General features: G+C 37.6%; 26 protein-coding genes and 1 pseudogene across 36 annotated transcripts in view; 14 read left to right on the top strand and 13 right to left on the bottom strand.

The window, feature by feature from the left end:
• Positions 1–2,395: 2,395 nt before the first annotated feature.
• On the top strand, positions 2,396–4,160 carry LOC103324040 (C-8 sterol isomerase). Of its 2 annotated transcripts, none has more exons than XM_089046714.1 (3): positions 2,396–3,218; positions 3,329–3,478; positions 3,553–3,756. In XM_089046714.1, exons 1-3 carry the CDS (start codon positions 2,499–2,501, stop codon positions 3,610–3,612), a joined length of 930 nt encoding a protein of 309 aa, XP_088902840.1. In that variant the 5' UTR covers positions 2,396–2,498; the 3' UTR covers positions 3,613–3,756. The 2 variants fall into 2 exon arrangements, with proteins under 2 accessions (XP_088902840.1, XP_008224298.2); XM_008226076.2 differs by having other exon boundaries at positions 2,411–3,218; positions 3,617–4,160.
• Positions 4,161–4,503: 343 nt separating this feature from the next.
• Positions 4,504–7,128, bottom strand: LOC103324041 (Pentatricopeptide repeat (PPR) superfamily protein). The gene is made up of 2 exons (XM_008226077.3): positions 6,382–7,128; positions 4,504–6,125 (listed from the first exon to the last, which is right to left on the bottom strand). The coding sequence occupies exons 1-2, from the start codon at positions 6,978–6,980 to the stop codon at positions 4,526–4,528; spliced, it is 2,199 nt and encodes a 732-aa protein (XP_008224299.2). The 5' UTR covers positions 6,981–7,128; the 3' UTR covers positions 4,504–4,525.
• A 22-nt stretch (positions 7,129–7,150) lies between these two features.
• LOC103324042 (uncharacterized) lies at positions 7,151–10,730 on the top strand. The gene is made up of 6 exons (XM_008226078.2): positions 7,151–7,302; positions 7,402–7,507; positions 8,476–8,520; positions 8,603–8,711; positions 9,696–10,002; positions 10,230–10,730. The coding sequence occupies exons 1-6, from the start codon at positions 7,228–7,230 to the stop codon at positions 10,416–10,418; spliced, it is 831 nt and encodes a 276-aa protein (XP_008224300.2). The 5' UTR covers positions 7,151–7,227; the 3' UTR covers positions 10,419–10,730.
• Positions 10,731–13,018: 2,288 nt separating this feature from the next.
• On the top strand, positions 13,019–13,748 carry LOC103324043 (uncharacterized). The gene has a single exon (XM_008226079.2). The coding sequence runs from the start codon at positions 13,036–13,038 to the stop codon at positions 13,579–13,581; it is 546 nt and encodes a 181-aa protein (XP_008224301.2). The 5' UTR covers positions 13,019–13,035; the 3' UTR covers positions 13,582–13,748.
• Positions 13,749–15,648: 1,900 nt separating this feature from the next.
• LOC103324044 (uncharacterized) lies at positions 15,649–20,227 on the bottom strand. Of its 5 annotated transcripts, XM_089045395.1 has the most exons (6): positions 19,829–20,132; positions 18,600–19,115; positions 17,308–17,861; positions 17,153–17,219; positions 16,404–16,841; positions 16,136–16,277 (listed from the first exon to the last, which is right to left on the bottom strand). In XM_089045395.1, exons 2-5 carry the CDS (start codon positions 18,976–18,978, stop codon positions 16,405–16,407), a joined length of 1,437 nt encoding a protein of 478 aa, XP_088901521.1. In that variant the 5' UTR covers positions 18,979–19,115; positions 19,829–20,132; the 3' UTR covers positions 16,136–16,277; position 16,404. The 5 variants fall into 5 exon arrangements, with proteins under 5 accessions (XP_008224302.2, XP_088901522.1, XP_016647513.2 ...); XM_008226080.2 differs by having other exon boundaries at positions 15,649–16,841; positions 19,829–20,227; XM_089045396.1 differs by having other exon boundaries at positions 15,649–16,841; positions 18,584–19,115; positions 19,829–20,131.
• A 3,356-nt stretch (positions 20,228–23,583) lies between these two features.
• LOC103324046 (Pre-rRNA-processing protein TSR2, conserved region) lies at positions 23,584–25,030 on the bottom strand. Its single transcript, XM_008226082.3, has 3 exons — positions 24,672–25,030; positions 24,426–24,517; positions 23,584–24,135 (listed from the first exon to the last, which is right to left on the bottom strand). The coding sequence occupies exons 1-3, from the start codon at positions 24,850–24,852 to the stop codon at positions 24,082–24,084; spliced, it is 327 nt and encodes a 108-aa protein (XP_008224304.2). The 5' UTR covers positions 24,853–25,030; the 3' UTR covers positions 23,584–24,081.
• A 507-nt stretch (positions 25,031–25,537) lies between these two features.
• LOI1 (Pentatricopeptide repeat (PPR) superfamily protein) lies at positions 25,538–28,129 on the top strand. Its single transcript, XM_008226083.3, has 2 exons — positions 25,538–27,237; positions 27,478–28,129. The coding sequence occupies exons 1-2, from the start codon at positions 25,649–25,651 to the stop codon at positions 27,941–27,943; spliced, it is 2,055 nt and encodes a 684-aa protein (XP_008224305.2). The 5' UTR covers positions 25,538–25,648; the 3' UTR covers positions 27,944–28,129.
• A 116-nt stretch (positions 28,130–28,245) lies between these two features.
• On the top strand, positions 28,246–34,956 carry LOC103324048 (Lactoylglutathione lyase / glyoxalase I family protein). Of its 2 annotated transcripts, XR_016124490.1 has the most exons (5): positions 28,246–28,406; positions 28,490–28,717; positions 29,545–29,620; positions 29,999–30,126; positions 34,798–34,956. XR_016124490.1 is itself a non-coding variant. In XM_089046938.1 (4 exons), exons 1-4 carry the CDS (start codon positions 28,317–28,319, stop codon positions 30,025–30,027), a joined length of 423 nt encoding a protein of 140 aa, XP_088903064.1. In that variant the 5' UTR covers positions 28,246–28,316; the 3' UTR covers positions 30,028–30,257. The 2 variants fall into 2 exon arrangements, 1 of the variants encoding a protein (XP_088903064.1); XM_089046938.1 differs by lacking the exon at positions 34,798–34,956 and having other exon boundaries at positions 29,999–30,257.
• Positions 34,957–38,653: 3,697 nt separating this feature from the next.
• LOC103324049 (late embryogenesis abundant protein D-34-like) lies at positions 38,654–40,439 on the top strand. The gene is made up of 3 exons (XM_008226085.3): positions 38,654–39,099; positions 39,619–39,909; positions 40,012–40,439. Exons 1-3 carry the CDS (start codon positions 38,761–38,763, stop codon positions 40,174–40,176), a joined length of 795 nt encoding a protein of 264 aa, XP_008224307.2. The 5' UTR covers positions 38,654–38,760; the 3' UTR covers positions 40,177–40,439.
• Positions 40,440–43,964: 3,525 nt separating this feature from the next.
• LOC103324050 (transcription repressor OFP12-like) lies at positions 43,965–45,192 on the top strand (annotated as a pseudogene).
• Positions 45,193–50,882: 5,690 nt separating this feature from the next.
• On the top strand, positions 50,883–54,484 carry LOC103324051 (beta-glucosidase 12-like). Its single transcript, XM_008226087.2, has 13 exons — positions 50,883–51,113; positions 51,242–51,311; positions 51,648–51,706; positions 51,838–51,913; positions 52,051–52,128; positions 52,238–52,325; positions 52,424–52,679; positions 52,839–52,954; positions 53,078–53,292; positions 53,378–53,409; positions 53,535–53,637; positions 53,981–54,095; positions 54,222–54,484. The coding sequence occupies exons 1-13, from the start codon at positions 50,883–50,885 to the stop codon at positions 54,457–54,459; spliced, it is 1,677 nt and encodes a 558-aa protein (XP_008224309.2). The 3' UTR covers positions 54,460–54,484.
• A 7,112-nt stretch (positions 54,485–61,596) lies between these two features.
• On the top strand, positions 61,597–62,358 carry SECE1 (secE/sec61-gamma protein transport protein). The gene has a single exon (XM_008226089.3). It carries the CDS (start codon positions 61,646–61,648, stop codon positions 62,189–62,191), a length of 546 nt encoding a protein of 181 aa, XP_008224311.2. The 5' UTR covers positions 61,597–61,645; the 3' UTR covers positions 62,192–62,358.
• Positions 62,348–64,950, bottom strand: PDF2 (prefoldin 2). Of its 2 annotated transcripts, XM_089046773.1 has the most exons (3): positions 64,775–64,950; positions 63,533–63,591; positions 62,348–63,061 (listed from the first exon to the last, which is right to left on the bottom strand). In XM_089046773.1, the coding sequence occupies exon 3, from the start codon at positions 63,053–63,055 to the stop codon at positions 62,606–62,608; it is 450 nt and encodes a 149-aa protein (XP_088902899.1). In that variant the 5' UTR covers positions 63,056–63,061; positions 63,533–63,591; positions 64,775–64,950; the 3' UTR covers positions 62,348–62,605. The 2 variants fall into 2 exon arrangements, with proteins under 2 accessions (XP_088902899.1, XP_008224310.2); XM_008226088.2 differs by lacking the exon at positions 63,533–63,591 and having other exon boundaries at positions 64,775–64,948.
• A 665-nt stretch (positions 64,951–65,615) lies between these two features.
• LOC103329058 (protein FAR1-RELATED SEQUENCE 5-like) lies at positions 65,616–66,362 on the top strand. The gene has a single exon (XM_008231491.2). It carries the CDS (start codon positions 65,616–65,618, stop codon positions 66,360–66,362), a length of 747 nt encoding a protein of 248 aa, XP_008229713.2.
• LOC148919928 (protein FAR1-RELATED SEQUENCE 3-like) lies at positions 66,360–68,577 on the top strand. The gene is made up of 5 exons (XM_089046772.1): positions 66,360–67,776; positions 67,872–67,987; positions 68,069–68,182; positions 68,262–68,321; positions 68,416–68,577. The coding sequence occupies exons 1-4, from the start codon at positions 66,720–66,722 to the stop codon at positions 68,289–68,291; spliced, it is 1,317 nt and encodes a 438-aa protein (XP_088902898.1). The 5' UTR covers positions 66,360–66,719; the 3' UTR covers positions 68,292–68,321; positions 68,416–68,577.
• Positions 68,578–68,808: 231 nt separating this feature from the next.
• LOC103328963 (uncharacterized) lies at positions 68,809–70,271 on the bottom strand. Its single transcript, XM_008231390.3, has 2 exons — positions 69,453–70,271; positions 68,809–69,344 (listed from the first exon to the last, which is right to left on the bottom strand). The coding sequence occupies exons 1-2, from the start codon at positions 69,606–69,608 to the stop codon at positions 68,973–68,975; spliced, it is 528 nt and encodes a 175-aa protein (XP_008229612.2). The 5' UTR covers positions 69,609–70,271; the 3' UTR covers positions 68,809–68,972.
• Positions 70,272–76,107: 5,836 nt separating this feature from the next.
• DOT2 (SART-1 family) lies at positions 76,108–86,131 on the top strand. Of its 2 annotated transcripts, XR_016123825.1 has the most exons (14): positions 76,108–76,391; positions 76,726–77,637; positions 78,529–78,670; positions 78,767–78,821; positions 79,338–79,451; positions 79,568–79,664; positions 79,795–79,861; positions 79,995–80,054; positions 80,353–80,977; positions 83,039–83,508; positions 83,903–84,123; positions 84,862–84,946; positions 85,411–85,663; positions 85,748–86,131. XR_016123825.1 is itself a non-coding variant. In XM_016792069.2 (13 exons), the coding sequence occupies exons 2-13, from the start codon at positions 76,757–76,759 to the stop codon at positions 85,483–85,485; spliced, it is 2,892 nt and encodes a 963-aa protein (XP_016647555.2). In that variant the 5' UTR covers positions 76,108–76,391; positions 76,726–76,756; the 3' UTR covers positions 85,486–85,744. The 2 variants fall into 2 exon arrangements, 1 of the variants encoding a protein (XP_016647555.2); XM_016792069.2 differs by lacking the exon at positions 85,748–86,131 and having other exon boundaries at positions 85,411–85,744.
• A 314-nt stretch (positions 86,132–86,445) lies between these two features.
• Positions 86,446–90,616, bottom strand: LOC103324054 (cysteine synthase-like). The gene is made up of 11 exons (XM_008226090.2): positions 90,484–90,616; positions 90,027–90,090; positions 89,827–89,936; positions 89,624–89,681; positions 88,947–89,210; positions 88,708–88,845; positions 88,558–88,609; positions 87,632–87,711; positions 87,126–87,185; positions 86,917–86,997; positions 86,446–86,829 (listed from the first exon to the last, which is right to left on the bottom strand). Exons 2-11 carry the CDS (start codon positions 90,066–90,068, stop codon positions 86,737–86,739), a joined length of 978 nt encoding a protein of 325 aa, XP_008224312.1. The 5' UTR covers positions 90,069–90,090; positions 90,484–90,616; the 3' UTR covers positions 86,446–86,736.
• Positions 90,617–91,019: 403 nt separating this feature from the next.
• Positions 91,020–91,778, top strand: FDC1 (2Fe-2S ferredoxin-like superfamily protein). Its single transcript, XM_089045169.1, has one exon. The coding sequence runs from the start codon at positions 91,096–91,098 to the stop codon at positions 91,537–91,539; it is 444 nt and encodes a 147-aa protein (XP_088901295.1). The 5' UTR covers positions 91,020–91,095; the 3' UTR covers positions 91,540–91,778.
• A 342-nt stretch (positions 91,779–92,120) lies between these two features.
• Positions 92,121–93,473, bottom strand: LOC103324195 (Ribosomal L18p/L5e family protein). Its single transcript, XM_008226235.3, is given in 2 exon segments — positions 92,121–93,255; positions 93,258–93,473. Coding segments are annotated over 2 exon segments (1,020 nt in total). The 5' UTR covers positions 93,331–93,473; the 3' UTR covers positions 92,121–92,308.
• Positions 93,474–94,653: 1,180 nt separating this feature from the next.
• Positions 94,654–98,446, bottom strand: LOC103324196 (FRIGIDA-like protein 4a). Its single transcript, XM_089045168.1, has 3 exons — positions 97,201–98,446; positions 96,321–96,496; positions 94,654–95,453 (listed from the first exon to the last, which is right to left on the bottom strand). The coding sequence occupies exons 1-3, from the start codon at positions 98,099–98,101 to the stop codon at positions 94,962–94,964; spliced, it is 1,569 nt and encodes a 522-aa protein (XP_088901294.1). The 5' UTR covers positions 98,102–98,446; the 3' UTR covers positions 94,654–94,961.
• A 1,693-nt stretch (positions 98,447–100,139) lies between these two features.
• LOC103324197 (RNA recognition motif XS domain protein) lies at positions 100,140–110,055 on the bottom strand. The gene is made up of 4 exons (XM_008226237.3): positions 108,879–110,055; positions 103,547–103,854; positions 100,557–100,934; positions 100,140–100,463 (listed from the first exon to the last, which is right to left on the bottom strand). The coding sequence occupies exons 1-3, from the start codon at positions 109,502–109,504 to the stop codon at positions 100,576–100,578; spliced, it is 1,293 nt and encodes a 430-aa protein (XP_008224459.3). The 5' UTR covers positions 109,505–110,055; the 3' UTR covers positions 100,140–100,463; positions 100,557–100,575.
• A 552-nt stretch (positions 110,056–110,607) lies between these two features.
• Positions 110,608–112,627, bottom strand: LOC103324057 (small ribosomal subunit protein uS13z/uS13y/uS13x). The gene is made up of 4 exons (XM_008226092.3): positions 112,492–112,627; positions 112,238–112,398; positions 111,579–111,767; positions 110,608–110,938 (listed from the first exon to the last, which is right to left on the bottom strand). The coding sequence occupies exons 1-4, from the start codon at positions 112,492–112,494 to the stop codon at positions 110,833–110,835; spliced, it is 459 nt and encodes a 152-aa protein (XP_008224314.1). The 5' UTR covers positions 112,495–112,627; the 3' UTR covers positions 110,608–110,832.
• A 397-nt stretch (positions 112,628–113,024) lies between these two features.
• Positions 113,025–114,777, top strand: LPA19 (photosystem II 11 kDa protein-like protein). Of its 2 annotated transcripts, none has more exons than XM_008226094.3 (4): positions 113,025–113,138; positions 113,258–113,463; positions 113,898–114,295; positions 114,390–114,777. In XM_008226094.3, the coding sequence occupies exons 2-4, from the start codon at positions 113,376–113,378 to the stop codon at positions 114,525–114,527; spliced, it is 624 nt and encodes a 207-aa protein (XP_008224316.1). In that variant the 5' UTR covers positions 113,025–113,138; positions 113,258–113,375; the 3' UTR covers positions 114,528–114,777. The 2 variants fall into 2 exon arrangements, with proteins under 2 accessions (XP_008224316.1, XP_088901541.1); XM_089045415.1 differs by having other exon boundaries at positions 113,046–113,131.
• LOC103324058 (imidazoleglycerol-phosphate dehydratase 1, chloroplastic) lies at positions 114,746–117,448 on the bottom strand. The gene is made up of 8 exons (XM_008226093.3): positions 117,122–117,448; positions 116,913–117,037; positions 116,560–116,664; positions 116,347–116,439; positions 115,959–116,033; positions 115,708–115,770; positions 115,280–115,389; positions 114,746–115,129 (listed from the first exon to the last, which is right to left on the bottom strand). The coding sequence occupies exons 1-8, from the start codon at positions 117,378–117,380 to the stop codon at positions 115,102–115,104; spliced, it is 858 nt and encodes a 285-aa protein (XP_008224315.2). The 5' UTR covers positions 117,381–117,448; the 3' UTR covers positions 114,746–115,101.
• A 2,202-nt stretch (positions 117,449–119,650) lies between these two features.
• On the bottom strand, positions 119,651–127,757 carry LOC103324060 (Acyl-CoA N-acyltransferase with RING/FYVE/PHD-type zinc finger protein). 2 transcript variants are annotated; one of them, XM_016792157.2, is made up of 9 exons: positions 127,576–127,757; positions 125,141–127,477; positions 124,517–124,649; positions 124,321–124,409; positions 123,378–123,601; positions 122,996–123,082; positions 122,134–122,233; positions 121,768–121,978; positions 119,651–121,666 (listed from the first exon to the last, which is right to left on the bottom strand). In XM_016792157.2, exons 2-9 carry the CDS (start codon positions 127,343–127,345, stop codon positions 120,666–120,668), a joined length of 4,050 nt encoding a protein of 1,349 aa, XP_016647643.2. In that variant the 5' UTR covers positions 127,346–127,477; positions 127,576–127,757; the 3' UTR covers positions 119,651–120,665. The 2 variants fall into 2 exon arrangements, with proteins under 2 accessions (XP_016647643.2, XP_008224318.2); XM_008226096.2 differs by having other exon boundaries at positions 125,141–127,753.
• Positions 127,758–131,630: 3,873 nt separating this feature from the next.
• LOC103324061 (putative serine/threonine-protein kinase WNK9) overlaps positions 131,631–134,114 on the bottom strand; it is a 3,319-nt gene continuing 835 nt past the window's right edge. The window contains exons 4-7 of the mRNA XM_008226097.3: positions 133,940–134,114; positions 133,547–133,704; positions 133,024–133,462; positions 131,631–132,926 (exon numbers count right to left, since the gene is read on the bottom strand). The exon at positions 133,940–134,114 is cut by the window's right edge and continues 46 nt beyond it. Coding sequence (XP_008224319.2) covers positions 131,869–132,926; positions 133,024–133,462; positions 133,547–133,704; positions 133,940–134,114 — 1,830 coding nt within the window. The 3' untranslated portion in view covers positions 131,631–131,868. The remainder of the gene's footprint in view (positions 132,927–133,023; positions 133,463–133,546; positions 133,705–133,939) is intronic.

Genomic DNA, 134,114 nt, shown 5'->3' with positions numbered 1-134,114 from the left:
GGGTCAACTTCCCACTCCACTAGAAAGGACTAATTGATTGACAAAATATGATCCATTAGCCTCAATATATTACCTAATGCATGACTTTTCCCAATATAATTAATAAGTGGTTGTGGAAGATAATTTCTACAATCTTATATGCTAACCATCATCCAATCACAAACGTGAATAATTGATTGACAATTAATTAATCAACAATTCTCGGTTGTTAATACGTGTGCGAATGTGTGTGAGTTTGGTACGAGACAGATGTGTGAAACACAAAATGAAAATTGATATATTTTAAAAATTAAAATACATATTTTGACGGAGAATATTGACGCATAACATTGACACCCTAATCAAAATTCCCTAGTTCATTGTGGGCAGATTTTTTCACTAGGTCTGGTCCATGTGATCTGTTACCGTGCTTTTTGTGACGTACTGTTTTTTATTTTTATTTTAGTAAAGCATTAGAAGATGCCATTGCCATGTGTGACCTGAATTGTCAATGCCTGCTACGACTCATGAAGAAGCATCATGTCATGAATCAATCCGATTCCAAAAGTTTTGTGTGGCGTGCAAGAAACCGTAGAAATCTAGTCTCAGAGTAGAACTTGTACACCTCAACCACAGATCCTCAGATATATGCCTGCTTAATTATTTAGGAATTTCAATTCCAGCACATTCTATTTACCCAAAACTCAACCAACACGAGCAAGATGCAGGTCCCCATCTTGTAGCAGCATTTTCTCGAGAAAGATTAGTCAAACTTTGCACATGCTTTCTATTAAATACATGAAGAAGGAAAAGAAAATGAATTGTGAAAATAGATTTTTATTTTTTATTTTTAATACAAGCGATACTCTAAACTATAGGAAATGGAGATTTCACACACACAAACACAACTATGATGTCGTGGGATTCTTATTAAAAAAGCAAATAGCACACCTACTTTTTGGAGGATGAAGGAAAAGCACAAGAGACAAGTTAACCGAGCATCTTGTTTTCCTTTATTAAAATGGCTATAGATACAGATGGACATTAAAGGAGAAATAAACTAAAACAAGCACATAATAATGCTCATGTTATAACAAAATTAACTCTGATGCTCGTGTTAATGTTAAATATTATACCATTTGCACTGATTCCTACAGGAGTATACAATAAGCATTATGCCTAACTTATGCCTAGCATATTCACTTGATATAAATAGGAATATGAGGAATTAGTAAACAGTTGATTGTTGAGACAAAATTATTTAAGATAAGTAAATATAACTAATTAGTATTTATTAAGCAATTTATGAAATTAATTAAAATACTTAAATACTAATTATTCATTAAATAAAGAATAATTAAAACATAAATAATAATTAATATAATTAAATGAGGTTAAGTTAACTTAACTGCAAATATTAAACTAAACAAACTATATAAAAAATAAAAATAAAAAAGTCCACAAATAATTTTAAATCATTAATTACTATTTATTAAGTAATTGATTAAATTAGTAAAATATTTAAATACTAATTATTCATTAAATAAATAATAATTAAAGTAATTTAAAAAGGCTAAAGTATTGTTTAATTTTTAAAAAAAACCATTTTGTAAAATATAGCCGCTCGGCTATACAGTTAAAATATTCAAATATATTTAAATCACGTATGGCCGCCTGTCTATACGTTTAAAATATTTAAATCGTATAGCCGCACGGCGATACTATTATCAGCCGTTCGGCTATACGTTTTAGTATTAATGTGTTTCCAACAGTATAGCCGCGCGGCTATACGAATTAAATATATTCGAGTATTTTAAACGTATAGCCGCGCGGCTGGACTTTACAAAATGGTTTTCTTTTTTGTAATTAAGTAATACTTTAGCCTTTTAATTAGTAATTATGTTTTAATTATTATTTCTTTAGTGAATAATTAATATTTAAATATTTTACTAATTTAATCAAACTTAATAACTAGTAATTAATTATTTTAAATTATTTTGTGGACTTTATTTTTTAAATTTTTATAATAAAAAATAAGTTTTTTTAGTTTAATAATTTGCAATTAATATTTTAGCCTTATTTAATTATATTAATTATTCTTTATGTAATGAATAATTAGTATTTAAGTATTTTAATTATTTTCATAAATTACTTAATAAATCCTAATTAATTATATTCAGTTATCTTAAATAATTTTACAAAGTGCTTTTATTTTCTTTAAAAAAATAATTTATGAGTTGATTTTGCATAAGTTATACATGAGCTAGTGTGTGTAATTATTGCTGTTATTTATGAATAAGGGATAGTTTGCTCATATTATCTGAAATGAAGTAAATATGGCTCTTCATAATTTACTTTGCTTACCTATATGGTAATTTGAAAAGCCATATAGGTAACTTTACTTCTTATACTTCAAAAAAAATCGTATCTGACCAATGCCATATATGACCGTTGGGGATTTTGAAATTTAAAACCCATATCTTCCCCGCACAGTAAGCATTGAACAACACTAAAAGACCATGTCGTCTAAGAAACCAAGTCACTCTCCTAAACCCCGAAGCACCCAAGCAGCCATGAAAACCGTCCTCTCATCTTCGTCAACCACGACGACCACAACATCATCCTCAGTGAGATCGAGCACCACCACCGCCTCCATGGAAGACGACCGATCTGAAAATCGTGACAGCTGCTACTACCCAGGATGCAGAAAAGACGCCAACTGCAAGTGTGATATGTGCTTGGCCAGCATCAATGCCACTCTTGATCTCATGCCTTTTAGCTCCCAGAAAAGCACACTCACCAAGTTCTCAGCTTCAAGGCCCAAGACCAACCGCAGTGTTGAACTCACTCCCATCTCTTTTGATGCTTCGGTTTTGTCCACACCCAGATCAAACTCTCCTCAGATTCCGAAGTCCCCGGGTCGTAAATCGTCTGCAAGATTGAAAGTGAAGGAAAAGATTAAGAAGAGGGAGAGAAATTGGGGTTTTGGGTGTGATTTTTGGAGAATGATTTTGGGTTTAAGCTTGGTTTATTTTGCTGTGAGTGGAGTTTCTAATCTGGTCTCTGGGGCTTTGAAACCTGTTCTGTCACCTGAGATGGTGAGAAATGTTGGTGAAAAATCTTGGGTTGTGGATGATTTGAATGGGAGGCTGAGGTTCTTGCAGAAAGAGGTGCAGGGTCTTGTTCAAGGAAAGGTTTCAAATTGCTGCTATTCTAATTCCATGTGGGAAATTAGTCAGGTGCGTGGTAATCAAACTTCTTCTGTTTCTTTCTTTCTTTTGAAGTAAATTTTTTTCAGCTTATTTGGTTCAACCCTTTTGGTAAAAACTTGAAATTTCTGATCTGTTAGGATGGTTTGCTTCTGAGCTCACATTGCATATTATATAAATCTGCAATTGAGGAGGTGAGCGTATGGGGATGGCCTTTGCAGACCGCAGGGTTGCTCACAAGTGGATTTTCTTCCCGGTCTTTCACAATCTTATCCGGCAGAGTCACAGAGGTAAAGCTGAAAACTTTGTTGCTAGATCATTTCTATTAGCCTTAGTATGGTCAGCCCTTGAGATGTTTTTTCAGTTTTGTGTCATGATGTACAAACATATGCTACTTCCTTACCCCCATTGTCGATGTTGTTGAGAAGTGGTCGGATGGAAAGCTTGGCTATGTGATTCGAAAGGCAAACACTTCCTGGGTGCAGAAAAATTGGGGTGCCTCAGCTGTGCAGTTAGATCCGAATACATGGATTCTTGAGTACCAGTGGAGCTCAACATTTGATGGCCAAAGATTGGTTTCAGCTGCAGTAGCCTTTTTGAAGAATAGGATGTCAAGAATGCTTGGAAGTATGAAGCAGAAGTTTTGGCTCTGCTCTACTTTTGGAAACAACGAGTACCTTCAAACTACTGCAGGATATAACATCAAAATCCCAACCTAAAGAGAATCAGTGGACATCGGAGGTGCAATGTCTTCTCTCAGCAGATATCCAGATCTCATATCTTGTGAGAAGCTTAAAAAAGAAATTTCCCCATGTGTTCTGTGGTTTTCTGGAACCTCTTGACTTAATTATTAATTGTTGCTTTCCTGTATATGTTGCCTAACAATGTAATGTAATCAGGAAATTGTTGCTTTCCTGATATTGATTAACTAGCAAGAAACTAGCTTCTGTGTGGCTCTATGAATCCAGATAGTATCTCAAATTGTTCTAAACGAAATATCTTGAACATGGCTCAAAATAATGACTTGTAGCTTAAGAGTTTTACCTTACCAAGTCATTTGAAAATATTGCATTTGTAAGTTTCTCCTTGTGCTGTTGCACCTGCAAATTGCCAGAAAATACAATTCTAGGGAAGTGTCCGTAACTATTAGAGGCCATGCACACATTAATCAATCAAAAAGTAGTCACCAGCAAGAACATTAGACCAAATCCTCGGGCTACTTTTCTTCTAAATTTTATATTAGAAGTTTTTTTAGCACCAACATTTTCATTATTGACATTTTAATTTCAAATAAATTATTAATTAAGTACACTGATTTAATATCAACAAATAATACATTACCAATAGTCTTTACAAGAACAGAAACCATGTTTGTAGTGGTGAAACCTGGTCCTATCTCTGACAATAATCTCTCTCTCATAGACTTTTGAAGCGAACTTCATGAAAGCATGGCAGTCTTCACAGATCCTGAGATTCTTAACTATGCGAATGCTAGAACCTTTCGTTTTACTTATCAAACCATAAGAAAGAGCCAACTTCTCACTGTGCAAGAGAATGGCCTCCTTCTTTTCTTCCTCTTCTAAATCAACCAAAACACATGATGTGTTGGGAGTATAACCAGCCCGCTTTAGCTCACTGACTACCTCATCTAATTTTTTATAGATCTGATCTGCTTGTTTATGACTTCTATCCGCCATTAAAAACTCATGTACCTCATTTTTTAGCTCTATCCTGCTATATCCCCTCTCCTTAGAGATATCACTATTTTTCATTTTCTTCCTCACCATTCCAACATCTTCCCATCTTCTTTGTTTTGCATAAATATTTGATAAGGCCACAAGGGCTCCATCATGCTCTGGTTCCATCTCAAGAAGCTGTTTTGCAGCAAATTCTCCCAATTCCATCTCACCATGAATCTGACAAGCAGCCATCAAAGATCCCCAGATGACAACATTTGGTGCAAACGGCATTGACTCTATAACCTCAAGAGCTTCTGTCAGGAGACCAGCACGACCACAGAGGTCAACCATGCAACCATAGTGCTCATGTTTCGGAGTGATGTTGTATTCATTGATCATCAATTCAAAGATTTTTCTGCCCTCCTCAACTAACCCTGCATGGCTACAAGCATAAAGCACGCCCACAAATGTAATCCCATTGGGCTCAACATTCTCATCTTTCATTTGATTGAAGAAGTTTAGTGCATTACTAGCATCCCCATGCATGGCAAAGGCGGTAATCATAGTAGTCCAAGATATTACGTTTCTTCTTCTCATTTTCTCAAATACCTCTTTTGCTCTTTCCAAGCTCCCACATTTGGCATACATATCAATGAGGGCATTGTTGACAGACAAAACTCTGCCAAATCCATTCTTGCCAACATATAAATGGACCCACTTGGCTTGATCCAGTGCACCCAGATGACCACAAGCTGAAATGACACTCAACATGGTGACCTGATCAGGTCTTACTCCTGAAACTTCCATTTCATTGAACAATCTAAGAGCCTCTTGAGGTCGATCACTGTCAGCATAACCAGATATCATAGCACTCCAACACACCAAGTCCTTCTCAACAATTTGGTTAAAAATTAAACGTGCATCCTCAACCCGCCCTAGTTTTGAATACCCAGAAACCATGGCAGTTGCAACTACGAAATCTTTTGGTGATGTCTTATCAAACAATTGCTGAGCCAAATCCATAGAGCCACTACCTGCATACATGGCGACAAGAGCGCTTCGTAAATGAGAGTCAACCACGATATCATTCTCCTTAATGAAGTCATGGATTGCTTTCCCGTAAGTTAACTTTCCAGCGCGACCGCAAGCAGAAAGAATGGCAGAAAGAATCATCTCATCTGGGTCTGGCTCCATGTTAGAGTTCTTCATCTTTTCAAAGAGGTAAAATGCTGTGTCAAAAAGGCCGCTCTGACAGTACCTGTTTGTAAATGTCACAGGTCAAATGAAAGAGATGAACTTTCAATTCTAATGAATGATTGAAACAATCTAGAGGTGAAAATCATTCCAAAAATTGTTTTCCCGTTAAGTGAACACTTAATTCTTGATACTGGGCTCTGTAAGATCAAAACTTCAAACTTCTTTTGGGACTCTGAAAACGTTAATACAGTAATTCTATCGCCTTCGGATGCCAATTTTTTTTTTTAATAACTTGAAACATTAGAACGAAACCATACCCATTAATCATAATACTCCACGCAACGACATCTCGGCAAGACATTTTATCAAACACCAAGCGTGCCTCCATAATCCTCTCACAAGCCGCATACATTCTAACCAACGCCGTCTCCACAAACGGGTCCGAATCAAAACCTAACTTCAAGGCGAGCCCATGAATCTCCACCCCTTCAGTTAAAGCCGAAGCTCTGGACACAGCCTTTAACAATGGCGGAAAGCTGAACCTATCCACAGCCACATCCTCCCTCCTCATCCTCTCATAAACCAAAAGCGCCTTATCAGGCTCGGCACGTCGCGAGAACTCACGCAGGAGCTTGTTGCACAAATGGGTTTGGGGTTTCGATATTTGGTTGAAGACTGAGAGAGGGTAGTGGAGGCTCGGCGAGAGGGTACAAGAGGAGAGAAGGAGATTGAAAAGAAGGTCGTCGGAGCGGTCAAGATTGGATTTTAGGATTTGGGCGTGGACTTGTTTGAGCTGTCTGAGGTTCTTGGAGGAGGATATGGCTGTGAAGAGGGTTGTGGGTGTGTTGGCATTTGGGTTCGGGTTCGCGTTTAGGTTTGGAGGGAGAGCTAGAGTGGTGTGGGGAAGGCTTACCATTGTGTTTGGGAAGTGAGAAAGTGAAGGAAAATGGTTTCTTGAGTGTTTACTCAAGGCTTCTTCGCCATTGATATTTCTTCAAAGTTCAAACCTTCAAAGTTACGGTGGTTGGTTTGAAGTTGGGGGATGATGGAAGAAAAACGGAGGGAAGCAGGAGGCACTTAGTTTATCTAATCGCACGACTCCCAGAAAAACGACATGTCGTTTTGGAGTGCATAGCATACTACTACATACGGGAAAATACATTATGATCCGAAATCCCCAAAACAGCAAAATGGGTGAAGCTCTGTTCGAGCTGGAGCAACATTTCAGGTCCAAAAAGGTATGAAAATCCTCGAAACCCAAAGCCAATTCACGTTGGCCGAAACGGTAGCGAAAAAGCGCCCATTAATTGCTAACTTTGCTGTACATAATGTTTCAGGTCAATTTGACGCCTGAAGAAAGAACGCTTCTTTTAACTTGCAAGTCCAAGGCTGTCAGGGAGTTTACATTCGGAGGTCTTGCTGCTGCTACTGTTGCCTGGACAGGTCTCTCATTTGACATTTCTCTTCTTCTGATTTCTTGTGTTTTTTTTATAAAAAAATTTAAAATTTTATCTTCCAATTATGAGTTTCTATGTGTTTTAAATATTGGGAGGTCAGAGTTTTGCAATGCGATTGATTTCTCCAAAGCTTGTAATTGTATGATATAATAGTAGTGGTACAGGTGAACGAATTTTTATTATGAACTAATTTGACTTGCATTTTGAATTCACATTCAGGACAACCCACTTTTGATTTGGTCATTTTTAGTTAACAATTTGGATTGGTTTTGGATAGAGAACATGGGTTCACTAGTAGTTCGACTTCTCATTGTTCCATAGTTTTAAGGTAGTTAACATGAGATGTCTGCAGATTACTACACATAGATTCGAACACCTGTCAATAAATTCATGCGTATAATGTTTCAAGGCTGCTTGTTAGAAAACAAAGCTATAATGAAGGTTTACATGATATGTACTACGTACAGTCTATTGAATCATGTGGGCTGCCCTGCTTGGAGAAGAGCAATCCATTGATACATCCGCTTTCTTGTTCTTTTTTTTTTCCTCTTTCTTCTTTTTCTCATTTTCACTTTTTTATTGAAACAATTCAAGTGGAAAAGGATATCAGTTCCACAATTGAAATTATATGGTTTAGAGAGTTCTACTGCTTACATATTTCCTGGTGCTTTTAAGAGTCATTTACCGTCTGCATATCAATAATGTACTGGATTTTTTTCATACTCATTCGAGTGATCAAGCTGGTGAAAAATATGGTAGAATTCTTTAATAAACAATTTTGTATATTTTTTCGCTGCCTTTAACTTAGGTTAAAAGATCATAGGTTCTTTTTTTGGGTCCTATAATGATTCAAGTTTTGTTTACTGTGAATATAGATTGCTATTACTTCTTTTTCATCATTTTCGTTTATTTCTGTGTTTCCTTTTTTTAACAATCTCAATTGCTTTATGGCAGCATCTTCAAAGCTGAATAAGCTTATTCGAATCAACCTTTCAGGAGGTGAATTAAACTATCTATCTATTTATCTATGATCTTAGCTATCCATCATTTCACATTTAAATCATGTTTTACTCTTCTGCAGGAGCTGCTGCTTTATTTGGACTGTGGAGATTCTCTAGATCCTTAGATTCATGTGTTAACCATATTCTTTCTCAGGATGGAAGTAGGATGCAGGCGGAGTTAGCAACTATGTATGTCACCTTACTTATTTTTAGGATTGTAATGAATTCACTCAGTGCAGTTTTCTAGGAAAACTTATTGTCTTCTGGCATTCATGAATAGACATGTTGGCAGGCCATGGTTACTGATCTAAGTTAGCCAAAGATCACTATGCATCACTTATTAGTTTAAGAAAATTTAAGTAGTTCGTTTTCCTCATTTGATTATCAAATTCAAGTCAATATCATTCCGAAGTCTGGGAAGTAGCCCATTAATGGGAGTTGCACTGGGCTAAAAATCATCTCAAAGAAAAGGTTAAAAGTCAATGTTTTCAAAGAGCCTAGTTTATCCAGGTTTGTGGCCTAGCCAGTAGCCTGGAATGGATGCCGTTCATGTCACCCGTTATATTTTTGTTGCAATTAAATTTTTCTAAAGAGTGTAGATAAGAATCATAATCTAAATAACTCTCTTGGAAGTAGTTTTTTGTCTATTATGAGAGGTCATGGTATATTATTGTTGTTCTCATGCACTAGTTTTAAATTTAAATTAAGTCACCCTTGACTTGTAAAGTACAGTATGTAGAGAGTGTGACAAATAGACTACAGACTCATTTCACCGTTCAATATTGCCTTCCACCATCATCTTTTCCCGTCAGCTTCTTAAGTTGTAAATGTAATAAATAAGGGAGTGGTGCCCAAACCTGCTTAAAACTTCTGCTCTTTCACAGACATTGTCATTTACTCTACATGGTTAGATTCACGAAAAACTTCATTTCTGCGTATAGCTATTGTCTGCCCTTCCATTACATCGTTGGCATTGTTTACTTGGATTTGTGTATGTAATTATCAGAGTACATATTACTGTACATCTATCCAGGCTAGAAAAAATGCATTTTAATATATGACCAATATATGCGCTCCCTTTACATCTTGGGATACTTGGATTTTTTATGTAATTATCAGAGTACATATGCTCCCTTTGAATTCTTGAACTATGAATTGTTATTCAAATGACAGAATGGTGAGGAAGTACCAGAATGATCCTTCTAGGATGCGGCTTATCTCTAAACAGTTCTACTCTGAGAAAGTTTTTGATGATGCTACCTCAGATCAACCAACAATAAGGTGGCGTTATCGGAATTATTTTAGTGATAACATTACCCATGGTCGAGAAACAAATGACAGCGACTCTTACAGCAACTCTCAAGGTGATTCGGACAAGGGTTCCCATGGTAACCAAAACACTACCTCTGGCAGTGATTCCCAACACACCCAAAATGTCTCTGACAAAAAATGGGTCAAATTTGATCCCAAACAAGTTCCTGTAAGAATACTTATCGAGTAATTTCTTTTCTTAGTAAAAATGGCCTTAAACTACTGATGAAAGTAGTTCTTAAAGTAATGATGGTAGTGCAGAAGAATGATTTGGAATTGAGGTATTGCTGAAACTTTGGAAATTACTCTTACTGACTCGGCATATGATAAAGGTCCTTTATAATACTGACTCAGCAATTTCTTATTGTAGACTGACTCGGCCTTTTCTTATTGTAGACGAACTCGGGTGTTGATTCAATGGTAGACCCGCTTGATTGTGTTTTTGGTAGTACAACAAGTGAGGAGATTCTTCTTCCGAGTACCTCCAGCAGTTCCCCGAAAGCACACACTCGTAACCGGAAAAGATCTCACCGTAGGCGTCGGATGCACCATCAAGAAGACTTACCGCACTACCAACAAACGTAACTGCGAGTTGAATGCAATTGAACAGTGGAGGAGATCAAAGGGGAGAGTTACAGGGAATTAGAAATTGCTTTTTCCTAGTGTTTTGTGTGTTTGACAGCCTCCTTCAGGAAGAGCATCTTTATGAACTTTACAACTGTATCGGGCAAGTTACTGTCATTTACTTTTCACTGCTGTGTAATTATTGAAGAATCAAATAGTGAAGTTCCATCTGGGCTCGATAGGCACTTGTAAATGTAAGTGCTACTTCAATGGGCAAGAACAAAAATAAGTGGTTGGTTTGGAGATGCACATATCATATTTTCCCGTTAAGCACTTTCTGTGTTCTTGCTTCCAGAGTTGTGGAAAGCTAGTAAGCATATATTAAGCCTTGGTAATATATTACCAAATGTCCCTAGTTTTAATGCGTTCACCCTCTAATTTTTAGGTTTAATTCAAATAAATTATTTTTTTTAAGGACAAAAAATAAATAAATTATATATATGTACATGCTCGTTTCTTTTTTTTCTTTTTGCGAAATATACAATGAAAGGTACAGCAAGTAGTGTCTGCATCAGGCAGGACCTCCCCACGCGTTTGGCCATCTGAAACCAGACAAAATTTAATCCAAAACTTTGTAGAGATGATAAATTAAAGATAGTTTTGTTTTAGTTGGCCGCCCTTCGGGGAAGGATGAAGGAACCTTCATTCCGTGTCTTTATATAATTGCATTAAAGATGCATGTCGTGTCTCAAATTTTCTTGTATTTTCTATGATCTTTTAATTTTAAATTTTAAATTTTAAAACACGCTGAGTTGATGCATTTGAAATTTTGTAAAAAGCCAATTTTCAAACTATAAATTATCAATTAATTAATTAATTATGTAAGCAGCCACATAAATCTTTCTTTGCTTTGGTTTAGGGTTTTCTGTGACAAAAGTGCAATTTCTTTTCTCTAATTACCGTGTCCTACAAAGTCGAAAGTGCAACTCATGGTCATGACTTATTAGACCAGGCTGAAGGTGGACTGTAATTTCTAAGAAGGTGCCCTTTGAGAAGGCATGTGCCCCCATTCCCCCCCACCCCTTATTACAAATAATGAAATTGCAAGATATATATATATATATATATATTGTTGATTTTTCTGATTTTTAATTATATTAATTGTTGTTCTTGTAAGACCAAGGTTCATATTTTTATTACTATAGAAAATAAACCATTTTTATATTAATATTTTTATAACAATATATAAAAAATAAAAATAAATTAAATGAACCATACTTAAAAAGGAAAAAAGAAAAATAGTTATCACAATATCTAAATGTCATAGGGAATCCCAAAACGCGTTCGCAAAGTTCCACATAAAAAGCCAAAATATTCAAAACGACACCCTAAATTGTGTCACGACTCTAGAGCTTAGAAAGTGACTTACGATTACTAAGAAACTACTTCCTATGTACGTGTATATTATTCTATAATATTATTGAAGGAATATATTTCTTTTCTTTTTTTCCTTATTTCCTCTTTTTCTATCAACACTCCTTCTTTAAATCAAAATATGAAATATACACTAGGAATAAAAGATGCTCTTGAATTTGCTCTTAAGAAGAGACATCAATTTTTTCAGAGAGTTCTATCTTTTGCTCTTTTACAGAGCCATTTTCTCTTCTCCCATTAAACCAAAAACAAAAATAAAATCCATAGTCATATGAACTGATACAAACAAAGGACCCACTAGTAGAATGGTTTAGAATAATTTTCTCTAAGAAAAATGTTTTGAGTTCGAGTACTAGCATCTATATAGTGTATGTGAGTTTAATATATTATCGTCCCTTTCAACAGAAAAAATCTTCACCAAAAAACAAAGAACTGATACAGTATTTGCCAAAAATAAAAGGTCTATTATTCATTCATTGCCTAAACCCACTTTGCTGCTTCCACATCCATGAGGCCATGACCCATTAACCATGCATATACTGACAACAAAACCCAACCTTTGTATTTAAAAGTAATAATATCAGACCTGTAAAGATTTCTTTGGTACAAAAAAAGCTATAAAATTTTGGATGGTCCAAAAAATAAAATGGCCAGAATTGTAATTTGGGCAAAGTCCAAGGATGAAACCCCAACCCTCCTTGCATTTTTTATATATATTTGCAGTGATTCGCCCTATGGGCTCTAGCCACTATGCATACCCAGAAAGGGAGATTTCATTGACAGCATTTGCCTTTGCCTTTGCAACAGCATTTCTTTTCCCATTCCTCCAAATTCTACATTAAAAAGAATTTTGCCTTTTCTGGGGACTCAATCTCTCACACAAACACAGATAGGGAAATTCAATTCAATTCAATTCATTTCAACCCAATTTCTAGGGTTAGGGTATTTCTTTTAGTTTCCCATCAAGTCTCATCCCAAAACAAGCAAAGCAAAGCAAACAAAACCCATATATACCCAAAACAAATTTTCCCACCAATCCTTTATGATTCTTTCTTTTCATAAAAACAACCACCCAATCAGGATTTTGATTCCCACCCAAGATTGGCCTTCCCTTTTCACAAGGGCATCTTTCATATTTCTATTAATCTTGTCTCAATCTCTCTCTTTCTTCTGCACCTCCACCACAGCCATTGAAGCCCAAGCCATGAAGGTCCACCCGATGCCCAAGAAGCGCAACATCACCATCCAATACAACTCAAGCAACCCACTTTCTGAAGCTGAGGCCCTTCTGGGTCTGACCCACAAGAAGCTCCGCCGCCTGCCTCATGTCTTCAGTCGGGTCCTGGAGCTTCCATTTCGCTCCGACGCCGAAGTTTTGGTCGAGGAGAACCCCGATTGCTTCCGATTTATCGCCGAAACAGATAACATCGGCGACGGCGTGAGGGCCCATACCGTCGAAATCTATCCGGGTGTGACCAAAATCGTGGTTCGGGAAAGTGGGTCGGCGGAATTGACATTGGACGAGCTTGAGCTCGACATGTGGAGGTTTCGGCTGCCCGAGTCGACTCGGCCCGAGTTGGCAAGCGCGGTTTTTGTCGATGGTGAGCTTATCGTGACGGTGCCGAAGGCCGAGGGGATCGAGAATTCGGACGGTGGAAATGGCGGTGGAGAGGTTTGGGGTGATGGAGATGGGAATGGGAATGGGGGTTTCAGAGGAGGTATGGGTAACCGCCTTGTGCTTGTACAGTAATGTATTCTCTCTTATTTTTTCTTCTTTTTTTTCTTTTGGGGGTTTATAATTTTAGTTGTTCCAATGAAGTTGAATTTAGCTTGCAACTTAAGCTTCTGAGGCTGTTGTTGATGGAACTAGTTGTTGTATGCTGTTCTTGTTGAATGAAGAAATGTTGGTTTTGGCAATGGTGGTATTTGAAATGGCTGGCCTTTAGATTCATTTAGCTCATTTGTGTTGCTTTTGCAGGTGCATGATGGTTTTTGGGTTCTGATCAGCATTTTTAATTATAGTGTACTTGAGTTTCTAGGCCAATAGTGCTTTGTGCTCACCTTTCTTTTTGTTTTCTTGGAGATTTACTTTGCCCTCATATTATATGAATCTCTTTTTGTGTTTTCTGAAAAGATTATTCATTCACCTACAGGATGAAAGAATGTCATTTTGAAGACACCAAATATTTTGTTCTCTTTATAATCTAAACTCTCAACTTATTCAACCTATCCCCTTCTTTACATGTTCTCAGTGATCAATGTTTAGCCTTAATTATGCTTTGGTTCTCTTATGACCTAGTTCTGGAGACTCTGCTATCCAATTGACTGTTTTTCTTGATTTTCAATTCCTTGAAAGAAAAAAATTTCATTTTAGAACTTTTGGTGGAAGTAAGTTATCTGCCCTTGTTGCATAAAAATTACCAGGAACCAATGCCTGCATTACTTCATGGTTAAGAATATATGCTTCTGGCCCACTTATTGGAACCATGGATGGTCCACTTGGTGGGTCTGTACATGGTCTACTGGTCAACCTAAAGGATCCATATACGGTTTTCTAATGTGAGCTGAAGTGATTTATTTTCCACGTTTGATAACCATTTCAATTTTAGTTTTTAGTTTTCATTTTTTGTGCTAAAGTATAGAAGAAAATGAGGGTGAGAATAAGGATGAGATTGAGAGAGAGGATGGGAGGGAGGAGTAACAAAAGTGAAACCAATTTCAAATAGATTTCAGTTTTTAGTTTTTGTTTTCACTTTTGTTACTCTTCCCTCCCAGCCTTCCCTCTCATATTCCCTCTCAATCCCATCTCTAGTCTCATTCTCAATTCCGTTTTCCCTCTTTTTCCTCTATACTCTAGCACAAAAATGAAAATTAAAAACTAAAATTGAAATGGTTATCAAACGTGCCCTTTACTTTTCACTTTTAGCAATTAAATGAGATGGCCGTATCTTTGCTTTTCAGTGTCTTGCAATGTGATTATATATAACAGTATCTTATACAGCCTTTTACTCCCTTTTTCTTAGTGTTTTTCTGATGATTCTTTTGTGATTACCTCTCTCTCTCACTATCATGATCATCGGCTGAGTGCTACTGATGAGTTGCCTTGAAGATGCTTTATGTCGAATCTGATTCTCCTGCTTGACATGCTACTGCCCATTTCTTCCTTTTGTCTCTTCCTTCTTTTTTAACCTTTCAATTTGTTAATCAGAAAGCCAGAGGTTTTCTTGGTTAGACATAGCATGCCCCAGGATGGATTTGGGATGATATGGTTGGATTTGCTGGCAATTTTCTCTGAATGTAGACAACTGATTCTTTTATGGAGATGTCTTGCTTTGAGAGTTAAGAATGGGTTGTGCTTTAGTTTCTTTGTAAAAGTTGCCTAGGTTTTGGCTTTCGCATCTCCAAATTCAGTCATGTTGATATGTTGATATGCTATCAGTCAAAAAAAAATATTTACAATGGAGTCTCAGCATTCATCATTTCCTTCATTAATTTATCAAGCTACTAGCACGAGAGGTTATTGCTGTAACTTCACAGCCTCACAGAAGCTAAATGCCTCTTTAAGACAATTACTAGTTATTGTAAATCACTGATATTATTCGAAACTTGAAGAAGGAAAAAAAAAACAAACTGGGTCATGTATTAATCATTACTTCCTATCTCCCCACATTTCACCATCGGACCAAAATGTGCCCGAGGATCAGGTTAAAGAATTTTGGTAACCTAAACAATCAAAACTTCATGATGAGTTTTGTTGTAATCTTTGTTTTATGGATTAGTCATTAACAAAATAACAAAATAAATAAACACAACAAAATTATTAAAAGAATAAAAATGATAGTCCATTTCATTCTGAAGGAACTTATTCCTGCATTTTGTATATATGTACCGTGTACAGGAAACGTCAATGTTTACATTTGTATTTCCGCAAATCTCTAGCCAGAGACAAGACGAACTAACAAAAAGATGCAGTTCCGATCCAAAATGTTTCTAATTGCCAAAATTTCCAACTTCCCGGCCAGGCAAACCGTCTTGACAAAAACATAAAAAGAAAAACACAGTTGCTAATCAGGGAAATTGGGAAGCTGTGTGCTAGAACACAGTTGCCTGATGCTTTAAACAGAGTATTTGCAATGACTTCTCATGTGCCATTTCATCGAAAAACACAATGATCAGTTCACTGCAAGAAGATACAGATTCTTAGGGAGCTGATAGGATACAAACCTCGGCATGGAGGGTTCCTTAAGCATCCACTGTCAGTCTTTCTTGATCACTCAGGACAGAGCCACAACCTTTACATCTTATCTCATTCACTTTGTTTAATAAGCCACTAGGATTCCTGGTTCTTCAACGGGGTCTTCATCCCTTTGTTCTGCCAGGCATGACATTTTGTCACCACGCACCAGCTCATTCTGATACAGACCCTCATATATGAACCTCACACAACTGTGAAAGCACAATCGCAAGAAAATTATATGGCTATTCAGTTCAAGCCATGAAGAAGCCAGTTCAAGACCAAAATTTAATGAACAAATGATGAAAATAAACCATCATAATCGGGTAAGGGTTTACTTCATTCCTCAATTTCTAAACTGAAGTGTTCCTTCAGGATAGCTCTAGAAGTCTTTCCAAACCCATTGGCCACTTCTTCCATATCCTTGAGCTTTTTTACTTCCCCCTTAATCTGCTTCACTCTGCTCAATACAGTACTCAGTAAAGCATCTGGGTCAGGTGATGTGCACCGTACCAAATCAGACTTCTCCTTCTCAAGTTGCTGATACAGATTACAAAGATAGTTCTTTTGTGCATGAAGGCTATCCTCCGCCATTCTAAATTCAGACTCCTGTGACTTTCTTAGTGCCTGCAGAACCTGATCAATCTCTACCTCAAGTTTTTGAGACTCAGTTCGATAATGAAAAGATGTAGACATTACTTCTGAACTTGTTCTGACACCTATGGGCTCAGGGCATGCTGTAACTTCTAGGGCAGTATTTCCATGATGAGAGACATCTGTATTTAAACAATAACCGTCCATCACAGAGAGAGAGAGAGAGAGAGAGAGAGAAGAGATAAATATTTGTGTCTTGCAACTGCAATTTAGTGGAAAAGGGATCATTGGGAAAGAAAAGCACTTCAATTTCCACGAGAGAGAGAGAGAATTTTCAATAGAGATAGTATTTTCAATACTCTTGCATGACTATGCACTTTTAAAACCTTGTGCACACGCTACTAATTTACTAATTATATTTTTAAGTCGCATCCAAAAACTAGTAAGTTGTTCATCATAACATAATTACTTGATTTTATAGAGGGAAAATTACCGATAGAAATAGCTGAAATATTGTCTTCCTCTTTCCAAATATCTTCAAGACAAGTCCCACATTTGAGCTGATCAATATAGCAAAATGTTATATTGCTGGTCCTTGGGAACTCAAGTGTGGACAAGGATAAACTACTATAAAGCTATTACTTTTACCTTTGCAATGGCCACTTCAATACGTTTCAGCAACTCGTTTGCACTGGTTTTTTGTGAACCACGCAAAATGCAGACACCGAGATTTAAAATCTTCTCAATGTCATCCCGAGAATCAAGCGATTCACATGTATGTAAAATCCTTGTGACATGTGAAACCAGATCTGTCCTTGCATCACAGCGCCTGCAATAGTATTCAGAATCCAACCCAATGCTTCCTCCCACAGTGCCAGCCATGTAACATCTCAGAGCACAATCAATGTGGGCAGCATGCCCACATATACAACTCTCATCCATCATTGCTTCACATCTAATGTAATCATAGCCTCCATATGATGAATTTATAGTCTTGCAACAAAGAATACAACAGCAATCACGACAGAACTTAGGTTCAGTGCAGCAAATATCACACTCCATGACTGCCAAAGGTGGGTTTTCTGATTGTTCCAACAAACTGTTGCACATCTTATTTCCGGCCTTACAGCATACAGTGTCAGACTGCGAATCAGATTCCTCGGAAGGCGGAATACATGGCACATGCTTCAGCCTTGCAGTACCTGTATAAACCCCACAAAAAGAAAGCACAGAACTAGATGTGATAAAACCATTTCCAAAGGCAAAACTTATGCATGTCAGCAGCTATATATGATATCATTTCAAGCATGCTGTTGCAACATGAAAGTAATGTTATTGATTATCCAATGAGCTGAGACATGAAAACCAAACGAGATGTCTTCTTGAACATGAATTTTCTTTTTTCAGAAAACTTTAAAACCAATATCAAGGACATCAATTTGTTATGAAATATTGAATTTTCTTGTGCATATTTTTTCACTCAATGTTCATCATGTGTAAAAACACAAGGATCTAATAAATATGGAGAGGAAAGTTGACAAAAATACACACCAGTTTGGATAATTGATATGAAATGAAAATTTTAACCTATAGGAATGTTTATTAGAATCTGACAGTCTTTAGATAGCCCATTAGTTTTTCCAAAATTGACACCATTACTCCAGCCATTCACTACAAGAAATACATGGGCCTTCCAGATATAAGTTCACGAAATAATAGCTTAACTACCCATCTTCTTCAAGAAAATTGGATAAAAGGCTCTAGTTCAAAAATCACCAGCAAAAAATAGAATGCAAACACAGGTATCAAACAATAGATCATTGACAGACAAGGACGGTACTGTTTTATTTATATAAAATGCTTAAATTAAAAATGAATAAAACTAAAGACAAAAAGGCACAAAACTTGAGGAAAGAAAATTAACATTGATTACGGCTGACCATTTGCCAACGACGACTTTTGTGCTGGAATCCTCCAGGAGAATGATGCAAAAAATTCATTGATGTTTGCACCAGGAAATGCTGTTTGGATATACCGTTCAACAGCAAGCTTGCTCGCAAAACCATATTTCTTACGTGTTGTTAGACCAGCATTGCGAAGGCTCTTTGGAAGATAGAGATACCTATCCAGATAGTGTCCAGCTCCAGAAACTCTCTTTCCCACCTTCCAGCGCCAAGTATCACCAGGATTAGGCCAATTCACAGGAGCATAAGGCAAACCTTCACCAGACTCGTCAGGTGAAACTGGCTTAAGAGAACAACCATTTTCCTTTGGCCTAGGCGTGCTTCCATCACTTTCATCATATATATCAATCTTCATGATTCCTTTATCAACTGACAGGTGGGTGAGGATAGTGTACTTTCAAGCAGTTAAAGAGTATGACAACCTACATAACAACATCATTCGAATGACGGGTTCTGAGATCCCAATTTGTCCTTAAAATTTTCTAAAAGTTCCTGAAACAAACCACAAAAATAATACATAAAGAACAAACAATAACTATGCTCATTATAATCCAAACAGAAATTAAACCAACTCTCAAACAAAACTGTAAACATCTGGTTAGACTTGAACCCTGTAAGTATTTTATCCATTAAAGCGGAGCAACGGAAAATAGATAACTCAGAGGTGGATCGGTTAAGCCATTTGATAATTGTGTTCGATTAAGTTTGGGCATATGATATTTCTATGCATACATTCCTTTCACAGCTAGTTAGCAAGCAAGGGGCCCTACTTAGAACTTTATAGCTCAGTGTTTATTAACAATCAATCCCTGCTTATTAACAACCCCAAGTACGCATACATACATATATATATATATAGGTATGTACGTATTATGCCCAAAAAAAAACAGAAAAAGAAAAGGCAAAGAATGCATAATTGTCAAGGCAAAGATCTTAATAGACCTGGGATACCAGAGAGGCTCAGTGAATTACAACCTCATCATAGTTGATGCTTAATTACAGAACCAAAAATAATCTAGAGTTAATCCACATATTCATGACCTAACTTAAGATTTCTTGGATTAAAAGAAGAATCGAATACCTACAAATGATGCTCCAAATCGCACCTAAAAGATTAAATTGAAAAAATATATAGTAACAATACCTAGCATCACCCACATTCATCCCCAAATTACCACCCAAACAAAAAATCTTTAAATCAATACCTAGAATCTCTTCCATGGAGGAGAACACACTAGCTCAGCATCTAAATCAACCAGATCTGCCATGAATCTGCCATTAAGAGATAGAGAGAGAGAGCCGAGTGGGTGAGAGAGGCATAGAGTAGTGAGAGAGAGTCGAGCAAGAGAGACAGAAAGTAGTGAGAGAGAAAATAAAAGTCAAAAATATGATAACAGATAATTCTGAAGACAAGAGGAAAAGAAAGAGAAATAGAAGAAGAAGATGAGAAGATGAGGAGATGAGAGAAGTTTCGGGGAAATATAAAGAAATAAAGGCAATGGGCGTGTGGGAAGCGTGCGAAAGCATTTTTTATAAAGGCAACGGCCGGGGAATCCATAATCTTAAGAGAACTTCCACGGCAAGAGTTTAGCCTAGGCAGGAGGGGGCCCTAGGCCCGGAAGGAAGCTCCAGCACGGAAGATCCAGTTCGGGTAAGGTGTGGGACTCATGAGCCCGGGCAAGCCTACGGGGAGATCTGGCCCATCCTATTGTCTTTGGGTAGCTAACGCCAGTGCTGACGCAACGTTGGCGTCAGAACAAGATATTTAATCTTTTTTTATCGTTGACGAGTATAATGCACGTGCTAATGGTAAAAAAATTAAAAATCTTGGACTGACGTCAACGTTGCATCAGCACTGCCAGAAACCAACAGCTACAAGCCACGTGGCTTTTCTTGGAGGCTCCAATATGAAAATCTCATCTAATTCAACGCCTACCCATTTTTTTGCTTAAAAACTTGAAAGAAAAAAAAAATCATACGAATTTGTAAAAAATATCAAAAAATTCTTGAATTTTTTTTTATAAATACCTACCAATATTATTCACTTTCCACACCAAATCTTCGTACAAATTCTTCTCATTCCAATATTTTTCACTTTCCACACCAAATTTTCTACTACTAAATTCCATTTGTGTAAAAATACAAATGACCTCTTCCATCGAAGCCGGAGGATCATGGACAATCATGGAAGATATTTTGTTATGTGAGTGTTGGGTCAAAGTTAATCATTGCCTGATCACAGGCAACGAGATTAAGTCCTCTCATATATGGAGAAATGAAATGATAGAGAGAATATGGTATGAGAGGTTTGAGTTAAGGGTGTAGTTTTATAGAGTGATTTAGAAGATAGAGACGACACATGGGGCAATTTAAAGGGTGAAAATCTTGTCTAAAATCTGAGATTAGAAATTTATAATAAATATCGACACATGGTAACCGAGAATCTTATTCGAAAATCTTATCTGAAATTTGAGATCTGAATGTTATAATAAATATGGACACGTGGCAACCAAAAATTTTATCCGAAAATTTTATCTGAAATTTTAGATGAGAATTTTATAATAAATAGTGACATGTGGCAACCGAAAATGTTATCAAAAATAATCGTTTAAGTATAAAAAATTGAAAATAAATTAAAGTGAATAGTAATTGCCCTTATCCTTGCTCATAGTTATGCAAACAAAATTGCAAGGCTACCACTATTCATGTGAATAGTGACAGCCCTTACTTTGCCTTTGCCAGTAGGGGTGGAAGTGATCTAATAGCTAAGGTGAGAATATGCTATCAACTCTAACAATCAATGTGACTTTAGCGAGTTGATCGGGCCAACATGCATATATTGGGCCTTATAATCACCATTTTTATTTGGCTTATTTACTGTTTCGTCCCTTAGAACTCGAGCTCGCTCTTACTAAACCATTCGGAATTCAAATTTCCTTATTTTACCCCCATTCTCTCACTCCATCTCAAATGTTACCCTATCCCCTCAACGTCATCTCATTTTCCCGTTAAATGACCTTTTTATCTTTCTATCCCCTCCCCAACCCAACCCTCATTGCACCTCACCCCTACCCACTCTTCTGTCTTATATCTTCTATCTTCTCTCTCTCTCTCTCTCTCTCTGCCTTTCTCTTCTTTCCCATCCCCTCCCAGACCTAACCCCAGCGTAACTTCATCGAACCCTACCCCTTCCCTCCCTTTGACTCTCTCTCTATCTCTCTCACTCTCATGGCCTTTCTCTCCTATCCTCTCCCCTCCCGAGACCTAACCCCCCCACCCCATACTTAACCCTCCATGGAATTACTTAACACACCCAAACCACCACCACTCAAAATTTAAAATAAAAATAAAAATCTACTCGACATCTTCTCTCTCGGCAAAGAGAGTAAGAGTGAGGGAAAGAGGCATAGAGAAGAAAAAGGATGGGAGGGGTAAGGTGCAATAGGGGTTGGGGAGGGGCGAAGAGAGAGAAGCGGAGAGAGAGAATAGAGAGGCATAGGGAGATGAGGGGTGGGTTGCGATGGAGGTGCACTGGGGTTAGGTCTAAGGAGGAGAGAGAGAGAGAGAGAGAGAGAGAGAGAGAGAGAGAGAGAGAGAGAGAGAGGCAAAGATAATATAGAAGAAAGAAAATAGGGAGGGGTGGGGTGCGAAGGGAGTGAGAGAGATAGGTAGAGAGAAGGGAGAAGATAGAAGGGCTAAAATTACTAGAATGCCCATGCCACCTCAACATACTTAACAGTTTTAGGGACGAAAATGGACAGAAGTGGCAAAGTGAGAAAATTTCAACCATTTTTAGAGATTCATGGAGTAAAGTGAGGAAATTTGAGTTCCGGGTAGTTAAGGGAGAGCGATCTCAAGTTCCAGGGGGTGAAACAATAAATAACCCTTTTATTTATTCAAAAACCCATATATAGCCTATTTGGAGAGAAAAACTCAAAACTAGCTACTTATTATTTTCTAATTAGTTCTTAGTGTAATTTTTATAAGAACCAATTAGAAAATGACAAGTGGCTAGTTTTGAGTTTTTCTCTCCAAATAGGCTTTATAACGGTTTTTGTATAATATGTCATATTAGAATTGGCCTATCCGTGGAAAGCCCTTCGATTAATGAGTAAACGAATAACTAAAGTTTAAAAATTGACTAGGAGAAGCACTTCAAGAGAGGGTTGATGAGTCACCTTTATACATGGAGTAAAGATCCATGTCCAATAAGAAATAAGAGTCCCAATCAATCTTGGAGAATCAACCGTTAGCTTAGATGAGTCTTCTTCAATTCTAAGAAATTAGATATGATTAGATTTCCATAAAATTTATGTTCATATATTTGGGAGAACATTAATAGATGTTTCAAAATTATCTTGCAGTTTAATGGCATGTTTAAGAATTCTGGAATTATTTAGCGTTAAAAATTTTATGGAGAAGCACTTGCTTAAAAGAAACCTTGGATTTTTAATAAGAATTTCGACATTCTTATAATAAAAAGTGTTTATGCCAAAAACACTTATGAGTAAAAATGCTTGCTACATAAGCAATCCCAATAAAGAGGCCTTTGAGTACGATTACCATACTAGTTTTGACAGTCAGCTGATTCATGGGGGTTGTCTCGTCTCTCAATCAGTCGCCACAAAAATCGAAGTGTCTATAATTCATATTCTAAGTTGGCCTAGCTCATTTTGAAAAACTTGTTTCTGTCACTGATGGATGACAATTGATTCAAATAATTAACCATCCACCTGAAAACAATTTCACATCCAAAAAAAAAAAACAATCTAAAGAAATGGAGGTGGCAAGTCACTCTTATTTGCTCCAATCTGGAAATAAGTCATCCTCTACATAGTCTAATCTCTAGTTTTCAGCGTCTTCTACAGATTGGAAGGTTTTGTTAGATTTCATACATTCTTACGGAACAAAATTATGGAGCCAGCAGAAGAAAATTTCTATATCGAAAAGACAAAAGGGCTGAAAACTAATACCATGAATTTATGGTTTCTTAGGTAAATATATGTAGTTTTTACAGTGAACTGTAATAGAGGAAACCCAAAAAGAAAGTTACTGATAACACTGCCAGAGAGAGGCAATGTGATCACTCACTACAACTGAGTATATTTGTACTCAAAAGTTTACTATCTGTGACTCTGAGTTACCCTTCTTCTTCCCATAGATGTTGATTTGCTGAAATGCTCTTTTTAATTATTGGTTCTGTGTCAAGCTGAGAAATATTAATGCATCCAATTCCCTGTAGAAATCCTCTTCATATCGGCTTCAATCAATCGAATCTCAACCGCTCTCGTTTCAGGTACCTGTGTTTAGTCTCCCTGTGTAATGCTACTTGCTTTCATTCAAAGCTTGAAGCTAAGTAAAATTGCTGGCCAATTTCAGTTGACTCTTTGTCTATGTCCATGTATCCTCCTAACCAGTACTTTCAGACTACTAAAAAAAAAAGAACACATAAATCTCTCTAATGGTTTCCATGCAAGTATTCCTCATGTACAATCATCAATTGTTCTGCCACCTGTATTGAAAAATTACTTCATAAGCAGATGATCAAATATATAAAACTGCATGCACAGACAACAAATTACATATACACACAGAAATTCTTTGTGCAGGACGCCATGTCTCGTTGAGAGAATATTACTTCTACTCAATTATACATGCACGAGATATAAATTGGAGTTGCTATATATAATGCTTAAATTCAAAGTTTAATTTGGAAATCTGTCACATACCAAACAGATCATGAACATATTATTAAACAAGCTGAATCTAATTAAATCATTTGAGAGGGTGGTTTATATATACCTCCTCGATGCTTCCGTCCTCTATGTCTGTGTTGAAAGACAGAAGCATGCGTTCGTGTAGCAAGTTTTCTAGATCTTCCACATAACGTGGTGCTGCACGTGTACACATAAATTAATGTTCTCTTGTCAGGCAGTCTGGCTTCCAACCTCACAGTTGCAATAGATATATAATTGTAAAAATGTGCTTAGATGCATGTGAATATGCTATGCATGCAATGCAAGTGAATGAATCAAATAAAAAGACCACCTTTGGATTGAGAGAACCAAGAGAGAATATCGGCAGAGAGTTGCTGGGCTTTGAGGGTGGAGTCTCGGCCACCCCACTGGTTCTGGACAGCCATTTCAAGGCCATTCCATCGAGATAGAACCGCCGAGATGCCCTGTTCCAGATGACCATGACGAGACTTTTCTACGTTGATGGGTTCCATGGAATCCAAGTACTGGATTCTGGACCCAACCCCACTCGATCAGTTAGCCCGAACTCTCTCTTCTTTCTCTCTGCCTTGGTGTTGGATCGGAGGATGAGGAGGGCAGGGAGGAAAAGAGAGACAGAGAGACAGAGGAAGAGGCTTTGTTGTTGAGTCTTTTTGTTTGTCATGGGAGTTGGAGTTGGGAGAGAGCGCGGAATGTGTGGAGTGGACAGAGAAAGACTCGGGGAAAGGTGCGATTCATGTGAGGTGCGGAATGTGCTCGATCGGGGCAAGTCTTCACACATTTCGCAAGAATTTTCTATATGCATATGTGTTTTGCTTCTTATTAAGTCAATTTTATTTTATAAGGAAATTTGGTGCCTGCGTTGGCCATCCATGGCTTGCTAAGGATTTTTTGTTTCCCTTTCATCAAGAGAACAAGAGATTCGAACTTAGAATCTTTTTAATTGAACTGAACTGATACCGAATTTAAATGTTAAACAGACTGATTCAACAAATAAAAAACCTTAAATTTTTGGCTCAACCCAACATCAAATGAAAGTGTGTATAATACCGAGCCGTCTTTGAAGGGGCGCACTCGTGCGGAATTTGGGCCAGCCTGTCCGGTTTTACACCTCTACCTTGCAGCAGACTCCAGTCAAAACCAAAACCCTGAAGTCTGAACGACATGTCGTTAACATAAGCCGCCAATAAGGTTCAAACCATCTTCATTGACAGAAATCCCTGGTGAAGAAACATCACGAACGCTCTTCATGCTCCTCTAACTCCCAAACCATGACCGCAATTACCAACGATGCCATTCCTCACTCCCAACTCGCTCGCCTCCCTGGTCCAATCAGCCTTGTCGACTCAGTCCGCTCGGCTCGGCCGAGCGGCGCATGCCCAGATGATCAGAACCCTCGACACCCCACTCCCTTCCTTCCTCTCCAACCACCTCGTCAACATGTACTCCAAACTCGACCTCCCCGACTCAGCCCAACTCGTCCTCCAACTCAACCCCTCTCGCTCCGTCGTCACCTGGACCGCCCTCATCGCCGGTTCTGTCCAAAACGGTCATTTCGCCTCCGCCATACTCCACTTCGCTAACATGCTCCGCGAGTCTGTCCAGCCCAATGACTTCACCTTCCCCTGCGCCTTCAAGGCCTCTGGGTCTCTCCGCTTGCCTGCCACCGGAAAACAGGTCCATGCGCTTGCGGTTAAGGCCGGGCAGATATGCGATGTCTTTGTTGGCTGCAGTGCTTTTGATATGTACTGCAAAACGGGTCTGCGGGACGAGGCTCGGAAAGTGTTTGATGAAATGCCTGAGAGAAACCTTGCGACGTGGAATGCGTACATGTCTAATGCTGTGCTGGACGGGCGGCCGCTAAATGCAGTTTACAAGTTTATTGAGTTTCTGCGGGCAGGCGGGGAGCCTAATTCGATTACCTTCTGTGCATTTCTCAATGCGTGCTCGGATACGTCGAATTTGGAGCTCGGGAGACAGTTACATGGGTTTGTCATGAGATGCGGGTTTGGGAAAGATGTGTCGGTTTTAAATGGGCTTATTGACTTTTATGGGAAGTGCAGGGAGGTTGGGTCTTCTATGATGGTTTTTGATACAATTGATAAGCGCAATGATGTTTCTTGGTGTTCTTTGGTGGCTGCGTGTGTGCAAAACGATGAGGAGGAGATGGCATGTGAGTTATTTTTGCGGGCTAGGAAAGAAGGGGTTGAGCCGACTGATTTCATGGTTTCGAGTGTTCTAAGTGCTTGTTCTGGGCTTGCATGGCTTGAACAGGGTAGGTCAGTTCATGCAATTGCCGTGAAGGCATGTGTCGAGGGAAATCTCTTTGTTGGGAGTGCACTTGTTGACATGTATGGAAAATGTGGGAGTATAGAAGATGCCAAGCGCGCCTTCAATGGGATGCCTTCAAGGAACTTGATCTCTTGGAACGCGATGGTAGGCGGGTATGCGCATCAAGGACATGCCAACATGGCTTTGGCATTGTTTGAGGAAATGACTGTCCGAAGTCATGAGGTTAAACCCAATTACGTTACCTTGGTTTGTGTATTATCGGCCTGCAGTAGGGCAGGGGCCGTGGAAACGGGGATGCAGATCTTTGAGTCAATGAAAGCAAAGTACGGAATTGAACCAGGGGCAGAGCATTATGCATGTGTTGTGGACTTGCTTGGAAGAGCTGGGATGGTAGAGCGTGCTTATGAGTTTATTACAAAGATGCCAATTTGTCCAACAATTTCCATTTGGGGGGCACTTCTAGGGGCTTGCAAAATGTATAGGAAGACAGAATTGGGGAGGGTTGCAGCTGATAAGTTATTTGAACTTGATCCTAAAGACTCTGGCAACCACGTGATTCTTTCTAATATGTTTGCAGCTGCTGGCAGGTACAAAAAATGCTTACCAAATGTATACTTCTTTGATGGTAGATTCATCATTTTCAATTCCATTAGCATCTGTATGTTGCATAAGCAATGTATACCCAGAATCCTAAGAGGCTAGAAGCTATGGTTTTGAAGCTATGATGTAGGAGCCATAGAGGCGTTGTTTTGCTTTCATTATCGGGGCCCTTTGGCCCCCATATATTTGAACAAACTGATTTATGTTTGACAATGAATGTATTGCAGGTGGGAAGAGGCCACTCTTGTGAGAAAGGAGATGAAAGATGTCGGGATCAAGAAGGGTGCAGGCTACAGTTGGATCGCCGTCAAGAATGCAGTCCACGTCTTCCAAGCGAAGGACACCTCCCACGAAAGGAATTCGGAGATTCAAGCAATGCTAACCAAGTTAAGGAGGGAAATGGAGAAAGCTGGGTACATTGCCGATACCAATTTTGCGCTGTTTGATTTAGAAGAAGAAGAGAAAGTATCAGAAGTTTGGTACCACAGCGAGAAGATTGCCCTTGCTTTTGGCCTCATAGCCATCCCTCCTGGGGTGCCTATAAGGATTACAAAGAACCTTAGGATCTGTGGTGATTGCCATGGTGCAATCAAATTTATCTCAGGCATTGTTGGTAGAGAAATTATTGTGAGAGATAACAATCGCTTTCATCGCTTTAGAGATGGTCATTGCTCGTGTAGGGATTATTGGTGATGAATTGATACCTTCTAACCATTATTTATGTCATTATTATTCTTTCCAAGAAAATTAGATACACAACATCGTAGATTTGCAATGCTCGATTGGTACTTAGCTACATTGTAAAATAACAGGTGAATGATCATTTAGTCTAGTAGCTTGGGTAAATTATGATACTAAATCTTTATTTTGTTGGAAGGAGTTTTAAGTTCGAAATTTGCGGTGGTTGAATGAAAAAGAAGGCCTTGCCCATTGTGTCTACTAAGCAGTGACGTCCCACGACGTCGTTTTCGTATATAAAAAGAAGAAAAAAAAAAAGTAGTCTAAAACAATAAATAGAATACAAGCTACAGCCCCAAACAGATTACCAAACAGGCGATTATAAGAAATGGCGGCATCAGTAGCAGAAGGAGTGAGTCTCAACCATATTTCCAGGGAATCCTCTGATATCAGGCGCCTCGCCAATTTCTACAAAGAGGTTGTTTCTTCAAGCTTCCAATTTTTCCTCTTCATTTTTCTATAATCACTTTAATTTTGACAAGCTAATTGGTGTTGTGGTAGATATTTGGGTTTGAGGAGATAGAGAGCCCAAACTTGGAATTCAAGGTGATATGGCTCAAGGGCCCTGGAGCTTTTGCCTTCCACCTCATCGAGAGGAACCCAGATTACAACCTTCCAGAAGGACCCTGGAGCGCCACGTCACCTGTAGCTGACCCAAGCCATCTCCCCAGAGGCCACCATGTCTGCTTCTCCGTCTCTAATTTCCACTCCTTTGTCCAAACCCTCAAGGTATGCTGCTTTGCATCCATTTTCAACTATCATTTTGGGTTTTTTTTTTATGAATTGAAGATCTTTTATTTTTATTTTTATTGTTGCTAGTTGGATTTGATTTTGGATTATGAATAGGAGTTGAATTTTGCGCAGTTTGATTGTTGAAATTTCAATTGGGTGCTGGTTATGGAATTTTATAGAGTCTAGAAATTTGAATTGCAATCATAGATGATTATTCTATTTGATATAAGCTCTTGTTTTTGTTTGCTTTTCTTCCTCCTTTTTCCCACCCAAAATCTTCAGCATTCTTCTTGCTTCACTTTCCTTTTATTGTCCAGGTTCTTCATTTCCTCTTATATATACTACACACGAAACAGAACACGTATCACATACCTGAAACACAGTGGGCGAGTCTTGACTTCAAAATCAAACTACATAAATAAATTACGGGAGAGCAAAAACCAAAAAAATAAAAAGCATTTTGGCCTTTGTAGACCAAATGTGGGAGTGGGAGATGGCTATTCATCCTCGTGATCTCATCCATTAAGACCATCACCTAATATAAAAATCAATTTTTTTTCTCCCTTTTTTAGCTTGTTTTGTTGGAATGGGAATTGGTAAACTTTAAGAACTTGATTGGTGCAATTTTCTCCCTTAAAAAGAAAATTGGGTTTAAAAAAAGACGCTGAAATAGGTCCGGGCCTTTGTTCAGAAGACGAAGCTTGTGTGTGCCTCTCCTCTGAGCCAACCCTGGTTCAAAACTTTGGCATGTTTTTTTAATATAAAATAATAATAAAAATTATATTTTCCTCCTTTCTATGATGTTCCTAAATTTGGTTGTGCAGGACAAGGGAATTCAGACATTTGAGAAGTCCTTACCTGATGGTAAGATCAAGCAAGTCTTTTTCTTTGATCCCGATGGTAAGCTTTTTTATTCCCAATTATTATATTTTGTTGGTTTCAAGATTAAAACTTAGGGGAGAGCATATTAATAAACTATAATTCATATTTGGATAAGCATGCACTGATCAATTTGTTTTGGAACAAAATGACAAGATCAACATGATCTGTTACGAAACGAATTGAAAAATTAAACAAAGTATCGAATTGCATACCTCATTTTGAAGTTGAAAGATGATTCTGTTGCAGAAAAGTATCTACAATCCTCTGACCTTTTTATGCATACAGATTATATTACACTTGCTTTTCAATCAGTTTTCCCAGTATCTTACTATTGGGAAGAGAAGAATCTTTGTCATTGCTCTCTTCTCAGTTTTTGAATCATACTTCATTGTGCAGGCAATGGATTGGAGGTTGCAGGTCAATGAACTCGACGCCGACACAGAAGGCTGCTCAAATGATCAAGTAGATTCACATGAAGCAGACGATCTGTAAATCTTACAGTACAGACAATAAGTTGCAATGGCTAAAGGCAGTAACTAGTTACTGCCTTTATAAAGGAATTGTAATTCTTATTAACCGTAAGAATCATTTGTACAAGCTTTATATTAAAATACAATGATGAGTTGATGATGAGCTGTCAAATACAGCTGTATAAGATTAGTTACAGATGGCTAACTAACAACAAACTAGTTACTGCCTTTAGCCCCCCTCAAGCTGAAGGGAGGAGAACGCATGTGAGCTTGGAGCGAAGAAGAGAATGTCGGGCAGCGGATAAGGGTTTGGTAAAGACATCAGCAAGCTGATGTTCAGAGGAAACAAATTTAATAGACATGAACCGTTGCTGAACCAATTCCCTTGTAAAGTGATAATCAACCTCCACATGTTTGGTCCGGGCACTAAACACTGGATTGGAAGCAAGATGAATGGCAGATTGATTGTCACACCAGAGAAGTGGAAGAGAAGGTAACTGAAAACCAATGTCTTTGAATAACTTGGACAAATAGAGCAACTCGGCGCAGTCATAGCTGACCACGATACTCGGCCGGAGAACTACGAGACACCGGTTGCTTCTTAGCGAACGAAATTAAATTGGAACCAAGAAAGATACACCAGCCAGGTAGACCTCCGATCAATAGGACAACCAGCCCAATCGGCATCCGTGAAGGCTTGCAAGCCAAAGAGAACCCTTAGTAAACGGACCCCATGTCCGAGTGCCTTTAAGATAACGAAGAATTCGTTTAACAGCACCAAGTGATTAGAACGAGGTGATGCAAGTCTTGACAAACAAGATTAACTTGAGCATAGGATAGGTGGTCTAGTCCAAGTAAGATATTGAAGGGCACCCACAGTAGAGCGATAGAAAGTAACATCTTCAAGAATATCCCAGAATTATCCAACTTGAAAGAACCAAGGGGAGTTGAACAAGAACTAGCCCCAAGAAAATCTGTCTTCTTGAGAAGATCACAGGCATATTTAGTCTGAGAAAGAAACATACCTCGGGCAGATCGTGTGACCTCCAAGCCAAGGAAATAGTGTAAGGGACCAAGATCCTTAACTGGGAACTTTGCCTGAGATGAGAAATAAGAGAGGTACAATCTGTATTGCAGTTTCCAGTGACCAAAATATCATCAACATAGACCAAAACAAGAACAAGAGAGGCACCACTTGACTTAATGAAAAGAGAAGAATCTGCACTGAGAAGATCGAAACCCCAGAGAAACCAAGGCTTTGAACAATTCATCATACCAGGCCCAGGAGCCTGTTTTAAGCCATACAAGGATCTATTGAGTGACAAACAAAATGAGGCCAGTAGGATCGGCAAAACCAGTGGCTGAGACATAAAAACATTTTCCTTCAAAAAACCATGAAGGAAAGCATTACTCACATCCAATTGATTTAAGAACCAATCAAATTGGACTGCCAAAGAAAGAAGAAGTCGATCGTAGTAGGCTTAGCCACAGGACTGAAAGTTTCATGAAAATCCAAGCCTTCCCGCTGATGATACCCCTTAGCAACCAAAGCGAGCCTTGAATTTGTCAAGCAGTACCATCAGGTTTAAACTTAGTGCGAAAAACCCACTTAGAACCAACTAAATTCTGATTTGAAGATAGAGGGACCAAAGTCCAGGTGTTGGTTTGTTCCAAAGCAGCAAGCTCACTCTTCATGGCCTCAACCCACACGGAATGTTTAGCAGCTTGTTTATAGGTAGTGGGAGTGGGAGGAAGAAGAGCAGTAGAATGTAAAGAAGGAGGCAAGGGATGCTTAGTGGCTGTAAGAGCTTTAGGTTTAAAAATACCATGTTTTGAACGAATGATCATAGGATGAGTGTTTTGAACAGGGATAGAAGAAGAAGGAACAGAAAAGGAAGATTGAGAAGGGGGAGAAACAAACGGCACAGAAGAGGGAGGAGAGGAGGAGGATAAGGGACGATAAAGGGGACTCTGAAGGAGAGGAAGTGACCATAGGAAAAGTGAGAGGAATGATAGGAAAAGAAGAAGAAATAGAATCAGAAGAGGAAGAAGAAACAACAGCATGAAAAGGAAAAATAGATTCATGAAAAGTAACATGTCTAGAGACATAAAGACGATTGGTAACAGGATCAAGACAACGAAACCCAGAATGATTAAGACTATAACCCAAAAACACACAAGATAAACTCTTGGGATGTAATTTGGATGGACTGTAAGGTTTTAACCAAGGAAAACATTGGCAACCAAAAATTTTAAGGGAATGATAATTGGGTTTGGAGTGAAATAGTAGTTCAAAAGGAGAGACACGAGAGGAGGTAAAAGGTAGGCGGTTGATAAGGTAAAGGGCAGTGAGAAAGGCATCAACCCAAAACTGAAAAGGAACTTTAGAAGCTGCTAACAAAGTTCTAGCCAATTCAACGATGTGCCTGTGTTTTCGCTCTGCAGCACCATTCTCGGAGTATGAGGCGGCTTAATTGATGAACAATGCCCTCTTGATTAAGAAACTGCTGAAAACTAGAACTTAAGAATTCCCCACCAGAATCACTCCTGAGCATCTTGACTTTAGAGTCCAGCTGGTTTTCCATTTTGGCCTTAAAAGTCTTGAAAATACCAAAAACATCGGATTTGAACTTCATGGGGTAAATCCAAGCATACTTGGTAAAATCATCCAAGAAAAGAACATAGTATTTATATCCCGAAACAGAATGTACAGGACTAGGACCCCAGACATCACTATGCAACAATTCCAAAGGCTTTGTAGTCTTAGAGCCTGAACCATGAAATGGAAGTTTGGATGCCTTTCCTAGCTTACAAGCAGAACAGAGTACATTTGTAGAAAATGAACCAGACAAAGGGAGGTTATTATGACTAATGACTTGCCGAAAAAGCAGAAGCATGAGGATGACCTAATCTCTGATGCCAAGTGAGCAAATCACATTTATTTACCATAAAGGAAGAAGCAGAGCAACTGGTCTTGGCAACAGAGTCAACACTGCAAGTCAACTTGTACATACCTCCTTAAGTGGTGTGGTAAAGCATCTTCTGTGTAACGGATCCTTAATGACAAATTCAGAAGGATAGAGAGTTAGAGAACATTGATTATCCTCTAAGAACTTCTGAACCGATAGTAAATTCTGAGTAATATGAGGAACATGTAAAATATTCCTAAGAGAAAAAATCAGCAGAAGGAGTGGTAATGAAGAACCAATATGCGATATAGGTAAGCGATTACCATCTCCAACTTGCAAAGAATCGAACCCGAGTAAGGAACAGAATTTTGAAGATGGTGTTATCGTGATAACATGAGCGGTAGCCCGGTGTCCATGATCCAAGAGGCAGAAGGAGATTGGGTGTGGATGGACATAATAGCTGAGTACGAGGCGAGGACTGTGAAGAGGAAGTCTGATTGAGAAGGCGACCTAGCTTCCTACAAGTGGCAGCGCCATGGCCACGCTTGTCACAGAATTGACAAACAATAACTCCATGAGAGGAGTGGGAAGAAGAATGTGAGCTGGAAGAAGAGCCGCCATGAGAAAATGGATACGGTGCACGAGAAGAAGATCCAAAAGTAGAATTTTGCTGCCAAGAAAGCAGGAGATGTTGGAAGCAATCCACGATAGCCGAATTCATAGGCGAGACTGAAATTGAGCCTGAAATTGAGGTTGACCAAAGGAGGATTGGCCCTGACCAGGTCCTCTGTGCTTAGAATGGATATGAGATCCACGACCTCTGTGGTGTGGAAAAGCAGCATAAGCATGAAAGGGTTCATGAGTGACCGGCAGAGAAGAACGAGTCTTGCGATGTAGGATCGCGACTTCACGACCAAGTAGGAAACCATGAAGCTCATCGAGAAGACACTAGGTCACTACGAGTTTCAATAGAGGTCACAAAAGAATCATACTCCTCGGAAGACCAGCCGGGATGTAAGCAACAAGATCGAATCGGTGAGAGGTTGGCGGTGCGCCCAAACCAGAAAGCAATTTCCTTCATCTTCTGCGGTATGTGACCATAGACAGATCACCTTTGGTGAGGTTTGAAGACGCGAGCGCAATTGATGAACGCTAGCACGAGAAACTGCGTTTCTCAAGAAGTTCCCAAAGAGCACGCGAGCTCTCAATGCCCACAGTATGAGAGAGAAGATCAGAAGATAATGTGGAGATAATCCAAATCATCAGGCTTTGATCTTTATCATACCAAAGATCAAAGGCTGGATTCTCAATGGTGGAACCTGTAGAGTCAAGAATTGTGCGAGGAGGAGAAGGCTCATCACCGATGGCGAGACCGAGCATCTTGAATTTGCGAAGAATTGGGAGAAAAGATTTTTCCAGAGCAAATAGTTGTTTGCACAAGTTTGATCGGAATCATGCCGGAAATATTCGAATGATGGTGAAAGCTGGAATTGCAGCGAGCAGGAGAAAGAGCAGACTACCCATGAGCAATGGCGTTTGACCTGAAGAAGCATCGAAGCCGCCATGGAAGCAGAGAGGAAGAAGAAAAGTTAGGGTTTGAGAAAGGAAAAAAATAGCAGAGGAGAGAGTGCGGAAGAGAGGATCGAATGGCGATGATACCATAAAGGAATTGTAATTCTTATTAACCGTAAGAATCATTTGTACAAGCTTTATATTAAAATACAATGATGAGTTGATGATGAGCTGTCAAATACAGCTGTATAAGATTAGTTACAGATGGCTAACTAACAACAAACTAGTTACTGCCTTTAATGGCCATTTTCATCCATCCAGTTGTACCTCAAGGGTTCTTGTAGTTATGATGTTAAATGTGTTGTATGCAGCTGTACACCTCAAGTGTCCTTGTATGGATTTGCATACTATGGTTGTTGGATATTTTGATACGGTAGGTGTTGAATGCAGAGTTTATTACCAAGTGACATTTGTTAGTGGCTTGTGCCCTTTGTTTGCTTCTTGGGCTCGATCTGCAACGATGCGTCATTTGAGTTTGAACTTAAGACAATTGGTCTGGAAGTCAAGGTCTGTTTTCACTGAGTTAGACTTTGTTAGCGCCTTTAATTAATTTATATTGGCAAAAATTTAGTAATTTGACTAACCCTAAGAGTTGAAATGGTTACTACAGATTTTGCAAGGGATTTGTTGCTACAGTGAACTAGTTACTCTAGTTTTTGTAATATTTTACTTGTTCCCTTGGCTGGTTTGGTTTAGGTGAATGGAGGATTTCAAACATGTGAACAGTGAACTGGACTGGATAATCCAGTTTTCGAACCGATTTTCCTAAAAAATAAAAAATAAAACCTGACCAAACTAGAACACCAGTTTGGCCGATTTTCAAGTTGATTTGCCGCCCTACAAAAGAGAGATGTGCCATGAAGAACGAAGAAGAAATGAGCTTGTTAAAAGATGGATATGGTTTGAATACTTTAGGTTAATTGTATTCTTCTCCACAAGGAGATATATAGGAGTTTATATGAGTGTTTTATAAGAAAATAGATACAGTAAACAATTAGGACAATATCTCCTAATTATACAAGGATATGTCAACTATATAAAATAAGAAAGTAAATCTCCTAATTAATCAAGGAAATAAATCTTCTTGATTAATTATGATAGCTCACGTCAACACTGGTGCATATGTGTCACTAATGCCCAACTTGGTAAATGAGTCATAAAACACTCTTCCACAAACAGATTTTATTAAGACATCCACCAATTGATCTTCTGATTTTACGAAGGGTAGACAGATGATCTTGTTCCAAATTTTTTCTTTGATGAAATGTATATCCACCTCAACATGTTTAGTTCAATCATGTTGAACTAAATTATGAGCAATATCGATAGCTGACTTGTTGTCACAATGTAACTCCATTGGCTTTTCTGGTTTGAAACCCAATTCTGTCAAAAGTCTTCTGATCCATAATAATTCACAGACTCCTTGAGTCATTCCTCTATATTCTGATTTTGCACTAGACTTAGAAACCACATTTTGTTTTTTACTCTGCCAAGTGACAAGGTTACCTCCAACAAATGTAAAGTAACATGATGTAAAACGTCTTTATCTCTAATAGAACCGGCGCAGTCAACATTTGTATATCCAATAACTTCAAGATTTCCATTCTTGGAGAACATTAGTTCCTTTCCAAGGGCTAACTTTAAGTACCTTAAGATCCGATCAATTATATTCCTATAAGAAACACTGGGAGAATGCATAAATTAACTAACCACACTTACAGCGTATGTAATATCTGGTCTTGTGTGTGCCAAATATATCAACCTTCCAACAATGTGCTAGTATTATTTCTTATTGGTAGGCACCTGGTCCATGTCTTCATACAACTTGTGATTCATCTCAATGTGTGTGTCAGCAGACTAGCATCCAAGCATTCATGTTTCAGTGAGTAAATTCATCACATTCTTCCTTTGAGACAAAAATTTACTAGGTTTTGACCTTGCTACTTAAATTCCGAGGAAGTATTTCAAAGCTCCTAAATCATTTATCTCAAATTTCTAAGACAAATACTTCAACATACATAAATTGTCGGAGAACAAAAACCAAAAAAAGAAAAGAAAAAAAAACATTTTGGCCTTTGTAGACCAATTGATGGAGTGGGAGATAACCATTCATCCTCGTCGCCTCATCCATCAGGAACATTGCTACTAGAAAATCAATATTTTCCCTTTTTTAGCATGTTTTGATGGGATGAGAATTGGTAAACTTTGGTCATGTTTGATATGGAGGATTAGACTGGACTAGCCTAGATTTAGTTAAATAACTAGATTTCATCTTCAATCAAAGAAAATTATGGATGTTGTCTTGTAATTTGAAGGATTAAGGGGGACTATATATTCATATGATGTTATGTCTAAAACTTATCCCCACTAATCGCGTTAAAAATGGTCGAATTAGTAGGATAAGTTTTATGCATCAACCTCTTATAAATGAGCAATGTTAGGCATATATATCATATTTGCATATCACCTTGTGTTACCATCTATCTAATAGAGACGGAGCCCACCAATACAATGGGGCCCACCTTTATTAGAGAAGTGGTACATAAGGTTGTATATATATATATATATATATATATATAAATGTGGTATAACTAGTATTTTCTTGCACAAAAACATCAACAATTCTCTCAGTTTTATAAATAAAAACATACAGATTATACACTACGGTTTGAATCAGTTTTCCCATTATCTACTAGTAAGAGAAGAGTCTTTGTCATCCCTTTCCTCTCAGTTTTTAATCATACTTCATTTTGTAGAGCCAATGGGTTGGAGGTTACAGGTCAATGAATTCCACACCGACACAGAGGGCTGCTCCAAATGGTTGAGTATATTGAAATGAAGGATGATATCTTCCAGTACAAAACAATAAGTGGCAATCTTCCTCTATGCAGCTGTTCCTCAAGTGTTGTTGTATTTATAATGTTAAATAAGTTGTATGCAGCTAAGTGCTGTCGTATTTGTGAATGACCTCGGTTGCCATCCTAGCTTAGGATGAGCCGATATGGTATGATTGTTGGATATATTTTGATATGGTAGATGTTGATATTGTTTGTGGCTTTTGCTCTTTGTTCGCTCTTGGGCTCGATCTGCAATCCTTGCATCACAAGCAATGTCTGCTTTGCCTTGAACTTTATTTGGCTTTTTAAAAACCTAGTAATTTGATTAAGCATCTCCCTCAATTTAACATGGAATTTTTAGCATGTATGAAGAATAATAGAGACTCATGCCAACCGAAATATTAAATCTAACATGGAATAACATGTCTCGTTTCTCCTCTTATTTTTGAATATTTGACTTCGTGATATTATTTGATTATTTTTTTCAATTAATGGGCCTATAAGGTAATGAACAAATCAACACTAATGTGATAAAATCAAGTTTTAATTTAACATATCGAGTGGAATGTAAAACTTAGGGGGGTATTTTTGATTACCACTTTTACTTAAGATATATCATTACCACCATTCTCAATACTTAACACGTGTCTATTGACATAATGATAACCATGATTTCATAAATACAAAGTAAAAAGTTAACTATATAGTTATGCCAATAAACACATACAAGTGTTGAAAAGAATAATAAAAATATACCTTAAATTAAAATAGTGAGTAAAAATATTTCCAAAACATATATATATATACCAAATTGCCGTCAAACCTTTGAATCCTTATCCTTATTAGGCTCGGATGTTTCTTGTTTAATAATTATGCAATTAGAATATTAAATAGATACTGCATATGTGTGGTCTCGGTGGATCTTGACCTCTCTTTGGTCTTTGTTAATGCAAGTTCAACTTTACCAAAAATATAAAAAAAAAGTCCTTGAAGATTTCGAAAGGAAATAATATATTTCAAAATGCACCCTAATCTGATAAGCCGAACGCATACATGACAGGTGTCGCGGAGCTTCTAGTCGGTCTGCGGAGTGTTCTTACCAGAATTGCAAACACAGAGCCACATGCTACCACGTGTACTGCTACAAACAAAACTGTCCTGGCTTTTCTCTTGACACGTGTGTCAACAAAACCACGTGGCAATTACGCTCCACAACTATATCGGGATATATGTTAACTCTCCCAATCTTCCCTAACTTTAAGTACTTCCGTAGATGGTGTATATCAAATCTAAGCTTAGCTAGTCGATCTCTCAGGCACCAAAAGCCTTTGCAAAAGCTTGTAATTGGGATCTCAAACTGATACAACAAAATGAGCCAGGAACAGCCACGGAGGCCTCAGGAAGACGAACAGCAGGACAAGCCGCAGCCCATCAAATACGGCGACGTCTTTTCCGTCTCTGGGGACCTCGCAAAGAAGCCCATTGCACCACAAGATGCTAACATGATGCAGACCGCTGAGACCATGGTGTTTGGGCGGACCCAGAAGGGCGGTCCGGCCGCTGTCATGCAGTCGGCGGCCACCCGAAACGAAAGATCCGGCCTTGTTCGCCATGACCAGGCCACGGATGTTGGTGGAAATGAAGGTGTCACTGTCACAGAGACTGATGTCCCTGGAAGCCGCATCGTCACTGAAGCAGTTGGTGGACAGGTTTCCCTCTCATCTCTTGCTAAAGCTTGATCTGATTTGCTATGTTTGATCAATTCGAAAATCAATACTTTTTTATTATGTTGTTCATACCATTTGAACACATTATATATTATGTTATTCATACTTATTCCGCACGTTATATATTATATTATACACTGCGTACCATGTTATATATGTTATGTTATCATACTGTGATTTGTCAATTTATTGATCAGCTAAATTTAATTTTATAATTGTCAATACTATTTAACTAACATGTAGTGGATACTAATTTCAAGATGTAACATGTTACGTCAAACAATAAAATTTGGACTATTGTTCTTTTGCATATATATTTTAGGTCCGATTCTTTTATGATATCAGATCAGTAGCTTGACAATATACAAACATAACATACGATATGTTGCAAGGTTCAATTTGGACTATTGACCATTGAGTGAACCTTTTACATGTAACATCAAGTTTTCAATGTGTGTTGAATGGATAAAGGGTGACCCTTTTGTTTTTGGGTGTGGTTAGGTGATTGAGCAGTATGTGCAGCCCACGCCGGTGGCGCAGGTAGCTGCGGGGGGATTTATGGAGCAGAACGCAATCACTATCGGGGAAGCACTGGAAGCGTCCGCCCAAACAGCCGGTGATAAGCCAATTGATCAAAGTGATGCCGCAGCCATTCAGGCTGCGGAGGTGAGAGCCACGGGCAGCAATGTGATAAGCCCAGGTGGGCTAGCTGCCATGGCTCAATCTGCGGCAGCATACAATGCCGGGACTCTGCGGGAGCAGGACAAGATCAAGCTCACAGATGTCCTCTCGGTAAGTCGGACATTTCATCATACGGTTTATGACTACTAGGTACGTGGGTTGTTGTGGGCTGAGGTGTATGATGGAAGTTTTGTGTGGTTTTGCCTGGTGAAGGGTGCTACTGGGAAACTGCCCGCGGACAAGGCGGCGACAAGGCAGGATGCTGAAGGAATTGCGAGTGCTGAGCTCCGAAACAACCCGGAAATGGGAACGCGTCCTGGGGGAGTGGCGGCTTCCGTGACCGCAGCTGCAAGGCTCAATGAGAATATAAAGATGTGATTTCCTGCTGTGTCCACTTGACTAAGTAGCAGTGCCTGTGGTGGAAGTATATATCTATGTAAATTAAGCACCGGGTTTAAACTTCAAAATAGTCGTGCTAGTAGTACATGCCAGAGTCTAGTTTCCTTTATGTTTTGCAAACAATCAACGGCTTGAATGGGCTTTTAAACATGGCCCTTTCACCAAGCTATCGTTGATTTTTTTGTACCGTGTATAAAAAACAATCAACGCAACGCAAGGAGAATAAATTTCCTTTTTTGTACTGTGAGACGCTTACATGTATTACTTAAAAGCCGACCTTGACAGAATAAATTTCTAAGTAGGAAGCTTCAAATTGATATGTATATAAGAAGGAGAATAAATTTCTAAGTAGGAAGCTTCAAATTGATATGTATATAGGAAGGAGTGGTATTGTCAGTTGCGTGTGGGCCGGAGAGAACATGCCCATACATGCATCTACTACAGTTAGATTAGGTATTTGCATTATGGATGCGTGCGCGACTGATTGTAGCAAAATTCAAAGAGCATCTGCAATAGTTATTTAATAGTTCATTTCAGTTCAATAGTTTAATTTATTGAATTTTTTTGACAATTATTGAACTAAATTGTAGTTTCACTTGCAGTGGAGTTCAATAGCTTACAAATTAAAAACTATATTTTAAAAATATATATCTTTTTAAATAATTGAGTAAAATAAAATGAATAAAGTTAATTACAATAAGAATTATACAATTAAAATGGTTTCAAAGAGATCTTTAAAAAGAAACCAATTTTGAATATATAATAACAAAATTTTCTTTAGTTTCTGACAACATTATATTAACACTTTTTTTTTATGAAGAATTGAAAGTTGATTTTAAATGGGAACACATTAGAGTTATTATAAGAGAGAGGCTGTAGAGTTATTATGGTAGGTCAGCTTATTGAAATGAATTTCATTTCAGAGTTCATTTTATTGACGTATGAAATGAAATATTGATCTATGAAATGAACTGAACTTTACCACTGCAAGTCAAAAGTTCAATTTATTGAAATAAAATTGAAATGACCGTCACCATGGCAGATGCTCTAATGGAAGCCTATGGGTTTAAGACATCAGACGGTACCGCCTATAAAATTCTGAAAATATATAATCCGAAGGAGAGGGAGGGCCTAGTGAGTTAAACATAGTTGGTCACGACATAATGGCGATATGGCCAGTACAGACAAATAATTAATATCTCTACTAATTACGTTATTAAAAAGCAACTGAGCAAGGACAATTATATAGGTGAATGAGGGGGACCTATGGCGCGGTTATATTTCCATGAGTAACGAAGAATCCAAAAGGTGAAAGTGAGTTTGGAAGATGTTGGTTTCCTGGAAGAGGAAAAGCATAAAAGCATTCGTGTGATATAAGCCATACAAAACATACAGGTGACGTTAGGTAGCTAGCTGAAGCACAACATGCACTGACCGAAAGATGGCAGTTTTTGTTCCCAAACATTGCCATGTAGCCTCACTGGCAATATTGATAAGATCCTTGTTTTTTTCTTAATAAATCAATCAAATCATTTGCAGGGAATTTGGTTTTGTTGCATGATGTGGAAGTATATAATCGTTGGTGTTTTATGTAGCTTGATGATTGTCTTGTATGAAATTGGTGGAGCCTATAATTTGTAGTGGTTCTACCGTCTAATTTTCTATTAGATTCAACCTAATTTTAGGTTAAATAATGACTAATTTGCCCTCATATTTAACCGAAAGATTGACAAAATGTAACGGTATGACCAATGGAGCTAATAATATAGAGTTGATGGACCATTTGAACTAATAATTTAATTGAGGGACCAAAATGTAAATCGAGTATAAGTTTGAGGACCGTTTGAGTAATTTACCCTAATTTAAAGGAAAACTCAAACATTATGGTATAAATCATATTTCTTGGAAGGAAAAAAATGATGGATTTCGCTGATGACTAATTTTTATTTGCCACTTGATACAAGGATCAAATCCGTAGAATGGTGCATTTTTTTCACCAAATTATCTATAAACATAATATATTAATAAATTTTATTCTTATCGTAATGTACACATTTCGTTACATAAGCAAAGAAGACATCAGTTTGATGTACATTATTGGTCTATTGAAAAGTGAAATGATTGGATGCGTACGATCGATGTTGCAACTAAAAGTTGATGGAATGAGAGCAAAACCACAAGTAGCTCTAGGTTCATTTGAAGCTGAGGTGTATGCTTTGAGCTTTTCTACCATATAACATTGAATATTCGTGCAATCATGACCATAAATCAGCAGAGAAGGACTGGTGGGGTGGCCGGGGTTGAGGAGCGCCATTGATTTGGTTGCAGTTACTCAAATAATGGTGGACCAGAAGTGATGACCTTTTCAAAGTAGGCATAGCTAGTACGCCAAAAGCAAGAAAAAAAATGTTTTCCAACTTCAATAGGGTTAAGACCATGTTGGGTCTGCAACTTTTTAAAGGATAAAAAGGACAGTCTTAATTCTTCCTCTTTCCTACCAAGAATATTTAGTTTTCTTGCAAGCAATCAAATTTGAAATTGATCAATGCAATAGGGCAAACTAACGCTTCTAGAAATCTTTGATTTGCATTCCAGTTTCTTTAATTAGTAGTTATGTACCTATGTCACGGATTGTTATATTACTATTATCATTATTATTTGCTTAACATTTTCAGAAGAGGAAAGACGCACTGTTTTAATTCCTGACTTCTATATGTTTACGTGACATCTTTTTTTAGAGGAAATCCTAAATCAAGTAATTTTATTGTAATCGATAAAACTTGAATTTTTATGCAATTAATGTTCCTTTTGAGTGGTTGTGGAAGCTTGGGAGCTAACTTTGAAATTGAATTTCTTAGTAGGCTTTTGTTTTCTCTCTTTTGCTTTGCATTCAATCTGAATTAATAGATCTATCTCCAACCCACATACACCAAACCATCCGAGACAAAGCACATGTGGTTATAGCGAATAATCTCCTAAATAGTATTTCTTACAACGTGTACTATTTTAACCGATACCTAATATGCCAAAAAAGATCATATGAAATCTAAGCGTATCCACTTTAGCAGTAGAAGGATAAGTGAATCCTTTGCTTCAATTTGACTTTTAATACAAACTTTTAACATCTTTATATTAAGAAAATTGATTTATAAAAAAAAGGCATCCTAAATCGAGTAGAGGATGCTTGCATGTACCCTATATTTGTAAAAGAATTAATAATTAAATATGAATATGGTTGAAAGTCAATCTTTATACTGACTTATAATTGAGTGATGTTCAACCCGCATTTCATTTTCTGGAAGTAGATTCTGGAACTTCCCTAAAGTTTGCAAGTGTATGAGAAAATTTGCAATGGTATGACTTTTTTTGTAAATGTAATCTTCGTTGAAATAAACAATTAGTTGTATTATATTTACCGATCACATTAAGATATATCATATAATTACAGTATATTAACAATTAATGTATCTAATATGAATTATTGTACATTTTTTTTTAACTTGTAGTCTGTGCAAATGTGAAGATAAAAAGTCTTACATTGGAAAGTTGAGAAACCTAATAAGGGCTTATAAGGAGTTGGGCTACTCCTCCCATTGCCAATTGATTTTGGGATGAAATCTCAACTTCCTTCATAGTCAACGAGAAAGAGAGAAGTTTTACTTATCTAAAAATATATTATTGGTATAAATAAAATAAAACAAATTAAGAGACAAAACACACGGTCTCACGATTCTCACCCTCCCTTTCCTGTCCTATGGACTTTTGGAGTGCTCTCTCTCTCTCTCTTCTCAAATAAAAGCCAACTTCTACTGTTTATTTGATCTTTAACTCTCATTCAGGTTCAGCTCATAATTCCCACAACCCACAACAATAAACAACTCACTCTCTCTCTCTCTCTCTCTCTCTCTCTCTCTCTCTCTCTCAAAAGATGTCCAAAATCATGTGGAAGAATTTATGCTTCCCCAATTTCATCAAATGCCTACCCACAATCCAAGCTCCACCTGATCAACCCTCTAACCAAAACTCACCACCCCTTCCCTCCACCACCACCACATGTACATCTCTCCTCATCAAAAACTACAACACCCTCTATGACTTCAACTTGATCAACTCCTCCTCCTCCAAGTCCCTCACACCCTCCTCCTCCTCCTCCTCCGCCGACGAAGTCCACACTTCCTCCTCTGATTCAGACTCCGACCTCTCTCCTCCCGATTTCGCCACCATCTTCGCCTCCCAACGCTTCTTCTTTTCCTCTCCGGGCCGCTCCAACTCCATCACCGAGTCTCCACACACAACCACCACCAAACCCAACAAGCCTCATCACAAAACAACGTTGGTCACCAAAGGCGTGCGCGTTCGCAAGTTCTCCTCAAACCCTTACTTGGACTTCAGGCGCTCCATGGAGGAAATGCTTGAAGCTAATAGAGATCATCACATGTTGGTGGGCCATGATCATCATCATCATAGCACAAGTGATGACGTGGAGTATCTACATGAGCTGCTTTTGTGCTACCTCTCACTCAATCCCAAACATGCCCACAAGGACATTATCAGCGCCTTCACTGACCTTGTCATCTGCGTGCTGTCTGCTAACTCGTCAGGGACAGCTTTAGCCGCCGATGACCGTTGAGAAAACCTCCAAACGCATTAGCGGCGGTGGTCCTTGTCTTTTGCGGATGGTTAATAGTCATGTAACGGTTGTCGAAAAACGAAGAAAAAACGACAAAGGAAGAAAAGGGCGTTTGTCTTTGCTCCTTCTCTTTGTGAGTTTTCAAGGTATGTGTCATGTTTCATGTATGAGGACAAAGGAAAAATGTGTATTCTGATGATCAGAAAACCAAGGAAGCGTGGGATGTGTTGAGGTCTCGAGATGAATGTTTATAATTTTTCTTTTAAATTTTGTTCTAGTGTATTAGTTAATTTGTTGAATTGTTGTGTAGAAACAAAATGTGTTCTGTTTTTATTAAAAAAAAAATACATGTTGAATGTTTTTCATTGGCAAATGGTAATTGGCGACTTGGTGGTCCTGCTAACAATAAGTCCCTGCATGTCGGGGATTTTTTCACATGTAACAATGAGGGAACTCTTAATTAATCAACTAATTAATTAATTAAAGTTAGTGATCACTGATTCGTTAATTTTATAACTTAGAGATATAGTTTGTTGCAAATGTAGTTTAGACCAGTCAATTAAGGCTGTGTGCCTCCTTTGCATCCAAATTCGATCTATTTTCCCGTACATTAGAATAGTTTAGAATATCACTTTGTCAAAAAAAAAAAAAAAAAAACAAATGACATGATTTGTTGAGTATGCAGCACGGACAGTGAATGATTTTAAAAATCACATCAAACTCGGCCTAAATAAATAAAATAATTTAATTCCTAAAATTTAGAAGTTGGTATCTTCTAACGGTGTGCCTCCCCCTAAAATATGCATGAATGAGAGAAAAAATGGAACATTGTTGCTTAAGGAGAGTGTTGGAATTGTTATGTGTGGTCAATTAGGGTGACTCGTACTCTGTTTTTTCTTTCTCTAGATTTTTCTATTTCTTAATATGGTATTGTATGCGTACCTGTAAATTGATGAATTTTCTTGATTTTACTAGCATTCGGATTAAGTTTTAATTAAACAGATCAAATTAAGATCAAGGATTAAAATATCGGCCGTGTAGATAATATCGGGCCTCCAATTTACGGATATTTCGGAGGATATATCGTTATCGTTTTAGGTTTCGGGAAAAAATCAACAAAAATGACAGATATAGGCATTGAAACACATAATTTTTGTGTAAAACTTTCATAGATGTTATGTACATTATCAATGAATGTATTGAACAAATAAAACTCAAAATTTACTAATAATAAGATATACATATGATGAAATATGTCATGTAATGCGCATTAATGAAAATTTTGAAAATAATATGTTAATTAGAATGAATAAACCATGCATAAATCCATAGTTTGTTTAAACATTGTATTACAATTTAGATAAGTGTCCATCTACATAAATGAAGAGCTTCAATGAGGTTCAAACAATGAGGAACAACTATCTAGATTCATACAATAGTCATACAAAGTCATGTAACCCGAGCAGTTTGTAAGTCATGTTTGAACATAGTGCGCATAGGTCTCTCTTGAGCTCCCTATTGTCCTCACATATATGGGATAGTTAGGATTAACCAACTAGTAGGTCCATAATTTTTTTTATCATCTTGAGCTTCATAACTAGTTCCACTATAATTAGACATGACATAAACATAGACATAGACATCATAAGATTCATTTGAGTTAGTACTAGGTCTAGTTCCTATGCTCATAGATCCAAAACTGAACGCCATGTCCTCTTCAGATGGATTGGAGATATGTGGGTAGTGGACTGTGCATAGATTCTTCATATTAATAAATTATAGGGTTTTGAGCAAGGATTAGCTATTTTTGGGTTTCAATTTGCTTTAATTGCCTTCAAAACTTCTGAATTTTTTTTGGGTTCTGTTATGGGTATCGGGAAATATCGGGGATATCGGCAAAATATAGGGAATATCGGACTTATTGGGATATATTCGAAGATATGGCCTTAAGTTTGAAAATATATATCGGCAGATATATCGATGTAGATATTTCAATCCTTGATTAAGATTAACGTAAGATAGCAAGACTGAGTCTTTTTGTTTTGTTTTTTTTTGGGGGTAATGACAAAACTTTCATTGGCTTGGAGCATCGATTATGAGGCTCACTCAAAGCCCTACCAAAATGAAGCCAAGAAAAATTGCATGCTTTGCATTGAAATTTGGAAGGATCGATATCATGCATGAAATGATATGTATTTTTTCCGCTCTGAAATCCGTGTACAAATCACTGAGCAAAAGCATTGTGAAACCCGAAGTTTGCTAGTGGTAAAGAAGCAGGTTAATTTTTGTTCATCAGTGTGGGTTTACTTTATTCCTTTTTGTTCATAGACAGAAATGGCGAGACAAACAAAGGGGATCCAAGGAGAGTTTTCCAACAACTACAAGAAAAGAAGGAAATGCTTTCATATATTTTATACTATAAATACTTAATCTTAAAGTTGGTTGGGTTTAGGTAAGATTAATACCAGACCATTTGTCTTTAAGTGGGATTTGCTTCATTTTATTAAGAGAGGTTCGTGCTTCATTTTGCAACAATTTCTAACATGTGCAGTAGGTTGTAGGTGGAGGATGATCAGAACCCAAAAAAGCAAAAAGAAAAACAAGTTGGAGAGATAGCCATAAACGAGTAGGCCAAATCATATAGGATCATGTAGGAGAATCTTGGCACTGCCTATTTGGTTTTCTTTACTTTTCAGGAAAGGTTTCTTTATTATTTGGACAAAAAAACAAGAACAGGAACAAGATCAAAGATTCTTTTTGTGGCATTTTAAGAAATCATGCGTATAATTAACAACTGGGGAATATGTGCACAACTATATATGTCTTGTCTGCGTGTTTTGTAGATTAGTGAGATGATAAAGATTTGTGTGCTTATTAGTATTTGCAAAAACTAAAATATTCTACGTGACGACATATGAACACGTACACCTTCTATTTACATTACAGAACAAGGATTAATAGAGTGATGACATAGAAAATATAATACAAATTAGATAGAGAAGTTGGATCATCTTTTTGTTAGTAATGATTAACTTTTAAACCATCAAGTCCTTCACCAAATCAAGTCCAAACGAGTCCAGGGTGTTTAATAAAGAAAACAAAAGGGAGGGCTGCAAACTCTTGGCAACAACCAAAGGTAGAATCACAGGACATACATATATGGGGTAGCATCTTGTCATCCAAATAATGGAAAATAATGGACTTGCGGAGAACAGGTATAGTGTTGGGAGGAGTGTCAGGTTATATATGGATACTTCATCTCAATCAACTCAACACTGATTTTCTTGGACCTAGAGATCTTTCCCATGGACCCCCCATGAATTCGATTCATGTCCAATACCTGTCAGTACGTTTGTATACAGAGTTGACAAGCACAAAAACCAAATAAGTAGACTCATTAACTGTATAGTAATAGTATATCGTAGTTTGAACTCAACTTATTCAAACGACTAGCACTGCCACAAACAGAAGGCCGTTTAGGGGTGTTTTGTATGTAAGAAGCATTTATACTTGTAAGTGTTTTTTTTAGAAGTGTTTCTATTTGAAAATGGGTTTGTAATTCAGAAGTTCGTATAAACATTTTTTGCCAAACGCTATCAAACACATTTTTGGTCATGACGACCATTTTTACCATTTTAGAAACACCCTTAAATAGGGTGAGAGAGAGTGTTGGAGGTTGTGTTACTGGAGAGGATGCCATTTCATTCAAATATATACAGCAACAACAAATCTGGCGAAGTTTGCTTCTTCTTGATGCCAGAACATATCAAGTGGAGACAATTCTGCTGTCTAATCAAACATGTGGGAAAGTCTGGAAACTATTGACATACAGCTCCTGCCTAATTTCCTTGGGAATGGTAGTCTCACCATTATTTCAATTCATCAATAGGCTTCTGCTCTTGTTTGCATGCATAAAAACAAACAATTCACATTGCATGCCCAAACAATTTCGAATCGCATGTTGCTTGTTTGTCTTCACCAAATATCAAATCGAACTCGGGACATACGCTTATTATGAAAGGAAAATTAATAATAATTCAAACAATTGAAAAATTATTGGATGTACGGATCACATGACAAATATTTGAAGTAGTAAAAAAATGCAAAAAAAAGTGTGACATTGTGAGTTGGGTCAGTATGACTTGGACTTGTAAACCAACTTGATCCAAGCCCATTGGGTTAACCGAAATGACAAATCTTAAAGTGCTGAAATATATATATATATCTTCAGGTGGAGCTCTGCTTTGTTTTCGTCGTAAATAAATTCTTCTAAACTTGAACACAACTTTTGTTTTGGTCGTCTGATGAGTTGGGGTGGGGGTACCCCCACCCGTGAGAAGCTGGCGGGGTGGTGAGGTTTAGCTACTTTCTTTTATTTCTATTTTTAAATCTTAGTTCAATTAAAAGTAAACCCTAGGGTAGGACGTGTTTTTGTTTTGGTCGTAGGAAGAGGACGTGTTGAGAATACATGGTATGCAAGAGAGCCCTGATAAAAAGTAGGTCTTGCTTGCACATGAATCTACTCTCTTTTTCCCTTTAGGCCCCCCCCTACACACACACATGCAATAAAAGTTAATATTCCTCACCAAAGCTGGCATCACAGAGGGAATCACCTTCTCTCTTTATTGGGGCTTGGGGTGGTGGATTGGTGGGGGCGTAGGCGGGTGCGGGTGTCACTCGCTGTGGCCGGCTTAAGCCAAGTGTAGCCTTGCCAGCGCTTTTAAAGTTTGTCATATCTTGCCAACGAGGTATAGTTCAGTATAAAATGTCATTGCCTTGTAGACCATGGTGGTCTCAGGTTCGAACCTCCATGTCACCTTAGAGTGATTCCAGCAGCCTATCCTTTGCCCGAGCAAGAGGAGGCATATGCCCAAAAAGGGTTTCCAGCGGACAAATGCTGCCAAGACTGTTGGTGGGCTCCACAAACTTGGGCTGGCCCAAATGCAAGAATAGCCTGAGCTGTTGCCTGGATTCTGCTGATGTCAGCAATAGAACAAATTTTTTAAAAATAGAAAAAAGTCTATAAAAATACTTAAAAAGTTCAAAAAATTTTTTAAAAATAAATACTTCATATTCTTTACTTCTCACACCAAAACTCTATACAAATTCATCTCCTCATATCTCATATAAATAGTGGTTGCCATGACAATGGATGGAAACACCACAAGCCTTTTGCAAGGGCTATCACTATTCATGTGAATAGTAACAGCCTTTGCTTTTGCTATGGCAAATGGGTGGAAGTGCTCCTAATAGTATGTGAGAAACCCCCCTCCCCTTATAGTATTAAAAAAATATATTGTCATCTGTTAATTAAAGTAACCATGATTAACTATTTTCAATTACTTAATGCCATATTTATGAGAAAATTATTTCATACATCCATTATCACTTAAAATAAATCTTTCATCTTCTCCGTTGCATTGCTCCTCCAGCTTATTGCTTACGAACAAAGTTTTTTTCTTTTCATGGACAATTGATAAGACAAGATCAACGAAAGTCATTTATAATTTCCAGCCTGCTTAAGTAGGACAAAGATGGGAGTGGAATGACACAACCATGGTAACAAATAATGGACAACAACATCCTTCTTATAATCCTTATGGTGAAACAGAAAGTAGCTACACCACCAGAAAATAAAAAGTAGTTAAAGGTGGTCTTTTTTTCCTTTAATACATGCGATACTGGGAGCTTTTCACACACTACCAATGTGTCATGAGGATTTGAACTTGAGAACATTAGTCTGCAAATTAAAGTTCCCTTCGGTTGAAGAAAAAAAGAGTCTCATATCATATGGAATAGATTACTGCCTTTTCCTAGAACAATCGTATTCCTGGATATATTTCCCAAAACAACCCACCAACATTTTTTCCAGCAAAAAAAAAAAACCACCAATATTTTTCTCTACATGCATGCAAACACGTTGGCCCAACTTTTATCTTTCTCTGTCCCCAATACTTTAGCTTTAAAGCCCGCTTGCCTTTACCCAAAAGAAAAAAGAAAAAATCGTTGTTAATATATTAATTATTCTCAACGTACCTCCCTCTATATAAAGCCCATGCAATATAGCAGGAAGAGGCAACCAAAAACCATCGACTTACTAGTTATGGCAATGCAATTACGCTCTTTGCTCTTGTGTGTGCTGCTGCTTCTCCTTGGCTTTGCTTTGGCAGATACCAATGCTGCTGCCAGGATCCATACACCCGTTGTCTGTGCAAATCTCAGCAGGACCAATTTCGATACTCTTGTACCAGGCTTCGTATTTGGGGCTGCTACAGCATCTTACCAAGTCAGTGCATGCCTTCCGGGGGCTTAATTAATTGTGTTTCTTATGGTTACTTAATTAAGTTTCATTTGATTTCAATGTCAGATATCATTCTGTGTATATATCGTCTTATATTTGTATGTACATTTCAGGTAGAAGGTGCTGCAAACTTGGACGGTAGAGGACCAAGCATATGGGATACTTTCACCCACAAACATCCAGGTCTGTTGAATCAAACAATCAAATCTTTTTCTTTTGATGATCAGCTACTTCATTTCAAAACATACTATATGTACAGCTAATTCATTCGTTGCTTTTTTAATTTAAGCTTTCTACCTCAGTATCTCTGGTGTCATTCTTTTCCCTCTTATATTTGTTTTCTCCAAATCCTTACAGTAAATAAATATACGTTTTTCAATGTCTAAACCAGCCACCGGTACTCATGTTTTAACTGTTGTAAAAGTGCTCAATGGAAATTAATTTACAACTATCGCTTGTATCAAAACAAACCGAACTTTATATGCTCTAAATAATTAAAATTATATTTGGTAATTGCAGAAAAGATCGCTGATGGCAGCAATGGAGATGTTGCTATTGATCAATATCACCGCTATAAGGTATGAAAATCATATAATTTTACTATGTAGACCTTCTATATTAGAATTTGAAGGACAAACGACATTTATGATGAAATCCTTATATTTTGGCTTCTTTCTTATAATTGTGTTTATCTTTTGTGTCATTACAGGAAGATGTGGCAATTATGAAAGATATGGGGTTGGACTCGTATAGATTCTCTATCTCATGGTCCAGAGTGTTACCAAGTAAGTTGATCATTCGCATCCACATATTTTATTAGGACCAATCACTTTATAGTTTAACATGTTTTATATTCAATTTAATTTCTATTTCTCGATAGGTAATTGCTTATATTTTCTTGTTTTGTTTGAATTATTATTAGATGGAACAGTAAGTGGTGGAATTAACAAGAAAGGAATCGAATACTACAATAATCTCATCAATGAACTCCTACGCAATGGTGATACAACTATCAATCTTATATATCGTCCTAATATATAATAACAACAAATGCACTTATATTTAATCAAACTTTTAATTTTCTGTTACTGGTCATATGCTATATATAGGTATAGAGCCATTAGTGACACTCTTCCACTGGGATGTTCCCCAAACCTTAGAGGACGAATATGGTGGTTTCTTAAGCAATCGTATTGTGTAAGTGAACAACTTTTTTCCTTTATATAATATTGATCATTTAACTATATAACTACAACTATTATATAACAAATACATTTTGAAATGTGTACACACAGCAATGACTTTGAAGAATACGCAGAACTTTGTTTTAAGAAATTTGGTGATCGAGTGAAGCATTGGACCACACTTAATGAGCCATATACCTTTAGTAGCCATGGTTATGCAGACGGGATCCACGCACCAGGACGATGCTCTGCTTGGTATAACCAAACATGCTTTGGTGGAGATTCGGCTACTGAACCATATTTGGTGACACACAACCTACTCCTTGCTCATGCAGCCGCTGTAAAATTGTACAAGAAAAAATATCAGGTCTTTTAATTAGTTTTTTATTGTTGAAATATTGAGGCCTAATTGAGAATTTGATATGAGTTAGTAGTATTAAGTAACAACATAATTGTGAATATATATATTTATTTATTTATTTTTCTGACTCAAAATCAACAAAAAATATTTATCTTTCTCGTGTAGGCATATCAAAAAGGTGTGATAGGAATAACAGTGGTAACACCTTGGTTTGAGCCCGCTTCAGAGGCAAAGGAAGACATAAATGCTGCATTTCGAGCTTTGGATTTTATATATGGATGGTAAGTATACTATTATTTTATATATCAACTCATTTAAATACTTTATTTATGAATTATAATATCAGCTAGCTAGCTAATAGCACTTTATATAATATTATAAGTTTATGCTTAAAATTTTCATAGGTTTATGGACCCATTGACAAGAGGTGACTATCCGCAGAGCATGCGATCTCTTGTTGGAGAACGATTACCAAATTTCACAAAAAAAGAATCCAAGTCATTGAGTGGGTCATTTGATTATATTGGAGTAAACTACTATTCTGCTAGATATGCAAGCGCTTCTAAGAATTATTCTGGACGTCCAAGCTACTTAAATGATGTTAATGTTGATATAAAAAGTGAGTACAAATTAAAAACTTCAAGTAATTAATCATGTTTATAATGACTAGATCCTAATATTCATATTTATATATGTTGTCGCAGCTGAGCTTAATGGAGTTCCCATTGGTCCACAGGTACCCATCAAATTATTTGTTTAAGCTATTGGCATTTGGACAATTAATACCTATATATATACATATATATATATATATATATATATATTCCCAAAAGTCTCACTAATCTTCAAATGGGATTGCAGGCTGCTTCAAGCTGGTTATATTTTTACCCAAAAGGACTTTACGATCTTCTACGCTACACAAAGGAAAAGTATAATGATCCAATCATATACATTACTGAGAATGGTAATTAATACTTTTGAGCATTAATTAATTGCATCATTAATGTTTCACATATATGTATAATGGTGTAAAATATAGTTAAGTGCTGTAAACTCTAAATTTAAAACTAAATGCACATTGCCAACATGAGGTAGCCAAGTGGCAAAAGGTCTTCACTTGCAGATCAGTAGTCTCATGCTCGAACCCCAAAACACCTTTGTAGTATGTGTGTGAGAGAGAAAGAAACCCCATATTTCTCTGTAGTTTAAACTATCGTTTATATTATAAATAAATAAATAAACTAAATGCACATTTCTTTTTTGGAGGAAAAAAAAATGTGTGCATAAGATACTTCATTATACTGCAGGTGTGGATGAATTCAATCAGCCCAATCCCAAATTATCACTTTTCCAACTCCTTGATGATAGCAATAGAATTTACTACTACTATCACCACCTTTGTTACCTCCAAGCAGCAATTAAGTAAGTGTTTGTCAACATTTTAATTAAGGCTATATATGTATGGAGCCTCTTTACATTTTGGTTATTTAATCACTAAATTGACCCAAATACATTCTTTTTATTTATTTTTCTTTTGTGTGTTTGCAGAGAGGGTGTTAAAGTGAAGGGGTACTTTGCATGGTCATTGCTAGACAATTTTGAATGGGACAATGGATATACTGTTCGGTTTGGTATCAACTATGTTGATTACGACAATGGACTGAAAAGACACTCAAAACACTCAGCGCACTGGTTCAAAAGTTTCCTCAAGAAATCTTCAAGGAAAACGAAAAAGATCCGAAGATGTGGGAACAACAATACTAGGGCTACCAAGTTTGTGTTTTAAATTTGAATCCATGTGGTGAATAAAGTACAACTCCTCCTCCATAGAGTCGTTGTTCAAGTTGTTTTTCAAGTTTTAACTTTATGTTTGGCTCTTTCTGAGTCGGAATAAGTTGCAGCAACTCATTGTGAGTTAGTTGTCTCTCCTTATGAGTGTTTAGTTTTAATTTTACTTTACGTCATGTGCTTGGTTTATCAACGTTTGTTTGCTTTATGTGGTAGAGGTGCTTTGACCCTTCTCAGATGTGGTTGGAGGGATACCTTATGTCTAAATGTTGTTGATGTATCCTTCATGTGTTTGTATTAGTCCATTTGGTCAATGGCTTTATGGCTAAATTATGAATGCAATTCCTCTAAATAAAAAATTGTGAATAAAAATAAAAACTGAAATAAATGAATGTTCAGCCCCCACCAAAATATTTGCTACTTATACTAAGATATCTAGGAACCAATGGGATGTTAGTTGGATTGGATCAGGTTTGTAGTGTGCTCCCATGTGGTCTTGGGTTTAAGCCCCCATGGTACTCGTGTGTTGTGAAATTCTCCCTTCCTAACTTCAGGGGAAAAAACTAACTAAGACATCTAGTTTGATTTAAGTATAAATAAACTTGAACAAGATCCTTGTGGGCAAAAGAAAATGTTGAAGGTGCTTATTAGAGAAAACTTATGCTCTAAAGGGATAATATATATTTTAGAAAATTTTCTATAAATCCAAATTCCCCTTTAAGAGTTGGGTTTAATCTTCCTTTTTTAAATTTTATGATCTAATAATTTTTTTTCCTTTATGAAATTATTTTTATGCTCCAACTATGCCCCCAATGATTTAAATCGGGTAAGAGTTATTTATATCATAATAATTAGGTAATTAATATTGTTATTGACTTTGATTGCAATACATATAAAAGGGTAAGAAATTAATTTTAGACCAATAATTACTCTATTTGACGTTTAAATAAATATGAATATTTTTTTCTATCAATTTGAATTTGAAAAATCCTATAAATATGTTTTGTTGATAAAAAAAAAAATTATCATATAAACATGGTATGAGGCTATGTTATTCAAAAAATAAATAAATGGATTTTCTTCTTCTTTCTTCTTCATCTTATTCCTTAAGGAATCCTGAGAGTTGTTGAGGCCCAAAAAATCTCAAGCAAGGTTCGTGCATATTTTTAGGCCTAATTCATTATCCTGCTATAAAATGGACGTGGAGGCCCATCAAATACGACTACAAAGTGCCTAAACAAGCTTTGATATTCGCTCTATGCCAAACGAGACTACAATTTGGCACTTGGGGAGGTTATAATACAGGTTTACCTAGCCCACTGCTTCATCAAGCATTATCTAACACAGCTCTTAGCCACTGCAATACAACGTAGCCCAAGCATAAGCATGCAAATAATATGTCATGCTAGGTGACTCCTTTTAGTGCCAAACCACCAAAAAAACTTAAGTGAGCTTAAGCCACATACATGCATAGGACTTGCTAAGCGAGTTGTGGTATGGATAAGTACAAGGATCCACAAGGCCCATTAAAGGTTCAAAAGGTGGAGGTTTTAGGCTGCTTGGAAGCACCAAAACCCAAGCCCACTTCCTTAGAGCAAGTCCACCCCAAAAGGCAAAGGCAAGGCAAAGGCAAGGCAAGGTTTGACACTATTCATGTGAATAGTGTCATCCTCGCCTTTTTTGGTTCCACCCCAAATGGCAAGGGCAAGGGCAATTACTATTTATTTTAATTGATTATATATTTTTTATACTTAAACCATTAATTTTGGCATGAGAAATGAAAAAAATGAACTATGTATTTATATATATATAAATTCTGAAAATTTTGGTACTTTTTTCGATTTTTTATAAATTTTTTAGTTGTCGACGTCATTAAACCTGTGCAAGATTTGCCTTTGGGCCTGCCAGCTTGTGGCCCCATCAACCGCCTCGGTCTTGCCTTTGTACTGGAGCCAAAAGTGGGCCTAGGCCTCCTCGCCGGGCAAACCAGTAGCGCTGGAGATGCTCTTAAGCCCAACACATGAGTAAGTAAGAGAAAAATTTCAGCACCCTTTCGCTTGAGATCGAACCAGCCTTGCCTAATTCAAACTGATAAAATCCAGTTTACATAAATATCTAGTCTAACGAAAAAGATAAGCCTCAACCTTTTTGTTTGACCATCATCTTTACACATCTTTACCCCTATGAGCTTATGCAGGAAAAGAGAAATGAAGGTCAAGTTGGAGTGTTGCCTAATAATGAAGCTTTTACAAGGCCCAATTGCAGGAAGGCTTTAGGGCACCAAAATGTTTTGTCTCAATAAAAATGGATTCAGCTTATTTTAGGGAAATTTCATTGATTAAGACCATATTGGAAAAAGTGAAGGAAAGAAATGAGAAGACTTGGCCAAATGATAAGAAACCAACTAGGGTTTGTGGGGTAAAGAGGAGTTCCTAGTGCCTATAAAAGAAGGTCATTGGCTACCCAGCATGGGGGACTTAACTCAACCATAGCAATCGAGCGAGCATATTCTCTAACTGCTGGAAACATCAAGCTCAAGCACCTTCTTTTCCATCTCCTTCTTCTCTATCCTAAAAAATCAACACAAGTAGGAGCAAGCATATTCTCTCATTGCTTGAAGCACCAGATTCAAGCTCTGGTTCTTCCATCTTTTCATTCCCTATCTCAAAAAAGCCTATTCCAGATCTGAAACACTCATCCTCTCAAGCCAAACTAAAAGCATGGTTATCACCTTCTTGGTAAGAAAACGCATACATCGCAAGCCATCCTCTAGCTATTGGAAACACCCATAATTTCAAGTCTTAATCTTTTCTTTTTACTCTTTTTGTCTTAGAACACATGCCAAGTAATAAATGGTACCCAAAAATTTCTACAAGTCACCATCCTTAGATTCAAGCATCAGAGTTAACTTTCTCTATTCCAAGAAATCCATTCATGTTGTTGGAAGTATTCCAGAGTTGCCGAAAGATATAGTCTATCTACAATTCCAAGATTTTTCCTTTCCAGCTCTCTCTCTCTCTCTCTCTCTCTCTCTCTCTCTCTCTCTCTTTTGCTAAACTTATGGGCTTTTAGCTCTCACGCCATAAGCTTTTCATGCCAAGCCTAGCTGTATCTTGATTCACCAAAGCAAACTCTTATGCCAAGTCTGTACAATATCAATGCATCATCTCCAACTCTTTCCAGAGCCGCCGAAAGCCTATCCAAACAAGTAGCAACTGCTGGAATGCCTCTTCTAGCACCTGTTACATTATGTCTCAAGCAAAGACCTTTTAGTGCCTTCTCAAATCTATCGTCCAGCAAGGTCCTTACAGCGACTGCTATATCATTCTCATCAAAACTTGCAATGTACTAAGGACCCATTGAAAAAAAAAACCAAAGCATTCCTTAAGACTTCAACTCTTTCGAGATATTTTGGGGCTTGGTGCCGCAAACTCCTTACATGGGTGAAAGAGAGCTCAATCTACCTCTCAGCAATCTAATAATCTCATTGCAGCAAAAAAGACTCCAACAAGAGTTATTTCTTTGATTGGTGAAAATGAAATGGCCTCATACATATGTAAGAAATCTCACACAAATAGAGACCTACAAATGAGGTAAATAAACCCAATCAAATGCATACATACATGTTTACCTGTTTTAGATTTGTTCCTGTGATGGTAGGGTAAAGTTCCTCATTGTCTTGAAAATCATTTGTGGTCAACAAGTCAACTTTCTTTTGTGTATGAGTGTGCCACTACTAGCAATAAAATCCCTAGCAGACTTCTTTAAAAATGGATAACTTGCCCCAAGTTACTGATTTTAAACAAGCGATTGTGAATTTGGGTGAGGAAATATCTCCAAAGTAAGTTCTTTTCTTGCCTCAGACTGGTGAGGACTTCACAATTTTTCACAGTACAAAACTAGTAGTTCTGGCTAGAATAAATAACAAGAAAGTAAACTGTTTGCAGAATCGCTTTTACAAGACTCGAAATGGAAGGACCAACTCTAAAAATGGACAAAGGAGCATTGACTTCAATTTCTGCCTGGATAGCTATTTTTGATCCGAATCAATTGATGTATCCGTGCTGGATTGGACCATCAACACATTCAATTAAGTTTCAGTTATAAATCAATACCAACATTCGAGTTTGGCAAAGCTTTAATCTATTTCAAGCCTTAGAAGACTTTTTGAACTGGCAAAATTGGAACCTCTTCAGTCTGGAAGGAGCATAAGTGATCGGATTTGATGATTACTAAGTCGAATCACATGTAGTACATGTTCGCTTGATCGGGCTCTCCATAAATTTGTTAAGGATTTTCATATTTGTAAAACCTGAACTCTGCTTGTTTTGGCTTATGCTGAACCAAATTTTGTAATAAGAGAAATCTCGCTTTGTATGACTATTTCTCTAAAACTGAACTGAATTTAAAGACTCCGAATTCTAGCTTGACTTGCTTGTTGTGGCTCAATGAGCTTTGGTTGCTTCAATGTTTTGAACGTTTTTTGAGATCAAGTGATCATTTTGAGTTTTTATTTTTTGATTGATTTTTTGGCTTTTGATCTGTTCACCTTCTCTCATATTTATAGAAAATCCTAGAGTTGGATTTCTAATCTTTTAATAATGAGCGGCAGATTTTCTAAAAACATGATCTTTTATTTTAAATGTCAAAGAAAATGAGATTTTTATCTATTCTGGCAGACAAACCATCAACAATCAGTTCTTTATAGTGATCACTTCTCTATTTTTTGAAAGAAAAACCTAATCCTTTTTTAACTTTTAACTACTTTGTAAGAATTCAATCTGTCATGATGATTAGTTTGCTTTTTCTGATGAACAACTCCCTGCTCCCTACTTTATCTCTTTAGAAAAATGTAGTTTGCTTATCTCTTTAAAATGATGCATGTTTTGATGCAGATTTATATAAAAAGGGATTTTGACCTTCTTTTGACTGAAAAGATTGGAGATATCTTCATGTTTAATACCTACCTTCATTAACTCCCTATCAACCTTCTTGTGATAGTTAAAATTGCTGACTTTTTAATGTCAGGTAGTCACGTGGGTTTGCTTCAATTTTGGGCTATTCTCTTTTTCATTTAATCACGCCAAGCCCAGGTTGAGTTTTCTCTGTTTCCAAAGCCCAAGTTAATTCTCGTGGGCTGACAGGTCCTGGACTGGGCTTTCTCAATTTTTGGGCTCTTGATTCCAATTAAACGGAAAAGTTCAAACTACTTGGATTCTAAGATTGCTTTGTCGTTCTGGGCCTCCAGCGCTGGGCTGGGTGTGCAGAATTTTGGCCCAAACAATACCTTGCCATAAGGTTAACACACACACACACACACAAAAACATATGATATACATACCTATGAAAGAGGTATAGAGGAAGTATAATTATCTATGGACGAGGTATACATATATATATGTTAATTATCTATAGATGAGGTATATATATGAATATTAATTTCCTATGGCTGATAAATTTGAATTTATCAAAGAAAACTTGGACCCAATATATAGGACCTCTACGTCACCAATAGGTAAAGTTGGAAACTATGTATCTCTAATATATGTAAAGACTTATCCAACTCCATACAACCATGATTGTTATACTTCAATGTGAATAAATGATAAAGAACTCTATACCAACCGTATAGATTGAATAACTCATACCTATAAGATAGGTATGCAGCCAATTAGGAAAGAAAAAAAAAACCATATGAATCCTTCTAGTGCTTTAGGGTTATGGTTTCATATCTACATTCCATATCTAAAAGCAAAAAGTTTTGAATTCATGAAGCACAAATGCAAAAACATAATTTTAGGGATGTGTATGCTTAAATTTTCCATTTCTAACTAACAATCTCCTTTTATTGAGAGATTTCTCAAATAATTTTATTTAAGGGACATCCTTTAGGGTCTACTACAATTTTTTTTTTCAACAATCCAACCCAACTTCTTCTTTTTTTTTTTTAATGAAGAAAAGGGGAGAAAACCCCTAAACACCAACACAACAACTAACTAGAACTAGTAAGACGAGCCTTATTGCAAAAAAGTCTACATTCATAGATCATCATTGCAAAAAATTAGATAAATCGAAACCGTTTTGACATCTAATTGTGTCCTACAAAATCAATGAAAATGGTATTTCAAAAAAATACTAAAATTTCAATAATTTAATTGAGTGATCAAATGATATCGGATTCAAGTGATTTTTTGTAGAGATGGTCTTTGAATGAATATCTACAAAATATACGTTTGGATTAGTGAAATACAATGTAAAGTGGGGCCTACAAGTGTGTCCCTCAACTAAAGCTATATGTTCTAACTAATGGCATATAATGTAATTTCATTCCCTATAATGGACATAAGAAGAATTTACATAGCCACGCGTTTAGCTTGGTGGACTGCAATGGACAAGGAAAATTAGTGTCATGTATTCATTACATCACATCTAAATTGAACTTATCTAGCAAATGATCCATTAGAGTAGTGGTTTGGAACAATTGTTCCCCCAAGAAAGGTCCTAAGTTCGAGTCCTAACATCTGTTTAGTGTGTATGGAGTTTAGTATGTTAGCGCCTCTCTTAATAGGAAATGTCTTTAAAAAATAATATTGGACCTATCTAAGAACCCCTATATTTTTCTTCAAAAGAAAACTAATGTTCCTTACATAATTTCATGTGTACAAATCATACATAGACTTTAGCTTATGTACGTTTCAATGTCAACACTAAAACTCCTTACGTCACATGGTTTACACTTGCTGCAATCTGTAATTATAAAATTATATTCTAGAACTTGAAATCTGGAATAGATTTTATATAACAAAATATAGAATTGGTTTTTAGAATTCAAAACCCATCCATGATTTGATTGCGCGTGTGTGTGCCAAACATACCCTAAATACAGAGGCTCATAATCCTATTTCTTTTCTCATAAAGTTAGATTAATTTAGAATAAATTATCGGTTGTATTTAAAAAATATATATATAACAGCGTTACTTCCTCTGAAAATTTGGCCTAACCCAGGGCTTAGCCAGTCACAGGTCACAAGCCTAAATTTTGGGCCCCGAAGCCCAATATGATCCAACCCAGTTAACAGCACCTGTGATGGGGCCCACAAACAAAAAGGCCAGTACCCCCTCTATCAAACCTAAAATCCAATACCATCCAATTGCAGCGTCTTCTTCCCTGGCCACCCATAAACATGGCTCTACGTATGTCCGTACAGTTCCCGATAACCTCAGCCTTCCTGTTATCCGCAAAAGCCGGTCACGTTAACTCATCCGTACGGTTGAAACCGCCATGTGCCTGTAACCATTCAGTTTCCCAGTTCCAGCCCAGACGGCCCCTAACAGACACGAGGAGCAAGCAATCGCTTCTCAAAGCCGTTGACGAAAGCCAAGCAAATTCCGAGTCCGGGCCCGAATCGGTGAGCACCCAGCAGAAAGAATCGGCGGGAGATGGAGAATCGGCGGCGAGTCAACCCGTCGAGTTGAGCGAGTTGGGGAAGGAGATCAAGGAGGCTATGCAGAAGAGGAAGGAGGAGAAAGAGGGAGACTTTCTGAGCGGAGTGGCGGATGAGGTTAGGGAGATCGAGTGGCCTGCGTTCGCGAAGGTGTTGGGGACCACTGGTGTGGTGCTTGGCGTCATTGCTGGCTCCAGCGTCGTTTTGCTTACTGTCAATGCCGTTTTGGCTGAGTTTTCCGACCGAGTTTTTGCCGGCAAAGGGGTTCAGGATTTTTTCAGCTGAGAGTCTGAGATAGGATAATGTTCGGTGCAAACCCGGCCCAGCCCAGCCCAGCCCATCTGCTATGCTAATTGAAGAGTGAAACTGTACATGATAATGTAATGCAGGGTCATATAACTCATTTTCTTTGTGAAATTTCACTCTTTGGTCAATACACTATTTGAAATCAATACTCAATAGCGTTCATTGTATATTCAAAATTTATGGTTTTTTCCCCTTAATTCTTACTAATGAAAGACAAGCATAACTAAATAGGCTTACAAATACAATCATAATTCAGTGCAGTTCTGCTACCCTGATCAACCAAGACCCAAAATCTCTAGCACCTGGTTTAACTTTAAAACACACCTCATTTAACAAGTTCAAGACAACAAAAGAAAGGTGGTGGAAGAGCATCAGGAACAGGAGCCTTATCATTCATTCACTTCCGCTGGCAGGGCCGACCAGGACTCCTTGAGCAGTCCCTTCTTTCCGAGCACTATCGTCCTTCTCCTCACCCTGTTCCTTCCGTATCTTGATCTTGTACTTGGCCTCAAAATCAGAAATTTCCTTTTTCTTCTTTTCCAATGCCTCATTCAGCCTAGCAATAACCTCCTCGATCCCCTCTTTGTTGCGCTGCACGGCAGGCAGGACCTCCTTGATTGTTCTCTCCACCAGCACACCTCCGATCATCCGGTAGCATCGCCTGGATGGATCAAGGGGCTGGATGGCACTGATGACCAAGGAGTGCTCGCTTGCTTCCATCTCTAGCTCAGTGATTTTCGAGTAAATTTGGTTGAGTTCTGACCTCATAGCAGCAAACTTATTTGCAACTGCTTGCTCATTTACATATTCCTTTTGATCTCCTTCAGCTTTACTACTGGCCATGATTGTCTACAATGATATAACAACAGTATTCAAGAGTATGAGGAATCCACATAGTCAACAGTATTTAGACCACTGCAAAAAAGGCTTAGATATTGCATGTGGTAGAAAACTGGAAAACATACTTCAGATTCCCACAATGTAATCTTCTTCTTTTAAAAGAAACAAAAACAAAATATTGCAGCTGCATCTACCATAAATGATGATGCATTTCATACATGTGCTCCTCAAGTAATGAAAACTGACTTGATTTACTTTACAGATTTTTTTATAAGACAGAATATTGCAACTAAGGAACCATTTTTCAATATGACAGACCACAAACAAGTATATTTTGATACGAGATTCCAAATGCAACTATAGTTTGTGCGACTGTCCACAACACAACTATGGATGCAAACGACTGCATCCCAGCAGGGAAGTTCACTTTGTTGATTCGTCTATGTCTAGCATGCTTGCACTCTATATGCACATACATACAATCTGTTGTCAACTTGTCAGAAGCTCCTTGACAATGCTGCTTTTCCAAATGTTTAATCCTAATAAGGCAGCAACATGGGGTAGCAATTAAATGAAAAGAAAAAGTTGAAAGTAATTAATTCATACTTGTCATCCCATAACTCGTCTATGTACAGTATGCTTGGACTACATATACACACACGTAGAATCTGTTGTTAGCAACTCCTTCACCATATGGTTTTTCCAAAATGTTTAATCTCAAGGCAACAATATGTCCTTTAATGAGATTCTCTATAATGTTTGATATGTTAAGCCAGACACCTCGCGGCCTTCGAATATCTTATCCATGAATCACTTAAATACAAATTTGAGTCTTCAAATGAGTCTCTTTATAACCCTAAAGTACCTTGAACTGGAATTTAAAGTTCTACATAATAAACAAACAAAAAAAAAGTTCTAAAAGTAATTTATTCAACTGAACTGGCTAACAAATAGTTATTTATGAAAACCTAAAAGCTTCAAAACTACTTATCTATTTCTAAATCTCTACTCTATAAAAATGAAGTTGGTGAGGAAAACATGTTGAAAGTTAAAACTACATAGTCGCTTCGGAGAATAAGTTTCCTCCCACTGTCCTTTAATTTTTCTTCAACAGGCTAGCCATCTCTTCATATTCAAAAGTAAAATTAACACTAATGAAATATGATTTCCGTTTTCGAATTGTGTATTCAACCTAAGATATACTGTAATTGGTTGTCTACACTTAAAATATCTTTACATGGTTCAAGAACTCAGAGAAAATTTTATGAGATTGGTTCCTAAGTATTTTATTCAAGAGGTTACTAGATGATACCAGAATTCACATACAACGACTCTCCTCAGTACCAAATCTCAATAATTATATTTAGTGCAATGAAATATTAATCTGTTTTGTTTTCGCTCTGCTTCATGCAGTTTCAGGAACCTCAAATTCAAAATCGAAGCTCTAATCCAATACAACAAGAAAAGCTTTGAGCTATACCCAAACACTCCCTTTCCTCATTACTCAGATCACGGCAACACAAACCTTCACATATAAAGTTTGCCTCTTTTTTGGGGGGGTTCAATTAGACCTAACCAGTCATCACTTCTGATTAACTTTACTAAAAAATCAAAGGAATTGAAAACCCTACGATCTTACATCAAAAGAGAAGATACATTTAGTCTGAAAGTCAAACGGAGAAGATGAAAGCAAAGCAACAACCCATGGGAAAGAAAGCGTACCTGACTGGTGTCGCGAGGCGATAAACTCTTGATAAGAGTGGGGGAGACGGTGGCTCTGTAAACTATAGAGAGTGGCAGCGAGGCGACTGACGAAGGAGAGGTTTAGCTAAGTACTTCGCTTCGTTGTTTTTTTTTTCATCCTTAAAATTCGGTTTTTTATAAATCGTATAATGAGACCTCCTTCGTTTGCACCCAACAATAAGGGCAAAATAAGGAGAAATTATACAATAGTATGGTACTACCACGCAAGACTGACATGCAGAAGACGCACCAATCGCATAATGACATGTGGCGGGACTGTTTTTTAAGAGAGAGAATGTTAACATCCAGATTTAATAGTAACAACGTTAGTAACCAACTTTCTTTTTTGTTTTCTGTTTTTGTTTTAAGAAATAAAATACAAACCCTAAAACATAATTACTTCTATCGAAATCTGCACCACCGTCAGTAACCAACTTTCAAGCGCCACTATTCTGAAAAAAAGGAAGACTTTTGCAGCCTTTTTGTTTTGGTCAAGCTCAAAGCTATGGATAGAGGTAAACAACTATCCTCTATTTTGCAGCCTTTTTGTTTTGGTCAAGCTCAAAGCTATGGATAGAGGTAAACAACTATCCTCTATCTGTGTTATGCAATATAATTTTTTTTCGATTACTGTAGTTTTTATTTTTCTATTGCTGTAATTTTTTTTTCACCATCGCTACACTTTTTTTGGTTCGATTGTGCACTTTTTTTTTTTCACTATTGTCTGCATTTTTTTGTCAATTGTTGCAGTTATGTTGTTCCTCTCTTTTTTAATTTTTTTAAATATATATTTATTATTATTATCTCTATGTTTGATAAGATGATGTTGTGGCCAGTATTCATTGATGTTGAAAGTGATGAAGAAAACGTAAGAGAAAAAGATCCAATGATTGTTAACCGTGTAGAAAATATTGATGAAGATTTGCTTGGAAGGGTTGTATCCACTGAAGAGAAAGCTTATAATCTCTACAACAATTATGCTACGAGAGTTGAATTTAGTGTTCGGAGGGGACAAAAGAGATACAATACAAAAAAAGTTCTGCAGCAATTTAGTTATCTTTGTTCAAAAGAAGGTTTTCGACTAGATAGTGATCCTTTGGAATTGAGCAAGGTTAGCAAATTAGAGACAACAACGGGTTGCGAAGCTAGCATTCGATTTGCATTCCAGGATGAAGATGATACGTGGAAAGTTTCTCATTTTGTTCCTGAGCATAACCATGAACTTGCTAAGCCAGAGGAGAGGCAATTTTTGAGATCAAATAGAAAAGTTTCAGATTCAAATTTGGGTGTCATTAAAACAATGGTGGGTGCAGGAATAAGGACCACAAATACATATTCTTATTTAGCAGAAGAAGTTGGAGGGTCTCAAAATGTTGGTTTTACAAAAAGAGATTGCTACAATGTTGTGAACAAGGAGAAAATGGCCATGATTGAAGCAGGGGATGCTCAAAGCTTGATGAACCTTTTCAAGCGCAAACAAGCTGAAGATCCTATGTTCTTTTACACAGTTCAAGTTGATCAAGAAAACCGAATGACAAACTTTTTTTGGAGAGATGGAAGGTCATGAATTGACTATGACTGTTTTGGAGATGTGGTAGTATTTGATACTACTTATCAAACTAATAGGTATAACATGATATGTGCTCCTTTTGTCGGCGTCAACCACCATTGGAAAAATGTGCTATTCGGTTGTGCTTTCTTATTGGATGAGAAAACTGATTCATTTATTTGGTTATTTGAGACATTTTTAGAATCAATGGGAGGTCAAAAACCAAAAACTATTTTTACTGATCAATGTCAGGCAATGGCAAATGGCATTCAAAACGTTTTTCCTGGGGTATGTCATCGTTTATGATCGTGGCACATATCTCAAAATGCTGCAAGAAATTTGGGAAGTCATTACGGTAATCAAGAGTTTAACCATATGTTCAATAAGTGTCTTCAAGGATATTGTGAGACAGAATTGGAATTTCAGTCTATCTGGGATGATTTATTGGCAAAATTCAACCTTACAGGCAACCCATGGTTGATGACACTATATAATCTTCGTGCAAAATGGTGTCTAGTATTTAGCCGGCATATTTTTACTGCAAGGATAAAATCTTCACAAAGAAGTGAGAGCACAAACAATGTTTTTCATCAAATGTCTACTAAGACAATGAGTCTTACTCAATTTGTGCAGCACTATGATAAACAAACGGAAAAAATGCGTTCAAGTGAATTAGAAGAGTCTTTTCGTTGCAATCAAGGACTCCCTTCTAGAATTGCCAAAAGCAGTGGAATTTTGAATCATGTTGTTATTGTCTACACAAGGAAAATATTTAAATTATTTGAAAAGGAGTTTGTAGATAGTTTGGCAGTAATGATGCATGAGGTTGGAAGTGATGGTACAATTCACTCATTTGAACTTAATGAAGAGGGTCACAACAGAGTTTACCTAGTCCAACTAAATTCATTCAATCGCACTATTTCATGTAGTTGCAAAATGTTTGAGTCCATGGGTTTATTGTGTCGTCATGCTCTAAGGGTACTAAATGTCAAATGTTGGAGTCAGATACCAGAGCAATATATATTGAAGCGATGGACAAAAGATGCCAAAAAAGAATTTGAGGCAAATGAGCATGGTGAATTATTACAGGTAAATGGTAAATCATCGGTCACATTGCGACGAAATGCTTTGATGCGAACAACTTATGATGTATTGAGTAAGGTAGTAGAGACAGAAGCTACTACTAGAATTGCTATGAAAAAATTGAGAGAGATGGAAGAATTGATTGAAAAAGAAATGATAAAGTCGAAAGGGGAAGTTAATCAAAAAACTTCTGATAACGTTGTTGATTGTAATGCAAGTGGTTGCACATTTGATGAAACACCAGTACTGAATCCCCCGTGTGTAAGGCCAAAAGGTATAAGCAATGCCAGATTAAAAAGCGCTATGGAGAAACGAAGAAAAAGGACATCAAAAGATACTGTTTCATCAAGTATGAAAGTTTCATGTCTTGTTTTATTGTTTACGATCTCTTATTATTAATTTATACTCATCAGTAATGCTTATTATTACAAATTGTTTTTGTAGGGAAAACCAAGCAATCAAGCAAGATAGGTCATCCATATAGCTCAGCTCATACACCACTCAGTTCAAATTTTCTTAATCCAGTCAGTGTACCAATGAGTACAAATATTAGTAATCATGTATGTTTTTAAGACATTTAATTCTCTTTTTTCTTCTTCTATAAATTCAACTAATTGTATAATCTTACCACTGTTATATAGGTCTACCCAACTATGAGATTGTTACCTACCGAAGGTCATGCAAATTTGCCTCAACCTAATTTGTCCTTTACAAGCATGCTACAAAGTACTAATTTCATGGCACTTTTGAATAAGGTATTCATTGAATCAGGATGGTTTATCTATAGCTTATGCCTATTTTGAAATATTTGACATGAAGCTATATATAATGCAGGATTCACATTCAAACGCTCATGAGCAATAACATAATCCATAGAACTAATGTCTCCTTAAGGTATTGTCTAAGACTAAAATAATTATAATTATTTTCGGTTACTTTTGACTTATCTACTTATTTAACTAAACTTGATGTATAATTTTGGGTGCAGATGCAAGAATTGTATAATTTTGGGTGCAGATGCAAGAATCGTTTACGCTTGGAAATCGTTACTTATTTTGATTCAAACTTGATGTACTTCATGGTCATTGTTTGTTACTGTCGTTACTTTTTTTATTTCAAACTCGATGTACTTCATGGTCATCATTTGTTAATGGACTATATTATCATGTTTTTCTTCTACCACCTTTTCTTTTTTTAGTTGGAAGAAACATTGAGATTACAAAGCAATGATTATTTTATCTTATTCTTACGGAATTTCTCGTAGAGAATTGTTGTAAGCATATAAATTGAACAGTGGACCAATTTCACCAATGAGAAGAAGTAGCACAACACTAAGAAAGCACAAGGCCAAAAAATTATAAAATTATTGAATAATTACCAATAACTTTTTAAAATGAATGAAATTTTCATTAAACATAAATTTTAGTCGGTACAAAGTACAAACAAATGACAAGAAGCACATGTCATTATACAACAACCCAAACTAAACAAATAGCTATTTCAATCTAGGCACCAGAAAACGAAACTAAAGAAATCCAATCCAAATCATAGTTGTCTTCCATTCTTGCAATAAACTGCCAGAAAAACTTGAACCCGTAGAAACAAGCTCAAAGAGATGTACCATCCATCTCTTTCCCAACCCTGATCATGGTTCCTGCTCTGTCCTTGCTCGGCATCTTCCAAATCTCTGTCTTGATGACGGTCTCTATCCAAGAAATGATCTCTTACTTGATCATAATCACGTTCACGGTCATACCCTCTATCCCTTTCTTGATCAACCCCTCTCATGATCTCTATCTCTATCCCAATTCCTGCCCTCTCAACATTCCGTCCAAAACCTTCTCTGTCTCTACCAAAACCCAATCTTCCACCACTAGTCCACACTTCATTTACTCTGATAACTCTTCCATCAACAGTCTAATTCAAAGCTCAACAATATCACTCAAGATTTTAAGAAAACAAACCGATCACAGACACCATAACTACATAAATGTTAAAGTATAAACTTAAATAAATAAAACATACCCTGCCATCCATCTCATTGATGGCATGAATTGCAGACCGAGGGTTCCTGAAAGTAACAAAGCCATAGCATTTTCCTCTGGTCGAAGCATCATTGATAATCTGTAAATTGAAGAATTGAAGAAGCTTGAACTCCCACAACATTCCTTCTCCTTCCATGGAATCCAAATGTAATGAAAGGAAATAAAGTGAAAACAAAGTTCAACAATTACCTTCAGGGGAGGACATATGCCAAAAAATTAAAATCCAAAGTTCTCACCCCACCAATAATATATACTCAAATTGAAAGGTAAAACAAATAGCAAAAGAACAGAGCAATAAGTATTATCCATTAATAACATACCCAAATCGAATGAACTTCTACACCCCAGAAATTAAGAAATAAAATCAACATGTATTAATTGCAACAAGAAAATGGAAGAATGCTACAAAAAACCTAAATCAAACCCCTTCCATCTCACAACTTAAAACACAACCAAAACCCCAAAAGTGAAGCAAATCATGCCCAAAAAAAAAAAAAGAACAAAAAATTGCAGTAAGATTCAGATTTGACAAAAATTGAAGAAACTTAAACAAGAAATTGTAGTCAGATTCAGATTTGACAAAGAAAAGCCAAAAAGTATTAAACCCCAAATCGGAATTAAAGAAGATGCCAAAAATTATTTAACAAGAAAAAGAAAGAAGAGCACACAGGAGAGAGAGACAGAGAAAGTTCGGTCATGGGTAGGATTTGTAGCCTGAGGATGAGATCTTGCGTCGTCTTTTTCCAAACGGTTGTGGGAATTCACTGCATGTAATGGTATTGCAGAAATCAAATTTTAAAAAAAACCTGCAGAAAATCGAAATGATTAAAAAAACACAACTTCGTAAGTCGGGAAAGAAAAAACATGAAGCAATCGGCAAAATATAAAAAACCTGCAACAATCGAATAGTATGGCTGCACCAGTCTTCCTTCTTCTAAAAACAATCTTCCTTCTTCTCGAAATGGAAAATAACAACATAGTTTTATGGCTGCACCATTCTTCCTTCTTCTCAGAACGGTGGTTGATTTCGATAGAAGTAATTATGTTTTAGGGTTTGTATTTTATTTCTTAAAACAAAAACAGAAAACAAAAAAGAAAGTTGGTTACTAACGGTGTTACTATTAAATCTGGATGTTAACATTCTCTCTCTTAAAAAACAGTCCCGCCACATGTCATTATGCAATTGCATACTACCACCTGTCTGCCACGTGGTAGTACCGTACTATTGTATAATTTCTCCAAAATAAGGTCTCTATCTAAGGCCATCCCCAACGGAAGGGGCTCTATAAACGATGAAATCTTAGGGGCTTTAAAGAAATCACTTTCATAATGAGAGACTCTATATTCATGGCGGGCTCTATATTTTTTTTATGATGTATTTTGATTTACATGGTCTTTTTTTTGGTTAATTATTTTACTTTAATGTTTGTTTATGTTATGTTTTTTTTTTTTGTGAACATTTCAACCCAAAAAATTCAAAATTTGGACAAGATTTAGAATAATTGGCTTAGCATGCTGTTTGTTTATTTTACACAGCTTTTTCAACATTGGTTTAGCATGCTGTTGACAAAAGAAATAATTGGCAAGTCCCCTTATACAATTGCAAGGCAGGTGAGAAAACATAAAAAGGTAGGTTGCAGCTTTTTTAATTGGTAGGACCTGTTAGCTACTATTCCGATTGGGCTTCAAGTTTTAGAGCCCCAAATTTGCACCATTGGTGATGCCTTTTTAAAGAAAGTTTGTATATATTAGAACCTTGTGGTGGTTGAGCCCCAAATAGAGCCCCCATTGGGGATGGCCTAATGAGTTTACATTTGGTGTAACATTAAAATATATTTTATAGTGTAATGTTAATTAAATAAAATTGGAAAAGAAAAAAAAAACCTCTATCCCAAATTTATCATGATTTTTTTTCCCCACTAATTTATATAGGTCATGTGCTCGATTCCCCTTCCAAGACCTAAAACAGGGTCCTTTTTGTATGTGTATATGGCCAAACGAGAGGTGTGGTCCACCCTAAACCCAGTAATTTATGTGCAACTTTCTCTCTCTTTTTAAATTTTTTTAAATATATAAGTGATAGTCTAAATTATTCTAAATTAATTTAATTTACAAAAAAAATGATTTGAACTTGACTATAATGGGGAGGACTCAACCCCTAACTAGCTGGCCTAATCCACATTTTTCCCTATCTATTTCTTTTACAGTGCGTTTGGATGAGGAAATTTAAAAGTACAAAGGATTTCATAAATGACATAAATTAATGTTCTAGAAATTATGAAGTTTCTTGTTTGGGTGACGAAATTTAACATTTATTTGTAAATTGATATGTTTTAAAAACTCAATCTCTCTTGGGATTTTAGAAATGACGACTTTTAGATAGAATTTAAAGTTGGGATTTATGATTTCCAAATTCTATATTTTTTCCCACGAGGAATTTCTAAATTTCTATGTTTTTTTATCCAAACCCGGGAATTGGTTCATATCAATTTAGAAATTCTGACTTCGGTCAAAATCCCAAGTTTATTTCCCTAATTTAAAAGCACAGTTAGAGATTTTTGTAGAAATGACACATGAACTTATGCCTCAGTTTCAATTTGTCATCTTAAAAAAAAAATTAAGAGAAATGTCATCTTAATTTTTCAAAATTCATGATTTGTCATATGACTTTAACACCATCCAATTTTCCATCAATTTTAAAGGTATTTTAGTCTTTTCATTTTCAAGGGTATTTAAAAAATGAACAAATTATTATTTTAAAAATAAATAAAAAAAGCTTATATGTAAAAATGGTCTTTGTGTTTAGAACCATTAGTCAATGTTGCTCATTTAGTTGAATTTGATGTTAAATAGACATAATGAACTTTTTTTGTCTTTTGAAAATGCATAAACCTTTTTGAAATTAATTAAAGAACTGAATTAATCTAAAAATATTAAAATTCATTAAAGTAAATCATAACATTAGAGAAATTTTAATGAAAAAACTAAAGTACCCTTAAAAATGGATGGAAAATTAGATAGTGTTAAAGTCAGATGACAAATTATGGATTTTGAAAAACTAAGATGACATTTCTCTTAGGGGGATGTATTCAATTTAGATTTTAAAAGAATTTAAAGAAGTTTAAAAGTTTAGGTGTATTCAATCATGATTTTATAGAAGTCTATACAATTATTTATGTATTCAATTCAGACTTTTTAAACTCCATTCAAATTTGGATGTATTTAATCACGACTTCAAAGATTTCATAAAAGTTCGAGTGTATTCAAAAACCCATTGCTTTTAAAAGAAATACAAAAAGTGGTGGATTTTGCTTGATTATAGATTAATTTTAGGCCATGAAAAATCTTTGCTTCCCTCAGAGATTTTGATAGATATATTATTTTTATTCTCAAGATATGATTTCACCACTTCTATTACCACCATCTTATCATGACTATCACCATAGCCATCACTCCCACCACAGTCTTCGTTGTCGCCACCACCACCATCGACATTGTCGCTACCCCTAGCACCATTGGCACCTCCACCTCAACCACCACCCTCATCGTCACCAACATCACCGCCAATACCATCGACATCACTGCCACCACTACTACCCTTACCCCCACTATCAACCCCACCATCACCTCCACGGTCACCACCATCACAACCACTGCCAGCACTCCCACCACCACCACCTTCACCACCTCCACCACCTCACAGCCACCGCCACCACCATTACCTCCCCCACCATCACCCACAAACCACCATTGCCACGGCCATCGCCATCACCACCATCATCACCACCATAACCCCTTTGTTTTGAGTGCTATAAACTCCATTAAAATCAATAATAAAACTCTAACAAACTTAGTTAAAATATATACACGCATTCAATCAAAATCTATGTGGAGTTTCGTAGAATTCAATCAAACTCAATTAAATTCAATTAAACTCCATCAACTTTATAACTTTAAAAAAAAAAAAATTGAATATACCCTCCTTAAAGTTTTCTTTAAGGTGACAAATTGAAACTGAAGTTCAAGTGACATTTCTACTAAAATCTCTTTCTTTTAAGGTTAAAATAAAGTAATTTTTGTAGGTTTAAAAATTTATTCACCATATACAAGAAAAAAGATAAAAGAGAGTACACTAAGGCTCGTTTAAAAGTCAAAAACTAGAAACAACCCCAAAGCCTCCTTCGTTCCTCTCGTTGTACTTCCCCACTTTCGAACCTGTCCACCCCGTTTTGTGTTTACTCCGAGATGGAAGGGCAAAATTCCCCACTGCCTTGGAAACCATTGACTGGTCAACAAGACGGCTTTCTTTGGTGCATGAGCGTGCCACTGCTAGCAATGAAGATTCTAGCAGACTTTTTCTAGAATAAATAACTTGCGCCCCAAGTTACTGATTTCTAAAACAAACAATTGTGAATTTGGGTGAGGAATATCTCCCAAGTAAGTTTTTTTCTTGCCTCAGATTGGTGAGGACTTTTTCTCAATTTATCTCAATATAAAAACAATTGTTCTAGCCGAATAATTGATAGAAATTGACTGCTTTTAGGCGTAATCGCCGTTTACAAAAACTATAAATATACATGTCAACATTGAAAGACAAAAAGACAATTTGGAACTCCATCTTTGTCCGGATAAAGACTCGATCCAGCCGGATCGATATGTCCAGGTTGGATCGAATCACAACAACTTCAATCGCTAAGCTTCACTACAAATCGATACCAAAGTTCAAGTTTGGCGAGCTTTAATTTACTTCAAGCTTTGAGAGGCTTTTGAGTGGGCGAATGCAGCTTCTTCAGTTTGAATAGGCATAAGTGGCTATTCTTGAGGATTTAGTGAGCTAGAGATTGCACTGTGAGATTTGTTGAGGTTTTCATGTTTAGGAAAACTCAAACTCTGCTTGTTTTGGCTTTGCTGAACCAAATTTGTAACGAGAGAGATCTCGTTTTGAATAATTAAGTCTGAACTTTGGGAAATCTGATATAAAACTGGTTTTTCTTGGAGTTCAAGAGAGCTTTTGGTTGATTTTTGAGTTGTTTGTTTGATTGATAAATTGAGTGTAAGATTGATTGTGTTTTTTCCCTGTTCACTTTCTTTTGTATTTATATAAAATTAAAAAAAAGCATAGGGGCAGGGTTTTCTTTCTTTTAAAATAATGGGCGGCAAGTCTTCTCAAAGATCTACAAAGAGATATAAGAGAGGGAAGATTTTTAATTAAATTCTGGCAGATAGGCTTTCATCAATCAATCTTTAGAGATCACTTCCCTATTTTTAAGAGAAAGCCTAATTACTTTTCCCAATTTAACTGCCCTTTGTGTGATTTCAATCGTGATGGTTAGTTTGATTTTTTCAGTTTGAACAAATCCCCTCTTTCCTGCTTATCTCCTTTCTGAAAACATAGTCTGCGTATCCCTAAAAAGATGGTGCCTCTCTGGAGTGAAAACAATATCTTTGAATATATAAGAGAGATTTTGATCTTTGGCTGGCAGATTTTCAGAGATGTCTCTTCCTAGTTTGCCAGCCACTGTCTTTTTCTTTTGAAATTTCCAATCAACTATGTGATAGTTGAATTTGTTGACTTCTCTATTTCTGATGGTCACGTGGGTTCTTTGAAAGAATAGACTTTTAATCAAGTCTCTGATATTTTGATTCTGCGTTAGTAGTTTTTTGCAAAAAGGACTTGGGCCCCCTCCCTCCCACCATTTTTTTAAAAAACTAAAGGCTGGGTTCTTTGATGTTGGGCTGGGGCTTTCACTGTTTTTTTGAATGTGTATTTATAGCCCAATTTCAAAGAGTGTTTGGTGGCTGCCAAAACTGAGATGAGCTTTTATTTCCTTATGTTGGGTATGCCAATTTAAGCCCAAACAGAATCCAAGCAAAAATCCGCTACACCCTCTTCACCATTATTCTCAACTCGTGCAGAGCCGGCCTTGGCCCAGGGCCCAAAACTGTGGAGGGGCATAAAAATATGGTTTTTTAGCCTATATATTTACATTTAAAATAAAATAAATTAAAAATTAAAAAAAACTCAAAACCGTTAGTGTCCTAGAAGGAAGTAGACATAATCATTAATCATGGCAGGCTGGCAGCACAAACCTCTTTGAGATTCTCTAGGAAACTAAATATAAATTATATAATATAATATTTCAAAAAACAAAAATTAATGAAACTAAACATATGGAAACAAAGAGTTCTTAACCAAAAAAAAAAAAGAAACCGAACAAACGTTCTTATCTTAACAAAAAAAAAAAAAAAAGACCTGCTAGTGGCAGCAACACACATTGGAAGATTTAGCAATTTGAAGGCCTTTTCTTTGTGTCATTATTTTTTTTTATAAATAGATTTATAATAGGATTTTTGTAAGAGACATCTTTGTTGACTTATTTTTCTTTTTATTTGATTTAGCCAAAAACTCAACAGAGATTCTTGTTCTTCACAATTGGAAATTTGAAGTTTTGAGTTGAAGAAAAATTTTCTCAAAATCCAAATTTTATTATTCTTTGTCCATTAGTTTTATTGTTATTGTTCACGTTTTTATAAAAATTTAAAAATATTACCTAATAAAATTAATTTGTTGATAAAAACTAAAAATTCAAAAATTTGTAATTTTAGTTTTTATTTTGTCTAAAAGGGCACTCTCTAGAAATTTGCCCTGGGCTTAGAAAACTCAGGACCGGCTCTGCTCTCGTGCTTCCAAATAACTTCGAAAATCGAAGAAATCCTAGCACTCAATTGCCATCGGAGCCATCCAAATCCGGATTTCACAACCCAATTGTTGTTATATATCTGATTGATTCATCAAATCAATCAAATTCCAGTCGAAAGCCTAAGCCAAGTTTACGAAACAGAGGCTTTAAGATACTGGAGAGAGAGAGGAGGCTCCGCCTACACTTACAGCCACACAAACCCCAAAACCTGTCATAAGGTATCAGTATCTTTCTAAGCATTATTATTATTTTTTTAAATCGCTAATTTATTTTTGTTTCTGGCTGATTAGGGTTTTCAATGTTCATATGTTACTTGCAAAGATCGTTTTCTGTTTTTCTCGCAAGATTTTAAGTAAAATAGACGGAATTTGAAGTTTTTGCTGCGTGATTTTCTCAGTTTGCGAACACACCTGATATTTTGGACTTTATCTGCTTTAAATTGTTTCTCTTTGGATGTTCCCACTGCCTGCCTACCATTGTTTAAGGACTTTAATATACTTTGACTTTGTAAAGTTTATGTGGTTTGATTTATTTGATATTCTACAATTCCAGGCGTGGAGTTTCGCAGTTTAGTGTGTTGCAAATGGAAGTGGAATACGATAGAGATGACTCTCCAATGAGAGAGCATCGGGAGGAAGGGATATATGATGATTTAGATGAGAATGGGACGGACAAATCAAGCAGGCATCGCAGCAAGGATCGGAGGAAGAGTAGCCGAGGGGAAGAGAAGGACACTAGAAGTAAAGACCGGGAGCGTTTGAGGAGAAGTAGTGACGATTTTGTGAAGGAAAGAGAGAAAGAATCCAAAGATTCGGAAAAGGATCGAGTATCTAGCAAGGAAAGGAGGAAGGATGATAGAGATGACCGCTATAAGGACAAGAGTAGAGATAATAAGGTGAGGGAGAAAGATTATGATCGAGAGAGTCATAGAGAAACAGAGCATGAGAGGGGGAAAGATAGAAAGGATAGGGGAAAGGAAAAAGAGCGGGAGAAGGAGAGAGAGGTAGAGAAGGATAGTGATCGAGGACGAGACAAGGAGAGGGGGAAAGAAAAGATTAAGGACAGGGATAAGGACAAGGAAAGGGAAAAGGAAAGAGACAGGGCAAAAGAAAAAGAAAGAGAAAAAGAGAGAGAAAAACATAAAGATAGAGAGAAAGGGAGGGAGAACTATAAAGATACCGATAGGGAGAGGGTGAAAGACAAATACAGGGAAAAGGAGAGGGAGGTGGATCAAGATAAGGATAAATCAAGAGATAGAGTAAGCCGGAGAAGCCTTGATGAGAATTATGAATGGAGCAAGGATGGGGGAAGAGATGATAAAGCTAAGCTAAATGAGGAGTATACCGGGGATAAAGACATTAAGCAAGGGAAGGTGTCCCATAATGCTGAGGATGAACGGAAGGCTGAGGGCCTATCAGGCGGAGCACATCTATCAGCATTGGAGCTTGAGGAACGCATCATGAAGTAAGTACATCTTCATATATGTTCTCTTTATTCCATATTTGATTTATCACATGAACCTTTTTCATTCTTTGAAATATTTCTGCATAATTTCTCATTTTGTATTATTGCACTTTATGCTCTTTGTGAGGCACATGAGAAGTTAGATTGTAATGTATTTAAGGAATCATGTAAATTGGTCTCATGGACACTCTGAACCTGTATGTGATATACTATATGCATAATATGCTTGGGCAATTTGCTATAAAAATTAGCAATAATCACAGGGAAACATGTAAAAAAATCTACCTGGTTGTATATTAATTTGAATCAATATTTTTTAAGAAAATAATAACAATCCAATATATTCTATTTGGTTATTGTATTAAAATAAATTACAAAATTTGAACAGAGAGATGGTTGTAGCATGCAAGCACTGTTCTGTTGGGAACCAACTGTCAATTTATTATTTGACAAGTTTTCTTGAGGATATATCTTGTGATTTTATTCTTGTTTTCTGGTTATATCTTGATTTTGGCTGCAGCTGATTGACACAGTTTTAGTACACTATAGTTGTTCATCTCATTCCAATCTTTGCTTGGAATTATTTTCTCCTATTTAAATGGAGCTGTTATGGGAGAGTGGGTATTGTTTTTTTAAATTTTATTTTATACAATTTTCAACTACATGAGTCGTCTTTTATTGCATTTGAACACTGAATAGAATGACAATATAGTTATATTCCGTTGTGTTATTGTTAATACAGAATCTTCTTGTATGTATGTTCCATACGTAAACACCTTTTTTTATGTTTATTTTTGTTAATTTTTTTTTAAAGACAATGCCATGTGTAAAATGACTATTTCTTTGCATTGTGGTTACAGTTTAGTTATATTGGTTTTGCTTTGTACTCAGGACAAAGGAAGAGAGATTAAAGAAGAAGAAAGAAGATGTTCCTGAGGTTTTAGCATGGGTCGGCAGAAGTCGTAAGCTCGAGGATAAAAGGAATGCTGAAAAGCAGAAAGCATTGCAGCTTTCTAAGATTTTTGAGGAACGGGTTAGTTTGATAGTGTTTTCTTTTTTTCCTTTTTTGCATTGTGTTTACAGTTAGTTGATTTTATGATAGCCATTCATATTATGTGTATTTTCTCAGGACAATATTGGTCAAGGAGAGAGTGAAGATGAGGAGACAGCCCAGGATACCACTCGTAAGAATGCTTCTTACTTGAGATTTTTTTTAAATATTGCTTAATAGAAGCTAGTTAGTTGAAGGGCCATCTGGACATCAACAGGAATTTGAATTTAGTTCTTTTTGCATGATTTTTTAACAAATATTTTAGCACATATGCGACACCATGTTAGAGACAGATTGCATATTGTATGTAGAACTTGTAGACTTATGGAGCACGATTGACCCCTGAGCACCAGATAAAAAATCATAAATCTTGAGGACTTGTATCTGTGATTCTGTATGTCTCTAGGGGTTTGGTTTAGCATTCTGTCTATATGCACTGGTTTCTATATATTTCTAGTTTATAAGAGTGTAACAATGACTCGACTGTGACTGGTTGTGGGACGCGATGCTGTTGATAGTATTTTTAAGAGTTTGATTCAGATTTCCAGTTGACGTGTCAATAATGTCTGAATAACTCTTGCAATCTATGAAGTATTTCTGGTTGCTTGGTTAAATTGATCTCACCTTTACTCTAAATACCTGTTTACAGATGATCTAGCTGGGGTTAAAGTTCTTCATGGCCTTGACAAAGTAATGGAAGGTGGGGCAGTTGTTTTAACACTCAAAGATCAGAACATTCTAGCTGATGGTAGCGTTAATGAAGGTAGGGTAGCTTGGAATTACTTTGGTTTTGTTAGGGCCTTGCTCCTTATAGGCATGGATTATTTTATTATTAATTTTTTTTTAAAGAGGGTTTTTTTTTTCCCCCTAATGTAACAGACATTGATATGCTTGAGAATGTGGAAATTGGAGAGCAGAAGCAACGAGATGACGCTTACAAGGCAGCAAAGAAAAAAACGGGGATTTATGTTGATAAGTATGTTGACTACAATTGTAACGTGTAAACATTGTCTATTCTAGCCATCTACTATAATTTGGCATTTGCTGACATATCTCATTACTGTGCTGGTTGTTATTAACTACTTGTGTGTATTATGGTGTCTCAGGTTTAACGATGACCTTAATACAGAGAAGAAAATTCTTCCACAATATGATGATCCAGTCCCAGATGAGGTCAGCATTTTCTGTTTTTATTTCCCAAACTTTGAGCTTAGACCCTAGAGATTTTGTTCATTCATTCCCATGAACATTTTGTTGAAATGTTGAGCATAGAGGTTGTAATATGTGAATTTATGTTTCTTTTCAGGGGTTAACTTTAGACGAAAGAGGACGCTTTACTGGTGAAGCAGAAAAGAAACTCGAAGAGGTACTATTTTATTTCTCGTCATAATTTTATGATTGGTAATAAAAAGAGAGAATATGATTTAAGGACATTTGGTGCGGTGAGATGGTGTTCTCACAATTGTTGCTTCCATTGCTTTCTGTTTCTACTGGTCTGGTCTGGTCTTATTTTTATCTTTTTAGAGTTTGGATGTATATGATTTATATGCTCCAATTTGCATGAGTTATGCCCCTTTGATGTTTATAATGTGATCTTACTGCGTTTAGATAAAGACAAAGACAAATGGAAAAGACTAACAGTAGCTTTATTTCTTTTGAATTAGCTGCGTAAGAGGATACAGGGTGTTCCCACGAACAACTGCTTTGAAGATCTCAACATGTCTGGAAATATCACATCTGATTTTTATACTCAAGAAGAAATGCTTCAATTTAAAAAGCCCAGGAAAGGGAAAAAGAAAACCTTGCGAAAGAGGGAGAAGCTAGATTTAGAGGCCCTTGAAGCAGAAGCTGTGTCTGCAGGATTGGGTGTTGCAGACCTTGGTTCTAGGAATGATACAAAGAGGCAAGCCAATAAAGAGGAGCAAGAAAGATTGGAAGCTGAAAGGAGGAATAGTGCATACCAGTTGGCTTATGCTAAAGCAGATGAGGCATCTAAATCGTTGCGTCTGGAACAAACTCTTACTGTTATACCAGAGGAAGATGAAACTCCTTCCTTTGCAGATGATGACGATGATCTCTATAAATCCTTAGAGAGAGCAAGGAAATTGGCTCTTAAAAAGAAAGGGGAGGAGACGGCATCTGGTCCACAAGCAATTGCACTCTTTGCCACCACCACGGCCAGCAGTCAGACTGCCGATAATCAAATCCCCTCAACTGGAGAGTCACAGGACAACAAGGTTGTCTTTACAGAGATGGAAGAGTTTGTCTGGGGCCTCCAGCTTGATGAAGGTATTTTATTTCTATGTGTTTTTGCCTTTTAATCAACCTTAGGTGATTGTGTAGTTGATTCTTCATTGGCCAAGTGTGGGAATCCTTCCCTTTTCCCACTTAAGACGTAATGTCTGAATGGTCATCATCTTGTAGTTAGCTGGTGGCCATTATCCTAATTCACAAAATTCAGGATAACTTATCATTTCCCCATGGAGGGGTATGATGCTGCTCCTGCTGCTTTTACATGCCGATTTGATCTTTGCTTTTGTGCATCTTATATGTTTAATGTGGGTCAACTTGTGAGCATTCTTGATGTAGGATATGGGTGAATTGAGTATTTAGGTAGTTTAGCGGAAGCAAAAACAATGGAAAACAGAAAATAGGATGATGAACAAGGATAGGTCTGGAATCACTCCAGGGGTTTGGCTTCACACCAAGTAGTCTCCAATCTCTGGAAAATAAGCTTTTCTTTATATCTCAACAACTCAACTCTATAATGAATTACATAGATGGGGTATTTGTAATAATCTAACCCTAGAGTGAAAAGGAAAATTAAACTTATTCTAGGAAAGAAATCCTAATCCAAATAAAACTGGAAACTTAGAAATCCTACTGAAATCTGGAAAAACTAAAAATCCTAATGAAATCTGGAAAACTTAGAGAACCTAGGACCTAACAAATAAATTAGGAAACTAATTAATAATTCCGTCTTCCATCTCTTTCGTTTGTAAACCCTAATGGGTTTGACAAAGATGTCCTCATTAATTCTCCCTGGCTGAGAAGAACTCGACTCCGGCAAGTTAGAATTGTAGTAACATTCCTGGAAGTTGGAATCAGCGTGCAAACATATAGACTCATCCTCTGCCTCCCTCCTGAATCTGATAAAATCAATGAGTTGTAGGAATGCCGACTGATCAGTTACACTTTTCTCTCCTTTGCTGAACGGTAATTCGATCAATGGGAAACTTACTAGTGTCATCATAGGATGAAAAATCTCACCAGATTCAACCTTAATGTTGACAACACTAGCAAGAAGTTCAGGCTTACACACTTCTTCCTTAAACTCACCTTGACCAGCAGCTTCTACTTGAATCTCCATGGTAGTGTCTTGAAAATTTTCTCATTGTTTCCATTCATCAATGGATTGATGTTCTTGAGACTCCTTTGAACAAATATTGATCACGTCAAACTTATCCACATAATGGTGCTTGGATGCTTCTAGTTTTGCAAGACAATGATCCATGAGTCTGAATTGTTCTTCGGAATCTGCCACTTGCTTTGTTAGAGTTTCCAGCATATGAACAATCCGTTCATAGACCATTGCTGGCATGTTTGTCTTACCAACCGTAGTTGGAGCCATACACTCGACATACAACGTGCAGAAAAAGAGATTTGAAAATTTCGAACCCAAGGAAAACGAACACCTGGCTCTGACGCCAAATTTAATGTAGGATATGGATGGATTGAGTATTTAGGTAGTTTAGCGGAAGCAAAAACAATGGAAAACAGAAAATAGGATGAACAAGGATAGGTCTGGAATCACTCCAGGGGTTTGGCTTCACACCAAGTAGTCTCCAATCTCTGGAAAATAAGCTTTACTTTATATCTCAACAATTCAACTCTATAATGAATTACATAGACAGGGTATTTATAATAATCTAACCCTAGAGTGAAAAGGAAAATTAAACTTATTCTAGGAAAGAAATCCTAATCCAAATAAAATAGGAAACTTAGAAATCCTACTGAAATCTGGAAAAACTAATAATCCTAATGAAATCTGGAAAACTTAGAGAACCTAGGAACTAACAAATAAATTAGGAATCTAATTAATAATTCCCTCTTCCATCTCTTTCGTTTGTAAACCCTAATGGGTTTGACAAAGATGTCCTCATCAATTCTGCAAGTTTTAGCATTTGTTCTCAAGGTGATTTTGATTGTGGCCTTTTTAACCGTGGAAATTCTAGAATGTTCTGATGCTATATCATAGTCTCATGTTTTCGTTAAATATTTTTCAAGTTTTTCCACAGCATGTATAATTTAGAAAGTGACTGTTTTCCTATGTTTCCCCTTCTTTTTCAGAATCTCACAAGCCTGAAAGCGAAGATGTTTTTATGCAAGAAGATGAAGAGCCCAAACCTTCCCATGAAGAAAGAATGAATGAACCTGGTGGATGGACTGAAGTTAAAGATATGGATGAAGACGAAAAACCTGCTACTGAGGATAAGGAGGAAATAGTTCCCGATGAAACTATCCATGAAGTTGCGGTTGGGAAGGGCTTATCAGGTGTGCTGAAGCTGCTTAAAGATCGGGGAACCCTTAAAGAAGGTATTGAATGGGGTGGCAGAAACATGGACAAGAAAAAGAGCAAGCTTTTAGGCATTGTAGATGATGATGATGAGCCAAAGGAGACCCATAAATCACGTCAAAAAAAGGATGAACACAAGGATACTCGTCCATCCTCTTCCAGCCATCAAAAGGAGACTCGTCCTTCAAAAGTCTATCAAGAAAAGGATATTCACATTGAGAGAACTGATGAATTTGGCCGAACTGTAAGTACTCCTGCCCAGTTCTCTTACAGTTTTTTTTGTGTTTTTATGGTCTAAATAACAGTGTTACACTGCAGTGAAGGTGTTCATAGAATTCTTAGTCAATTGATAATATTCTTATGCACGGGCTAAATTTTAGGGTTGGGAGTGTAGTTCTTTAAAAACTGTGTAGAAAGCAAGAATATGTATGTTCTGATCTTTGTTTCATCAGTGACATCATATTAGCCATTGTCAATTTAGATATTCCTATGTTTATTTCATGAAGTTTTGGGTTTGGAAGTGCTATGGTTCTTTAAAGCTGGGATGCAGGCAATATTTTGGATGTTTTTATCTTTGCTTCATCAGTGATTATGTAGTATTATTCTACACTGCTAACTTATTTCCTTGTTTTCACCAGTTGACACCGAAGGAAGCCTTTCGGATACTTTCTCATAAGTTCCATGGGAAGGGGCCTGGCAAAATGAAGCAAGAAAAGCGAATGAAGCAATACCAGGAAGAACTGAAGTTAAAACAGATGAAGAGTTCAGATACACCATCACTGTCTGCGGAGAGGATGAGGGACACTCAAGCTCGCTTGCAGACACCCTATCTTGTACTCAGTGGTCATGTTAAACCAGGGTAATGCTTTGTTCATTTATTTCATTCGACTTTGTTTTTTATTTTAGTTTTGGATAAAGTTTTTAAACAAGAAAATCAATATACTTAGTTGGAGTAGGTAAGTGTTGGAATAGCATGCTTTATTTTGTATATTCACATGTTAAAACAGGGTGTTTAACTTTTTTGTATGTTATCAGGAATTATTAGGATAATTTTTATAGTCCTTGTGCTATGATAAAAGATGGATTATGGGAAATTTAATGATTCTGAGTGTTAGTGGCCTTGATAGGCAGTGCAGTATAGCGCTGCTTTACCTGCTGTGTATGTCATTGGCAGGCCATCATTGGTATCTAGATTGATTTATATGTAACAGTAGAAGTAGCAGTAGTAGTAGTGGTTACAATTTGAAACCCCAAAAGGTACCTATCTAGCTATTTTCTAGTGTTTCTTCCCTCCCAAAGATTGCTGGGTTGGGCAGGGGGCCAGTTTCGAAGCTGAGTCAGTGAAGCTGATTGGTGGATTCCTGGGTATAAATAATAATAATAATAATCATCATCATCATAATCATAGTAATAATCAAATGCATTAAAAAATGACTCAATGAATTCTCTAAAACGTGAATGTCTCAATTCTCTAAAGAATTGGATAAAGAAGCCTGAGCTGTGGTATAGGCTTCCCTTGCCTTAACCTTTCTATGTTTTATTCAACATTAGTATCCCCAATTGATTTACCCTTTTTCCCCTGTTCTAATGTTGCCAGGCAAACGAGCGATCCCAGAAGTGGTTTTGCTACAGTTGAGAAAGATTTCCCGGGGGGCTTGACGCCCATGCTTGGTGACAGAAAGGTAAGTGAATTCGTATATTTCTTTGCCCTTATTTCATGATGTTGATGTTTATGTATAGATAGACTGATATTCACAGGATCCAGTCTTTTCCAACTGGCAACTTATTAGTTATTTTGAAGTGGAGGTTGATCGTGAAATGTTAGTTTGTCCAGAGACAGAAAATAGCCTGATTTGTGATTCACACATTCCTTCTGTACTTCGATTGATTATAGCGTTTTGAAGGAGGGGAAGGGGGTGGGGGGGAGCAGATTGATGAAATGTGAACTCTCAGTTTCTGAGAGCTTGGAAATGAAACATATTGCATCTAAAATGCTTGTAGATGATATTGTACAAAGTGGCTTCACAGCTGGCTGATAGTTTGTAGTAGGATGAAGTAGATTATCACTATTCATCCATTTGTTATGTTCTTTTCTCTCGCCATTTTTTAATTTCCAATAGAAATAATATTATATTTTTTTTTTCAGGTTGAAAACTATCTGGGGATAAAGCGCAAAGCAGAGCCCGAAAGTTCAGGAACACCAAAGAAGCCTAAAACTTGAAGTTCTCTTCGGCTGAAATTTGGAGTTGACCTTAAAAAAATTCATCTTTGCCCCTGTAAGTACTGTATCTTAATGGGCAAGTGGCTCACATGTGTTGGCCTGGGATTTTGCCCTATTTGTTCTGCTACTGGCCATAAATAAACTTGTTTTTGACAGAGCCATGGAGAAAAATTTCAAGGTAGTTTCAGATTGTTTGACAGTAACAAAAGAGATGTTATTTTATTCTCTGATAATCTACATAAACCGTTTTCTGCTTGAACAGGGTGTTGTATTTGCTGTCCAAGGATTTCTTTTGATCTGAGGTGTGACTTTGACTATGGAGTTCAGACAAGAATAGAATCATAGGTCGATCTAGTGTAGTTGGGGATGTGGGTAATTCATAATACTTATTCTGTATATAAGTAAAAGTGAAACCAATGGAAACCAAATTCCGTTGTCGATACTGCCGGAATAGTAGTACTGAAGTACATGTTACTCTTTTCATCAGGAATCTACTGTGATCACGGATAAGGATCTTACCGCTATGTCTATGTTTGGCTTGGTTTACCAAAAGTTTAAATTCTAAAACCGATCCAAATTCCTAATGAACACTTTAAAGATAATTTTTTTTTTTTTAAGGAAAAAGATTGTACTTATTTATGTCAAACTCAAATGACCTGTTTGTTGTCTGTTACTGTTCGTGCTGGAGATGTTCTTGCCAACGTCGTGCAAAGTTCGAATTTCAATAGTTCAGTGACTGGTTGTTTGAAGCTCGTTTGGTATGATTTGATACAAACTTGTAATTTCCTAAGGAGCCCCTGTAATGTTGTGGCTATCTTAAAACCATGCATCCTCCAATCATTAGCAGGGTCGATTTTGAAGCAGAATGCCAGCGTAAATTGCCTCAGGCACTCACATCCGTAGAGGTGTGTGGGCCCTACAGTGTCACGACTGACGATACGCTCTAAGATGTTAAACAAATTTAATCAATCTCATTGGCGGCTTTATTATTAAAATGAAACAGTGAAAGGAAACTGATCATACAAGATCCAACTTTGACTTCAGAAGTGTGCTCACTACAGATTCACTAGACAAAACAATGAACCAGCCTAAAACCAGAGAACAGATCAGGGTTCAAAGGTTAGAGACCATGTTTTCGGATTAAAACAGGAAGAAGAAAAAACAGGGGGATAATCCTACTTTAAGTAGAGAAGCCTGATTAATTCAGATTCACTGGTTGAAACTTGAGGCAGCCAGAAACAAGGGAACAGCTCAGGGCTCGAAAGTCATGCTTTCAGCTTCCCGTCTCACCGACTCAAACAGTACAGAGGACAGATACCTCTCCCCAAAGCTTGGAAAAATCACCTACAACGCATTTAAGTAGATGGAGAGAGAAATTAGCAGTTGAATAAAATGCCAACACAAGGTCAATAGAAATAAAATCCAACTTACAACAATGAGCTTTCCAGCATTCTCTGGTCTCTTTGCAATCCTGATTGCAGCAGCGGCAGCAGCTCCGGATGATATTCCGACCTGGAAAGATAATGCAATAAGTTCAATAGAAAGACTGGACATACAATGATTGATACATAAATATGACAGAAATTTTAAAAAACACAAATACTAACTCACTACAGCTGGTTGTTAGGTTAAGAACTTACAAGCAAACCTTCTTTATGTGCAAGAAGCTTTGCAGTTTCAATTGCTTCATCACTTGATATCTGCAAGACATCACAGATATTTGGTAAACAGGAAGCAGTTATAGCTGTTAAGACAAACTAATAATCGACGTGTAACTGCCCTTGAGCTTTCTATCTTATACTTTATAACAACGCTTTTTTCCCTATTGATGGAGTCATAAAAGTAATAGCTTCAAAGCACGTAGTAAACATGCATTTTAATGTGCATGACACCCAGTTACTGAAATTAGATTATGTTTGGACATTTTTTGGTATCACGCAGGCATTCCAAATGACAAATAAATGGTTGTGTTTACATGAGCTCACGGAAATCAATGGCCATTCATAACTTTTGACATCATAACGCTACCAAACACAATATTTCCGGCCTGTGCATCATTACGAGGAATGATTGTATCACAAACGAAAATGTCATGATTTATATAATATGAGGAACTAAGATCAATACAAAAGCATTTGAGCCTCACTTGAATAACTTCATCAATGATGTTGACTTCCAAAACACCCGGGATAAAACCAGCTCCTATTCCTTGGATCTTGTGTGGACCTTTAAATTAGAATGAGTATAATAATTAACATCAACAACATGCAAATACCAGATTTCCTTCTTCTATTTCAAATAAAAGAACATTTAAATTTTGACACTAGAATAAACAAAAAGGAGCTAAAAAGAAAATAGAATCAACCTCCATATATAAATAGACTCATCAGTTAAGAGTTATTTGAAGATATGTATGTTTATGCATAAGCTTGAGGAAATCCAAATTATTTTCACTATGTGGTGGAATTGGGTTTCCAAGCTCAGCACTAGAAGGATTATCTCCTAGACAAACTTTGCAGTATATCATTCAGAAGCCAATTAAAGTTGAAAGGCAGACGCTACAGAAAGTAAGATTCTTTAAACATTCTAGCACTAAAAGAACATAAGCAGAAGGTTCATTCCACCAAAGTAGTAACTGATTATCCCTCAGAGAAACTCCCATCTACGCTGTCAGTCACATCTGAGATTAGTACTTCAACTGTTTATTACAGCCCTATCTCCATCAGAAAGTATCACATTCCTGAGACTGTAAATCCTACATGAAGTTATGAACATCTGTTGCTTATACTTTAAATTATTTCCATTTCGCTAATGAATGTTCATAAAAGAACACACATTTCGAACTTCACCCACTCCCTAAAATGGTTCTTACAAATGAGCCTTGTTAATGTGCATTTTTTTCGATAAGTAGTAAAACTTATTAATGCATTAAGACCAAAGGAGCATATTAGACAGTTCATTACTTGCATAATCTTTTGCCTAAACTATGGAAAAGGTCTCTAAGTAAATTGCAGGTACTATATTATGCAAGGCATGCAAATAATCACAGAAAAGCAATGCAGTATAGCTCACCAGGCTTTCCTCCAGTTAGGACAGGGCTTTCAACTGGTTCCACACCATACAGCTAACATTAAGGAAAAGAAAAACAATAAGACAAAGTAAAAGAGCATTTAAACGGGAAGAAAATACAGACTATTGTTCAAGCTAAGACTCAAAGCTAACCTTTATGTTAGGGTTCTTCTCTTTTAGAAATTTCCCTGCACCTGTTATAGTTCCACCTGTACCTATCCCAGAAACAAAAGCATCTACTTTCTCGCCTGAACCTTCCCATATCTCTGGTCCGGTGGTTTCGTAATGCACCTACAATAACACAAATCACATAACTTTTTTCCAAACACAAGACCACTTTTGTTTTTCAGTTGCATCAACTACATATGCTATGGAATTTATTGAGCAAACACCTTCGGATTGGCAGGATTTTCAAACTGTTGAAGCATGTAGGCATCAGGTGTCTTAGCCAATATCTCTTCAGCCTTCTGGACAGCACCTTTCATGCCCTTCGCAGGATCTGTGAGAACCAACTCAGCTCCGAAGGCCCGGAGGATGATTCTTCTCTCAAGACTCATTGAAGCAGGCATTGTAATGATAAGCCTGTAGCGTTTAGCTGCTGCCATGAAGGCTAACCCGATTCCAGTATTACCACTTGTTGGCTCGATGAGGACACTCTTCAGCAAACACAGACCAACCAAAGTCAAAGTAATATCTGTCAGCTCACAATTTCCATCAAATCAAAATCTCAAATCATGCATCTAGCATGCTCAAAAAATTGGTGAAACCAAACAATGTGGTAGTTATACAAAATTCAGACTATTATTAAAGGGTTCACAATTTCAGAGACACTGCAGACCACTTATGTTTCTAGCTAAAACATCCCATGCTAAAAGCATGGTTGCATCTTTTTCATCAATAGCAATTGAAAAAAGAAACATGCTAGTGGAGAAACTAAGCATAGAATATGGGGGAGGCGGTTGCCTCCTCTTTTTCATGCACAAGTTCTTCAAAACATAAACCGCCTCCCCTTTTTCATGCACAAGTTCTTCAAAACATAACACTCCTACCTAACTATCAAACAACCAACCTGCCCTGGTGTAATAAGCCCCTTCGCCTCTGCATCTGCAATCATACTATAGCCAATCCTGCATTTTTTTCCCCATAATTAGGAACCTTTAAAAAATCATCAAAACACAATATTTTCAAGTCATCGCTGCCCTGAAACCAGTAAGCATAATCATTAAAAAAGAAAAAGACCAAGTAGAAAGACATGCAACTCAAAGTCTATACCTGTCTTTTACACTAGAGCAGGGCTCCATCATTTCCAATTTGGCAGCGATACGAGCAACACAACCGTCCACAACATGGTTCAGATACACCAATGGGGTTTTTCCAATTAACTATACACAATGAAACAGAGGTTTATATCATCATACACAAACCACTCAACTCCAACTCATTTTAGTGTACATAAAACCAGGATAACTTACTTCAGTAACATCTTTGGCTATGCCAGCCTTCTCAACTGCCATTTTTGTTTCTCTGTGCAGATTACTGCAAGTAAAAACAAACAAACAAATTAATTCTTCATAAGAAAGTTATTTTTCTTTAAAATGTTTTTTTTATAAATAAATCCACCTAACACAGAAAAGTCTAAAACAATCATTTAACACAAGAAAAGGAACCAACTATCAATTGGGAATTGAATAAAAGATCAACGAAAATTCTTTGATATGTTTTAATTTCCCTTCTTTTATGAATTTCGTTATCTGATTATGATCAGAAAAGTGGATTTTGTTGCTGGTTTTAACGTGTTTTGTTCTGAAAACCCCAGAAACGAGTTCAGTTGCAGAATCATAAGCTTATCGCGGACGCGATCGGTGAAACGAGATGAGTTCTAGAGGTACGATTAACAATTAATTAAGAGATTAAGACGGAGGATATCACCTGGACACTAACAGAGAAGCACCACCTCACAGCTGATGACCGCGAGACCTGTTAAGAAGATGAAGCAATGGAGCTACGAGAACCAATTATCGTACATATATATATATATATATATATACGTGAATCTGAAATATGACGTCATAAATACTAGTTTTTGGGGGGGCCTTATATTGAATCTAGCCCGATTTCTGGCCCTGCAACTGTTTTGGGCAAACACGGTATGTGATATGGATTTGATCACGAGCTTCCAAATTCCAAATTTGACAAATTTATGTCAGTACAAAAAAAAGTTCACATTATGTAATGCGCCATAGACTATGAAATGTGAAAGAGTTGTCTGGTTTGACAAATTGTCATTTCCACTTCAACTTTTTTCCTTGTAAATTTGCACACTGGATGACATGGGCTCTGGCTTAAATGTAAAACCCAGTAAGAGTTTTTTGTTTTGTTTCCAAACCCAATTTACCCAAACCCCTAAATAAACCACCACAAAACAAGACACCAACTTTACAAAACCTTATCCTTTCCCCCTACCATAAACGTCACTAGCATAGTTAGCTGCATTGCCACAAAACCCTTCCCCTCATTTCCCACCTCAAAAAACCCAACACTATGGCGGCCTTTCACTTCACTCCATCTCCTTCTTTCACTCTCCCAAAACAACGACACACAACCAGACTCTCTGCTTCCTTCCAGCTCAATATCCGGCCCCGCCACCTGTCACGGCGATCCTGCACCGTCGGATCCTACAAGGTGGTGGTAGAGCACGAGGGTTTGTCTACTGAGCTTGAGGTGGAGGCTGATGAGACCATTCTAGAAAAGGCATTGGAGTCTGGGCTATCTGTGCCGCATGATTGCAAGCTTGGGGTGTGCATGACTTGCCCTGCACGGCTTGTGAGTGGGAAGGTTGATCAGAGTGAAGGTATGCTGAGTGATGATGTGGTGGAAGGTGGGTATACCTTGCTGTGTGTATCGTACCCACAGTCGGATTGTCACATTAGGACCATTCCAGAAGATGAGCTGCTATCTCTGCAATTAGCAACAGCTAATGACTGAAATTTTGGATTTTGGCAACTGGGTTTTTGATTTGACCCATGTTTGTATTGTTATGGTTTGTTGAATACAACTGAAAAGGCCTGCCTTTTAGTTTTGTTTTATCAATTATAAATGGTATGTGCTGCTGCTATCAGTTTGTGTTTTGTTTTAGTCATATGATTGGATAGGCCTTTGAATGGATTGGTTATTACCTGGAGGGAGCAATTTATGTATATATATACCTGAAGTTTATTGCTTTTTCTCCTCCTAGTGAAATGGCAGATCGTAGTGACAGAATCTATTTAAGTTAAACAGATTATGGGTGCAATAATTTCTCCGGCTTCATTCCAAATAATGACATATTGCACATACACAATGCAGAAAGAGAAAAAAAATTATCATTATAATTTATAGATTACAAAGAAAGAAATTTAGACCAATAGTTCCACAAGAGATATGGCAAGATGATCCTAAATTTGTATTAACAATGCTAGGGAATTCAAGTGCCTGCGATGAACACGATAAAGTGCCATGTTTGCCTGTATCTTACACCATCAGGCTGATTGCTTAGCTCCCCGGAAAGTCATTTCAAAGCAGAGAACTTTTGTTGTTGAATTGGCTAAGCCAGCTTTTATATCTCATAAAATGAATTGAATTCACCACCACAACAGCCCAGAACATCCAGCCATGTAGAAATCACAAACACGGTTTTGTTTTGTTTTTTTTAAATGAAACATACGGAGCTTATTGTAGCAAGATTGGCTTGATCAGAATAGCAAACCATGTGCTCCTAAGCTGAATATGAGGAACTGGGTTTCTTCCTTGTTATTTGCTTTAACTTCACCTTCACATTAATGCCATTATCAATGATAGACTGAAGCACAAGTTGAAGCTTGCCTTCCAATCTCTCCCCTTTCCTTGGTGTGTAAATCACATCGTGGATATCATCAGCCAATGCCCTCTGAGCCAGAACTGCCCCAACAGCAGCACAAGCAGCTGCATTCCTAGTCGAACCAAGGTCAAATTTCATGTCTTTTGATATGGAATGGGCCACAGCAACAACCTTACTGGCCACTCGGTGAATAATACAAGCACGAACAGACGCCTTCGATATGTAAATGTCCAGGCAAAACGGCTCATGGAAAGGACCTGTTAGCTGGTTATAAGTCGGAGTCCTCAGCTTCTTCTTCCCAACACAAGCAGTGTCCATTTCATCAAGCTGAGAATTGTTGGCAATTCTACCTTGTTTTTCACTTCTAGAGAATAAATCCCGAATTGGGCTGTCTGTTTTGCTTTCTTTGAGCTCATTACTCTTCCTTTTAATTTCCTTTGGATCATCCTTCTGCTTAGAAGACTTCTTCCTACCATGAAAGTCGAAATTATACTCTTCATACTCTTTGGAATCGCGGTCGAGTTTATAGAAAAGACTGCCTCGAATCCTCATATTATCAATGTCATCAAAATCACCCTCGACAGGTAGAGAGCAATTATCAACCGGTTCATCAACCAATTCCTCCGATAAGTAACTGGATTCCAACGCCGTCCCCTCCGTTCCACACCCTGCTAGTGCCAAACCCGATGAAACCCGCCATGCATCATGGTCAACAAGCTCAATATCATAGCTGTCGGAATGAGGTTTAGCATCGGAAGGAAACAGCGGAGAAAGATGAAAGCTACTCGAATAATTAGAAACTTGTTCAGAACGATGGAGAATGGGAAAGGTGGTGTTGGACTTGGGGCCAAACTACGAGCCCTCGAAAGGAAATGCGGATATACTACTGAAGCAAATGTGATTCCTCTCTTGAAGAACATCACGGAGGTCAGTTGAGACCGCCACTAAAAAGTAGTAAAGACCAAGCCGTGCAATTTCGAAGACTAACGGGGTTCAAGTATTATATCTAGATTTGAGCAAAGAGAGTTGTTGTTGTCTAAGGAGCAAAGCATCAAACAGTTAGTCGGCAACGACTGCTATACCTCGTTTACGCTATCCCAAACTATCCTTTCTTCATAACTGTCGTCCCAACCAGCTGAAATGGAGCACTCTCTCTCTCTCTCTCTCTCTCTCTCTCTCTCTCTCTCCAACCCACTGACACTGACGCTCAAGTGTGCTAGGTTCGTTGCATGGGGAAAACTGGTCATTGGTTGATCATAGGACCCAACTCAGGTCTTACAAATGCGTAAGCCAGTGGTAGCTGATCAAACCGGGACGAAGGAAGTTGCTTTCTTTGTCAAATGATGAGAACGAAACTCGTGGTCGTGAAGGATGGACGACCCTATACACTTTTGATTATTTATCTTCTCTGATCCACCAATCCCACTCATGCCACTTGAGCTAGACCTCATAAACCCGCCATTTTAACTTGAATTTACGAGCCGCTTTCGTCTATGCACAAACCGTGCCAAAAGAAAAAAAAGATTCTAAAACCAAAATTTGTGCCAAGCATGGCCCATTTAAAATGTTAAGAAAGAGAACACAAATAACTCTTCAATAGTTGAAGAAAACAATCGGCTTACTTACTCGGTATTTGTTGTTGGAAAGATTTCTGATTAACGGATTTTTTTTTTGGTTGCCACAATTAGGAAGGGAAAGGGGAGTTTTCTCACATGTATATAAGTTGCCATGAGGTTTCGAACTTGAGATCTCACTTATCTGCAAGTCAAGTCCTTTTACACTGGACACTGTTGACTGACTAACAGATTAATTGGATGACCAAAGTCACTTACGAGTTGAGACATATAACGGGGAAGGAAAATTATATGGATTCAAGGAATAAAAATGCATAAGGAAAGCCGTGAAATTGAGTTTTGGTAAAAGAATTCTTTAAACAAAATGAAATTTGATTTCCAAAGAGAGGCTTTTCTGCTCTTATATCTTAATTTTAAGGTTTAACTTGAAACAAACAAGAACATCTCATAGCTAACCTAACCACCTGCAGAGATCAATCCCACTGATGTGCTGCACCTTACAACTTGGATCGAGTTTAACTTTTGCTTATGGTTGTGTAAACTGATCAAGGCCCTAGAAATATTCAGCCTAGCAAAAGTTCGACATTTCATGCCTGAAAGATAAAGCATGCAATGACATTTTGTTCAATTTGAACACAACCAAGAATAAAAGAGGGAGAAAGAGCAGCATAGAGAAGAGTAACAGTCCTACAACTAAACTGAATAACAGTAGAGTGGTACCTTGCGTTGATGTTTTTCAGTCATCCTAACAACTTTTCACAATCACCTAGTACTACTAGAGTTTGATCAACATTAGAAATACAGCTTCCCGCCATGAGATGGCAAGAAGCATGAGAAAAATATTATGATTAACACACACAGACATCGCTACCATTAAACGGTTAGTGATTACAAACAAGCCATTATAAAAAGAGGATGAGATTTGGGGATGAGTCATCATATCAGTGGTTACCATCTTCACAAGAGTCTGTCATTATCTATCGGTAGTAAGCCTGCTGATAAGCTGGTACCATACCATTGCCATAACCCCCGTATGCAGGATAGTTCATGGGAGCTCCAGGATATGATCCGGCAAGTGGAGGGGCGGCTTCAGGGGAGTACGCATAAGGATTGGTTGGTGGGCTTCTGCTGCCATACATGGTGGGTGGGGAATGGTACGGTGAGTACCCAGCAGGATACTGAGCATGGGAAGGAGACCTGACAAACGTCGGAGGAGGTGTAGGGAAAGAAGACACATATGCATTCGTCAAGCGTCCAGCCTTGGCTGGAGGCATGGGACCTCCATTGTTGGCTCGTGTTCGTTTGTTGGCAGGGACTGCAGCTGGCCTTTTCTTCTCTGGTTTCACCTTCTCTAGCTGCTCAAGGCGCTTCTTGAGGTTTTCTGGAGGAAATTCTGCCTCAAGTTTGTAATCTTCAATACACTTGATGACAGCTCGGAGTGCCGACTGCTCTTTGCGTCCAGCTAGGTTCTGCACAGAAAGTAATAAAGAAAATATTAGTGATCAAATGAAAACGCAGGTTTCTACAGGTTTGATTATTCTGCATATGAGGAAAGGAGACTGAAGTTCATGCACTTCTAAGGACATTTTTCTGAAGAAATCAGAAATGAGACACAAGGATGTGAATGACTGCAGAATGCCTCATCATCAAGACATCCATAACAAGATGTATTATACCTGATTATTCCTACTGCTTCACCAGTTAACTGACACATAAAGTGGAAATCAAATTCCACTCCAATAGCAGGAGTTTGTTGTCCCAAAACTTTTCAGTATATATACTTGTTCCAACAATAAGATAAAAACCAGGGATAAACACTATAAGAGCAAGCATGAATATGAAATGATAAAGGAAGAATTGCATGGAAGAAATTTCTTCATGTTTGAAATGGAGAGTGGAAATTTAGACATTGACTTTTCACTCATATGTAATAATTAATATAGGGTAAGATGTTGATATTATGTATTTTTTGTAGATGGTTACCATCCTCTCCATTAGAGGAGAGAGCTTTTGTGGGGGTGGGGAAATTCCCTTTCTACCTTCCTTAAAACACAAACAAGGGAAAAGTTCCTTTCACATTCCCTTTTCTTTCCCCTCTCTCCCTCCATCTCTCCCCTCCCAATCATTTGAGAAGGGAAAAAAAACAGGGATTTGTGGGAATGAGAAGGTGGGAAGGGGATTCAACCCCCTCTCTCCCCCACCCACAGACACATAACTGGAATTTGAAATGCTGTAAAGAAAGAACCAGACACCACTTTGAGAAGCATATTCACGACTGAAAGTCACAACATGCAGGATCAAGCAACACCAATAGGGTGCAATGATTAAAATCATACCGCAGCTCGACCAGCATTATTGGGATCTTCCATAATAGAAGCTGCAGCTTTCTTAGCATCTTTCAGAAAAGCTTTCAGCAGAGGAACAGGAGGAAACTTGTGCACAAGTCCAACTTCATAAGTGAAATGTACCGCATCAAGCTGTTGTCCCCTGCTGATTAATTCTTCAATCATATCTGCACATATCAACAGCTTCTATACATTACAATCTAGTGAAGGGGCCCTCTTACTGTACACATAATGAACCATATCCAAACATTCACAAGAAAGTCAGACAGAAAACTTAATATATTTGCAAAACTATTACACGGTCAATGAGATATCTTCAAAATGTCAAAATCTTTGAGAAAAAAAAAACATTAAAGTTTGGGGGAGACTTGAGCTCATAAGTGATTACAAAGCATGTGGACATAAAACATTGATTAGGTTTTACAGTTACCATCCACAAGCTATGATTCAAAGACTGGTAAGAGGTTTGCACTTAAAATCGTTAGGGATAGAGGTTAGATCCATCATACAGTCATATGCGAAGTAAGAAATAAACAAGTAAACTGGGAATAGCTGAAGAATAATGGTGATAATATGCAACACTGATGAAACGATTATACAAATTTATCATTGGAAAGAGCAGAAATTTCCACATAGAAATAACCTGACCTGATCAAACCCATAAGCCTTGCTCAAAATTTACTAACCAGTAACCATATCGAAGCATGCCAATTTATCCATTACATATAGAGCTCAAATAGGTACAAATGGTAACACATATTTTCCATAAGCTCTAAACAAAACCAAGCAATGGCCAACGAATTACATGGAAAACTAGACATGGCTAATAGCACAAGAAATAAAAAAGAACAAGTTAGAATTAGCAACGCACCCGGCATTTTCTTGGCGAGGCCAAGCGAAACGGCCAGCTTAGGCATCTGCTTGCGCCAGGCCGACCCAACCACAAGTTTTCTGTACAAATCAACATCCTCCTCCTTCACAATCCCAAAAGTCACCAAATGCTGCAGGAACGTGTGAACATCAGGAGTCTTCACGTTCTCAATGCCACCTCGCTCTTCCAAACTGGCCTTCCAAGTCTCGGCGATCTCCTTGGCACGTTCCTTCACGGTCGGCGTCACCAGAAGCCTTGATTTTCCGATCTTCGGGTCGACCACCACCGGAATCAGAGACTCCAGAACCAGAACGCAAGCCCATCCCAAATCGTTACCCCTCTCGCTCTTGTCAACTCTCTTGTCCACCGGAAACACCTCCGATATCGCCTCGAGCACGAACTTCGCCGGATCAACACAATCAGCCAAAGCCAGAGGCATTTGTGACCTCAGAGCCTCCAATTCCTTCTTCCTCGCCGTCACGAACCTCCAGAACCGTCCAGTATCCATCTTCAAGCACAAGGACTTGAGATTCATCAGCAATCCCTCGTTGTCGTCCACCTCTCCATCGTCGTCGTCGGAGCGACCTCTCTTCAAGACCTTGAGCGCGGCCTCCTTGCTCTTCTCGACCTTTCCGACCGCGATCTCTACGCTCTCCATGATTGTGACCTCCCGCTGCTCGAGCTCGTCGAGTGACTCCTTGGTCTCCTGCTCTAGGTTTTGAATTTTGCGCTTGATGGCCTCAGATTTCTTCAGTAAATTCTGCTCCAAGGACGTGAAGTGGTCCGAGAGCTCCTTCCACAGTAGAGTACAGCTGGTCATGAGAGAGGTCTGCCTCTGGAACTCGTCGAAGCTCGGCGGAGTCAACTCTGTCAACTCGCCGGGATCGGGGATCGACCCCATCTGGTTGTCGTAGTACGGTCTAGCTCAGTAGTAGCCAAGCGAACAAGATAGGGAAGAGAGAAGTAGAAACCCTAGAATTTGGAGGTAGAGAGAGAGAGAGAGAGATAAAGCAAGCTGAGCTGAGCTTAAGCTAAAGGTAGCCGTGGACAGGAGAAAGAAGAAGACATTGCGATGACGTGGGTGGATGAGGGGAAGACACGTGTAGAGGCGTCTCAAAAGCAGCTACTAGAATGCGCCGTGGCGGGAGAAGGCGCTAAAGTGAGCGGGAGGGTGGGGGTGCGTAGGATAAGAATACTAATTTGGTAAAGTAAAATGATGACGTAAGATATAAGGGGGTGTTTGGATGAAGGGGGAGCACTTTCCCGGAAACCGAAGTTAGATCAGAGAGAGAAAAAGTAGAGAGAGAGAGAGTGGGGGATGAAAAGCTGGAGAAAGTAAAGAGTTGGGGAGGTGGTGGGGTGGGGCAGGCCCACTCAAACCACCACATGGATAGAGTCAGATAAAGTAAAGAAGAGATAGATTGACGGGTAGGTGTGGGTGAGGACAAACATTTGTGGGAACAAAACTTACGTGGTATGGAAATAACATTATTTTGTTATTTTTAGTAAATTATGGTATGAGTAATAATTTTTTCATTTTTATATCTGAAGTCTAAATTTGATTTGTTCACTTCTAAATAACGGGGTTTATGGCTTGAGTAGTTAAGAATATTAACCCTTATATTCGAAGTCTAAGTTTGATTTGTCCATTAATAACGCTTGGATTAACCCCTTTGTATTTAGATTAATTCTTTGTAGTTACTGTATTTCCATTATTGTATTAATCTTATATACTTATTTGTATATTGGTATTAAATTCTCGTAAGTGAGGACTGGATTATAATGCAATCCATCACTTTTCTTTTTCTTTTGTTTAAAAAAATATTGTTCTTGTCATAGAAAAGAGCATCATGTAGCCCGTGAGAGACAGAACAGAAGAGACGAGAATGACGCATGCGCATGATGATCAGTCGTGAATCAGACATTCACTATCTACGGTCTACAATAACGGCAACACACCACGGTCTTTGAGTCAGACTCGGGTCGGGCTCCATGAGTAACAACAAAAGGAATCTTTGTTAGTTATTTCTCTAATAAACTATATGGGAACAAAATTCTTTATACTAGATCCACACCTACTCTTGCAAATTAATTTGTACATACTCAAAATACTCATATGAATTGTGTGGATAAAATAATAATACTCAAACACGCATCATTCATATAGAATAATAATAATAAATTAGAGCAATAGTAATTATGTCTTCAAACAGCCAAAAATTTGTTACGTGTGTCCATCCTCCTGTTTAGGAACTGATGCAGTCCTTGCAATTTGAAAAAAATACTTTCAGTTCAGGCTACTTATATGAAGAGAAATCATATAATATATTATTAAATCTAACGGGAATCGTATAGTTTGATCTGATTTACATCTCAACCCTTTGCCTCCTTTTGTATGAGATGGACTGATATGGGATAACAGATGAAGTCAACAGATTCATATCAAGTTAGCCATGGCCTCTCCGCCTGGCAAATTTTTTATTTTGTTATCATTTAAATCTTCTTCAATTTTAAACATTGAACAAGAGAACAAGATGCAGAAAAAACTGAGTAAGGGCTTATGGCTCACTCAAAAACAACTTAAAGACCCAATTTTATAAACAAAAGAATTGAGATCTCTCTCTCTCTCTCTCTCTCTCTCTTGTTAATTTCAATTTGGGAATCTAGGGTTTGTGATTTTCTGATTTTAATTTTCCAAATTTGAGTTCATTTTTTTGAATAAGATACCAGACGAGCCTTTGAATTTTTTTTGAAATTCTTTATGTTCTTTTTCCGATAGGCTTGTACTGATATGTCCAAGGCCCAATGGACTGTCAAGCCCACATGAGAGGTGGGGATTTAGACATGGAAAGACAGGTCCCAGGGATTGGGATCGTAGAAATTGACCCCAAGTCACATGACAGGCAAGACCCCTATGACTCTACCAGACAATCAAAGTCTACTACAACTAACATTTTCCTTCCCATTAACATCAAACATTAAAACATGTAGAAAATAAATCTGGTCCTGGTGAATTGAACTTCCAACAGGCTCAATCAAGTTAATTATTAAACAATTATTTGCTGCAATTGTCAGACAAGTTCAAAAAAAATACAAGCGCTCTAAATCTTTTTTCTTCCTAATTTGAATTCTCTTCTTGTGTCTGAATACAGCAAAGCTGTAGCAGGAAAAAGCTGTGTACCAACCAAGACAGGCCATTACACTTCCAAGAATAATAGGCAGGCATCCGAAGGGACTCTGCCGCCGCACGGCACTAGAGAATGCTGTCCATGAATTACAAAAAGCTTCCATCACCTTCACCATGATAATGTATTTAAGTAATAAATGACACGATATATGGAAATAAACTACAATACCTTAAATGCCACCAGGAATCTACTTGGTTGATTTGTATTCCCTTAGGCTTTCAATCGCAACTTTCTTTCTTGTGTCAAAATCAACCTTGTCAAGGTCATAAGCAGTTCCGAGATAGCCATACAGAATCCTCTTTTTCTCCCTCGTCTTTTCGTCCAACTTCACAAGGTATGGATTGTTCTCGTCATCCTTACTGCCCAGTGTTGGGGGCTGTACACGAGCCCAAGCCCTACGTCCATGATTGTCCTTAACGAAGAATTCTGCCATGCGCATGGCCTCCTTAAGGCCTGCTTCGTCACCCGAAAACTTAACCAGAGTCATACCCAAATGACCATCTCTACCATACAAGGATTTTGACTTGCCACTCCCAAATCCAAGATCTGCTTATCAGAAATGCCACAAGAAAACAGGTAAGTTGTCAAAAGGACTTTTTTTTTTTGGGGGGGGGCAAATTCTCTCAGTGCACAATGAAGCCATCAAGGCTCAGAATGGAACCTCTCAATTTGTTCCACATGCCATGACAATGACTGCTAGCAGCCATAAAAGGCAGCTTCAGATTCTCTATCGAAAATCCAAAGCTACTTAAAACAACCCCCTATTGATAGGAACCTTTAAGAAAACGGTTTTGTTGATGACCACCAGACCAGCGTCAAAAGGCTCTCACATGGTGCAAGGAAAACATACCATACGTACTCATGACTAAATGAACAGAAAATACATACAAAAGCACGGAGCCAATATACCCGACTAATAACAAGATGATAGACAATTGTAATGTCCATAAGCATAAAAGAAAAAGAATTTAAAAAAAAGGTATAAGATCCAGTAACCGGAGGATAAACTACCAAAAACAAAGTAGCAGTAGTCTTATATGTTATTTGCAACACAAGTAAACTCTAAATACAACCAGGCTAGGGTCACTTGCCTATACAAATGGCATCATTTTGCAGTTGAATAAAAAAGCCAAGCACAAAACCGCAATCATATATTAAGAAAAAGTTAGAGAGTTAGAAAGAAACTACTTAAAATAGCAACCAAACCTATTAAACAAGGGAAAACCATTTAACAAAAGTTTAAATCAAATGTAGAGTAAACCTTTGAAGTTTATCTAGGTTCTATCTATGGGAGATCAGAGAACATTACTCATTTTGCCAGACAGTGCCCTTCTTGGTTTGTCTCAGTTCAGTAGGAGGTTTTGGCCCAATTTGCCACTTTTGGCTGAATGGCTTGGAATTGAAGTGCATGGACGAAGTGAAGTTTATCATGTAGGATCAAGCAATGCACCAAAATAGGGGAAAAGGATGTGATAGTGCACATGTCAGGTAATGCATATAGTGACATACCAGGTAAAACGAAAAAAACATGCTCAGGATTTTTAGACAACAAAAACCAGTGTGCATACAGGTTTAGGTAAGGCAGAAAAAGTTCTGACAATTGACACCAGCATTCTTCTCCCTCAAGATAACTCAACATGAGACAACACCCAGCCTATTTGAATAGGGAATTAACAAATCCTTTCATGCACCGCATGACAAACCAAAATTTTACAAACAGAAAACTTAAGACAACTTGAAAGAGACTGTAAGACAACTTGAAAGAGACTGTAATTTTTTGCGCTTGTTAATCTTTGACATCGGAAGTCCAAGATCCTGGGAATACAAACAGAAAACTTAAGACAACTTGAAAGTGACTCTAATTTTTTGCGCTTGTTAATCTTTGACATCGGAAGTCCAAGATCCTGGTAAGCCAAACCCAGGTTCCCTTATTCGTAGCTAGTAGTAAGAGCAGTTGTACAGGTATGGGGAAAAGCCAAGCCTATGTGCAAGGATTAATTTAATCATCACACAAAATTCAAAATGAATAAATCCATTAAATAGGAGGGTTTGTAAGGAAATGCAGTCTTAAATGTCAACACAACAGGTTAGCTTAATTGGCTTAAAGTTAACAAATTGTGGTCTGGACTGGACCACAGAGTAATTGTGTCTTCAAAGTCACTAGACCATGGAAGTTAGGAATTGTTCTGTCCAAAGTCGAAATCAAACAAATGGTTAACAAGGTCAAACTAATCAAAAAAAGGGTGGGGGAGTAGATTAAAAAACGATGACATCAGACTCAAACCCTGGAGAACGAGAATAAAATAGATTGCAATTAAGCAGGTATGTACACAATGACCATTACCCCAAACAGGAGGACAAACCATAGGCTGAACCATTAAAAATGAAGAATGAGATTCAACCAACCCAAATTCCTTGCCGGTGCTTTAGAAGGTAAAGCAATAAAAGGAGTACATAAATTAGAAACCCTGCATAGAATCAGTTTGGCATACGCTCATCTCAACCATACTTTAATTGCCGCAGAAAAGTAGAACACAAGCATGGCATGATGGCACATGGGAGAAGAAGATGACATATGCAATCTTCATGTGGCCTAATCCTTGCAAACTAAGGGAAGAAATGCCTTCTATATTTGCCACTCAGCTTGAAGGCCATGTCAAGAAGTTGCATAACAAAGATTTCTAACCATGCCCCCAAGTTCCAGAAGTATATAAAACAAAACCAATATATTATCATGGAGGCACTAATACTAATTCACATACACCGGCAAGACCCTTTCTTTCCGCACTCAAATCAATCAAACCATAAAAGGTGACAGTTGCGGACTTTATAACAATGAAAACTGGAGGAGTTTGAGAGATATTCTATGGCAAACTAATTAACTATATTCTCCAGGAGGAAGATAACAAAGCAGAGATATCCTCTGGAATAGACAGGCAGTATGCTGTATTTAAGAAAGGGTTGCCTCCATCCAATAAAGATATTTAATCTTTTCAAAAGTGGTCTCCAGAATTGCAGATTGAAATAAAGGGCTCAGGGCTAAAATAGGATGCATGCAGAGTATTCACTTGACCTGGGCCCAACCTATCCACATGTTCATTCTGATAGAAACAGCATAAAGAATGGCACAGTATGAACTATGAAGGAGGAAACTATACCTCTAATAATACTATCCATTGCTTTATTGCCCAAACCCTCCATGCGGCCATCTTTACTCTTTCCCGTAACTGTATTATGAATTATCACCACAGGTGGCCACATAATCAGATCATCCACATTTGCTGCTGCTTCTTCAGCAGAAAGAAATTGATACGCCTTTGAGTTATCAGGAGGCTTCAGGTAGTCCCACCCCATCAGAACACACAAAGCCTTGTGTAAGCCCAAGTGATCCACACGCAAGTCAGCACTATCAGAGTTGTAACTGTGCATGATGAGACTATGCATATCCGGAAAATCTTTAGAAGACCTGAAATTATGCATATCAAGGGAATTGAACATGTATTTCAGGTTTACCTCTCAGATAGCATTATGACCCATTAAGTTCGAACTCAAAAGGGCAATGAAGAAGATGCATTTACCAGGAGTATACTAATGAGCTGATATCATTCTATCATCTTAAGCAAGGATTCAGGTTCATAGTTTCATCAAATGAGATCCACCTAGGTGTTATAACCTAATGTAAGACCCTGACACAAGGTAAATTCTTTATAAGTAAATTTAGGTTTTAGCCACCTAGGTAAAAGGACAGTTCAACTTTCAAATCAAAGACATGCAAGTGTAAATGACCAAAACTGAGCTTCTTTTACAAAACTCCTTTGGGTAAATTATTTATAACAGAAAAAGGATAGCTCCGTATGCTTGGGGCATACACAAATAAATGCGCAAGCACAAGCCTCAGATTCATAGATAACGCAATGATTGCACGAGGAACCCTAGCACCATCCATAAGAAAATATCATGTATTGGAGTAATTACTGCACATAAGAAGCCAACAAATGCATCTAACTGTAACTCATGCAAACTAAATTCTCTTACACAGCAGCAAAAGAAGGTTAGTTTTACCACAATGGTGCATAATTTCCACAACTAACGCAGAAATTTACAGGGGAAAACAAGTAAACAGTAAACTCAGCACCATAGGAGGGCTTATGTTTCATGCTCTCCTAGTCAAACATCAAAACACCAATCCTGAAGTCTCTCATATAATCCTTAGTTAAGCAAAGTTGGGTTCTAAACCTTTGCTGCAACACTTTCTAAAGTTACCACTAATTACAATCACACAAACTAGGTCAGCTGAACCACACATACCTGCATAGCTTAATGACTTTTCCGAGTCTTTGCATAAATATTATTTCAACAAACAATAATTTGTCCCTTTGACTCATACATGGAGAAATTCCTAGTTTTCTAATGAACCATGTCGAATGATTCATGCAAATGTGATGGCAAGTGGTCTAGGTTTTGAAAATTATAAAGGAACAAAGAAGACAGAGGTAGTACTATTACTTCCAATCGTGATGAAAGGCAATTCGGAAGAGGTTCTTGTAAACTTAGTTCATACAGAAACATGACACTGCAAATAATTCAAACCACGAGAACGCAAAGCCAACAGAGTCCCAACTTATTGGAGGGGAACAAAAAGCATGGAAAGAAAAATGTAGCCACAAAGATGTCACCCATCAAAGTCCTGAACAAGTATCTATAAAAAAGGAAAATTAGTATAAAAATCCGAGAAAGACTCTGTAGGAAATTACTTCCATTGTGAGAGTCAGCCTCATATGTTTTTACAATTAAAGTCAACATGCTAATCAGCTTCAATTGTCTGCAGCCTATGAGTGAAAGTTCACAAATTCAAGGCCAACCATTACATATGGAATGGTTCATGACTCACATTCCAGACATAACTCAGAAGACAACAAGAAGACAACAAGGGCAGGGAAAAAACGAAAGGAAATATCCACATATGGAGTCCTTACCAATAAAATAAGCTCAAAACACATTTTCTACTAAATCTATGTCTCACACATTTCCATACTCTATATATCTAGCAATGACGGGATAGGATTCAGGAAAACAGAAAATGGAAATTATTGTATACACTGTATAACCAATACCAATCCACTAACCAGAATATGGAACCATATAACATCTACAAAACCACATGGCCCAAACAAGTATTAAAAAAGCAGTAAAAATGAGTCTTTACATGCGCTCAGCTACTATCCATCACAATACAAGATCAATGAAGAACAAGTAAAGACAGCCATTTGGAAACAAAAATCTACTGACAGTTTAGAAGTCCTAGAGCAGAGAAAGAAAGAAAATATTAAGCTCAAAACACATTTTCTACTAAATCTATGTCTCACACATTTCCATACTCTATATATCTAGCAATGACGGGATAGGATTCAGGAAAACAGAAAATGGAAATTATTGTGTACACTGTATAACCAATACCAATCCACTAACCAGAATATGGAACCATATAACATCTACAAAACCACATGGCCCAAACAAGTATTAAAAAAACAGTAAAAATGAGTCTTTACATGCGCTCAGCTACTATCCATCACAATACAAGATCAATGAAGAACAAGTAAAGACAGCCATTTGGAAACAAAAATCTACTGACAGTTTAGAAGTCCTAGAGCAGAGAAAGAAAGAAAATATTAAGCTCAAAACACATTTTCTACTAAATCTATGTCTCACACATTTCCATACTCTATATATCTAGCAATGACGGGATAGGATTCAGGAAAACAGAAATGGAAATTATTGTGTACACTGTATAACCAATACCAATCCACTAACCAGAATATGGAACCATATAACATCTACAAAACCACATGGCCCAAACAAGTATTAAAAAAACAGTAAAAATGAGTCTTTACATGCGCTCAGCTACTATCCATCACAATACAAGATCAATGAAGAACAAGTAAAGACAGCCATTTGGAAACAAAAATCTACTGACAGTTTAGAAGTCCTAGAGCAGAGAAAGAAAGAAAATATTAAATATTTTCAATGGATTCATCTTGGAATGGCAAGAATACAAGTTTGTTCACTGACATGCCATGAATACAGGTTGAAATATAAGCTCTTCTAAACCACCGAAATCCTACTAAACAACAAGCACAGGTCATGAGGATCCTTTCTTATGCATATACATATTCTCCATCAAACAAATTGGATTCCAATGGTTTCAAACTACCAAAACACAAAAACAAAAAAAAAGATCCAATCGAATTAATTTAGCCTCTAGACCTCAAAAGTTTAGAAACTAAGAGCCAGTGCCCATTTTGCAACAAGTTAGACAGCACTGGTAACAATCTAAAAGAAGCATAGAGACACAACCTACACTTATGGAAACGAAGCAAGGATCAAATTAAATGCTCATATCCAACTTCCATTCAATTGCACTGAATAATCAGGGATATAAGCTGGGATGACCCAAGGCTTACTCAAGTCAAATATATTTCTGATAAGCCAGCAAACCCAATCTGAATCTTAGCCTGGCCAGACCACATTCGATAACACTAGAAAAGCTCATCTCAATCAACTTTAGGCTAAACTAACCAGGTATTTTGTGCTACCATCTAACTCAGAGTCCTAAAACATAAAAATAATGGCCCCAAATATGTACAAAGCTATAGGAATAATCAGCAACCACCTTTCCTATATAAGAATGTAGGAAAATTGACAGACTGAAAGTAATGACGTAAGTAGAAAATAATACAGCCTTTCTTACCCAATAAGTAAAGGACAGATGATACTCCAAACACCTTCAGGGTCTAGATTTCTAAAGGGAAATCTAAGAAAAGCATAATATTCAAAGAAAACAAACATTACATCCTTGGAGATAGCCTAATTTATCAAAACAACTGCAACCATCTGAATCAAAATAAGTTAGCTAGGTAGAGTTCCAATCTAAGAGATGATAGTAGAAATATCGGCTGCATACAGAAAGAACAAACCAAGACATATGAAATGAAAACCTCCCTGAAGTTACACTATAACAGCAGCTACCATATAACAAAGCTGCTGCTTCCACTAAAGCAGTAAACAAGCTTTCAGAAACCTACAATGAACTCTCATTAAAAAAAAAACACAGTGGAAGCCTTATTATTAGAGAAAGGTAAGCGGGAGATTTTCTCTCCAAGGAGATAACCAGTCTTCATTCTCCACCAAAAGTGAAATGTCTTTTTTGATTGTTCCTAAAGCCTAATACATGTGCTGGAAAGCTTAACCAGTAAGGAAATGGAACTTCCTGATCCCATTTAGTCGATAAGATAAAAGTGGGGAGATAACTAAGACTTCCTGAACAAAGTAAAACTTTCATAAATATGTTTAGAGATGGCCCTTTGATTATTGACAAATAAAGCAAGTTAGATTCACATCCATCCAGACCAAGAAATATAAATAAATAAAATTCATATCCACCACGTAACACAAAGCACATGTCCTTGTTCACACATGTCTAGCAAACTGGATGGAAGGCCACCATATCCTAGAGGATCACAGATAAATTACACACGCAAGCAGAGAAATGTGTACCAAGGTCTATTGGAATTGACCAACACAGTTGTCCTGAAATTTCACCAAACAGCTAATGCAAAAAGTAGTGTCAACAACAAGAAGGGCAGCATAATCAATAATCCTAATTGTATTTTACAAAAATAATAAAAAAACCTCAATACATACATATAACTTATATCTCCACGAAAAAGTCTCACTATAGTTACCTATGTATAACATATTTGACCACACTGTGAGTCAGACTTAGACAATATTAAAATCTATGCTGTAATTTTATTATGCATCCTTATCACTTACAACATCAAAGCTTCCACCCTTACCTTTCTTCCCTCCATACTCCTTCAAAATGTATACATTACAACTTCATCATCAGCCCATGCAATAGACGATTCTAGCAATGCATTGGTAAGCAACAAAAAACAAACAGCTGTTCCAAACTTATAAAACGAGCATAAGCTATATAACGTTTCCAGAGAAATGCCACCGATTTCATCCAATGGCAAAGGGGAAGAATGTAAATGACACAGTTCTCAAAATTCATCCACTTCCACTTATCCTACACTTAAACAGCTAGAACAGCCAGTAGCCTAAGTATGCACCATAAACTGAAGATGCCGAAATCAATGAAACATTATTCTATCAACAACAAACATGTTTTAAAAGCGAATACGCACTGTTCTAGCTGTTCCTAACGTTATAAAATGAGCGTAGGCTATATAACGTTTCCAGAGAAATGCCACCGATTTCATCCAATGGCAAAGGGGAAGAATTTAAATGACACAGTTCTCAAAATTCATCCACGTCCACCTATCCTACACTTAACAGCTACAACAGCCCGTAGCCTAAGTATGCACTATAAACCGAAGATGCCGAAATCAATGAAACATTATTCTATCAACAACAAACATGTTTTAAAAGCAGCAACGTAGAGAAAGCAAATAATTTGCACCAGACCTGGCACAAGCAAGACAATGCAGACGCCCATTCTTCCCATCCTCCAAGTAAATCTTCCTCTGTTGCGTATTCTCATGAATCAGCTTCACGTAATTAAGAAACGCCTTCTTCAACGCACTCTGATCAACTTGAACATGCTTATGAACCACATTCTCACCACCACCACCTTGCCTAAATCCCGCACTCTCATAACCCCCACCACCAATCCTCATGTACTTGTTAGCTCTCGCCTCCTCGCCACCACGGCCTTGGTCCGCCGCCTCCCGCCGAAACGGGCTACTCGTTCCCGCCAAAAACTCTCCCCGGGTACCAGGACCCACCGGAAACCCATTTGGATTGGCATGCTGCATAAACTGCGGCCGGCGCATCCCAAATTCCCCTGCTTTATCCCTCTGGTCCTCTTCTTCGGGGTACTTTCTCTTTGCGGGCCCCTCTGCGGGGCCACGCCCATCGAGCCCGAGCGAGTTCCAGTAATCCGGACCAGGCCCGGGCGGTCCACCAGGCCCAAACGGCAAGAACCGGCCGGACGGGTCCATGGGCGGAGGGAATTCTTGATAATCGGGCGGGAGAGCGAAGTAGGACCGAACGCTGCCGTCGGCGAGAACGAAAGTTCGGCGCTCGAGCATGTGGAAGCCGTAGACTGGGGGAGGGGGTGGGCCGAAAGCGGCCGGGTCGGGAAGGGAAACGGAGCGGGTCCGGGAGAGGGGGCTGATGGCGGGTGCTTGGGATGGGACGGCGTTGAGGTTGCGCCTGGTTTGGGGGATGGGCCGGAGTTGGGCTTCACGGGTTTGGGGTCGGGTGGATTGTTTTTGGTGGTGATGGCTGTGGCGGCGGCAGCGGCGTTGGGGGAAGATTCCCAGCGAGATTTGCGGTTAGAGGCGGAGGAGGAAGAAGATGGCTTGTGGAGTGGGCCCTTGGGATGAGAACCCCCGGCCATCCTGGGGCTAGGGATTTTGGAACAAAAAAATATTTAATAAAAATGGAGAGCTACAGAGAGTGCTCAGTCTGAAAGTGGGAGAAAGAGGGATGAGGAAGATGCTGCTGGGAGTTCGGGAAAGTGGGAAAAACTAGGGGTAGCTGGTTATGTTTTAGAGGACTCAACTCAAAGCTGGACTCTACTGGATTCCCCGTTCTGTTTTTCTTTTTGGTTCCGAGATTCGAGAAAGTGTGGAAAGGCAGAAAAACTTGTGTGAAACGAGTTTTGAATTGGAAATAAGAAATAACACTGTTTTGTTATTGCGTAACTTGTGTCTATTCTACGTTCTTTTCTATATCCTAAGTTAATTGTTTGCGTATTCACTAATAATCGTGTGCATGTTATTGGTCAAATAAACATCAATATAATGTTTCTTTTAATATTTGAGACAAGCTTGAAGTAACACCTCTTTCAATATTTGAGAAACGCTTGAAGTAACACGTGATTGAGTTGTACCACAGAACTATACTACTATACAACTGGGTCTGAAGCCGAGTTGGCATTCAGGCTCAAGTTACCGTGAGTATATTCGAAACATAATAGACAACCAGTTTTTACGACACTAAACCAAATATATGCATTGGTTTTGCTATGATTTAACAAACCACTCTGCACTAATCTATTTCGATGCCAGCTAAACCAAATACGTGAATGATTTTTATATGATTTACAAACCACTCGACTGCACCGATCAGATAAAGGTAACGGCTCATTTATCAACAATCTCAAAATCATAAAAAGGATAATTGAGAATTTTAACTAATATAGGGGATCAAATTCCATTGCATAACATACTATCCTCAAACACAAAAGACCAAGCAGTCCAAAGGAACAAATAAAAGACAGCTAGACATACTGCATGAATCCATCAAAACTGAAGTAGATTGAGGTTGCTAAACTAGAGGGTATTTGAAAATGTAAAACAAAATGCGCAAACATGATATCCAAACAACATCCAAGAAAGACAATAAAAATTCTTCAACGCTTCTTGGAGACACCAACAGTCTTCCCCCTGCGGCCAGTGGTCTTGGTGTGCTGTCCACGCACACGAAGACCCCAGTAGTGTCGAAGACCACGGTGATTCCTGATCATTGAGAAAGAAATATCAGTCACAACTCCAAGCCCAATAGTCTTAAACAATATAGATGTTCATCTGAGTAGATAATATGTAGGCCAGTAGACATCAAAAACTGTCAAGTAAAACCACTTAGATAAACTGCCCAAATTTAACTAAAATGACAAACATCATCATGTCTGGCCTATCCTTCACCTACTAATATATCAGATGAATAGACAAATTAATGACCCCAGATAATTATAATACTTGTATTTCCAATATGTTTCTTGCTAGGAAAGAGTATGCAAGGGACAAAAAAAAAATTACTTGGCTACTTCCCAGATACTAGGATTTAACTTGGAAGCTGTTAGCTGTGAATGATCTAGGACAATCTTATCTAGAACAATTGCCAATCACTGACAATATTGCTAACCAATTACATAGTATATTCAACTCAGAAAGAGAAGCGTTATGCAAGCTTTAGATTAAGATTCAGCATAAACATATTAGAATAAGAAAGTAAGCCAACAGTACACAAAAAAGAGTCAGTGGACAGAAGCATAACAAGAAGAGAACAGATGACAACACCAACAACAATAAATCAGAAACTCATCAAAAGAAAAGAAAACCAATACTGAAACACAAGCAAAACAACTAGAAAACAGACCTGATCTTCTTCAAGCGCTCAAGGTCATCCCTGAGCTTCATGTCCAGAGCATTGGAGACGACCTGAGAATATTTACCATCCTTGTAGTCCTTCTTTCTGTTCAGAAACCAGTCAGGGATCTTGAACTGGCGTGGGTTGGCCACGATGGTCATCAGGTTGTCGAGCTCAGCGGCAGATAGCTCACCAGCCCTGCAGTGTGGCTCAATTAGACCCATGTACACTAAATAGTGATCTCGTGTGCACCCAAAACTGAACTCGCTTGCCAATTTATAACCCAGTATCATATAGTAATACGAAGATGAAAAATAACATAGGGTCCCTATTCTCTAGCCCACATCACTACCACTGGAGTAAAATGTTTATAATTCAAATATTGATGTGCCAACACAATCAGCTCAAATATTACAATTGCAAATAAAAATTCCAATAGATTCAAAAGAAATGGAAATACATAACGCATTCCAACATCAAAACGATGCAAAAAAGTTGTCAAAGTAACAAGATTTAATCATTGTTATTTACATAAATGAATAAAATCTAACTAAATGGCTACATATAATAACGAAATAGAGCTGGGAAATGATAAATCACATTGGGCTAAATAGATCTATGACTTTATTTAGGGAAATAAACAAAAATAAAGAAGAAGAAAAACGAACCTTTTGTTCATGTCTACGTCGGCCTTCTTGCAGACGATGTTGGCGAAACGCCTCCCAATACCCTTGATGGAGGTGAGAGCGAACATGATCTTCTGCTTTCCATCGACGTTGGTGTTCAGCACACGCAGAATATGCTGAAACTCCTCATTTGCGACGAGAGACTGCAACAGAAGAAAATCAAAGTAAGATTTAAGATTAAAGGTTGAAGATGAAGATACTGATCGAAACCAGTCGTTTGGAAGGAATTAGCTCACCATGGTTGCGGCGTTAGGGTTTGCGCTCTCTCTCTCTGACTCTGCGTGTGTGTGTGCGAGCGCGCCGGGTGAGAGAGGACCAGTGAAAGAAAAAGATGGTTTTAAAGGATTATATCTGGGGGAAGTTCGCAAAGCCCAAAACCCTAGATGGGTATTATGGGCTGCGGCACATCCTTACGTGCACTCCTTATTGATGAATTTGTAGCCGTCCATCATTTATTCGACTATCCTCATAGGATGTGGGTCCCAAAACAGTATAAATTTTAGAATTTTAATTCTCATGTATAAAAATATATATATTAAGAAAATTTTAGTAAATAAGAGAAAAACTTGCATGTTACACAAATAGCAATGTTTTGTGATTTTTATCACGGAAAACGTTATTAATAGATAATAACAAAACAGTGATATCACCGTGTCATGGAAGTTCTTCTCAGCAAATGGAGTGCGAAAAGTCGTTTCTTCTTTTCATAATGACCGTTGTATCCTTCATTTTAATCAAAATCTCAATATGTGTCCCCGTGGATAAAGCCCATAACTCGAAAATGACCAGAAACAATTTAGAAGCTAGAAGCCGAGGCAGAGACTATACAAAAAGATTTTCTCCAAGCGACCATCCAGCCATTGGAATTGTTTTCAAGTACCAAGTACTTTCTTCTTTTGCCTACACCTCTTCAATTCTGAACAGCAAATATATTTAATTGACTTACGTTATTCGGAAATTTAGTTGCTTTCTTGAGTATAATGCTTTTTCTGTGTGATGAAGCTGAAACTCTGAGCAAATGGGGCAGTAGGGTAGCAGAATTCAAGAGATTGCAGCTGTTTTGATTTCTAGAATGCAATGGATATAGCTAGTCAAGTTGCTTGAGATTAATTGAAGAAGAATGGCTGTTCATGTTCTTCTTGCAGCAAAGACCTTTCCCCTTGTAATTTCCAGGACAAGGGAGAATACCTTGAAACCTGCCAAAGAGTGTAAGTATTGAAAATCCTAATAGGTTTTCTTTTCGGGGCCTGAAGTTTCATATGTGCTTTTTCTGTATCAACTGTAGTTAGCCTGAATTTTATCTCTTTCTCTTTTTCTTTTGAGGAACAAACCTGAATTTCTATTTCTATTTCTATTTCTAGAGGATATGGCAGAAACAGAATGTGCATTGTGATTTATCCTAGATTGGAAGTTTTCGTAGTGAAAGTTGTGTTGTGTTGAACGCTATATCATCTTTATTCAGTCTACATGTATTCTTCTCACAGATTGGTTACCCAAAAATCTAACCATCTAACCATCTATACGATTAACATCTAAGCAAATGTTTAGTGTTGATATATGACTGCATAATGGTTCTCACCTGATGGAGATGTCACTCACTACACAAATTTTCTCTTTTGGCTGTTATTTTGCAACATAACAGATAAAGCACAATCCAGGTGTGAGCTGCCCTCTCAAGAAGCTTCATCAAGTCGCCGCCATTTTGTAGCTGGTGCCACGATTGTTACGATTCTGACCATTAACTATGGCTTAGCACCATCACCGGTTTGGGCTGATGATAAGTCGGATGATGAAGAGGAAAAGGATGGAGTTATAGGTGCTCTTAAATCACTGTTTGACCCTAATGAGAAAACAAAGTCTGGAAAAGTGTTGCCGAAGGCTTACTTGAAGTCAGCAAAGGAGGTCGTGAAGACATTGCGCGAATCGCTGAATGAAGATCCCAAGGATAATGCCAAATTCAGGCGTACTGCAGATGCAGCAAAGGAGTCGATTCGAGAGTATTTGGGCAATTGGAGAGGACAACAAGAGGTGGCTCAAGAGGTATAGCTAATTAACTTGTATGTTCAAGGACATGGAACTGTTGAATTAGTTCACTGTTTGCTAAGAAATCTAGTCTTTGGTTAATAACTTGCAGGAGTCTTATGTTGAGATTGAGAAAGCGATAAGATCGTTGGCCGGCTTTTATTCCAAGGCAGGGCCATCTGCCCCACTGCCTGAAGCAGTTAAGTCTGAGATATTGAATGATTTGAATACAGCTGAAGAGTTTTTGTGAGGCATCAGATTTTTTGGGGCAGCACGCGTATCTCTTACACCGAGTTTAATCAGTTGATTTGTGGAGAGAACTTCGAGAGATTCAGTTTGATGCCTCCATCATTTCTCGACACTATGAACAAATTTGTTGTGTAAAGCTCTTTTGCTATTAATATGTATCTCATTTGGCGAATTTCTTATGAGCAGCCATATGTTGTAATTTTATACGAGGAACAAATCTTAGCAAAAATGGAGCAGAGACATTAAATGCATTTCTTTCGCACGAGAAAGAGAACCATTTGTTTGCCACATCAAAACCACTAAATACTCAAGAACCTAAGTGCCCATTATTTTTACACCAATCAGGAATAACTTATTGCCACGGTCTCATGATACATATACAACACCTTTGTTCGCATAGCTGTATAAATACCAGCCATGCGACAACTCACGTCTACGTTTTCGACTTGACATCTATCACTGGAGATCTGATAACTAGCCTTGTCTTTAACATGGTGGAGCTTTAACTTGCTTTTATCTTAGAACATAAAGAGAAATCACCAAACTGGATCTCCTTGATGCGGATCTATGGAGCATCAAGAACGTGACAGGACACCTTTTGAACTGCACATAATAGATTCCACAAAGTTAAGATCAAGTTTCATATGTCAAAGAGTAAATAACACATTGAGTAACATGGTTGATTCACCAAAGATCAATAAAAGATTAATTATCCAGTCAGAGCTGTTCAAATGAAATTGGTTCATATCAAACCTTGGCACAGTCCCAAGGCGACGTGGGTCATGTTCTGTGGCTTGTCGGAGAGCCCTAGCAAATGCCTTGAAAGTTGCCTCAATAATATGGTGAGAATTTCTTCCAGCAAGCTGTGCCCAACCAAAAGTAGAAAATTCTGTTACAAACTAAAACTGGAGCAATGTGAAAACCATTATAGCCCTGCTAGTCGATGAATCAAAAGAAAAAAGTAATTGGTGTAGTTACTGACATATGCAGAAGATTATGCACCTGAAATGGTTGAATAACAAGTCCATTTCATATTGCACAAAGGAATGTTCAAAGGTACAGATAATTGATTCATGCACAAAGAGAGATGGCAATTTATTCATCAAAGTTCACTTTTAGTCTCTGTCTGGACAAACAAATATTTGGATGAATTAAGATTTTCAAAAAGCCATGCACACTACCTGCCGGATGTGGAGTGTCATACCAGAAGTATTCACCAAAGACTGGAAAAAATGTTCCACCAGCTACGAAAAGGACAGTTCAAACAAAAATTAGTAACTCTAAACACCTAAAAATTTCCATAAGCAAATAGAAAGAAAGGATCCCACTATAAAAGACTGGTCAAGTTTTTGTGCTCTACAGATAAAATAAAAACATATGCAGCAGGAATTTGAAGCCTAGATTTAAAAATAGACGAAGAAAATTAAACTACCTGAGTGTCATACGTCCCAACCCTCTCGGTGGGTATCTGCAGATCATAACCCAAATATGGTCGGCCAGATAAATCCTGAACAAAAACCTCTAATGAAGCATACTTCTTATTTTGGAATACAGTAATTTAAAAAAGAACATATAAACCAATTGACACAATAATTGATTCTACAGCAGCTGAACAACTGTCCCTCCAAAAAAATTAGCATTCTAGTCTCAAGACCCCATCAAGCTTGGCCCTCACACTTTGTCCCTCTTGATAGCACCAAGTTTACTCTCATACATTCATATAAATCAAAAGATAAAGCCTAAGAATTCCAAATAAAATTTTCCTTACTGTCAAATATTATTATACATTTATTTTAGTGAAATGGTTGTATTAAACATACCAGTGAGACATGTATCAGTGCTTCATCAAGAGGAGCAGAGAAGTCACCAAACCTGTTGATTCCTTTTCTATCACCAAGTGCTTGAAGCAAAGCCTGCAGACCAAGCAGAATTAGATTATCAAGATGGGCTTCTACAGATTATATGGATTCAAAACAGAAGAAAGATGCTGGCGACCCAAAGGAAATATCAAGATGGGCTGCTTTCTAGATTACCGTTCCGATAGCAAGAGCAACATCTTCATTTGTGTGGTGATCATCAATGTGGATGTCACCAATGGCCCTTACATGCACGTCCAACAACCCATGTGAAGCAAGTTGCTAAAATAAACAAGAAAATACAACAAATACGTAATGGATCATGTTATATACAAAAGCACATGAAACAGAACCATACATCACTAAAACAGCTTCTCTAAGCAGAAAATCAATTTAATCTATTTCAAAACAAATCCAAAACAGACCTATCACTGTAAATTGAAGTTACAAGTATAATATCAATGCCTTTCACCAAAGAAAAAATTTTAACTACAAATTTCAAAAAGAGCTAAGAGCAAAATAATACTGACATCCAACATATGATCAAGGAAGGGAATCCCAGTACTAGAATCAGCAACTCCAGTTCCGTCCAGGTTTATTTTGACCAAGACATTGGTCTCCTTAGTCACCCTCTTGACCTCCCCAATTCGAACCCCTAAGAGAGTTACAGCCCCAGCAATTAGAATTCAATTTAAATTTCAAAACCCAAACAAAGGATTGACATTAGGGTTAGGGTTACCTGAGTTACTTGGGGTCGGGGAATCGGTCAGAGTAGAGCCATTGTTTTCGGCCAGAGAGGCACGCGGTGAGAGGCTTCTCTGAGAGTCCATGTGTTTGAGCTTCAAGTGGCGGCTTGGGTTCAGTGAAGAAGGTGATGCGCGTAGAGAAGGAGGGGTGGGTGTGAGATCTGTACGAGAAACCGCGAAGCTAACCCTCGGTTTTAGTGGAGGAGATGAACAGTTAAGAATACCGGGTGGCGCTGCTGCTGATAGCTCCATTTGTGAAAACGGAGGAGGTCGCTCTTTAGAATACGGACTTTGTACCTGAGGAGTTAATTCACTCTTTTAAAATAGCTTTTGCTCAACTATTTATTTTTTTAAGACGTGGGAGCCTCCACAATCATACTCTTTATTTTTAGTTAAATTTTAGCTAAAAATATATAAAAGTTATTTTAGGAGTTCTTTATAAAATTTAAACTTCAATCGTGCTCTCTAGTTTAGAGAGTCATAAATGCTATAACTCTTTTTTGATTGGTCCATCTCAATTTAAAATAAAATAAAAAATAATTAGCATATTTGAAATACTCATTAAATAAAACAGCATTAAATTAGGGCAATGATTTCCCCACTCCTATTTTATCCACTTACACTCCTTTTTTAGTTATAAAAAAGGAGTGTAAGTGGATAAAATATGAGAAAAATGAGTGGGGAAATCACCACTCTTAAATTATAATGAACCACTAGGAGTCCTTTCTCTCACCACAGATTTAGAAACTCCTAGATGACTCTCTATTTTATGAGGTGGATAGAGAGCATAGTTAGAGTTGTATCGGAGCTAGTCCATTGATTTTGGAGGCCCTGTGCAAATATGGATGTCGATGCCCTATATATACAAGTAGGAAGAAAAAAATTCATATAGAAACAAAAATTTCTGACACGGGAAGAACCCATTCGGAAAAAACTTCCCATAAAAATTTCTTTAGTCACCCTTCCAAATCACATAGCTGATAAATTGATTTTCCAATTTCAATACTTGGTGAATTCTCATGTGAATAAGGGAGAGAGAAAAGAACTGTGATTTTGGGGAAAGGGCTAAAGCTTGAGTTTTTACAATCCAAAATTTGATGGAAGAGGGTGGTACACTGGTACTGAAGAGAAATGGCTTTATTTTGATGGAGGAGAGTGAGAAAGACTTACTGAAAGAGAAAAGAATATTAGAATGATTTTGCAGCTTGAGAGTTGGGAAGAGGAAAACACAAGTTTCAAACCATAATAAATAAATAAAAAGAAGAGTTACAACGTGAGAGTTGGGAAAGAGGAAAATTAATTAAATTAGGGCCTCTACTCTCTAAGTCGTAGAATTTGTTGATAATTAATATTCAATTCAATTTTGGTTTTGGTGCTTTGCATGTGGTGTTGTAAGGTGATATTTAATATTTCATTTTTATTTTCATGTTTTAGTTAATTTAATGGGTTAACTTTGAAAAATTTGGAGGCCCCTAAATTTGGGGGGCCCTGTGCGGTCCCACACCCCATGGACTGCCTCTGAGTTGTATAACTTGCATTTTTACAATTCCTCCTTAAAATTTGTTTAAAGAGGTGATTTAGGAAACTTATTGTGAATGTTCTTAGGCCAATTAGCCAAAGTTACTACCCACCCAACAATCGAGTTCGACTCTCCTTCCCATACATTAGACTAGTTTCGGATATCATCCTTGTAAAAAGAAACTAATTTTTTTATTTGTTTACAAAATTATTAGCTTTATAAAAAAATTAGTATTAGGCCAATAAAATCTTATAATATTATAGCAATCAATCCATATTTTCTTTTTGGAATTTTTAGATTCAAGTCCTTAGCCAAAAAAATTTGCTAGATTAAGTTCGATAAAAAAATTATCATGGAAGCTATATGGTTGTAGCTATATTTCTCCCTCCAATCTTAGAAGTTGGGAAAGAAAAAAAAAATTGGTGAGAATAAATAATAAAGTAGCATCAATAACTACAAAAATTAGAAGGCTTAATGAGCAAATTTGATAGAATTAAGCTTGGAATGTTGAACAACAGAGTCCATATATGATGAACGAAGGGGTCAGGGATCAATGGCATATACAAAGTTAACACACTTCAAACCATATGACCAGACATAATGTTCTTCAACCTCCTCGAAATGATGACTGCAATTCCCACAACTCTGAACCGTCGATTAATCAAACCATGCTCTTCTTCTTCAACCTCCACCCTCCTCCGATTAATCAAACCATGCTCTTCTTCTTCTTCAACCTCCACCCTCCAATATCCCCACCGACGCTTGAGTCGGTGAATCACACCATAGAGGTAGGGGGCTACGCCTGTGTACATGTCCATTGCCTCCCTCTGCATCTCTAAAATGTGAAATCTGAAGAGAGCAATAATCATTCATTCAACTGATTTTCAGCATTTTATATAAGGGCCGCATTGTTTTACTAAATGCAGGCACGCACGTCTCTTAGAAGTGGATCCCATGATGACCATAAGAATCAACAAATCCAATTAAAAATGATAACAATCTATTAAGAAAAAAACCTTGTCTTGGAGGTAACATTTCACAATATTTCTAACAAAACAGTAGTTTGAGGTACAACGTAACATGCCTTGGTTTAGAGAAGAACACAAGAGAAGCTTGAATATAACAAAACTGAAGAGCTTTAAGGTTCAAAGGACATAAATATACACAGGAATGAGACATCATATGATCCTATGAGCAATGGGATTTTTAGTCCAATAAATCTACACATCTAACGAGTGCTTCAGAAATTTTATGGCAAAATCATCATCAAATGCATGGGAACAACTCCATTCAATACCAGAGCACCTTTTTCCTCTTCACTCAAGAGACCTTCACTTATCATGCACACCTATACCGCTAAGAAAAAAAGTCAATGATTAAACCCCATACTTGAAATTTCGAATGAGAAGCTGATCTGAGCTACAGAAGTTGACAATATAGAAATTTGTTGCTTCCAAACAGTTGGGCAATCAAAATTGCGGCTGAGGTCTGTTGTTAATGCTGCACCGGCACTAGGTACAAATGTTAAAATTTAACATGAAAACACCCGCTAAAGAATTTTCTTATACCACCTGTCATGTGATGAGCTGACATCGGAAAAATCCCAAACTTCACATCAAGCAGATCCAGATATACACACATTGAAGCAGCATCAGTCTGTTACTGCCACACCTGGGACGTTCAAAACGTCGTTTAGCATCAGCAACTTCACCATTGACTTAATTGTACATAACACCATCCTAGATGCAACAATGGCACATCTTGCAACTTCCAAGGATAAGAAATAATCTTGAAGTCCACTTAAAGTTGAACTAGAACCTTAAAACCATACTAAAAACAAGGCAAAGGACTATCAATTTCCTTGGAGTTGTAACAAATTCTTCTTATTCATGCAATCCAAATCAGGGCATCGCCATCAGCTCCAATGCCCCGCAAAATTGTGAACAAATGATGCTTTCCAACACTCTCAGAGATTTATGGTTTGGCATACAGAACCCAGCAAACATTTCTTAATTATATCAAACAGAACCAGATTCAGCCTTCCGGGAATCAGTCCTGGAACCATCACTAGATGCTTGAGGAAGGCTCTTTTCACAATCCATTGCATCGGAAGCAACTTCTGAAGCCACGCATGATTTGTTTTTAGTCTCATGATCAAACTGAATATCCAAATCACATTTATTTGGCAAGGAACTCTCATTAGCATCACAGAAACTGGAATCTGGATTTCCATTAGCTTCCTCCGGGGTGTTCTTCGCAAAAGTTTCTCCTGAAGAGTTAATAGGCTCAAGACAGGGAACGTCAACATTCTCTTCATGGGAATCATCTTCGCAGGAATCATCCAAAGCACCTTCTTCCAAAGACTTTGAAGAGTTTTCTTTCAGAGAAGAATCCAAAATGGATTCTATTTCCACCTTTTTATCGTGGCCTGTATCAGGGTGTGACTGGCATTTTGCATCAGAAGCGTATTCTGCTGACTTGGTTTCTGAATCAGAGTCAGAAGATGTAGTTCCCTTGTTTGAAACCTGAATGTTACGTTCATTAGAAGCATCTGACGACCTACTACTCAACATGGAAGCGTTATTTAAAGAAGCACTGGCCCACTGAGAGGTAGACTGCATTTTATCTTCAACAGGAGAATCCAGCACTGGTTTATTTTCTGTCTCTAGAGCTTCATGGCTTGTATTAATAGGAGGGAATTCCTTGTCAAAAGTAGATCCAGCTAATTCAGCCCCTGAAGCAGAGTCAGAAGATATACTCCTTTCAGTGGAATCTAAATTTTTACGTTCATCAGAAGCATCTAAAGAACCACTCATCACAGGAGTATCATTTAAGGAGACACGGATACGTCGTGAACCAGAATCCGTAGCAGCAGCTTCATCAACTGTTTCATTGATAGGATGCAAACCAGCTTCATCAGACCCATGACCATCAAGACTAGCCGGAGAACCAATGTCTGATTTCCTTCCGCCCCCAGGCTTTATACAATCCTTGCCTTCACAATCCATTTGCTTTAAATCTATTGCAAGGTGAAAATGAAGGTGGAAAGGAAAAGCAAAGTCAGAGAACAGGCTAATATTGTTGTGATTAAGGAAAATCAAAAAACACTTTAAATAGAACCTGTGTTGGCTGTCATGTTCCCCTCATTTTCTTGATCTGCTAACAACTTCTGTAGCATGTCTATACCAGGGAACACTAACATATTCATCGACCTCATTTCTTGCTTGAATGATTCCTCAATAGAAATAAAACCAAAAACTTCTGTCCATGTATGCATGAGTTCCGCAATTGCAGGGATAATCAATTTCTCAACCTTTAGAGAGCATAGAGCCTTCAAAATAGAAAGAACAAGAGCAATCAATGATATATAAGAAAACACAACAGGTAAGACTACAGTTGAGAGAGAACAAATTCAAGTTAAAAAATTTCAAATATCCTTTCCATACAAATAAAATCACCAAAAAAGCATGGTTCTCATAGCTTTACCGATTCAATGGCATAAAAAAGCCGACGGCACATCCCTTGTCGCCTATATATGTGACGAGTTCCAATGAATGGCATCTCTGCTAACTTTGTACCGTGAAACCTAACCAGAAAGTAGATTACATAATTTAAAAGAATGTGTTTACATGATAAACCAAATAGAGAACCATAGATCTCAAGAACCAACTTGAGAAGAATCTCCCCTCATACCAAAACCTAGTTATAGACAGTAAACGATTCAAAGGTATGTTCATTGTCATGCCAACAAATGCACAAGCGCAGTAGTTTTAGGGACCCCAATTAAATTTAACAATAGCAAACTTATCATACAGCACTTCACATTGAAATAATAAGTTAAAGACAATCAGTTACCAAAAAGTTGAAAATATAAACAACTCATAATGTTTTTCGGTTTAGGAAAGTAACTCATGATACTTGACTATGTTACCAATGATAATACAAACACACACGTACACATACTATTATAAAGACAAACCTATTTGCCAATCAAATATATACCAGTATCATATGAAAAGGTATTAATGATAGACTTAAAAAGTAAAGATGGCATGATACTTGTAGATTACTTCAGCTTCCATTATTTCCTACTTTTACTCTTCCTCCTACACTAGCTCCTTAAACAACTCATGAGCACGAACAGCGTTTGATAATCCTTCTAGTAGAAAGTAAAAATAGCTCATGACCTTTTACTAACTCTTTTGACAAAAGGGGAAACTGAAATAATGAACTGGGGCATGTACAAACAATGCAAGTAAAAAAAAACAAAGATGCAGCCTAAAAAGTCAAGAAAAAAATGCATATGTAACAACTAAGATATAAATAGCCCTCACATATGAGAATGTACCTGATAGATGCCGCAGAAATTATTTCATCACCTCTCTCTAAGATAGCGGTGTAGAATCCACCGTAGTTCAGCCGATTGAAGTTCGATCTAATAAAAGGGAGACAAAATAAATCATTACTCAAACACCCAGCAGCCTATCTTACACCCCCAAAAAAACAAAACATAAAAAAAGTGTACTTTGAATCAAGTTTACAACTCTCAATTAATCTTGAAAGCCAGCAGGTAAATATAACACAACATATGCATGTATTTATCTTGAATTTCAATATCTACCCCACCTTCTATTTGGTGTAGCAAGGTCTTGTTCATGAAAATCAGAGAGTTGAAAAGCAAACTTTCTAAGATGCCAGCTAAATCAACATTAATGGAGATCAGCGCTTACCCACAATTATAAAGAACATTATGAATTAAATTGATCCCACTCCTCCTGTCAACAATAGGCAAAAAACATTCATCCATAACAGTCAAAGCAACAGCGAGCTTAGAATTGCTTTCGACTCTTTGAGGAAACCCTTGATCTTCATCTGTTCTATGAACAAGTGTCCATGAAAATCCTGCTTCTAGTTCATGTTTGACCCCAAGATACTTCTTCAAATTCTCAAAGAGCTAAAAAAGCAACAAAATTAAAGTTTGAAGTCAGTGCCTTAAAACGAGAACACAAAAGTTAGAAAAGGTTAAAGAAAAACACCATTTCTACATCAATCTAAACCATAGAGGTTTTTGCCAATGAACGTAGTCATTGCAGAGAAATAAGAAGGAAAAAAAAAACTGTAATTTATAAATAAATAAAAACGACTTACCAAAATTTACATTTTTTCTAACACCATATAAATTGATATTTAGGTAATAAAAATATGAAGAAAAAAAAACTTCAACACTTCGCGTTCTTTCAAAAAATCTTCACGGCACGCAATCGGCCTCCACTTTATTGAGGAGCTATTCAATTATGACAATGAATCTCTACTTTATTGGAGGAGGTCCTGGATTCAAACTTATGGCCAGAAGTTTGTTGTATTATTAAACGAAAAAAATATACTATGGCATTGTAATTGTTTTATGTTTGGCCATTGAGAAAAGAAAAAAAATATCCCAGTTGAAAACTAAAAGCTAAATCCTCTTTGGATCTCTGTTCAGAGAGTAACTAACCAAGGAAAGAAGGAACCCAACAAATACAATATGCAATATAAATAAATTATGTTGGTCAAATATAAAAGAAATTACTAAAAAAGGGAATAAATAGACATACTTAGATTATAATCTCATATCTTAACAATCATGCACACACATATCAAGGCAATAAAATGCTTGAACCCCCAAATAAATACCTCTCTGCATTTCTGTCCACAGAAAGAAGAGCCTAAACAAGGAGAATCAGCAGGACTAGCATCCATTTCCTGACTACATGATATGTGACCTACAGAAGTAAAAAAAAAATTAATTTTCAAGCAGTGCATATGAAAGCAATGGTAACAAAGCCTATAAGCAGATGCCAAGAACTTCAGAAGAACAAATGATGAGTACATTTTTTTCCACAGAGGCTGCAAGTGAGTAGTGCAGACACAGTTGTATCATCCTCTTCAGCAACATTCTCACTTGCTATCCCACAAAATTTGCATGTACAATTTGGACAGTGCCAATCACCTGGAGGAAGCATCTGCAATGAGAACAGATATATCAATACCTAACCAAGAGTGAACAAGAGTAAATCAATTCCTCAAGTTCCCACCAAAACCACTAAGAACAATTCATAGTTCAGATTTTTTAGCAAACTGAATCAAACTTGTTTCTCCAAGTTTGCCGGCAAAAGACATCTAAATAAACAAGATTTGTATTAAGCTCCTCTCAAGTGTCAAAACTTGCAAGCACATTCGAAAACATTTCCCAGACCACAGAACACCCAATTCCATGACTCACAATCCAAAAATTCCTCTAAGATCTCAAGATCACAGATAAATTTGCAATCCCTCTCTATCAAAAGTAAACCTCAACTTCACAGAACAAAATAGGTAGAGGGAACAAAAACCCTCAATGAACCAAAATATATCCCAAGGGAAACAAATTACACCCAATGCACCGTTGAAAATATAGATAGCATCAATTTGGGAACCATATCCTGTGATCTGCAGAAAAATAACATAAACATACCTGTATATTCAAGCAGCTCTGATGAAATGTTGATGGACAGCTATCACAACAGATCAAATCCCCACCATCTCCACAGAGGCCACAAGTATCATCATCAGGATCATCACCGTCAACTTGTACAGAGTGGAAACCGATGCGTTCAATATCCTCTTGTCTATTCCATGCATCTATCTGACATTGCAGAAGGGAAACCCCAGAATCCAAACATATATTTTGAAATGGCTGGCGCAATTTGCTTCCCGCATGAATCTCAAATTTTGAGATTGTTAAGATTTTACTACAGCAACCACAGTGAATGCCATCTCTTGTAATCCAACCTTCCAGCATTACTTTAGTCCTTCGACGATTCATATATTGCACCTTTTGGCTCAACTGCACAGTTCCAGAGTCAATCAGCCAGGAAAGCAATGTTCTTTTTCCAGTATATGGAACATAGCCATCACTTTCTGAGTTTGCCCCCTGTTTAGAACCACGAACCAACAAAGTACACCTTCCAAGCTTTCTACTTTTCCTTCCATGTGGCATATGAGAACTAGATCCTGAGGACGGTTTTTCAACACTGTCATGTAAATGATGAGAGGAATTCTGCCCATTTGAGTTCACACTGGCAAAACCATTTTCGTTCATTTTACCCTTGAATGACTTACCACCCTGCTTTAAGTAGGAGCTTAGTTTCTCCTCGTAACTAACACTATCCATGCTGTCTGGATCACGCTTGACACTTGAAGATCTTTTTATACGGACTCCTCTTGCATTCTCACTGTCACCATCAACCCTATGCTTCTTTTTCATTTCTTTCTCAATCTTCTTTCGAGTTTTCCTGGTTAATTGGCTGAGTACATCATCAGTTATAGGTGAAAATGAAGACCCCTCCGCACTACGTTTAGCCTCATTTTCCTCATTTAATTGCTTTTGAAGCGCATCATAAGCCTTAATGATGGACCAGTAAGCTGTACCTGCTGGGTTAATGTACACAGCATCTAGGTAGTCTCTGTTCCTTCTAGGCCTATAATCTATTGTCCAGCCTGCAGTCAGGAGCATCTCCCGTATTCTTTCACGTAGTTTTTGCTTCTCCGTGCCACTACCACGTCGAACTTTACCTTCTTTGATTCTGATTGGAGGAGTCTTTTCGAATGAAGGAGCATCTTCATCTTTGCAAGCAGCCCTCTTCATTGGTTTAGAGGCTTCCACATTCTTTGGTCCGAGCTTCAATGATGTATCACTATCCTCTGAATCAGAGTCGGAGCCCTTACTGCTCTTAGTGGGTAATGATTTTCGCAAATTCACATGGTTTTTCTCTGTCCTAACAACTGAAACTGGTTTCTCAAGAAGCTTTGGTTCTGAGTAAAATGGAGGGACAATAACATTCTTCGCAATATCTTCACTCCTTGGAGCCTTTCTACTTTCTTTAGATTTGTGAAAATTATAGTTCTCCAGTGGCCCACCCAAATTATTTTTCTTCTTCACCATGACCTTCAAAACACCATTTTTACCCTGTAGCCTAATGGACTCCTCTGATTGACCCATGAACTTGTCTCTCAATAAGGGTAGCTGAGCTCCATCCCTATTCATCTCAAACCTACCCCTGTCAGTATGATCTCCCCGATTCAAGCTACTTGTCCTGTCAAAGTACAAATTCTTCCTCTTGCCAACGGCATGTCTACCTGAACTAGTTTCAAATTCCCTCTTAATGCCACTTTGTGATCCGGAAAACCTTCTTCCCCCAAAATCAACTACCCCATCATTGAACCGTTTCCTTCGCATAATTTCTGCATCATACTCATCGAATTCAAACACCTCCAACTTACTTCTCTTTCCTCCACTCTCATCCAAAAAACTTTTACCGATCATACCATCCTCATCACGCCTAGCATGTTCCAATCTTTCCCTCTTTTGACCAACTTCGCTCCCTTCAACAGCGCCCTTATCTAATGCTCTTAAACCATTACAAACCCGAAGAGTTTCAGAGCCTACCTTTCTACGGGGAGGCGGAGGCACCATTATCTCATCACTAGACCCTGAATCGCTTAAGACCAACCTCGACCTTTTCTTCTCCTTCTTCGGTTCAAAAACCTTCCGAGAACTCGAAGAACCGACACCACCACTCAACCCATCCGGTTTCTTCCTAACAATTAAGCAACCTGAAGAATTTCTGTTCTTCACCAACACCCCAGAAGGGCCAACAGATCTCACACCTTCGTCCATCTACATCAACCACCGCAAACCAAAACCCCCAATTTCACAACCACCCTTTAATTCATTCCAAATTCAGCAAAATCCGACACAGAAACCCTAATTCTCTCACATAAAAAATCCGCAAACAAAAACCCACCAGATCTGAAGCAAAAATACCCAAAATGCCTATATTTCAATCTCACTAATTCCAAAAACACCGTACAGTGAAACGGCAAAGGAAGATTTCAAGAAAATCTTACCTCCCCGGCAAGGCCCTTGGACCCCGTCACCGGCACTTCGCCGATTGCACACGCCGATCGCCGACGACGCAATTCTCCGAATCACATAGAGGGATGAAGGGGGCGGGGCAGAGGCACAGGAAGAGAGAAAGAGGGCTGGTTTGGATTGTAAATATTTGCAATTGCCACTTTGTAAATTACAAAATACACAACCATTCTGCTCTGTATTTATATTTCCATTTTCTCCTTTTTCTTTTTTCTTTTTTCCAGATTTTGCATTTATCATGCGTTAATATTTTCTCAGATTTCCCTCCAAATCTTTACGCGAGGCTTGACCCGAATGCATCCACGGTTTGGATGTGTCCACGTCAGATGGAGCGCAAGTGCCATCGGGTCGGGTTGATGACGTGGCGGGAGCGGTGCGTGTTGCTGGAGGCTGTACTACTTTTGTTTTGGGATCCTCCTAGATAAGGATTTATCGTGTTGACCACGCGCGACAGAGAGAGAGGGAGAGAGCGCGTGAGAGGGGAGTGCATAGACAATGGGATCTTTGCATGGATTCGATGATTGGGTGAAGAAAAAAAAAAGAAAAGACTGACAAAATTGGAAGGAGGTGGGCCCCGCGTTGCTGGGCTTGTATGAGCAGAGGCCGAGGTTGCGAAATTTATAATGAGAATGCCGTGTATGGACTTCTTATGTAGATCTTTATAGTACCTATATGATCATTTCATTGAACTTAAGTAAATGAATTGTGTGGTTAATATGAATGTCCACATTTATGGCCTATATATTGCATCAACACCATAAAACGACTCGAATAAGATGAGCTCAAGTTCTCAGTTTTCTGGGCTTGTGTTGGTAATAACTAAGAAGCATGCTTTTTTGGTTGGTGATTGCTTGGCAACACCAACCAAGGTCGTGTATTTTTTTCACACACTAATATTTTAAATTACTTTTATTTATGAGGATGGAGATCAAACTCGAGAGTAAGAAATCGGCGTACTCTCTTAATTCACGTCTACTATCTCCTTTTGAATTTTTTTTTTTTTTTTTATGTCTTTCTTTTCAACTTAAGATGTACGAGAATGATTCAAAATTTAGATCTCTTGTAAATTAGAAGTAAACCCTAATCATCCAGGGAAACTTCATCAGATATTTTTTGTATGTATTAGGAATTTGACTAAAGGGTTGATTACAATATGGATGCCTTTGTTGTAATTGTAACGCATAGTTGGAAAAATGAATTTGGGCCTCATTAGGGACCAGGCTCAGTGCACCGTTTTCATTACTATTTTCGGTGGTGGCTGACTTTTTTATCGGATTAGGCCACCAACTCCAATTTTACCAGTTGCTGCGGCTTCCCTTATGTAGCTAGCAATTAATATTGAGTCCTATTCTAAGTAAAAATAATAATAATAATAATAATTCGTGGTAGAGTTAAAATGCAACTCTAAATTTAAATTTGTCACTCCAAATCATACATATGACTGAATTAGAATTATGTTAACCTTAATCTTTTCTTCCAATATAATTTTTTATTTTTTTGAAATAACAAGTATGAAATTGCAGCTACTTCGCTACACTTGATACTCATGACCCATCTACATTCTTCTACGCTTCATTGGGGTTTTCCCCAATTTTTCACCCATCTAGAGTTATCCTAGAATCAAGTAATGCATTCAAAGAGTTGCCAACTAGTTGCAACATTCCGTACTAATCAAAAGAGAAAGAGAACGAATTAGATCACTAAAATTAATACTTCTCTATATCATCAAGAACAAAAGTCCAGGGAAGAAAACGAACAACGCACACACAATCGGTTTCACGCCACTCAAGGCCCAATCGGTTTGGATTTGGACTTCACCATTTGGGTTAGAAGTCAAATAAGCCCAAGGCACTAAAGAAAGAAGAAGGAAAAAAAAACCATGTGCTTTTTTGTTTGACTCCAAGCTGTTGGTCCTAAACTTGGGTTTGAGTCTCCCTCGGTTGCATTTGATACGTTGCTTTGAGCCATGTTAGTTCTTGACGAGGCTCATTCTCGTAATCATCTAATCAGTAGCGGAGCCAAGTTCCCATCTGTTGGGGAGGCTAACAATAAGATTTTTCACTATTTTTCCAAAATTTACAGAACTTTATTATACATTTAAATGTTGGAGTTTAGGGCAACTACTTCGGGTCAAAGTGTGGCTCCGCCCCCGCATCTAACGGATGAGAAGTAGCTGAAAGTTTTTCTGAGATAGAATTTCTTTGCTTTTATAATTCTATTCCTTTCCGAAGTTTGTTACATCATTGTTCATGATTTTCATCACAATGAGTTGGATTGTGGAGTCCATCCCTTTGATGGCTTATCATGGGACACTATAAGTCAATATCCATTTGCCAAATAAATGGTACTAATTTTTTCACTCTTCTTTAGGGCAAACATCGTACCACCGACAAAAGAGCTGGTCCTAGCTAGGTGACAAGGTGCACATAGTGCTTCTGTGGTGCATGCACTTTCTTCCTTTTTCTTTGTATATATTTTTTTAATCAACAGTGAGTGCGATTCAAACTTGAGATCAATATTAGGAAAAAGAAGTATCACTACATTATATAATCCATATTTAATCAACAAGTGAGTGCGATTCGAATTTGAAACCAATATTAGAAAAAGAAGTATCACTAGACAAATACCTAGCTGGTATAAGTTGAATACATATTCAATGTAAGAGACAGTATATAGCAAATGATGGAAAAAAAAAAAAAAAGGAGGTTTCAATTGGCATGTCAAAACCAGTAAGTCATTTTTCTTGATCAGCTGTTTGAGGTGGAAAAGTCAGAGATGCTTCAATGACAAATTAAAGGTTAGGGAGGGAGCTGAGGAGGATGACAAGAGCTGAACAATATTCAATGTAAGGTGGTGCTGTTGTTAGTGATCATGCGTTGCTGTTTCTTTTTCGTACAGTTAGCTTTACTACTTTTCATGATTTTCTGATAGACAGATACTTAACCCAACATGGGAAGGTTGTTTGTTTTCGTTTCGTAAAGACCCTTTCAAAAGAGAGTGATGATGATAAGGGAATCTGTCTACGTGTGATTGTGATTATACAATCACTTTTTCTAAGACCAAAAGCCTTTTCAATGTTTTCATGCCGCATGCGGGGACATGAAGCAATCATGCAAACATCAGTTACTAAAGTGGAACTGTGAAACCAAAGGTGAGAGATTTTTCCACAATAAAAATTCGTACGTACATAGTGCCATCACAGTTGTATTTGTTAGGTTGACGAATTCACCCTTGTCCGTTAAATTTGTAGTGAAGAAGATGTAATCTGCTGGTTTTTGTTTCCTAGAAAATGGGAGGGAGTTTTCTCACACACATTCAAGTGTTATGAATTCGAACTTAAGACTACTCGTCTGCAAGCCCTTTTCCACTGCTCTAGCGCACCGGTCCGTTGACAAACCTGCTGACTAAGTAGCTACATTCTGTAATTGAATATGGCATACAACCCTGCAATATTAAGGCCTTATGTTGTTTGTTGTGGCATTTTTTTTATTTTGGCCTGGGTTGTTTGTGGCATCTCATTCTCAAATATCTAGCTCAAGTTGACAAGTTGCTCACACATGGCCCCGCAGTTAGGTCCATGATATCTGAACTAGTGGAGCTAGCTGGACCATTCTACTTTTGTTCTGTAGTAGAACCACCCACAACGTCTTAAAGTGGTATTTTTTTAGGCTCACTAATGGGAAGGAGGAAAAGCAAAGGAAGGTAGGGGGTGGGGAAAAAGGAATTAGATCATTAAGCGCAGACTAAACTGTAGCAGTTACCTGTTAGTTCATGGAGTTTTAGGTGCTCAGAATGAGAAATGTAGAAAGGAAAATGTAGCTATTATTCCCCAAGGTGAAGACCTAGATGGCAAAACAGAACTTGTGAGGGTGAAGATTTTGAAATGGTAATTTCCTACCTTCTAGTGGCCAGCATTCATTATAATACACCCCATCACTGTCATCTGCAGTCGTCATAAATCACATTAACCTTATCTCCAATAGGGAGTCATAAGAAAATCTCCTTCCTTCCAAGAGATGAGACACAGAAATTCAAGGAATCTGGCTTGTTACTTTCATGTTAGGGAGCAATGCATGTTGATCCGATTTTTACCTTGAATTGTTTCCATCTGAGAACAGAACCTACAAACTGTAAATTACATCTCTCTGATTGTACAACTAAAATACATCACATTCAATTTTCCTATCTGTGAAAAGAGGCAGCTGCTAGTATTATTTGAGAGTGTGAGGCTTACAACCTGGTGACAGAATTAGAGAAGTTTGCAGGCTTTAAACATCTATAGCATCAACTGGTAGAGACGTTGCCCTGTGAAGAGAGTGTGGAAGCATCGCTCCTACGTAGAAACTCTTTGCAGTGATCATTTGCTCAGGACTGTAAGCCCCATCAATTACCTCACAATTTTGGAGACTTTGGTTTGCCAAATATTTCTTTTCAGCATCCACTGGAAAATATGTGAAATGCTTTCCTGAGGAAAAGGATTTCAGGTAAGGTTTTTTGTTTTCTTTTGTCCGTCGGGGTGAAACCAAGGACATTAAAGCTCCATTCTTTTCCCTGTGCTCCGAGTGATCAGAATTTGGACTTAGGCTTGAAGTTTTTGGTTTTACTCCAAGCTGTTGGTCCCTAATCTCCCTCAACTGTATTTGATACGTTGCTTTGAGCCATCTTAGTTCTTGACGAAGCTCATTCTCATAATCATCTAATTGATCAGAAGTGGTTGAAAGTTTCTCTGAGAAAGAATTTCTTGCTTTGGAGTCGCTCCCATTGTCCATAGTTATAATTCTCTCTTCCTTTCCAAAGTTCGTTACATCCATTGTTTCATGATTTTCATCACAATGGATCTCTCTTGATTCTCTTGAACCTTGTGAGCTGGATTCTGGTCCATCTCTTTGAGCCCAGATATCAGCATAGGGCACGCCATTAGAATGGCTTGATGTTCTGGGTGCACCATCTGTAAGACATTGTTCTGACCCTTCAACTTGGTAGGTAATCTCTTCGAAACGGCCATGCACAGCAGCAGATCCATGTTTAGAACACTGAAGAACTTGGAGGTTCTTGACACCTGGACTATCTGATGATGCATAATCCAGAATGGAACCATATGAGGCACAATTGTGACAAAAACTTGCATTATTGCAATGGGGACTTTGTTCTATGCCTTGGCCACTCTTCCACCCTGGTACCAAGGTAGCAATTTCACCATCAATCATCTCTGCTATTTTTGTCACATCTTGGTCTGTGATATCAAGCTCAGCAACCATCTCTCTAGCAACACTCAATGCCGTGTCAGTCTCAGTATCAAATGGGAAGTAGATGTTTCGGATGCGGCCTGCAGAGAGAAGGAGCCTTTAGTTTCATTTCAGGATTTACAGGATATAACAACAATGATATTTAGAATACTTGAGGAATTAGACTGAAACTTTCACCTTCTTTATCTGCAATTCTGAGTCTTAAAAAGATGCCATCATCTTCTCTCCTCCTTCCTTTGATTGTGAGGTCAAGATCACCCAAATGCTCATCCTCTTGACAAGCAAATAGATCAATTTCACTCAATCTGTAATCAACCGGATGGTAATCCAACTCATTTTCAGTTTCATAACCAAGACAATGGCCATAGCCATTACTCAAAGAGCTGTTACTGTGATGAAGTTCAGAGTAAGGTTGTCTTAAGAGGGGCCCTATTTCATACATATCCCTTGGATACTCTACTGGCCTTAAATCATATCCATAATCATCAACCCAGAGAAAAGGGTCTTTCAAAAGCTCACTAGCAGAAAGCCTACAAGACACGGCCACTAAGCATTTTTCAACAAAACGCCGCACCTCAGGATCCTTTACTTTGTATAGAGCTTCTGGTTTTTTCCCCTGTATGAAAAATTCAATACATAAATCAATTGGTAGAAACAAAAAGCAATCTGGAAAACTAAATTGAGAGTTTTGAGTTCCTACAGAGATAACTTTCTTATAGATTTGAGCAGGGTGAGTGCATTCACTGTATGGATATTCAAAGGTAACCATCTCCAAGATGCACATCCCAAAGGAATAAATGTCAACTAATTCATTGTATTCCTCTTCATAAACCTCTGGAGCCATGAACTCTGGCGTTCCTGAGCAAGGAAAAACACCCAAAGAAAGAGAGAAACAAAACAAAGATGAGATTATCTCAAAGTGCAAAAACTCTATCCGATTACAAGTTTGCTATTAGAATAACAAATATCCAGCAGTTTGTTATAAACTGTGACATATGCTTGAACAGTCAAAAAATTCATTACCTCAAATTCTCAAAGCAATTCTAGATATTCTAATCACTGAAAAGACTTTTAAGCAGCTTGAAACACTTACCAACACAACGATCAGCATGCGATTTACGGAGGACAGCAGCAAGGCCAAGATCACCAATCTTGACTTCACCTTGGTTCCCATTAATGAAAATATTGTCACACTTGAGATCTCTGTGGATCACAGGGGGATCATGGCTATGGAGATAGAGAAGCCCTTTCAAAATCTGCCTACACCA

This window comes from Prunus mume, linkage group LG2, assembly GCF_029339155.1.
Source record: "Prunus mume cultivar Tortuosa linkage group LG2, ASM2933915v1, whole genome shotgun sequence".
NCBI classification, from domain to species: Eukaryota; Viridiplantae; Streptophyta; class Magnoliopsida; order Rosales; family Rosaceae; genus Prunus; species Prunus mume.
The sequence above is the reverse complement of the archived record's forward strand: the minus strand, read 5'-3'. Positions and strand labels throughout refer to the sequence as shown.

What these genes read in the sequence shown, in the direction of transcription:
- LOC103324058 (XM_008226093.3), bottom strand. Translation starts at nt 117,380, where the DNA reads ATGGAGCTATCAGCAGCAGCGCCACCCGGTATTCTTAACTGTTCATCT. An exon ending in TCCTTGATCATATGTTGGAT is followed by an intron (nt 116,665 to 116,912) that starts GTCAGTATTATT and finishes TGTTTATTTTAG; the next exon opens with CAACTTGCTTCACATGGGTT. An exon ending in TTGCTCTTGCTATCGGAACG is followed by an intron (nt 116,440 to 116,559) that starts GTAATCTAGAAA and finishes CTTGGTCTGCAG; the next exon opens with GCTTTGCTTCAAGCACTTGG.
- LOC103324197 (XM_008226237.3), bottom strand. Translation starts at nt 109,504, where the DNA reads ATGCTCGAGCGCCGAACTTTCGTTCTCGCCGACGGCAGCGTTCGGTCC. An exon ending in CATTGTCTTGCTTGTGCCAG is followed by an intron (nt 103,855 to 108,878) that starts GTCTGGTGCAAA and finishes GCATAATTTCAG; the next exon opens with GTCTTCTAAAGATTTTCCGG. An exon ending in AATGGATAGTATTATTAGAG is followed by an intron (nt 100,935 to 103,546) that starts GTATAGTTTCCT and finishes TCTGATAAGCAG; the next exon opens with ATCTTGGATTTGGGAGTGGC.
- SECE1 (XM_008226089.3), top strand. Translation starts at nt 61,646, where the DNA reads ATGGCTCTACGTATGTCCGTACAGTTCCCGATAACCTCAGCCTTCCTG.
- LPA19 (XM_008226094.3), top strand. Translation starts at nt 113,376, where the DNA reads ATGGCTGTTCATGTTCTTCTTGCAGCAAAGACCTTTCCCCTTGTAATT. An exon ending in CTTGAAACCTGCCAAAGAGT is followed by an intron (nt 113,464 to 113,897) that starts GTAAGTATTGAA and finishes GCAACATAACAG; the next exon opens with ATAAAGCACAATCCAGGTGT. An exon ending in AACAAGAGGTGGCTCAAGAG is followed by an intron (nt 114,296 to 114,389) that starts GTATAGCTAATT and finishes AATAACTTGCAG; the next exon opens with GAGTCTTATGTTGAGATTGA.
- FDC1 (XM_089045169.1), top strand. Translation starts at nt 91,096, where the DNA reads ATGGCGGCCTTTCACTTCACTCCATCTCCTTCTTTCACTCTCCCAAAA.
- LOC103324044 (XM_008226080.2), bottom strand. Translation starts at nt 18,978, where the DNA reads ATGAAGATTGATATATATGATGAAAGTGATGGAAGCACGCCTAGGCCA. An exon ending in TTGAAGTGGCCATTGCAAAG is followed by an intron (nt 17,220 to 17,307) that starts GTAAAAGTAATA and finishes TATATTGATCAG; the next exon opens with CTCAAATGTGGGACTTGTCT. An exon ending in TATTTCAGCTATTTCTATCG is followed by an intron (nt 16,842 to 17,152) that starts GTAATTTTCCCT and finishes GTTTAAATACAG; the next exon opens with ATGTCTCTCATCATGGAAAT.
- LOC103324054 (XM_008226090.2), bottom strand. Translation starts at nt 90,068, where the DNA reads ATGGCAGTTGAGAAGGCTGGCATAGCCAAAGATGTTACTGAA. An exon ending in TAGCCAAAGATGTTACTGAA is followed by an intron (nt 89,937 to 90,026) that starts GTAAGTTATCCT and finishes CATTGTGTATAG; the next exon opens with TTAATTGGAAAAACCCCATT. An exon ending in CACATAAAGAAGGTTTGCTT is followed by an intron (nt 86,998 to 87,125) that starts GTAAGTTCTTAA and finishes TTATCTTTCCAG; the next exon opens with GTCGGAATATCATCCGGAGC.
- LOC103324060 (XM_016792157.2), bottom strand. Translation starts at nt 127,345, where the DNA reads ATGGACGAAGGTGTGAGATCTGTTGGCCCTTCTGGGGTGTTGGTGAAG. An exon ending in AATGTTCTTTATAATTGTGG is followed by an intron (nt 123,083 to 123,377) that starts GTAAGCGCTGAT and finishes CCCTTTTATTAG; the next exon opens with ATCGAACTTCAATCGGCTGA. An exon ending in ATTTCTGCGGCATCTATCAG is followed by an intron (nt 122,234 to 122,995) that starts GTACATTCTCAT and finishes CTTTCTGGTTAG; the next exon opens with GTTTCACGGTACAAAGTTAG.
- PDF2 (XM_089046773.1), bottom strand. Translation starts at nt 63,055, where the DNA reads ATGGCCAGTAGTAAAGCTGAAGGAGATCAAAAGGAATATGTAAATGAG.
- LOC103324046 (XM_008226082.3), bottom strand. Translation starts at nt 24,852, where the DNA reads ATGGAACCCATCAACGTAGAAAAGTCTCGTCATGGTCATCTGGAACAG. An exon ending in TTGGTTCTCTCAATCCAAAG is followed by an intron (nt 24,518 to 24,671) that starts GTGGTCTTTTTA and finishes GTACACGTGCAG; the next exon opens with CACCACGTTATGTGGAAGAT. An exon ending in AGGACGGAAGCATCGAGGAG is followed by an intron (nt 24,136 to 24,425) that starts GTATATATAAAC and finishes TTTTCAATACAG; the next exon opens with GTGGCAGAACAATTGATGAT.
- LOC148919928 (XM_089046772.1), top strand. Translation starts at nt 66,720, where the DNA reads ATGTTCAATAAGTGTCTTCAAGGATATTGTGAGACAGAATTGGAATTT. An exon ending in GTACAAATATTAGTAATCAT is followed by an intron (nt 67,988 to 68,068) that starts GTATGTTTTTAA and finishes ACTGTTATATAG; the next exon opens with GTCTACCCAACTATGAGATT. An exon ending in TCATGGCACTTTTGAATAAG is followed by an intron (nt 68,183 to 68,261) that starts GTATTCATTGAA and finishes TATATAATGCAG; the next exon opens with GATTCACATTCAAACGCTCA.
- LOC103324040 (XM_008226076.2), top strand. Translation starts at nt 2,499, where the DNA reads ATGTCGTCTAAGAAACCAAGTCACTCTCCTAAACCCCGAAGCACCCAA. An exon ending in CCATGTGGGAAATTAGTCAG is followed by an intron (nt 3,219 to 3,328) that starts GTGCGTGGTAAT and finishes CTGATCTGTTAG; the next exon opens with GATGGTTTGCTTCTGAGCTC. An exon ending in TATCCGGCAGAGTCACAGAG is followed by an intron (nt 3,479 to 3,616) that starts GTAAAGCTGAAA and finishes GTTGTTGAGAAG; the next exon opens with TGGTCGGATGGAAAGCTTGG.
- LOC103324042 (XM_008226078.2), top strand. Translation starts at nt 7,228, where the DNA reads ATGATCCGAAATCCCCAAAACAGCAAAATGGGTGAAGCTCTGTTCGAG. An exon ending in AACATTTCAGGTCCAAAAAG is followed by an intron (nt 7,303 to 7,401) that starts GTATGAAAATCC and finishes ATAATGTTTCAG; the next exon opens with GTCAATTTGACGCCTGAAGA. An exon ending in CAGGCGGAGTTAGCAACTAT is followed by an intron (nt 8,712 to 9,695) that starts GTATGTCACCTT and finishes TTCAAATGACAG; the next exon opens with AATGGTGAGGAAGTACCAGA.
- LOC103324041 (XM_008226077.3), bottom strand. Translation starts at nt 6,980, where the DNA reads ATGGTAAGCCTTCCCCACACCACTCTAGCTCTCCCTCCAAACCTAAAC. An exon ending in TGGAGTATTATGATTAATGG is followed by an intron (nt 6,126 to 6,381) that starts GTATGGTTTCGT and finishes ATTTACAAACAG; the next exon opens with GTACTGTCAGAGCGGCCTTT.
- LOI1 (XM_008226083.3), top strand. Translation starts at nt 25,649, where the DNA reads ATGCCATTCCTCACTCCCAACTCGCTCGCCTCCCTGGTCCAATCAGCC. An exon ending in ATGTTTGCAGCTGCTGGCAG is followed by an intron (nt 27,238 to 27,477) that starts GTACAAAAAATG and finishes AATGTATTGCAG; the next exon opens with GTGGGAAGAGGCCACTCTTG.
- LOC103324049 (XM_008226085.3), top strand. Translation starts at nt 38,761, where the DNA reads ATGAGCCAGGAACAGCCACGGAGGCCTCAGGAAGACGAACAGCAGGAC. An exon ending in CTGAAGCAGTTGGTGGACAG is followed by an intron (nt 39,100 to 39,618) that starts GTTTCCCTCTCA and finishes GGGTGTGGTTAG; the next exon opens with GTGATTGAGCAGTATGTGCA. An exon ending in AGCTCACAGATGTCCTCTCG is followed by an intron (nt 39,910 to 40,011) that starts GTAAGTCGGACA and finishes TGCCTGGTGAAG; the next exon opens with GGTGCTACTGGGAAACTGCC.
- LOC103329058 (XM_008231491.2), top strand. Translation starts at nt 65,616, where the DNA reads ATGATGTTGTGGCCAGTATTCATTGATGTTGAAAGTGATGAAGAAAAC.
- LOC103328963 (XM_008231390.3), bottom strand. Translation starts at nt 69,608, where the DNA reads ATGGAAGGAGAAGGAATGTTGTGGGAGTTCAAGCTTCTTCAATTCTTC. An exon ending in TCAATGAGATGGATGGCAGG is followed by an intron (nt 69,345 to 69,452) that starts GTATGTTTTATT and finishes GCTTTGAATTAG; the next exon opens with ACTGTTGATGGAAGAGTTAT.
- LOC103324043 (XM_008226079.2), top strand. Translation starts at nt 13,036, where the DNA reads ATGAAGGTCCACCCGATGCCCAAGAAGCGCAACATCACCATCCAATAC.
- LOC103324051 (XM_008226087.2), top strand. Translation starts at nt 50,883, where the DNA reads ATGCAATATAGCAGGAAGAGGCAACCAAAAACCATCGACTTACTAGTT. An exon ending in CTGCTACAGCATCTTACCAA is followed by an intron (nt 51,114 to 51,241) that starts GTCAGTGCATGC and finishes TGTACATTTCAG; the next exon opens with GTAGAAGGTGCTGCAAACTT. An exon ending in TTCTTAAGCAATCGTATTGT is followed by an intron (nt 52,326 to 52,423) that starts GTAAGTGAACAA and finishes GTGTACACACAG; the next exon opens with CAATGACTTTGAAGAATACG.
- LOC103324196 (XM_089045168.1), bottom strand. Translation starts at nt 98,101, where the DNA reads ATGGGGTCGATCCCCGATCCCGGCGAGTTGACAGAGTTGACTCCGCCG. An exon ending in CCTCGCCAAGAAAATGCCGG is followed by an intron (nt 96,497 to 97,200) that starts GTGCGTTGCTAA and finishes TGATATGTGCAG; the next exon opens with ATATGATTGAAGAATTAATC. An exon ending in ATAATGCTGGTCGAGCTGCG is followed by an intron (nt 95,454 to 96,320) that starts GTATGATTTTAA and finishes CTTTCTGTGCAG; the next exon opens with AACCTAGCTGGACGCAAAGA.
- DOT2 (XM_016792069.2), top strand. Translation starts at nt 76,757, where the DNA reads ATGGAAGTGGAATACGATAGAGATGACTCTCCAATGAGAGAGCATCGG. An exon ending in CTAAGATTTTTGAGGAACGG is followed by an intron (nt 78,671 to 78,766) that starts GTTAGTTTGATA and finishes GTATTTTCTCAG; the next exon opens with GACAATATTGGTCAAGGAGA. An exon ending in ATGATCCAGTCCCAGATGAG is followed by an intron (nt 79,862 to 79,994) that starts GTCAGCATTTTC and finishes GTTTCTTTTCAG; the next exon opens with GGGTTAACTTTAGACGAAAG.
- LOC103324057 (XM_008226092.3), bottom strand. An exon ending in GACGTAGACATGAACAAAAG is followed by an intron (nt 111,768 to 112,237) that starts GTTCGTTTTTCT and finishes GCCACACTGCAG; the next exon opens with GGCTGGTGAGCTATCTGCCG. An exon ending in GAGCGCTTGAAGAAGATCAG is followed by an intron (nt 110,939 to 111,578) that starts GTCTGTTTTCTA and finishes CTCAATGATCAG; the next exon opens with GAATCACCGTGGTCTTCGAC.
- LOC103324048 (XM_089046938.1), top strand. Translation starts at nt 28,317, where the DNA reads ATGGCGGCATCAGTAGCAGAAGGAGTGAGTCTCAACCATATTTCCAGG. An exon ending in TCGCCAATTTCTACAAAGAG is followed by an intron (nt 28,407 to 28,489) that starts GTTGTTTCTTCA and finishes GTGTTGTGGTAG; the next exon opens with ATATTTGGGTTTGAGGAGAT. An exon ending in CCTTTGTCCAAACCCTCAAG is followed by an intron (nt 28,718 to 29,544) that starts GTATGCTGCTTT and finishes TTGGTTGTGCAG; the next exon opens with GACAAGGGAATTCAGACATT.